General features: G+C 37.6%; 7 protein-coding genes and 1 non-coding gene across 19 annotated transcripts; 4 read left to right on the top strand and 4 right to left on the bottom strand.

The window, feature by feature from the left end:
• Positions 1-1,171: 1,171 nt before the first annotated feature.
• On the bottom strand, positions 1,172-35,367 carry LOC139151715 (TATA element modulatory factor-like). Of its 11 annotated transcripts, none has more exons than XM_070724676.1 (23): positions 35,126-35,367; positions 34,765-34,812; positions 28,682-28,741; positions 28,306-28,413; positions 27,134-27,187; positions 24,754-26,235; positions 24,014-24,093; positions 23,139-23,219; positions 15,961-16,064; positions 14,873-14,990; positions 14,517-14,572; positions 13,921-14,088; positions 12,772-12,857; positions 12,188-12,314; positions 11,603-11,759; positions 10,981-11,128; positions 10,028-10,322; positions 9,405-9,567; positions 8,378-8,515; positions 7,597-7,737; positions 6,563-6,704; positions 5,642-5,752; positions 1,172-5,229 (listed from the first exon to the last, which is right to left on the bottom strand). In XM_070724676.1, exons 1-22 carry the CDS (start codon positions 35,226-35,228, stop codon positions 5,745-5,747), a joined length of 3,867 nt encoding a protein of 1,288 aa, XP_070580777.1. In that variant the 5' UTR covers positions 35,229-35,367; the 3' UTR covers positions 1,172-5,229; positions 5,642-5,744. The 11 variants fall into 11 exon arrangements, with proteins under 11 accessions (XP_070580777.1, XP_070580778.1, XP_070580783.1 ...); XM_070724677.1 differs by having other exon boundaries at positions 27,134-27,184; XM_070724682.1 differs by lacking the exon at positions 23,139-23,219.
• A 420-nt stretch (positions 35,368-35,787) lies between these two features.
• Positions 35,788-35,900, top strand: Trnai-uau (transfer RNA isoleucine (anticodon UAU)). The gene is made up of 2 exons: positions 35,788-35,825; positions 35,865-35,900. It is a non-coding gene; the product is annotated as a tRNA-Ile (tRNA).
• Positions 35,901-38,924: 3,024 nt separating this feature from the next.
• LOC139151713 (DNA topoisomerase 3-alpha-like) lies at positions 38,925-61,424 on the bottom strand. 2 transcript variants are annotated; one of them, XR_011556476.1, is made up of 27 exons: positions 61,085-61,424; positions 60,461-60,594; positions 54,368-54,443; positions 53,732-53,840; positions 53,314-53,365; positions 52,934-53,025; positions 51,866-52,036; positions 51,067-51,167; positions 50,471-50,545; positions 50,050-50,132; positions 49,469-49,566; positions 48,771-48,937; positions 48,078-48,254; positions 47,187-47,265; positions 46,310-46,493; positions 45,079-45,166; positions 44,655-44,718; positions 44,158-44,345; positions 43,895-43,968; positions 43,635-43,720; positions 42,992-43,253; positions 42,445-42,539; positions 41,930-42,149; positions 41,173-41,300; positions 40,702-40,839; positions 39,439-40,137; positions 38,931-39,284 (listed from the first exon to the last, which is right to left on the bottom strand). XR_011556476.1 is itself a non-coding variant. In XM_070724674.1 (26 exons), exons 1-26 carry the CDS (start codon positions 61,256-61,258, stop codon positions 40,106-40,108), a joined length of 3,147 nt encoding a protein of 1,048 aa, XP_070580775.1. In that variant the 5' UTR covers positions 61,259-61,402; the 3' UTR covers positions 38,925-40,105. The 2 variants fall into 2 exon arrangements, 1 of the variants encoding a protein (XP_070580775.1); XM_070724674.1 differs by having other exon boundaries at positions 38,925-40,137; positions 61,085-61,402.
• Positions 61,425-61,574: 150 nt separating this feature from the next.
• Positions 61,575-63,647, top strand: LOC139151714 (ubiquinol-cytochrome c reductase complex assembly factor 4-like). The gene is made up of 2 exons (XM_070724675.1): positions 61,575-61,708; positions 62,453-63,647. Exons 1-2 carry the CDS (start codon positions 61,641-61,643, stop codon positions 62,808-62,810), a joined length of 426 nt encoding a protein of 141 aa, XP_070580776.1. The 5' UTR covers positions 61,575-61,640; the 3' UTR covers positions 62,811-63,647.
• Positions 63,648-66,350: 2,703 nt separating this feature from the next.
• LOC139151712 (histone H3.3A) lies at positions 66,351-68,425 on the bottom strand. The gene is made up of 3 exons (XM_070724673.1): positions 68,289-68,425; positions 67,107-67,409; positions 66,351-66,941 (listed from the first exon to the last, which is right to left on the bottom strand). Exons 2-3 carry the CDS (start codon positions 67,386-67,388, stop codon positions 66,813-66,815), a joined length of 411 nt encoding a protein of 136 aa, XP_070580774.1. The 5' UTR covers positions 67,389-67,409; positions 68,289-68,425; the 3' UTR covers positions 66,351-66,812.
• A 2,955-nt stretch (positions 68,426-71,380) lies between these two features.
• Positions 71,381-83,890, bottom strand: LOC139151711 (TNF receptor-associated factor 6-like). Its single transcript, XM_070724672.1, has 9 exons — positions 83,754-83,890; positions 82,289-82,498; positions 81,456-81,513; positions 80,848-80,952; positions 80,364-80,522; positions 79,233-79,310; positions 75,394-75,480; positions 73,772-73,944; positions 71,381-73,031 (listed from the first exon to the last, which is right to left on the bottom strand). The coding sequence occupies exons 2-9, from the start codon at positions 82,495-82,497 to the stop codon at positions 72,497-72,499; spliced, it is 1,404 nt and encodes a 467-aa protein (XP_070580773.1). The 5' UTR covers position 82,498; positions 83,754-83,890; the 3' UTR covers positions 71,381-72,496.
• Positions 83,891-87,294: 3,404 nt separating this feature from the next.
• Positions 87,295-109,959, top strand: LOC139151710 (RING finger protein unkempt-like). The gene is made up of 15 exons (XM_070724670.1): positions 87,295-87,448; positions 87,552-87,761; positions 97,867-98,171; positions 100,345-100,480; positions 101,422-101,624; positions 102,039-102,142; positions 102,566-102,745; positions 102,996-103,076; positions 103,327-103,474; positions 104,586-104,714; positions 105,277-105,467; positions 106,071-106,313; positions 107,148-107,216; positions 107,589-107,750; positions 108,342-109,959. Exons 1-15 carry the CDS (start codon positions 87,363-87,365, stop codon positions 108,516-108,518), a joined length of 2,424 nt encoding a protein of 807 aa, XP_070580771.1. The 5' UTR covers positions 87,295-87,362; the 3' UTR covers positions 108,519-109,959.
• Positions 109,960-114,241: 4,282 nt separating this feature from the next.
• LOC139151709 (cyclic AMP-dependent transcription factor ATF-5-like) lies at positions 114,242-116,384 on the top strand. The gene is made up of 3 exons (XM_070724669.1): positions 114,242-114,401; positions 115,109-115,345; positions 115,463-116,384. The coding sequence occupies exons 2-3, from the start codon at positions 115,192-115,194 to the stop codon at positions 116,281-116,283; spliced, it is 975 nt and encodes a 324-aa protein (XP_070580770.1). The 5' UTR covers positions 114,242-114,401; positions 115,109-115,191; the 3' UTR covers positions 116,284-116,384.
• Positions 116,385-117,506: the final 1,122 nt, after the last annotated feature.

Here is a 117,506-nt window from a genome sequence, read left to right as displayed (position 1 = left end):
TGTGTGAGAAGAGAGACCTGATGTATGCAGGGTAGAGGAGGTAGTGTATCATGCACAATCTATATGCAACATTGGTAATAATTTGTAATCATGGGATTGCATACTGCACGGAAATTCATTTATATATTTTGCAAATATGAATACCTTTACATAACATTTCTGCATTTATAGATGAACGTAGGGGTGTTCTTGTGCTTAGAATGACTAGATCATCTATAGAGTCCCTTTCCTCATCTCTCAAATTGCTGCCATCTGATGATGTATGAACCGTGGAAACAATTCATTAATGATAGGTTTATTGATGAATATTGTTTGCAGTTGCAAACCTTATGATAACAAATTGTCAGTGTTGCACACTGTATGGCACATACCTGGGATTGTTCACAATGTACTCGTCATACCCTTGGAATAATTATGGTTGCTCTGGGACTGTAAAGTACCGGTATGTTAGCTGGAAACTGTTCAAGAGGCTGAATGTGAAATCGAAACAGATAATCTCAATATCTCTGAAATTAACTGTGTGGGTTCATTCACTTTGCCTTCTGGATCCTCATGATATCATCTGCTACATCCCTTAAAAGGGAAATTTGTCTAAATTACAAAGTAACACACAGCAAGTCAATTGGTAAATGTTGACCAAAGTAGCAACTTTTTGTTTACATCCACCCCCAGGACCAGTGTTCCCACTAAGGCTTATTTGCGTGCTATTTGTGCAGTGTCTCCGACTGCGCTCACAGTGAAATTTTATGTTTTGTGCAACTTTAGTTTTGGTCATTTCGATTGGTATTAGTTTTGGTAACAATAAACATCAAAACTTGGGGCAAAAGGTGCAATTTCAGTGCTGATTTTACTACCATGTTTTAAGTTTTAGCGCTCATTGTCAGCGCAGTCGCTACCGACACTCTGCATGTATACGAGTTCAGGGTACGTTGTGACACGGTCCTAGGGACCATGGTTTGACTGCATGACCGGATTTACAAAACTGTAACTTAGCATTGTAGAGCAGACGCAACATGGCTGCCTCTGTGGCCACCGTGCCCTTCAGGCACCAAAGTCTAAGTTGCACACCCACTCACAATGTTGAAGGAAACATTGCCCAGGAAAGGTAATACAGAATCAGACTCCAGTTGTCAGATTGTAAAGGGTTTCAAAAAATATACACAGTCGACTATTTCTGAGTGCAACCAGCATTTTATTTCCCTTTGACAATATGTACATAGAATTCCCCCATATCTGTAACAAATTGAATTCTATCTCTCCCTGTAAAAATTTACACCTTAATAGGCCTGCAGCCAAATGTGTTGAAACTATTCATTCTGTATGCTACCGGTATATCATTACACACACATATACCACTGCATGTTCCATCTCTGAACCCAAAATATTTTCAAAATAAATTATATTTATCCATCTAAGTCAATGTCCAATCAGCAGAAAAACTAATTGCACAGATGGCTTTCGAGGAAATTTTAAATTAATGTGCATAAACACCAGACTCTGCCAATTCTTTGTAGCTTGTGTCGGGTAATTCCTCTTGAGGGAGTTACAAGTCTTTGGTGTAACCTGCTGGAGTACGCCCCCAGTGGCCAAAATGTGGAATTTCTTTCCTTGTTCCTAGATCCCATTTACATCTTTAAACAGATAGATTGGCATGCATTAAAGTTCCAGGCTATTCACCAAGGATGCTGCATTCACATTCACAAAAGAATATGGCTACATGAAAGAAATGTCACCCAACATATAACGTAAAATACCATAAACAAATTGCTATCTTTATGGTTGCAACATCATGTCTAACAGTGGGATTCAGGCAGTTTATGAGACTTTCACAAGGTTCAATGGCATACTATCATACATATAAAAGTATGTGGAACAGCTACCGCAAATTTCAGGTAGACTTTGAGTCACATACATGTATCTACAAACTCAAAATCAAGTACATTCAAGTCTGCCATGTCACTGAAAGATCATGATAACACACATCAAAAATGTGTCGCACTATACTTTTTAGAGATGCTAGCATCCTCTCTATAATTGCCACAAAAAGTTCAGAGACAACATATGGTAATTTTCACCACCAGTGCTACCTGTGACAGGTGTTCTTACACCGAACGAAAGTCCACAAAATCATCTTTCTTTTTAATTGACAAATATGAAAGATTTTTAGGTATGCATCTAATTTCAACTCAAGATGCCATGCATAAATCTTTCTAGGTAAAACAATTACTGAAAACATGCATACGGCCAAGGTCTGATGAAGATGCTCTAAGATTCCTTGACCCTTTTCACCAACCCAACCCACCCCATCCCCCCTTTCCCTGTAAATAGATTCAACCATGCCATTGAAGAATATGGGGGCTGAATCAGAAGCTTGCTGGTGAAAGGGGTGAAGATATTATCCCAATTAGCTACAAATGTTAAGTAGTTTGGTAAGCATTTGACTTCTGTAAATCCCAATTTGAAATTGAAATAGTGAGATCGGTTTAGTCAAATGTTCATTCTCTTTACAGAATAGAAAGATTTCAGCAACTATTTTGAAGGTAGACCCACCACTCTACATCATGAATCTTATACAAAAAAAAATTTTAAGTTGTGAGAAACGGTGACCTTTATGCAAACAAAAAACACCAGTAACTTAATACAATTTGAGAGCAACGGTAAGTTTTGCACCCTTGGCCAGAAAATGCAAGAATGTGCAAATTACCGTACATGAAACCCAGAAAAAATGCTGCATATTTTCTGTTTAAAGTCTTTCTATAAGATTCTACTACTAAACAAGATGGAAAGAGACTATTCTAATAGATACCCTGATCATTTCACACATCCAAGTTTGTCTGAATAAATAATTTTTCGAAAGCAGTTGCTCAGTTAGAGCCTTTACATAGCTTCAATGTTGCCAACAAGTACAGGGTTTAATAGCTAGTGGAATTTACTGCAAAATGTTTGAAGCAACAATAATACCATATAAAAGTAATACAGTCAAACCTGTGTATAATGGTCACACAATGGGCCGAGAAAAAGTGACCACTTTATGGTGGTGGCCTTTCTATAGAGGGTGGATGTGGCATTATTTTGGCGGCAGGTGGTGTGCTAAGTGACGAATTTACAAAAAGATATCAGCAATAATGATGTTTAATATCATAAATCAGAATTCATGATACATTCATTTAATTTCAGAAAGAATCGAGATGCAGGAATAAATCAGTCAAACTAGACTCATTTCTTACTTTCAGTCTGAGCAGTTTTTGATAGAGGCCATTCAGAGTAAAATAGGCTCACCATTATGCACAGGTTTTGTACTGTATTGGAGCAATTCCATGTGGCCACTGACTACATAAGAGAGGTGGCTGTTATGTAGAGGGCCTTTAGCATATAAAATGTTACAGAATGACCAGAGGTGACCACTCTGTCAGGGTGACCACTATGACAGGTTTGACTGTACTATGAATTTCAGCTGCACTGTAAAGTGGCAAGCCACTTGCAATCACATCCTAAACTCCTGTAAGACTGTGAAACTTGCGATCAATGAGTACATATAACACATTCAATCCATTTCTCTGTACATATGGATCCAGCTATGGAATACCAGTGGATTGTGCTACAATGCATTTCAAGTATAAGAGTTATGCTTGACTGCTTCTGGTACAGACGCGAGTCTGTCACTGCAACAAGGGAACTATCTTGAAAAGTTTCAGGACAAAGATGTTTTCTTTCTACACAATATCCTGGGACAGTTTCCCTGATGACAAGAAACTAGAGTTTGCGTTGAAGTACATCTCTGAATAATAGCAAAGCAATTGTTACACACTAGGATGCAAAAGTGGTGGCCAATTGGCCAAACCCGGAATTCGAATCGACCACGGTACAAACAAAGCCATGTGCGCAAACGCGCACAGACGTACGTGTATTTCCATACGCGCTTTGTACACATGTGGGTTTGTTTGTACCGGCATCACGTGGTTGTTTGGGCGTACTGAGTATGTAGAACGGCGTACGCATCGCGTCCTTTTTATTCCGGAGTAGAACCATTGTGGATAAATTGTTTTGTAAGAGTTGATGCATTACAAGCGATTGTCTGTTCAAATTTATGCTGTTACACATACTTGTATGTGAATCATGTACCGTTTCAACATCCACATAATGCCACAGAATTTGCTGCCCAGCACATGTACATGTAACTGTACTTTGATCAATCTGTACATACTACATATGTCATCAAGAAATTCAGAAAAATGTTCCCCTAGACCAACATGGTATCATGCACTTTGACCCCTTCAAAAAAAGGCCATTGCAGGCGGTGGGAACTTTCCATGCATTGTGTTCTTTCAAAGTGCATCACCAGATGTCTGCAGCAAAATCTACAGAACAATTGCCAAAGTCTCCTTGCATGGCCAATGACTGACAAATGAAGGTGATGCTTTGCTCCACCGCTGACAAAGCTCATTTCAACCGTGGTCCCTGAACCACTCTGAGAGTAAGGAATGCTAGAGTTGCTGAAGGAGGTGTGGAAATGGGAGTGTCATTTACTCAAATACACTGGCCCTGAATTGAGTTTTGATGAACACAAAAGCACTCCATGTAATATCTTACGATATTACAGAAAGTGATTTTTGCAAAGACTGAAAAGGAGCTAGATGGTACATGCAGAAATAGCTGACAGGAATACCATACCAACATGGTAACTCTGGACCTGACACCAGTGGACCCTGGTAATACTACATACACATCTCATACAATATCTTTCCAATACAGAATGTTTGTTCACAGTCCAAAAAGGCTGAAGTTCATTTTGATTATTGCACTTTGGTGGAAAAGTAGGGTGTCCGTCTTCCTTTGAAATTGCAGCTTTAACATTTTTTTGTTTGTTTTTTATCAGGATGCACACAAAGCTGGCTGATAAACCATTGCATAATTTATTTTCCCACAGAGAAGTGCCTGAAGTTTTCACACCTGAATTGGTCCACTACAGAAAATTCTTGTTTTCGACAGATGCTTTGCTAACTAGTTTTGCTCCCCATCTACTTGCAAGTAAACTGAAGATTGGCTTTCGAGCGTGACCGTGATTCCAGTTACTTCAAGCCCATCCCTTTCAGAAGCTGCTGACTCTCAAAAGCTGTGTTTCCATCTAACTTCCTGCATCAGTAGTTGCCCTGGAAACATCATGAAACAGTGAGAAAAAAAATATCTCCCATATTGTCAGTTTTACTGTGCTTTTAAGAGTTCTTCAATCTGTGGAGAAAGCACAAGTACAATATGTTAAATAAATATGTAGTTTGCATGAATTTGTGATACAGTAAGTTAGAAGACGATGTTTTGACTTCATAGAACAAGTATAAAGTGAACACAGCTACATCTTTGTTTTTCATTGACTTTGTCAGATCAGTGTCTCTATATCTATGTGTCTAACATGTAGGCAGTTTTAGTTCATGTTTCTTCCCAGTTGAAGTGCAACTTATTTCCTGACAGTCTGGGTACCAGGTAAGGTATTTGATGCAAGAGTTGTCAAAAACAGCATGATGAGTGGGCCAAGGGACACGAAAGAACATCTCTGTCTGGATGCCATTGTTGAAGAAATATCAAATGTCGATTTCACTTTTCCCCTCCATCAAGAGAATGTACATATTTATTTAAGACACATTACCTGTTGTCTATACATTGTTTTCACATCCTGTAAATCAAGTTTGAGTTCCTCAGCTTCTTCCGCTTTCTCTCCGTACATCTGTAGTACTGCATTGTACTTGTGTTCAATGGCCTGGTAGGAATGGTGAAAGAAAACTTACGCCATCAGCAGGGTGATCAACTCTGACAAACAAGTTTTTATGCATTCAAAGAGTAGCTTTTACTTCTAATTTGTGACATTTACTATCTATTGACTGTGTATCATTGCATTACAGAAATAAATGTATGCTCTTCAATACGTTGACACCGTTAAAGGTATGGATCTGGCGTCAGATTGTCTTGCCAGGAACAACAGGCTATGACACCTCCATAATCCTCTTACAGACTAGAACAAACTTGATCCTGGGATCGAGTCCCCTGCCTTTAATAACAGAACATCTACAACTTGATTTCCTGAATTAATACATTTATTAATGTATACAATATAAATGAGTGTTGTTTGAATATGCAAATCAAATGAGAACTCATTACAAAGCATGCATTTTTACTGACCTAAATCATGCACAATATGCTGAGAACTTTCTCTGGACTGAATCAAGATAGTTTCTCAGTGCTGTTATGTGTTAGATATTTCTCTTCACCAGAATATGAAATGTGTGTTGATTCTTGACCTTTCATTACCAGAATTTTTCTTGATTTCTTGATACTTGCCCAAACATGTTGGATACCATAGTTTGGTAAACCAAGCAGTTAACAAATATGGTGTATTTGAAATTTTGTGAGCAATAGGTGGAAGGAATGAGGTGACAGACCACATTGATAAAATGAAGGACATAAGAATATTCACCCCTTCGCCGCCAGCACAATTTGGTTGAAACCAGCCTTTCTAATTGGCACAGGTAGACCTTTGAACAGGAATGTGGGTGAGTGGTCAGTGACTTACCAATAGTTTTCGCTGCATTTCGTATTCGCTGCATTTCAGGTATTTCAGCTACTTTGGTTTCCAAGGACTCGTTGCTGTTGCTAAGATTGACCAGTTCCTCTGCCATAGATGCTCTAGTTCTCTCTAGCTGTGTGATAGTGGACTGCAAACACAGAGAGATTTTGTAAATTGCTACACAGTTACAATTACTAAGTCCTCATTAATGATAATAATAATTACAATTTGCCTCACAGACAGTCAGTAACATAGGGACAATTTTGCAATTTTTTTTTTAGTAAGCTAAAAGGTTTGCCAAAAATACTTCACTGTGGAATATCCTACCACAATTTGCATGTGACATTTCACATAGTACAACATGTAGGTCTTCAGGTGTACATGTGCTGTAGCTGAATACTAAGCAATGCCAGTGTATGGCATTTGGATACAGCCTGACTAAGCAGGTAGTGCAATAGTGACAACCTGTCAAGGTGTCAATATCACTGCGGTAGATAACATGGCCGTATTGCTCCATAAAGCAGACATAGTGAAGATTCATCTCCAAAAATATGATCAAGATGAAAGGTGTGTAAAATTTTGACATGCACAGTAACAAAATACAGTATTTGACTGGGTTTTTTTTTTTGTCATGTTGGTAAAATGACTGCTTGGAAACATTTCAACACGTGACAACCTCTGTGAGAGAAAAAAACATTTGCAACTGAGGATGAGATAGGTAACCTAATTGAATGTGCTATTACATGAGAACAATGTGTACTTTACAAGGCTACAATGACACTTAACCCTTCGAGTGCTGCAAATTTTGCCCAAAAATTTTAATGCAACATTTTACTAATTTTTATTAATTTTTCTGTAATTTGTTGATAATTTTGGACAAAATGGACATCACCTTTCATTGGCTACAGTTTTTTCATCAAATTTTTGGCAAAAATCTGATAAAAATTGACTGGAGTATATTTTATTTAGGTGAAAGACATTGATTTTAGAGCTCAAATGATTAGAAGCTGATTAACTGTACCAGAGGTATGAAGAATTACCTGGAGTTGTACAATTTCACCATCTCTCTGCTTGACTTGAGATTGTAGACTCTCAATGATGGCAGTGGCTGAGCCAGATATCATACTCTCATACATACTACCTGTCATAGTGGCTGACATGCTCTGTTCAAGTATTTCACCCTGTTGTCATGGGAACAGAATCAGAGGAAAGCACACGAAGCATTAGATGCAGTTTCGTTCAAACTTTGTGATGTTACTTTGGCATGGTGTTTCTCTGAGTTGCATTGTGTGTTGCATTTGAGTGATTGATACAGAGATAGAGAAGGCACTAGTTGATGGAACAAAGGCAGGGTGAATAATAGAAGACAATTATTCAGAAGAATCTATACAGACTGATACAGTGAGTGTCTGTGGCATGGTTGTGTGTGTGTATCCCATAGCTAGAGACTTGGAACAAAACATGTAAGACAATACAAGAGTTCCTATTAGATTGACAATGTAGTGAGAATTATCAGCAATTTCTACGCTGTCATTACTACAGTAAAATGTTGTTATTTTCTGTTAATCCTCTCAGACGACTTCACATGATCAGGATTATTACAACACAGATTATTACAGAACTGTGAGTATCAAAATCAAACCCACACCCGTTAATGATGGCTGACCAATCATGTTAACTTCTCATGTTTTGCACTTATTCACAATGCCTGGTATTGTGTGCTGTGAGTTCGACTGAGTGCAAGAACATTCGGTATGACACCAAAGAAAGGCAATCAGAACATTCTGGACAGCAGCACAAGGTTTCTTAGTAGATCCTTACCTGTGTCAGAGGCATAATGGGTAGCACTGGTGTTGAAGACAGGGTTTCACTGGTAAAACTATCAGATCTTGACATGACTGGAGTTTCTGGTCTGCTGTTCACTTTCACATGCAAGCTGAGTTCCTCAACTTTCTTCTCCTGTGAGAGAGATGCAACAATTCAAATTCAAATTGTGAATCCTGCTTATTAATCTCAGAAAACACACCGTTCACTTCAAAGGAAAGGGTAGATAGTTATATAACGATGAAAGAAATATTGCAAATTATATCATACCAGTATATTGATGGCACAATTACAGCAATCTGATTGGTGGAGACACGAAAAGAACCACGGTGTATATTTGCAATATACCATGGCAGGCACACACGCAAGCTCTCGGCAAGAGCAAAAATCCTTGTTTTGACCTTCCATGCCAGAATTTCAATATACTGTTATGATATAATAGCAATAAATCAAAACCAGCAACAGTATACCACTGGATTTTGACCAGTTCACGACATATATGCACTCGTTATCACTCGTGCATATATGTCGTGAACTGGTCAAAATCTCATGGTATACCGTTGCTGGGTGTGCTATATTGCTTAAGTATATTCAGCAGAAAAATTTGAAATTCCATCGGATTGATGTCCCTATTGAGGTAACCCATGCAGTAATTGATGATGTGTACAACATAGGATTAAGTAATAGAGTGTCAGTTTTCTATACCTCCATGTAAATGCCAGCTAGCAATTGATGACAAGCTAGGGTAAGAATGGAGGCCAAGGACTGAACTAAATCGTAACAGATACCATTTACATGAATATATTCAGTGGTTTTCACCCTGTAACCTTGCTTCCCTGTAAATTGGTCATTATCACCACAGAAAATAACAGAGTTTGGTGTCAAAGGGTTTGGGTCTACAGTAGCACCTTTATACATGAGAGTGGTAGCATATAGCAATTAGAGAAACAACTGGCAAAGAACATTTTTAAGAAATCAGAACTTTTACATTTGTACATTTTCGTGCAAACCACCTATAATTTACCTTGTCCTTCAATGCTTCCTGTGCAAGCATTAGTTTCTTCCTTTCCGTGTCTACCTTTAGTCTTTCCATCTCTACCTGTTTTTCCAGCAGTGCCTTGTCCCTCTCCAAGTCTTCAATGGCCTTGGAATAGGTGCTCCGTACAGTGTCCAGCTGTATGGCTTCCCTGCAGACAACAGAAACAGTGGCAGAATGATCAAAACAAGACACGATTTGAATGACCATGGCTGATTCTTATTCTTGACAACAGGGTAGAGTCACTGAAATTTTGTTGGTTCATGTGAACTGTTATGATGAGTTGCATTTAACTTTCCATTTTACCTCCACTTTACCCTTTCACCTCCAAATGTTGGTACAGGCCAATCATTTTCCATGGTAAAGTCGGACCTTCATACATGAAAACGGGGAATGAAAGGGGTGAATATCTTGGTGCACATTGGCATGCATGGTTGTAGTGCACACTAACAGTGACATGTGAACAAGCAAATTCATATAGACACATGCAACAGTGGATTTTATTGTTCTCTTCAATCTCACGTCCATAAAACTAAAAGAAGAGTGCAACAATAAATACATGAAATCATTTTGAAGTAAGACATGATAATTTCCAATCCAGAAAGCCTTACTTGTTTTTATAATCCTCCAAGGATTCAACCTTGGATTTCTCCACTTCAAGCTGAGCGGTGAGTTTCATCTTCTCCTGTCTGAGCATCATGACCTGTGACTCCAACGAGGCCAGCTTGGAGTTCATCTCCATGGTGTTCTCGTTCACCATGCGTTCTTTCTCCATAGCCCCAGCCAGCTGGGTCTGTGCCTCGTTGAGTCTCTCAGTCAGGCTTCTCTCTACTCTTTCCCATGATGAAGACTGCGTGGTGAAGGTGGACTGTAGGTTTTCTATCTGTCGTAGCAGTGGTCTGGTGGCTGTGTTCAACGACAAACAATGACAGCAAATGTACAACTTCTGCATAGTAATGACAGCATTGTTAACCCTTTGAGTAATTTTTCCCGCCAAAATTTTAGTGCAACATTTTTACCAATTTTTGTGAATTTTTCAGTAATTTTTCTGATAATTTTGAACCAAATGGACATCACATTTCATTGGTTACAGTTCATCAAAATTTTGGCAAAAATCTGAAAAAATTTGAATGGAGTAATTTGGCACTCAAATGGTTAACTAGGTGAAAAATCTTCAAGCCTAGTTATTACAATGCTCTGCAGCATCATGTGAAATCTTAGAGCATCCAAAGGCAAAGTTATGCAACAACCCTTTCACCACCATGGTTTGGTCCTTACCCATTGTTATCAAAGGTAAATGCAGACCAGCTTACAGGAAATTGGGGATGAACAGGTTAAAGTGGTGTTCAATCGATGAAATAGCAACAATACTTTGACTAACGATATTATGAACTTATGGTTGTCCCTACATATGCCGGAGCAAATCCAACAATCATGTAGCAGTGTCAAGGGTCAAGGTCAATCTTGCCTTTCTGTGATCAAGTCTAGTGGTCCTACATTCATCCTGTAACATTCTACTGCTTTCTACTCACAGAGGAAAAATTCTGAAGGTGGATTGTATTACCTGCAGTGACACTCTGACTGAGTTCTTGGTTTCTGTATTCGGCTTCTTGAAGTCTCTGCTGCAGATCTAGGATCTCTTGTCTCAAGTTGTCTTCTTTCCTGGCGTACTGCTGCTCAGCTCTGGTCAGACTCATCCTCAGGTCATTCACCTGATGAGCAGATATTTCATTCAAAGATGGTCAGTTATGTCATCATAGCATTTGTGTTATTCACGACATAGACTGCAAAGAGAATACCTTCAATTCTGGTCTGATGCAAGTGATGAAGAATCAATGTTTTGTACATACCCAGACACAAACAAAGCAAATCCTAACAAAAAGATGACTGAACAAAGACATGATATTATCATGTCTGCTGTTTTCATAAATGATTTATTGCTGCATGTTCAAACATTCAATGTTTTCAACACAGAGTGTTAAAGTTTTCTTATAAAAACATTATTCTTTCTGCGAATTTTGTTTTTCCATCCTCCCAATTCAAGACCAAGCTCTGAGCAAACACTTATGAAAATTGGCTCAGTGACTTTTGAAACAGTTCAAATTGGTCTGATATATGAGCAATGATGAGTTGGTGTCCACGCCCTGTTAACAAACAAACGACATTTGAGTTCAGTGAAAGCTTACCTGCATGGCTAGACCTTCCTGTTCATGTTTGGCTTCTTGCTGGGCTCTCTCCAGGGCAAACCTGGTTTCTTCCTTGGCACTCATCTCAGCACTCAGCTGGGCTTCCTGAATCTTACTGTCTTTGGAAGCAATGGTCCTGTGAAGCTCTGCAATCTCCCTGACGATAGAAGTGAGAAAGAAAAAAGAAAAATGTTTATGCGCAGTCAAGTAATTGAAGGAATTTTGGAGTGTTCAAGAATGCACTAGATTAAAATGATGTTCCCTACAATATCAATGGCTGACCAATCCTTCCACAAGCAACCATTAGCAGTAAATATTTTGCCTGGATAACTTCATTATCGTCAAAGATGCATACACAGGAAAAAACTGCCTAGTTCTTGCATTGCCATAATGAATATATTTACCAAATTTTACTACCATTCAATGAGGCATTCTTGAGGTATAATGCAAACTCGATGATAGACAGACAAGCACACACATAGGTCAGTAAAGGACATCTGCCCTGTACATGTATGGAAAGTAAAATTGAATTCCCAAAATCTGATGAGTAAAATTGAATTCCCAAAATCTGATGGTGTAGCTTACTTGTAAGATGCATCCAAAGCAGACTGAGTACTCCTGACCTTTTCTTTGGCGTCTTCAAGATCACTTGACAAGATAATGATCTGTTTCTCTTGTTTCTCAACAGCTGTGTTCAACTTGGAAATACCATCTGCAATGTAAGCAGTGATTTTTGTTAAAGTTACAATGTAGCATTTTTGTTTGTCTATTGACTCCCCGATACTGCTGCAGTGATCAGGTCAGAAGTTTTTCTTCTGCATTCCTTCAGCTGTTCACTCGTGAAATGTCTGTTAACTAATCCTTCATTCTTACATTTAATGTTATCAGCCACGTGTCCATGTTTCAATTTGCAATGCCACCATTTTCTATCAATTCAGTTCTCAAGGATCATCTATTATCAAACTGAAAATAGTTTGAGAAAGACAATTATCTCTGTACAAGTATAAGTTTAAGCAATAACAGCTTCTGTAACTCCCTCTACACGGCAAGTAAAAAGGGTGAGAAAAACTGACCAATATTCAGAATTAGTCGAGTGATTGCATGTCTCTATATTACTAACATCAAACATGAACATGAAGCCATAGAAACTGTTATCTGTCTCTCCATACCTTTTTGTTTCTTATCTATCTCTTCCTTGGCATCTAAGACCTCTCTAAGATGTGTTGCTTCCTTCTGAGAGTCTTCCAGTTGCTTTCTACAAGACAGACATTCCATAACAGATTATGACAATACTGTATGGTTTGTTTTAAAGCTGTGATAACAGTTATAGGTTTTATGGTGCAATTGGTGTATAATAGGGTTTGAGGCAAAAATGCCCTCAACTTGACAATGCTGAATTCTTTGGACCTAGACATTTTCTTACTAGGTAATACCTGTTGTTTCAAAAGAATTATTTGATTTGTATATAGGGAAGGAAATCTGGAGCACAGCTCAGAAATAAACAATGTTATCTTGTGACAACTTCTGCCATTTATTACCTCGGAGAATTCTTTTTTGTCTCCTGACAGTTACTTCCTACCTGCTGTGAGTAATTTGAACCCATCTCCCGCTATTGTAGTCTTTATTATATAGTTGTTAGGGATCCTTGTTGACATATTGTTTACTACTGTGATAAACACTGCCATAATTGTTGGACAATACTACAGCAACAATGGAACCAAGTGCCACTGTTGAAGTTTATGAGAAGACTTCCCTCTACTTTATGGGTGTATTTTCATTCATGCGATGAATGCCATAGCAGTAAGATTATGGTCTGCTATAGTATCGGTACATATGCAAGACCGAGAACAGCTTTGTAATGAGACAGCAGATTTTGAAAACTATAAAATTTTACAAGTAATCCAGGGTAGCAGAAACACTGTATTTGCAAGCATAATTGTTCCAAGCATAAAGAAAATAATGTAGCATAAAGACTTCCTGACATTCTATTTTGCATGAAAGACATACTGAATCCTGATACAAAAGTTAACCCTTTGAGTGCCAAAGTCAACTTTTGTTGCCTTTATAGAATATAACATAGCCAGCACCTTTTTTCAGATTTAGACAATTTTTTTCAGATTTTTCCAAAAATTTTGGTCAAAAATTTTAGTTATTGAAAGGTTGTGTCCAATTGGTCCAAAATTATGAAAAACTTACAGAAAAATTCATAACACTTAGTAAAATATTACACTGATATTTTAGTGGGAAAAATTACAGCTCTAAAAGGGTTAAAGGAAAAGAAGCTGCAAAACCAATCTGACAAGATGCAAGTCACTTACTTCAATGATTTGATCAGTGTTTCATTCTCTTTCTCTTTCACTCTGAGCTTCTTGATGATGTTGGAGTTCTGCAACTGTTGCTTTGATAGCTTCTCCCCTTCCTGCATCAGTCCCTCTATCTGTTCATCTTTCTCCTCCAGAATCCTGGCAAACTTCTCATCATTTGATCTGCAATTCATAGACAGAGCTTTCATTTACTCTTATAATGTGCACTACATTCACTTGCCTGTAGCTAACTATGATGCTATGATCAACATCGCGTATGTATCTTATATTATGAAAATGTAAATATAGATTTTCTTGTGCTAGACTAAATATTACACAATTATTACACAATAACAAACCTGCTTCTAATATAATATATAGAGAACGTAACCATAGACATGTATTGCTAAATATCATCAACACCTGTGAAAATTTTGATCGAAGAAAATTTCACTTTCTCAATGGTAATGTAACGTTTGTATGATGACTAGGTTTATTCAATCACACATACCGGTATGTAACACATTAAAATTAGTAGGATAACTGTATCATGACTCAAAAACAAATATTGTCTGAAGTGTCTGAACCAATATTGTCTGAATATTTCTTACTTGTCCTGTAACTGCTGGTATGTGAGGTGCACTTCTTTCTTCATCATGTCCCTTTCCTGATATGAGACGAAAGAAAAACAGACATAGAAATGACCTAAACTACCAGTACCATGCAATGAATGCAGATTGGATACAATGTTTCTGTCCTTGTTTCAGAATTCCCCATTAGGAACTGTGAAAACAGCTTTTCATAGGAAATGGGGTAGTTTACATAACTAATTGAGACCTCTACACACAGAGGACAAGCCCATTAAGACAGCTAGGCATTACAGGGCAGAATGCATACATATTATATTGTCAAAGAGCTGAAACAAAAATACTGCCCTGCGGGTTTGACAGGGTCAAGAGAGGGCTACCTTGGTTATGCTCTGAAGTTTTTTCTCCATCGTTGTCAATCTTTGTGTGAACTCTTCCGTCAACACATTGAGATCCTCCATTTCTGCCTCCCTGGCGTCTTCTGACTGTTTCAATTGACTGAAACATAAAAACAGCATATAGTCAATGATAATATTCAAGGCCTTGCCTTTTCTTGGAAAATTCTGGTATCCATTGAAGAACTACGTAACTCTAAATTCAGAAAGCTAAACCTGAAATCTGCTCAATGTTATATGGACAACCTAGTTTAAGAAAAGATGGAATTGGAATACCATCCATGGAATGATCATTTCTTCACCTGTTGACTAACAAATTATTTAATAGTCTAGGATTTCACCAGGGTTTTTGTATCCCAAAGCTACCAAAGTGCATGAGAGAGATCCCAGACAACAAACTACAAACTTTGGTCTGACCATTTGCGTTTTATGTGGTATCAGATGGCTTGCAAGGGAATGAGATGAGAAAATCAAATGCATTGAGCTTGCATAAACACAGTATTTTTGTTAAAGGAGAAGGCTTTTCTCAGCTTTATCTCTGAGCGAATTGACTATGGTAAATGTGCACAACTTTCAAAGGAGAACAAAGGACTTACATTGCATAAACAGTCAATGTCAACAGCCGCTAATGCAAGAGCTGGGGATTGAAGATTGCCCCTTTAAAGGCTAAAGATTTGATCCTCAGGATCAAGCTTGTTCTTGTCAGTAAGAGGATCATGGAGGTGTCACAGCCTTTTGTTTGCTATTGACATTGTAAATTTCCTGGCAAGACATTCTGACGCTGACGCCTGACACAGGCCTTTAAGGGTCGGCAACCAGGTAAATGTTATCAGAGTTCCCCAGTCATTTTACAGGGGCTCCTGTGGTACAGATTAGTGCAACAGTGGACAGACGAAATGTTATGGGGTCCTCAAATCATTTATCATTGTTCCCTAACGGTAGCAAAACCCTTTGTTCATACTCAATACACTCAAAAACAGAAAAAAAAAGAAACACCACACTAAAACTTGAAAATCGCATAGTTAGAAATTTTACGCAGGAAATACAGTGAAGAGGAAGTTCATATATCTCACCTTCGTAGAATGTTATTATCCTCAGATAAGTCCATGTTTTCTTTACTGAGGGTCAAAACCTTGTTTTCTCTGGCTTGCAACACCTCTGCCATTTCAGCAAGTTTCTGAGGATGAAAAAACAAAGTGCTTGACAATGAGGAATACTGTCATCAAATATTATCAAAATGAATCAAAACGAGTAACATAGGAAGCAATTATATAAAAACTTACAAAGTAATAAACGTTTGGAACAAAAAATGCGATAAGCAAATTAATCTTTATAGACATATTCATTTGGAAATTCCTATACTTGAAAAACATCACAAATTTTCTGAAAAATCAATGGTTTAACACCATCAATAAAGAAAATGCTAGTTTCCTCAATTTCTATCAAGCATACAGCAATATACAGCATGCCAGCTTTTTCCAGAATTCAATAGTGTTGGAACAAGTTAGATTTCCACCTTGCACAGTGACTTTTCCTCTGAATGAGATAATAAAACAGAGTTGCTGTACCACATGAAGTTTGAGATCTGGGGGCTTTTATCAATAGAATGTTCTGTGAGTGTTTGCAACTGATCAATACAAGTAATTACTTTTGTGGGAAGAGTACAATCTGCATCTCAACCACAGCAAAAATCTAGATCTAAATGATTAAAACCACAATAAAAAGATAGCTGCTTCCTCCTCTACACAATGAGCACATCTTTGCCAAAAGCACTGAAAAGAAATTGAAGATGCCATCAAGATAGAATAAAACTCATGCCTATTCTCCTAAATGGGTAAAATACTACTGGAAATACGATGATACATTTCAATATACAAAATCCTGCTTTGTTTTGACAAACAATACATAATACCTGGGATCACAGAATATAAGAACACCACCTTGTAGTTTGCTAACTCTTGTTGCGGCTTACATCTACTTGAACTTGAGACAAGAACTCCTGCACCCACACCGCCTCCTTCAAGGGCAAGTTGGGAACTGATCACCTGATCTGATTTTCAAACCTAGTCTTACATAACACGGCAATCACTCAGCCATGCTGGAGGCAAACTGATGCCTGAGTGTGTTAACGACCTTAATTACAATATTACAGCTTTCACAATGGGGTGTGAACGAGCAATAAAAAGATTTTTTTTTGGCCACTGACAATTACTTGGGGGAAACTACAATTACTGGCCCTGGTTTTGTTTTTCATACATGGGAATGTCAGACTCAATGCAACAGGTGGAGGATGGTCTGAGGTGTTGAAGTAGAAGACAATAACAGAAAGACTGGCAAGACAATAGAACTCATGCTGAACACAAGAAAAAGGACATTCTTAAAATGCAACATGTTGAATTGACTATGGGATGGGAAGTTTCGCATGAGTAGAAACAATGTATTCCATATGACCTCATTGAATGTTAACAGAATTTGTTCACAGCTGTGGAATATCTCCATCCTTTACACATCTTGTCTATGGCGCGTAATCAAGGCCAATATTCTAACTCCCCATTTTCAACTATACAAAGCGACATTCAACATTCAAACTCCCCATTTTCAACTATACAAAGCGACATTCAACATTCTAACTCCCCATTTTCAACTATACAAAGCGACATTCAACATTCAAACTCCCCATTTTCAACTATACAAAGCGACATTCAACATTCAAACTCCCCATTTTCAACTATACAACTCGACATTCAACATTCAAACTCCCCATTTTCAACTATAAGCTTACAACTCAACATTCAACTATCGAACTCAACATTTGGGATTGCTATTCCCCATTTTCAACTTTCGAACTCCACATTTTCAACTCTCGAACTCAACATTTAGGATTCGCATTCTCCCTAGGCATCCCTAACTTGCTTCATTGTAGTTACCCACGTTTTTCCTTCTGGGCTATACTACGTCAGAACGCGTCATAGATACGTCACATGACGTTTCGGAGTTTTAGAGTTATTCCTATGTGATGTTCTAGAGGGTCCAAAAATATGGACTGGAACACTTGTGATGCTATCAAGATTTACCGCCGACCTCCGCCATCACGTAGGCCTAATTCGGTCGCTATCATGTCGTCTAATCAAGAGCATGCATGCGTGGCTCGCCATGGCTTATTTTAAAATTAACAACTCGCTTATTAATTTCCACACTATTACAGCCAAAACACAACTCAAACACTAAACTAGCCCTGCATGGCAGGGCTTAGCCCTGCGTACGATGCTGTGTGTTCCGCTACAGCTAATCGCCTGGTGAGCGTGGCGATTAGCTGTAGCGGAACACACAGCATCGTACGCAGGGCTAGGCAGGGCTGTGTGTTACCGGCGTTATACGGCCTCCAACCACATGTAGTGGGAGGCCGTATAACGCCGGTAACACACAGCCCAGTGCAATGCAGAGCTAACACTAAACACACCAAACCACATACAAGACGAGATGGCTGATGAGTGAAGCCACTTTCTTTATTACACCGTGACCACTATGTTCACTGAACATCATGTATTTCACGTTGAGCGGCTTGCACCAGCTGGACAATACGCTCACTACACATTCAAATGCCACTTAGGCCTAACTGTGACAAAAGTCTAACAAGACTCTCACACCTACGTGACACATCTCCCCGTCTGTCGGGCTGGTCAAGGTCAAGTAGCAGCCTAGACAAACTACCACTGACGTGGTCACGAACAAACTCGGTGTCGTCCATGTTCAAAAGTAACTGCGAGGTCACCGTGTGTTTGGGACTCCCTAACAAAGTGATAAGTAGTTTCATGTAAAATGACACCGACGATTTTTTGAAGACGTATTTGACTATATGTATGCTAATTTTGGCTTGTGTTCGCTGGCTTGTGGTCTAGGGGGACCTATGGCTTCGATAGTTGAAAATGCGGCATTGTATAGTTGAAAATGGGGAGTTCGAAAGTTGAAAATGCGGCATTGTATAGTTGAAAATGTGGAGTTCGAAAGTTGAAAATGCGGCATTGTATAGTTGAAAATGGGGAGTTTGAATGTTGAATGTCGCTTTGTATAGTTGAAAATGGGGAGTTTGAATGTTGAATGTCGCTTTGTATAGTTGAAAATGGGGAGTTTGAATGTTGAATGTCGCTTTGTATAGTTGAAAATGGGGAGTTTGAATGTTGAATGTCGAGTTGTATAGTTGAAAATGGGGAGTTTGAATGTTGAATGTCGCTTTGTATAGTTGAAAATGGGGAGTTTGAATGTTGAATGTCGCTTTGTATAGTTGAAAATGGGGAGTTTGAATGTTGAATGTCGCTTTGTATAGTTGAAAATGGGGAGTTTGAATGTTGAATGTCGCTTTGTATAGTTGAAAATGGGGAGTTTGAATGTTGAATGTCGAGTTGTATAGTTGAAAATGTCGCTTTGTATAGTTGAAAATGGGGAGTTTGAATGTTGAATGTCGAGTTGTATAGTTGAAAATGGGGAGTTTGAATGTTGAATGTCGCTTTGTATAGTTAAAATGGGGAGTTAGAATATTGGCCTTGATTACGCGCCATATCTTGTCACTTTAACCACACCTCACATTTATGGTGTGGCAAAACGTAGAGCCTGCAGTGACCTTTCCCTGACTGTCATTACCATGTTCATTTACACAAACATTTGAACTGAAAGAGGATGCAAAACACTGTCAGGTAAGTAAACATAATTTCAAAAGTGTTCTAACATTAACAATCGACAATCTTATGCATGCATTCAGTAGAGATGTTTCAAATTTAGAAAGACAGGAGTTGTAAGTGTTTGGACGACAATGTGTCTTTTTAGATGATGTACAGGAAGCTCCCTATTAACATTTTGTGTTCTTCTGCCTTGGCAGGATCAAGTGATTAATTGATTACTCTATTGTGGCATTTTGATTAAACTTTGTAACCATACATTAGCCTTGTTTAGATTGACCACTTTGCGTCGGTGTAGCACCGGTGCTGGGCCCGGGCCAACGTAAAAAACCAATGTGGACACGCTGCGTCGGCCTAGGGCCGTCGCAGTTTGGTCCCGGCTAGAAGGGGGTTCAGGGCCGATGCAAATTCATGTGTGTGGTACAGTGTGGACACGTTGCAGTCAGCCCTGGTCCCAATTGACAAGGCCTCCGCCATGGATCAAAGTTGAACTAGTCACCCTATTCGCACAAAACAAACGACGTCTGAAACTAAAGTTTACACTTATCAAAAGTTTTCAATCCAGTCTTTACTGTATCATCCCATGTACGCAAAACTATGTCTTCCCACCAACTTTTGTTCTGCAAGTGAGACCATGTCACTCAATTCCACAGTGCACGTAATTAGAGACGCATGTCAAAAATGCCGCGCACTGGTTATTTCTCCACCGCCGTCTTATATATACCATATGCTCATCCAATAAATAGCAAAGATCTCTCCAATGATTAAAAGGGCGAGTGGTGGTCATATTTGCCCTTCTTGTGCGTAAAACGCAGGAAAATCATGAACAGTAGAAACAGCGTGCCATTATTCAAATGCGCCATTTTGAACTTTGACAGGTCAGAGGTCACAAAGGAAGGTAAATTTACGTCGGCCCTAATTCTGGTACCGGTAAGTGGGGATAAGTGCGGACGCGGACCAAATCTATTCCCAAAAGGACAATTATTTTGCGTCGGCCCAAAATTTCAGTTGGTTTGCAAATGTGAACTAAGTAATTATACTTAACACCGATTATTTGCAAACTTGATAGATACTGGACACTATCCTCATTTCACCTTTATCCTGCCAAGTTCATAGGTCATCATCAGGTCAAATTGATTAAAACATGTTCAACATGTTGCATTTTAACAAAGACTCAAACATTTGAAGACCCCTGAAAACAGAGATACTACACAAATGATTGTTACTGACTAAACCTGCCATAACACAAATGCCAAGTTAATGAAAATATGTATACTGTAGTTTTGGCTAAATTACTGACTTGGCAGATGGGGAAGTGACGCCCCTGGCTAGATAAGCATTAACATTAATAAAGTAAAGGTCACAGAGGCACAGAAATCAGGTATTTGAAACCAGCCTGCTGTTTAGAGATGGCCACAGAAAATAAAAATATTCATCAATTGAAAAGTTGTTGACAGGTATTTGAGTTTAGCCAGTTGTACAGAGCTGGTCATTGAAAGTAAAAATATTCACCAAATTGGAAAAGTTGTTGACAGGAATGTGAAAGATTCAATAAAGAGTGATACGTAGAGTAATTGTAGCACATCTATAGGACTAGTATGTCTATGGAGCTAAATATTTCACCTGGAAATGTTCTAGAATAATAATAAAGAACTAAAAACCTCACTCCACAAGATTGATTTTCAGCAGTTAAAACATTTCTCATATCAGCAGTAGATGAACATCTATTATACTGGAATAATGGACGATTTCAACGTCACAAACTGCAGTCAATGATTTGTACGATTTCGGCAGTACAGTATATAGGTCACCAGATTATACAGAGAACTGTTTAGCATAGCTAACTCTATGTATCGATGCGATTTATTCTTTTTATTCAAATGTGACTTGCTCTTAAAGCTGTAGCAGCTGTCACACAGGTTACTCAATGCATATGTGTGTGTACGTCCAGTGTGCAAGCCTGGAATGACATCATAATTGTCTGTGACGACTCAGAAATTTTCTCATTTCTAGAATGTCATTAATAAACATTTTTCTTTAATTTTGCTTCTTGACAGAGATGACCAAAAACTACATTTGTAACGGACATGTGCCTTAAGTGTAATATTTTAAAATATATTTTATAGTACATTTATGTAAAATTGACTAGCCTTAGTAATCCAGCTTTGTTTCTGGTAGTTTGTGGTATTAAAAGGACATAATCCAATCCACCATATTATATTCCGCGATTCTGTTTGCTCAAAACACAAACAAAATGCTGTGCTACCATACTTGCTGTTTAAAATATTATCTCCCTTAAACTACCATGTCACTAATATCTTGCAATTCACATTTGTACGCTAATAAAAATTATGTGGATGCACAATTTAACATGTAATCTGCTAATTTGAAGGATTTCATATAAAAATTAAACAGGAACTTCCAGGACCATGGGCGCACGTATATATATAGGGGGATTACTGATGACACAGCCATTTACATACACTGGGCGGGCGTTTTTGAATTCTCATAGCATCGCTTTGACCGTGTAATAAATTTGAATAATCATGATGGGCACTTACGTGACATATGCAAAGAGGGGTTAAATGGTCCTACAGGGAACACATTTTGAAACATATGCGTTCTCCGACAAGAGACGGAACATTTTTTCAGTTTATTTTCGACTCAAGTTCAGTCGCTATATATTCAAAGACATCATATGCAAGATTCAATGACAATGAACGCCTGAAACATGACAAAATCATGGGATTCTGGGACCAAACACGGCACATCTGATCAGTAGCGTGGCTTTTTCACATTTGCATGGATTTACGATAAGCCCGCTTTTTTAACCCTTTCACCCCCAGTTCCCTGTATACAGGTCCAACTTTACCATAGAAAACAATGGATTTGGGACAAACCATGGTGGTGAAAGGGTTAAGGGAAGTTCCTGTTAAAGCTTGAATTATGAATCCTATATAATCTATGGAAATTTATAATGTCTAGAAAGCTGCATTTACTGACTCTATTGGTAGGAGGATAGAATAATATTTGCTTTTGGAAGATATATGACTCACGATAAATGGTTGAGATACAGAAGTCTTACATGTACGTCCTATGAACAGTGTACAGTTAATGTTCTCTACAAACACTGGAGACACCTGTTACAAGGCTGAATCAACAGAGTCTGATATCTGGGCATGTGAAACCAAAAATTCTGGAGCGAAAATCAAATTACTAGTAACCTTGACCCTGGAAATGTATTTGATGGAAACACCGCTAATCAAGAATAACTGAATGAAAACATATTTTTCTCCCGTCTTACATTAACCATTCAAAAAACTTACCCATAGTGAACTTTTTACAGTTTGTGAAAATACTCTTAGCATGAGCATGCCACAAATCAGTACAGATACGGAATTTTTCCCATTCAAAAGCAAGATGGCCTATTTCTGCAACTTACGAGCCATATTGATGTTGATGATTTTAATTCAGATCTATGTTCTGAACAAGGACATAAAACACTGAATATTGGGAAGTGGTGGCTACAGCCAAGGGTAGTCCAAGTTTGTCTCATTTTGACAGTTGTTGCAACATACCTCGAGAAGATTTTCACTTTGTTCTTTCTCACCAGAGTCAGAGCGGTCAGATTTGACACTGACAGTCTCACCATCAGAATCCTTACAGAAAGCAGTCATTCAGAGAGACACAAGAATAAAGTAAGTGAAGAAATAAAACCTGCAAATGAACGCCAAGTTCACAGCAAACACCAGCCCAAAGGTTTTGAATTGAACGCATATTAAAACGACAGACATATATGTAAATCAAGCATTAGTCACAGCAAGCAATACTGCAAACCAAGAACCAAGAAATTAAACTCCCACTATAATACGTGTACATGTTAGATGACTACCTTTTCTCGGCCTTTTTTGAATACTTTCATTTTTTAAAAGCAAAAGCTACAGAATTTACACTTTGAAAATTTTCCACAAGTCCGTGAGTTGCAACAATGCTAATCGTACAAAACATACAAATGACTGTAATATTGAAAGTATTGGCTTTGAAAAGGTCAATGCAGGTCAACCTTGCACACCAAATGAGTTAATGGATAAACTCATTTTAATTAGCCATTAACCATGAACACCACCAAAAACCTCAAGATTATGAGCTTTGTAAATCCTGAATGCAAGTCTTCCTACCCTGTACCAAACACCACACTCTCTCATACACTGATTGCACATAAATCTAGCCCATATTTTCTATGAAATCTTTACCAAGCTGGAGCATACCCCTTACCCCACAATTCTACATAATAATTTTTTGTATGAGACAACATTCTGTTGTTCTCTATTGTTCCCAACCTGACTGACAAGTAAAATATAAACTTGCCATGTTTCAAAAAACCCTACAAAATAGGGCGATGTTTGTGATTTTGGACACATCTTCCACAAACTGTTGAATGGATGTTGATTACCTTAAGTAGTTTTTCTGATTTCAGTGCTTCCTCTGGGTCAAATTTCTTTCCCTCCGTGGAGTGTTCCACTTCTGCTGTGTCTGTTGGAGGGTGACAGCGTTAGATGGCAATGGTGGCTGGGAAAACTTGAAATCTCAAATGTGGAAATTCTATTCAAGGAAATGCTATTGTTATGATGTGCTCATGCCGACACTATCTATTTATTTTGTTTGTATGCATCAACATGACAATACTATTTATTATTGTTTCGGATCCGACCATGGGTAAATGGACACACAAGTTTGCGCATCATCGTAATTTTTTATGGATGCTGGTATGTTTATGAAACACTCTTGCTCCTCTATACTATTCTATGACATATTTGTTGAACTTTGGGTTACTCAGAAATCATCAAGGCAACATTTTCACTCAAAAAATCATTGTTCATCATTTCTAAATTTTCTGAATTAATTAATGCAAATAGACACATTAATGCCTGGTGTATGAATGTTTCAATTATGAGCATATTCATTCCGCAGCAAAGGTATACTACCAAGAGTGTGGCTTTCAAATACGTTTAAATGCATTCAATCCCTCTAAGGCAATAATCCCCACCACCTGTTATTATCTAAATAAACATTCTGTGTACCTTTACATAACTGTAATAAAAAAAATATTACAAATGTGTCCAGACTTGAAGTCTGTTGAATTTTCTTGTATTCCTGTCATTTGTATTCAAATGAATGTTTTCTCTATCCTACCTTGTTGCTGATCAGCTGGAAGACTGTCTTTTTCCTGAGATTCCATAGAATCCGTTGAGGTACCAATTTGCACTTCTTTCACCGAATCCACACTGGCAGAACTGTCCTCCTGCGATCTATTCATTACGTCGTCCTTTTCAGCGCTGGCTTCGGGCAAGCTTGGACCAGCACTGGTCTTCATAGCAGACTGGGTGAGAGTTTTATTCATGTAGTCTCCGTCTTCTTCTTCGTCGTCAGCCGACTCCTTCAGACTCCCCTCCTCCCCGCTGCTGTACTTGGGAATGTCACTGCTGCTAGTGTCTGTAGGGGAAGTCCGCTGAGAGATGTTGATGGACGCGTCTGCCAGCATGGCCGGAATGTCCGTGTCACTGCTGGCGTCAAAGTGAACGCTCTCCTGGACCTTCTCTTCTGATATTACGCTGAACTCACTGTCCGACGGGCTGCGCTTCCCGTTTCCAGGGCAGATAGGGTAATGTCTCGGGGAGGCACTTTCCGGAGAGCTGCCGCTGATATTTGTTGAGGGTGCACTGCCGTTGACGTCGCTAATGACAACGAAATCACTGTCGCTCTTTGAGGAGCCTTGATCGTCGGTGGTATGTCCCTCTGAGGAATGGTCTGATTTCGTATCACCATCATGCCCCCTTTCTTTGTCATGCTCTTTCTTTTCAATGTGTTCCTCTGTTGTGATTTTCTGGTCTTTTTTCTCAGAACTCTCCTCATCTGTGGCAGTAGATTTCACCTCATCAGTTCCTCTAGATGTTGGCACAGTATTGTCAGCCTGACTTTGTGTCTTCTCATCTTGCTTGGGAATTTCCTCAAGCTGTCCCTCGTCCTTAGCAACACTGTGTCCTTCGTCCCTACCGTCATCTGAAGGCCTCTTTGCATCTTGTCTCTCCTCACTTTCAACGTCTTTCTCACAAACTGCAATGTCTTCGCTACCTTCATAAACCTTTAGCTCAACCTCTCTTACACTGTCATCCTTGAGTTCCTTTTCACGACCACTATCAACTTCATCTTTGGCCTCAACAGGTTTTTCCTTTTCCTTAGTTGCATCACCTTGTGTATGTTCACCTGACGGTTTCTCCAGTTCAATTTTAGTACTTTTTTGAGAGCTGCTTTCCACATCACCTTGTTGCTTGGCAACATCTTCCGTTTGCTTAGTCCTCTCATCACTTTTTGTCTCTTTCTCGCTGTCTACCTGTGGAGCCTGTTTAGGGGAGGAGCCCCAGACTTTTCCGGCAAGTCCAAACCCGAATCCTTTCCTTGTAAAAGCTGACCCAGTAGTAGAATTGGTGCTTTTCTTTGGTGTGGAAAGTTCTTCCTCAGTCGATGTGTCTAAAAATGCACCCCAAAAACTTTCCCCGTCTGTGGAGGAATTTCTAGACTTTGGTGTGCTTTTCTTGCCACTTAACCTAGTTGACCTGTTTCTCGTTGTTTCTGATTTTTTCTCTAACTCTGCTTTGCCACTGGATGGACTGGGATCTGTAAATTAAAACAAATATTTTTTCACATTCAACGTCATATGAAATCAGCAATGAAAATCACCAAACTCCTCCTGCAGTAGCAAAATTACTTTCAAGTTTTGCTACATTAATGTACACCGCCTTAATATATACTTCCAGATGAGGAGCAAATCTTGTATCCTTCAGCCTATTTTCATGTCACCACAGCATGCACAGCTACACCTATCCCCGTCAATCCATCGGAAACGTGTAAAGTCCCAAACATGTGTATCACAATTTTGTGCTTTGCCAGTATCTGAGTGCAGTAGATTAGCCAAATGGCATAGGGTACTACCGTATAGCCACAGAGTGAAAATTTTCTTCAGCAACAACTGTTATGCTTGCAGCGCTGCACATATTAGTATGACTTGAAGTACATGTACGTATTTCGACGAAAATAAAATTTGTTTCCACATATTCTATGAAGTGTGAGAAACTCAATATTCAAATTATACTTAGCTTCAGAGAAAAAAATCATGAAAAAAACCAATGCATAACTGCATGATATGTAAAGCTATATCAGCTTTCTGCTAAACAGTTATGAGTATTTACAGGGGTGGAAATGCCAAGGCGTTTACCATGTGTTGCCCCATTTTATCTATTGCACTTTCTGGGCTTTGTGTACCACAATTCAGATGTTAGAACCCTTGAATGACATCTGTTGTGCTGAACATTTGTTATGATTTGAATGAAAGACCTGGTATTAATGTTCCTGCAAAACACCCATTGTAACATTTGGTAGTTATTATTAAATCCCAGTTCTGTTGTATGTTGCTAACAGCATGCTACCAAAAGCAACAGGGCCAGACCATTGAAGATAGGGAGGGGGTCATTAGGGGGTATTTCTACATCATCCACCACCACAGTTAACACTGTACCTTCTGTTTGCATTTGAAACCATTCAGCAATTCTCTTCACTACACCAAAATCTACTTAAAAGTTGAGAGAATGAATTCGTATGAATCAGCATGCCAAATTTTGTTTCCATGAACCATTTCCCAACCAATCAAGACACTCTCTCACACATACACCACAATAAGGCTCAATACCAATATTTGGATATGGGAGTTACCGGGAAAAGATTAGGTAGCTGACAGATCAAAGGGGAAAGGATAACAGACAGTGAACAGACTATGACCATGCTTTATATATCTTTATTTCAATAAAATGCAAATAAATAACATTCACATTCATTGTGTCTTTTGTTTTACTTAGTTGTTATGTTTGTCATCATACCCAATTCACCTTGTCACATTTATATTCATCCATTTTTTTTATTTTTTTTTAAATCAATTTATTAAGTATTATCGTATACAATAGATAGAAAAATATTCCAGTATACACTTTTGCTGTACAGCTTGTCAGAATCATCATCAAAAATTTCAAAGACAAATGTACACCATGAGGAGTTGTAAAGGACAGTATTTGAAATAAAATAATAGGATTAAAGTTAAGTATTGACACTGATTTGTTGGCTGGTTTATGGTTAAAAATAGATTTTAAAAAATGTGACAAGATGAAGCTTTCAGTTTAGGGGGTTGAGAAAATTAAACTGTCGGACATAGCTGTCGCCACATACTGTACTACTGATTAATGGAACATTAGTCAAAAACAACCAAGACAGGTATTCTTGAGAAACTCCATCCATGATAATATAAAAACTGGAATATTTCAAATATACCGGTATGACATTTCAGTTATCAGTTCCCCAAACATGATGTATTTGATTTTTTATCTTCTTTCATTTTTGATTCCAAATAAGACAAAAACTGACAAAAGCAGGCACATTCCTTTCAACTTCGAAATGCCAAACTTGAACTGCAGTATTTTCAAATAACTTTTTCTTCAAAAATCTGCATTGTGAACCATCAGTAAGTACAGTAATGATGACAAAACTGTGACATATGAATTTTGTTAGTGTCATGTGACGGTCACAATTATTCCCCCACCTACTGCCATGTTCACATAACTTAGCCCTCTCCTCACGATGCTTCCAGGTTAGATGTGGGCATTCTCTTCTTGACACCTCTAGGTCACTACAACAACCTACCTTCCTCCTCTTCCAAAAATGCATTGTCATCTGCATCGTCTGTATCACTTTTGTCATCAGCATCGTTGACATTGGAATATTCCGTATGGGCCTGAAAAGCTTCATGCTCTGTTTTTAAATTCATTGAAATCATACAATTACCAAAAAAAACCAAGGTTTACAAAGCTACGCCTAGCACCCTAGTGTAAAATACCAAAGACACCAAATGCTACAAATGCTACTATATTGTGTGTACATCAAAGAATATTTCTTCTTGAAGTGTGGAGTGTCATGGTACATTTCAAGTTCCAACAGATCAAAGGTGAATACATAAATAAAATGTAAATTCATGCCAAGGCATAAGATGCTGAATATTATTACAGATTGTGGTACAAACCTAAAATGACTTTGTCAGATGATTTGGTCTCAGAAGATGACTCCAAAGAAGATTGCTCATCTGACAGGGTGAAAAACAGAAGATTACATCTACGTGCACAGTGCACTGGTGACAGGCACAGGTATGTCATTCATGACATTAGCGTAAATTATTTTCATTGATCTACACCTACGTGTAAAAATGACTGGGCAATGGGTTGCTTGGATGCAGATATGAGAGACGTCCCATTCATACATGCATCTGTCATGAGCAAAATTTCAAAAGTAAAAGATCAAAATGGACAGGTGCTGTGGAAGCTAACATGCAAATTGATGCACTCCTAAGTGTCATGCATAATGATTACAAAAAAAGTCGTCATACAGAACAAGCTGTCATGTCAGTGCAAATTTTCAGCATGTGCAGCATGCTCGGAAGGTTATATCTGATTGGTTGATTGTCACTATTCACGGAAACTTAGGGAGTCTATTTGTTTTATTCAAGTATAATGGCAAGATTCAGCCATCCAATTGGATAACAGCTTCTGAGATGCTGCACATCAGCCCCAGATTTTTGGTGTCCCGTAGAAGACTATTTAGATTAAAGACAAATTTAAACAAGCACTTTGCATGCAACAGTTAGTAGAAAACAAACAAAACTTGCATTTGCCCTCCACCAATGCCAAGGAAGATACTGACAAAACATGTATACTACAACAGCAGATTAAGAAAAGTTACTTTTTATTTCAAAACCCATGTATTAATTTAAATTTCATATTTTGGATCAAGGCACTAAGAGATCATGAAACCTTATATTATATGGTCACAAATGAACAGTACAGAACTTCGAATTTTCTGTATTTAATAGCATTAATGTTGATTTGATACTGGTACATTCAAATACACCACACATGCACTAAACGTTTTACAACTGGGAACGAGGATGTCTGATAATAGTGAAGAGTTCACCCTGTTTTTAAAATCATGGGTAATGATACAGTTCTCATCAAGAAGTAATTCCACATCCATACGGCCTAAAACTCACATCTAAGACTAGAGTTCTAGACATGATGTTTGATTATGCACATGACAACAAATTCAGAGAAACAAGAGATTGGCACAGTGACAAATATCCATCAAGGCAGCACCTGTAGCATACTACTTTACTGAGGGTTCAGGCTGTACGGCTAACAGTGTGAGCTAATCGTCCATCAACTGCTAGTTGTTTCACCATGAATGGTGATATATTATACACACTTGTACACAAATATAATCCTTGCCCGGCCACAGCTGCAGCTAGCTTCAGACATTTACAGCATTACCAGGATTATCCATAGATTGTGAGCATTTTGTACAGTGTCAACTGAAATTTGGACCAAAGCTGGTATGAATGTGTAATTACCAACAACTTTCTTCTTATTCATATTGTTGTTTCAATATCAAACTTCTTTAGATAGTTGATACTGACTATAACATTAACACAGTAATTTATTGACCACTGATCATGTATTGATTTAAAAAGAGTAAAAATAAAATGAAATGATACACTATCTATATCTATTGTTCCAAATGACAGATGGTAATAAGGCCGTGTAAATTCCCTGCTATGCGCTTATAATGCTCTCACTTAACCTTTTGAGCGCCAAAGTCTATTTTCGTCCCCTTTATAAAATAAATCCCCGTCAATTTTTCTCAAATTTTACCAAAATTTTGAGAAAAAAATGTAGCAAATGAAACGTCAATTTGGTCAAAAATTATCAAAAAATTACAGAAAAATTCATAAATGTTGGTAAAATTTTGGTGGCAGAAATTACATTGCTGAAATGGTCAAACAACAACCAAAATTGTTCCGTACACTGTACTGTTTCCTTCTGCTTTGTGTCCCATTTCTGATTACTTCAGAAAAGAAGTTGTGGGTAATATTCTACAAGGCAAAGGGACTAAACACCTAGTACTAGGTACATCAGCATGAACCAGCTGTGAAACACACAGTAGTGTCTGGGGAAATACCATTTCATTTAAAATCAAACCTGCTGTAAAGTTACTAGCGATAAAATTTAATGCAACAGTGATTTGCAAAAGCTTATCAAATAAGTGTTGAATGTTTCAATAACTTGTAAAGGTTCGGGTTTCGGCCAAGCAGGTTTGACTGTGATGTTTTTGCTGGGTGACTTGGTGCTGTACATTGTCAGTTTGAATCTGATCGAACACCTGCTGAATTGTATATACACAAGATACAATTTAGAAAAAGTGAGCAGTATTTGTATGTAGTGACATCGAGAAAGCAGTTATTTTTTGAAAAGATAATTTGCAAGATTTTCATGAAAGTCTGACAATATACATGCACCTTGTTCAGGCATAGGATCAGGCATGCTCCCTCAAGGACCGTGGATCAGCTTTAGATTTTGCCAAATGTTATTGAGAACAAATAATGTACATTATACATTCTACTGTTTTCATCTGAAGTTAAAAAAAATAATTCAAGGGATAGTTGCCATCCTCTTTATCTTGAGTATTATCTTTCTAGTAAATATGAATACACATGGATGTTGAATTATGCTTCATGTCACTGTTACAATGCACACAATATTAGCAAATAGCCATCAATACATCCTCCACACAACCTGCGACATGGAATATTTGTGATCTACATGGTAACGTTCCCTCACTCCAGCAAACACCTATGATTTGCAATTAATGACGGAACCATAGATCATGTATTGTTTGCTGTAAAATATCTATCGGATTCTATGACACAAATATTGCTTAATTTTTTCATCTGTGAAAATTTTTTGACATAAATGACAGCATGTGTCATGTTTGGACAATTCACATCTTTTCAATCCTACTGTACAGTAGATAAATTGTTGCAGTGATAGTTTGAAACTGGTTTATTCTCAACTCTCAAATGATGTTTGCCAAAGAAATCTAGCAACAGGTACATGATTTCCGTTTATACAAGTCCTTGAAAGTTGTTTGTGGGCAGTAAACTGTTGACATCGTTGTGGTGCACTGGTTGTCATAACATGAAATAACATAATATGTGCATGAGGAAAATGCAGATCATAATATTTGTAGGAGTAAAAAGGTCATAACTTTGAAAATTTTCTGGAAATGAAATTCACTTAATTATATGCACATTGCATAATATATGTGTCCTAATCATGGATGTACAAAAATTTATTTTTGTACACCATGTCCTAACGAACACCCTCTTTTGGGGATTTATTATTGTGAAAGACACTGGAGTATTTCCGATCTCACCATGTATTTTTAGTTCAAATTTTCCCTCACTGACAAAAATATTTCTTAAGTAAGGATGTTATCTTGAAAGCAAACTTATGGTCAACTTATTGCAATCTTTATTTAGATATCTATGTGATTACAAATAACTTGCTGGTTAGGTTAAAAAGTAAGGAAATGCATTACTTTGTTGAGCTTTCAGTAGTTACACTGGAAATGTTATTTCCTTGCTAAATATATCCACTGCATGTTAAATATTGCAAAGCCTACACAGCTGTGACATTGTTCATGACAAATGCTGATTTGAGATATATGTGTATCTGTAGTGTATTGGAACACAGAAAGGGGATTTGCATTATTACCATATCATTTGAGCCCTAAACATAGCCAATGTTTACAGAATGGTGACGGGCAGAGCATTTCACGGAACAGGTCTTCGAGCTAAAAAATTTGTCTTGCAAATATTCAGCATCACCACCACCAATCAATATGACAAATTTCCCATTTACCTACAATTGTTGTTGATTCTGTACAACTGCGCTTGCTTTCTCACGAAATCTTTCATCACAATTTGAGGTAGGTTGCCCTAATATCAAATGTACTGGTGGAAAACAAGATTAATCACTGGATGATATTTATCTAAAAGGTTGCAGACAATGTCTATTTGCTGGCAAAAAGATGCATTAGATTATTTGGAGGGTCTATGCTTCGATTGAGTGAATGTAGATGTTACTAGCACTTAAATAATACTACCAGTGAGAACAAAAACGTAAACTTTCACAGTGTCTGAAATAAAAGAACCGCATACTGACACTGAGAGTGGTGTCATTACAGCAGTGTTTTGTACCTGTATTGTCAAGTGCTTTATGATGTAGTTAAATTTATAATAAAACTTGAAAGCAAAATATACCACAGGACCAAGCTAATCAGTGTTTTACCTTCAGTCAATCACTGAATAGTTGTTTCCTGAGATGTCATGGTGGTCATAACATCTAGATAACAGTTAGAGTACAAATGTCAGACAAATTGACAAAAGTGTTGAGTACGGCTTGGCTTGCACTTTACTCTTCGAAGTGCTATTACCTGTCACTGAAATGATTGTGTACGATTATTTATTCAGAGAAAAAATCTAAAACATACATCATTTGTTAATATTTCACCATTTTATTCTGGTTTGCCAAGTATAGATCTAACCAAATGCTACAACAGTAAGGGATTAAACAGCAATGAAAGACGTTTTTGATAATTAATTTTTGACATTTTGCATTCCATATGTAATTTCCTAAGCCACACTACTGTTAATCATAGCCACTGGGAATTTTCTGCACCACTCTGATTTCCCAAATATAGCACAGGTCAAGTCAGACCTTTTTCAGCGGTCCTTGAACTTACAATTACTTGTGAGTTCTTACTTCTCTGAGTTCTTAAAATTAATATTTCTGAAATCTCGCAAATAGGAAGATAATTGCACTTTTATTTTAGTGCTCAGCCACAACCATAAAATTGAAACTCTGATATATATGAACCGGCATGTTTCATGGTTTTTCTGTATATTGAAATATAACACCCACTCTTATACTAACTGCAAACAGCCCTCTGAGGTTGCCTTCTCAAAAAGATAATTACCGTATAATAAAATCTTCTGTATTCAATTATAAAAGTTATAACAAAGCAACATTGAGACATTTGTGCGATAAAGGGGGATAGCAGCACAGGCACTTCGAAAAATCCTCTTGCATTAAAAGTAACAGGACTGCACTTGTTGCGTCTCAATGCTACATATGGCAGTGTAACCTTTGGACATAAGTCTGGTGGTTTACTATCACACAGGAGATAAAAATACAAACAGAATTACACCGGTTCCTTGTGCAAAAACTACAAATGCACACATTTGTCTCAATATCATCAATCATTGCAGATATCTGATATCATGGTAATACACTGGTGCACAGTGATGTGTTAACACTTCCCTTTTTAAAGTGCACTATTAAATATGTAATTAACTTTAAGACTGGAAGAAGACCTTTACTGTCTCAACTTAAATGGAAAATGAAAAGTTATACAACTTCTCCAAAGGAATGTTGCAACCATAATAAACAACTGAACCACTAAAACTTTATGAGTATTTTTCTTTTATATGTAAATTAAAGGTATTTCTGATAATAATACTATTTACAGAAATATTTGTACATGTATGCTCATTAAATAGCTCGTGCATTTGAACAGACAATGAACAATGCTAGACAAAGTGTAGTCTGTACTGTTTACCAAACTGTGCACAATTAATCATAAACGTGACACTGCAGATGAGATGATTTGAATTTCAAAAATGACATAAAATATGGACAAAGAAATAAATAACACATCATTTATTAATCACAGCCCCTCCTTCACGCATGATTAAATGTTCATTTACAAAATGTCTGGGATCCTTTGCAAATTGTCAATATTGCATGTTTGTAAAATGCTGACAATGTTTTCGGTGTTAGAGGACATGCTTTTAAATAAATTACTACCGGCAAGACAAATCAACATAAACTTTAAGTTGTGATGAACCTATAGATGTTTCTCTTGTTTGAAGATGCACAACTGACCGATTTCAGCTATTCAGCAAACGTGTTATAGTTGTCGGACGGTTTAAGTCCCCTCTCTTTGAACTTTGAATAGCCTTTTATGGCGTGCCTATCACATAACTAGCACAGTCTACGACAATATCCCTTTCACAGACACCTGGGACATGTTCCAAAACATGAAAGACGCCATAAACAAGCAGCATGCATAAACTGAAGAATAGTTAATTAAATGCCTCTACACCTCTAGGTGCTTGGTCCACCAAACACATCCCCGATGAAGTGGTTTACCCACCTGTTGTACGTTTTGCTTCTAGCGATGTAATGAGCATCTTTTTGCGGGCTAAATGAAAACCGTAGATTTACAAAGTAACACAATTTTAAATAAATATTGATTTTATTTCTTCAGATGTTTTCACTGTCACATTCTATCAAACTCAAAGCAGGTCTCTGCATTGTCACTATAAAAATTTACACCATCTATAGCAAACAGTGACTGAAGTTACATAGTAGGTAGCATTTCCAGACTACATCTATAGAGTGGATATAGTAGTGTTTTGGAAGCCATGTTAGGTCAGAATAGGGCTTCTCTACACGTTTAACGTCGCTCGTTTACATTCAGAAGTGTATATGGTAAACAAGAAATTTGTCTTTACCTTCGTCTTCTTGAATGTCAAGAACTTTATCGATGGACTTTTGGGCGTTGGTCAACGCCGATTTGGCGAAATTTGTGAGGCCGGCGCTGTCAAACCAGCTCATTTTGTCTTCACGCCTATTTCTCTATCGGTGACACGTACTCGGTTTTGTGAAATCATACGCAAATGGCAAATCTGGTGTTATTTCACTCCAGCTGATGCTGACTTCGTGTGCACGTCAGCCATTTTGAATACTAATAAGCAATATTGGCTCGTACATCAAAAATAAAATACTTACATCTGAAAGTTCGCTTTGAATAATCTTTTGTAAACATTGGGGGGATGCTGACAAACAATGCCGAAATTATCGTTTCCGATCTAAAGACTTTGGTAAAGCTACCAAGTTAGAATTAATACAGAGACCCTTGCATTTGATGCCTTGAATGAGGTAACGGATGATGACGTCAACATGCAATGAATGGACAAGGCCTTACCATAGTGAATGCCCCTGTACCAACGCAACTTGGTTCGCGCGAAACCAAAGGGAATTTAGGTAGCCTTGTTACACATCAACCTTTTGATTCAACTATGGAACCAGTGTTGCCTTTCTTGAAATATTTGTTTCATGTTTTGCTAAGGGTGTTCATGGTTCCTATTGAATAGTTTGTCTTTCGTGTATGTGCTCCCCAGTGGCACAATCGGTTAGCGCGCCGTACTTATATGACAGTATCAGGTCGTGTATCCGCTCTGTTATTGAGTAATGCGGAGGTTGTGAGTTCGAGCCTCACCTGGGGAACCACTTTTTTTTACATCCTTCATTGGAGATTATATCACGAATAAGCAACACCTTTTCGGATTGTCAACCACATATTTTCGAGTACTGTACATAATTTTTATGCCTTCGGAGGTGTGTTGAACAAAATATCCACCACAGCATTCGCGTTCAGAGTGTGTGAAATAAATCCTTGTTTGATTGGCTTGGCAAGTTGTTCCAGACTCTGAAGTTGCTGCTCTAGTTTGTCCAGCTTGATGGAGTTGCAGACACAACAAACATAGAAAATGTTTATCTTTCCCCATCTTTCCCCATCGCCGTTCGTATATCAAAAATTAACCATTTATCTGGTTTGCGGCTACTACTTTGTCATTTGTTTTAGTGCTGTATGTATTTCAGTCACTGATTGTTCATGAAAAATTATGTAAAAGTTCATATCTATGTGAATGACAAAATGACATTTTTAGCAAATACTGGCCCTAGTGAGGCAGGATGACCATTTCAATATTTGCACATAGAATACTTGGAACTTTTATCAAATTGATGTAACACAATCATCCTGAGTACATGTATACTTGAAAATTTTAGTATCTCTCCCTGCTGTTTATTATCAGTTCTAATATTATCTCTTTGACTTTTAATGCTCATTTTGCAACATGTGCAACTAGTGCAGTAACTTTTGGAACGACTTGCTGAAACAAATTACACAAGTAAATGTGTTACAGTGAAAGCCAACTGAGAGTGAATGTTAAAATTCATATAAATGTTATCACACTTGTGTAGTTGATTTGAGAACTTGTTCCAGCATTTGCAATGGTAGTGGCACTGGTCATAGGACTTTATTGACCTATAATAAAACACTCATTGGGAGTTCTACCGTCCAGTACACTTTAGATACAGGCAACTGTATAACACTGCTATACTGTCCCATAGCAGCCAAGTCAGAGTCAAGCAGTACTCTTGTCTTTGCCTTGGGATTTTCTTGAAGTTGCCAAAAAAGGTAAAACGTTGAAAAGAAACGTGATTATTTACCAAAGGTCGCATATTTTCAACCATACTTTTTTTTTCTCTAGACAAACCACACAGACACAGGCAATCAGTTCCTAACTGATGACTAGCTAATTGCTGTATCTAAACAATCACACCTGAAGCCTACAGCGGAACATCAGTATCATCTGTTGGTTGTGTGCTGCAACTTAATTGACCTGCAATGGTCCTGCAGTAAACTTTGAAACCACTTTACAAACCAATTACAGAAGGAAGATAAAATTTACATAAATTTCGTCATTCATTTTCAATTTGCTTTCACTGTAACACTGGATCACTTTCGCATTCTTACTCTGGTAATGCACAAATGAGTGTAACAGACTCCACGTGTTGAGCTGCTTAAAGCTCCATAAACTGTATCTTTTGGCTATTTTTTCTGAACTTTTGTGTTGTGGTTTCCTTACGCTGTCTGCATTGAATCCCTAAACTGTAATTTAATGCAAAGTATTTAGCATATCAACACAACCTATATGAGTATAATCTCCGTTGTTATTGTTGAAAATTGTATTCAAGTCAAGACTAGAATTCATTTGTAAACAATAAACAATGATCACTACACACATACAAGCTGTGTTGACAAAAAGAATACTTGAAATTTCAGCATGACAAACGGATTAAGGTCAGACATGGCAGTTGATATACAGAAGCAGAATACTAAAAAAACTTCCCACAAGTTACAGCTTATGTCCCTTTAAATCCCTTGATACTTCTTAAAGGGGAAGTTCACAAAGACTGATTTTTACATATGTGCTAGCTTTTGGGTCACTTATTCAGGAAAAGCCATTTTTGCCATTTGTAACTCATGTGATTTTTTACCAAAACAGATAAAAAAAGTGGCAGAATGTGCAGTTTTGGGCTTCATCAATTTGAATCATGAGAAAAAGCGCCAAGCGTGGCGCTTGCGTCACGTGATAAGGCAGGGACCATCTTCTGATGGGTTGTCCGCTCACTCTCGTTCACACATGTTCATGCGGGCAGTGTGTATTTGCATAACATAAACGAAGGTTCTTCAATATGGTCATTAATGGTCATCATTGGGGAAGGGGGTTGCAATCAACTTTATAAACTACTTTCTTCATGGAGAGAAAACACTGGTAAAATAGCAGAGGCATTTTATTTTGTGATCACTAGCGAAAACCATCAGAAGACTCATGTTGGACAAAAAACTGCAATAGACTTTCAGAAAAAAAAAGTTAGTCACTCAAGAGTAATTATGGCATGGTCTGGCACCTCTCCATATGTCTGTGTACAGCAGCCAAACACTTATTATAAATTTGTGGGTATATAAAACACAAAAACTACAATGAAGTCCTAAACAAGTTTACACAACACTTGGAGAATCTTTTATGTGTGTCAATGTCTTACATAGAACTTTTCTGCTTTTCCAATGTGCCCGATATTTCTGTGAGATTTTCAAACTAAGAAGTTCAATTTTGCAATTTCTGGAAATCTCTTAGCATCAGCCCTTGACCGGCTCATGTCATATGTAAAATTTACTTGTGTGAAAGTTAACTTTCTTAAGGCAGTACAAACGTCAAAGGTGAAAGACTTTAACTCTTGTTCTAACTTCCCTCAGTGAAGCTTTCTACCATTTTCTTATCAAATCAAGCATAAATGTCAGGGTTCACCGTGAAAGGTTTAGTAGTAGTACAGAAACAATCACTGAACCTTAACCATTATTTGAAATTCAAAATGGCCGCCATCCCTGTGTTAACTCGATAGGGAAAAATGAAATGTTCAATTTTTGAAAAACTTACACTGAAAATTTTTCTTACCCCAAAAGCTTTAAATCTGCCTCTACAAGTGGTAGATCAGAAGAGAATTGTAACAATTTAAGAGTCTGAACATCTGTCCCCGAAGCGCATTCTACTTTAAGTCTGTGGTGTGTTATATACCTTGAAGGGCACAATTCTGTTTTCTCTGATTCTAGCAAGCTATGCAAAATGTGATGTAGTAGGAGGTTTATAATTCATAAAGATTGAGCAAATATTGACTATTTCCCATTGTCCACTATTGATGTTATTAAACTTTATTTCTTATACATTTACATAAAGTTCAAACACTTTTTCAACAGTAAATATTGGTTTACAAATATTGTATCCTTTGTATATCAATCGTGATATGAAGTGTTACAGTGAACACGACTATGATGGCAGTGCTAATAAAATCATCATTTCCACAGTTATCAATTAAATATTACAAAGTTATCTATTTACATACGTATAGCACCATTTACCTCTCCAATGCTTTGGTATTTTCATAATTGTATGCTTGAGTAATTTCAAGCCAAAAATCGATGATTTTCATTTCACTTGAAGGGTATGACAGTATTCTTCAACTTTTACAGTCTTATGTTGATGTCTACAGTTGCTGAGTGTATTGTGGTATGAACATAATGTCCTTTACAGTAAATTCCACTGTGGGGATGGTTTCTTTCCATTCTTTCTCTAATAGTCTATATTGTCTGTCATTTGTATATCCGCTTGTCCAATCAAATTTATCGAAACTTGTTTACAAATGCTGATGCTGCACTTTTTCCATAACCTATTTTCTAACAATAATTTTCCCAGCTTTGGGAGGAGACAAATGTGACACTGTGCCCCTACTATTTTAAGTAAATCATGAAAATTCTATCACAGCTTTGTCAATACCAGTGAATTTTGTGATGGCATAACCCCAGATTATTACTGATGATGTATCTGATTATCCAGCATTGTGGCCCCAGATGTTTTCTACATCTACAAATTCACTGTTACATGTATTGGCAAAACTACAAATAGCAATTATGTACCACCTCCTCCCACATAATGGATGAAAACTAACTTTACACTCCATAATGTACTTGGCTTCACCTTGTACATTATGTTGTCCAAAGTTTGCTTTCATCCATTATGGGATAGGAGGGGATACATCATTGCTTAAATACGTTCACGTGTCAAACTTTTCACTTACGGTATCCTTCATCTCAATTTCAAATTTAGATCTCACACATGAAATTCAACAAACCCTGCTTTACAATTGGAAATAATGAGAAACTTGGCATGCTATAGTTTCTGGGATGTAAAATTTACAACAATATTGTCAACTGTCTGAGAAAAAGGGGCACATACATTATGTGTTATATGTATACAGAAGGGGATATCTGGTATTGCTGGCTTGGGCTTGGGTTCTACTCACTGCTGTCACCTCTGAGGGCATGTTCTTCTTGTGTGACCTGTGAATGATAGACAAGAATCATAAAATCAGTCAACAAGTCCTTCATGTTTTCTGTAGGAGTTTACCATATATTCTACAGATAGATAAAGATGACTGCTGATATTTTCAAATACCTATAAAAGTATATATTTTCGGAAAGAAACTACATATGTATTAAGTCACATATTTGAACTTGACCATCATACAAAATTCAAAAAAAACACATGGCCTGCCTTCAAAATACGTAATCTCTAACATATGGTTAATTTTGTCTGCAAATTCGCCTAAAGTCTGAATACAATTTCAAGGTGTCATATGTCAGAATAATTGGATGATATCTGTGTGCATTATATCAACATTTCACCCCTTGCTGTATATCTGTTACTGCATTTCAGCAATCAATATCGGTCTAACCACGCCTTCTTCCTTGGCGTACTCTGATTCTGAATCTCATGACAGAGTTGTTTCGAGGTGCCTCCTTAAGAATACTCGATGTATGTTTACATGTGCATACGCCAGCTTTCCAAAGAGCCTTAAAGCATCACAGCAAAAATGATGGACACAGTGATACGTTTCATCTTACCTTCTTGGCCGCAGATTCCACAGGTGACTGTTTTCCTCTTCTTTGGATTTCCACCACCGTCGTTCTCATTCCTTGAATTCCAGTTACTGCGTTGTCCTCCCCTACCTCTACCGGAATTGCCAAACCCTCTGGAATTGCCTACACAACCAAGAGGAGAAATTTCAACTCAGGAAATGGAGACATTTCATTCCATTTCATGATCGTATCATGGAAAATTCTCTTAAATAGTACACAAAAATATGTTTTTAGCCGGAAAACTACCAACACATTCCCTGTTTTTTAGGATACAGTTCACGATGGACCAGTTACAGCTTTAGGTATGAGTTAGATGTAGTAACAAGCATGCAGACTTCTGATTGGCCAGAAGTTGCCATTTGCATATGCATATTTTCATAAATTATCAACATTGCATGGGTATTTGAAGTTCAGACTATATTGATGTCACCATACATTGTCCATACAATACTTTACCTCCAAAGCCTGCATTTGTGTTTCCAACACCATCTGTCCACTCAAAGAAGCCACACTGATTGTCACGAGGCTTGGGACAAGTCCAGAACTCGCGACCTTTGTTTGGACCTTCTTTCTGCACAGTTCGCCTGTTTGACAATAGGATCATATCAAGTCAGTTGTTTGTACCTATGCAGGTCAGAGCTAACAAGTAGGTTGTATCAAAGAATGGTAACTGTAGAATTTACTCATTTAAAATCAAATTAAAGGAATAACATAGGTGAGGATGTGTATCTTTTGAACAAACTTTCACAGAAGTCTTCAGTTGTCACTCTGAAGGATAAAATGAAGTATACAGCAGCAATCCTTTATATATGAAGTATATAAATGTAAACACTACACATTCCTTGGATAATGGAATACAATAGTAAAATAACCTTACTAATAAAGGAAGTGTGAAAAAATATATCTTTGAAATTCAGTTCTTTATTCAAATATATTTTTGACATTGTACACATCTGCAGTTTCAGAAGAATTGTAAATGTCGTGACAGAATTTGATGAAAATAATTTATTGAAATTATTTATACAACATCAACAATACTTTGATAACACCAGAAAACAAGTCTAGCTTCATGTAACTGCATGAACAGAAGTCAGCAGGATGATATCAAGATTCATTGAGGTTCTAAATTATTATTCTTGATATTATTTCAGAAACCTTGGACAGTTGTATTCAACGCACAGGACTGAACCAGACTACCGGCCACACCACTTACTTGACAGCTGGTTGGTTACACCGACAAACCACTTCACCCCACGCATTGGCACTACTACCCCTCTGCGTATCACTGTTGCCTCCTCTCTCATTGCTGCTGTTCCCAAAGCCACTGCCACCCCAACTGGGGAGGGAATTACTGGTGTTTGTAGCCGTGGTGTCTGATTCCGCCCACAGAAAGAAATCACAGGCTCCATTGGCACACTTGTAAAACTGTCGTCCTGTGGAAAAAGAGGAAAAATACAAAGGCTGTCTCTAAATGCGGGTTTGGGAGAGAACAGGTATTCGAAGATGACAGTTTCACTCATATCTGTACTCAGAGTGGTTTACAACAAAAGTTTTACAAAAATAATTTTTTATCAACACTCCTATATCTACCAGTAGCAGCTAGTCATATCAGAGACCACTGTGTTGCAGCAGTCCAGACTGATGACAGCACAAGGCCTTCACATATACATGATTACACACACAATAGTATCAGGAGATTCACAGAATACTGGTGGTATTGTCACTTACCACAGTTTGGTCCTTCTTTACGCACTGTCAGTATCCTGGCATCCTCATTGCAGTTACAAACTATGGCACTATCACTGGAATTATTTGTGTTGAATCTGGAAAAGGGAATGAAGCTACTGATTTCAAAACCTAATCTGCTCTCTTCCAGCTGAGTGAATGAGAAGAGTTGTATATGAGCATTCCTCTTCCCTTTCTGGTTGAACAGCATAAGATGAAAATGCATGGGAATAAATTTAAGATTGGGAGGTATCATACAGTGTATCATTCTTGCTAATTACACAGTGTTAGAAAAGTGAAATGGGTATGGTTAGATTTTGTTTCGGGTACCTCCCTGAACTCATCATTTTCAGTAAAATCGAAAGGTACAGTATCCATGACTTAATCAGAACAACAATATTGTGCTGACTTGTAAAAATACCATAGTACAAAGAACATCATTGAGGCAGTGAAGATTCTTTTACAGAAATACATGTGGTTACTTCAATAAATATGATGCTTTGAAAATCACAGGTTGATTGTCAAATTCTTTAAATACATACAACATTACCTGGATGCAATAGATCCAAGAGGCTGTCTGTCCATTCCTTGGCTGGGCCCTCCTCTTCCAGCTCCTCCTCCTCTTCCTCTGCCCCTCTGGCTGCTACCGCCCCCACGTTGTCCTGTGGACAAGAAGCCTGGTGTCCTGGTGCTGTTGCCAGAGCTTGTGAAGCTGCTGTTGTAGCCAGAATCTTGAGAGCCAAAGCTGGATCTTCCAGATGGTATCCTTGAACGGCCGCCCCTCTGGGACGAGTTCTGCCTTGACGTAGACCCTAAAAACAGCCATTGAATGTGATATTAAATTTGAACTTGTTTTTTGATCATGAGATAAGTTGTAAGGTAGAAATACTCTTCCATAGTTTTCTTCCATTTATATTACAGGGAAATACCTCTTAAAATTATGTCAATACTCTCATTTTCACTATCATATACACAGATTTGAAAACTTAATTTGTCAGGGATTAAAAAACTCAAAAATTACATATAATTCGAATTTGTGTAGGTTAACAGCTTCTTTCATTTGATGAAGCACTTTATTTCTATACAGACTGTCACATGACCACATTATTGTTACAGAAATATAAAGCAAAATTGGCAGCATGAAAAAATCCATCAAAGAATAAAATAATTGAATAAACTAAATGGCAATTCACCTGAAGAAGTGTTTGTTCTAAGATAGGACAAATTAAATCCTAACTCAGTAAGTGCAGTGTCACATCCACCGATGCAGCAAATATACCTGTAACGGATAACATACATCCATCAGTAATTTGTCACCTGTGTGACTAAATATTTTTGACGGCTAAGAAATCAAAACTCCACAAAGGAGGAAATTATAAAGATCAAGATAGCAAATGAGGTACATCTAGTTTTTGGTGAGGTGGAAAGTTGATGAGTTTAATTATATGCTTACTCTGCTGGATAGCCTGGTGGTACACTTCCACGCCTGAACTTGAACTTGATTTTGTGAACCGGTCCCGGCTGACACTGTCAAAATACAAGTAAATATTACATTGTGTTTGAAAAAAAAATTCACCTGAGTTGGTAATCTTCTTGATATTTCGTGAAGGCTGTTGGTATTGTCATGTCAGACATACGCTGTCCCTGCTTTCTTACCTAAGATTTGTGAATGGGAGAAAGATTCATTGCCCAGTATCCTAAGTACGTTGGACCTACCTGACTACAAATGGAATCTTCCAAGCTGGCTTTTTCAACAGATGCTGGGAACCACACGGCTGTCTTGCAATCAGGGAAGCCTGTACAACTTAGCATCTGACCGCCATCTTTCTTCGACTTGATGACCATGGCTTTGTTACAGTGCGGGCAGGGTCTCACTGGCATGGATATATCACTGTGTTGTATTTCTAAAACAGAAACAGAAGCAAAGAATTGAAACATGAGACTTGTTACTCAACAGAAAAATACCTCATTATAAAGACATGCTTATGAGAAGCACCAGAAAATTTTGAAATAATATCCTGTATGGCATAGAAAAGGTCTTTCAGAGCATAGGTTGAAATTAAATTACTAGTATACAACATTGGTCATAATGATTTCTTCAGTGCCCTGAAAAAAATATTAGACCATTTCATCAAACCTATCACACTACTGTCATTCAATGATGTGATGTACCAGTAACATATACTTGTACTGAGTAACCAGGGTATACCTACCATCTGCTGTGTATTGATGTGCCTCACCAAAATACTCAGACAGTGCTTCATCCAATCTGTTTGCCTAAAAGACAAGGAAAAATATCAGGAACATTTCTTCAAATTTATCACAAATATTTATGACATCATGAAATCATAAAGTCTGACAACAACAAAGAAAATAGTAAGGCCTGACTCATCACACTGGAAAATAGTGACTGTATACTTGCATGACAGAAATCAAAGAGAGGTTGACTTACTCATGCCTTAGAACCATTAATAATATCACAAAGTATTTTATTGGTTGCTGGCTGCAACACTTCTTAACATTACGGAAAACAGCCTAAATTGACCAAGCTTTGAGTGTACACATAAAAAAATTGAAATCATTTCTTTATGCCATTCAAAACACTATCAGGAAAATAAACGTTGTCTCAATCATTACCTTTTCAACAGCTTCTACAAAAACGCTTTTGTATTTTGCAATCTGTTCTCTGAGTACGTTGTCTCTGTCTTTTCTTCCTTCACAGATCCTGCAGAAAACAAGTCAAACTTTTACTGTTGTCATTGACGTTTGTTATGGACCATTAAAACACAACAATAACAAATGAAACTTGTTGCATTTGACCTAAAAAGACTTGCTCTAAATGAAGTTTTCAAATGCAAAAATTTGATGATGACATCATACTTTGAACTTCCCCTAAATGCGACAAATGGCTGATATAGGTTGTTGAGACTGAATGGATAGGTCTTGCCATATTTTGAGGCATATTTGCTCACCTAGCATGGGTAGTCTATAGTTGTGGCTGGTATGAAAGTTGAAACCAAGAAAAAAAAATATTTCCGCACAATGTAACTTGTACTTGAAATGTTACATGCTTATGGTATTGTGTTATTTTTGAAGAAAACGTGAAACAGTGACCCCACTTTCTGTTAAATCATCCTGCAGTATGGTAATACTGATAACATATCTGGATTTAACCCCCCCCCCCCCCACCCAACTATGTAGGTGTTCAGGCAAGCAAGGGTTAAAATGCTGACAGGTTTTTGAAGAAAACATATTTGAAATCAAAATATGAAGTGATTGAAGTGTATTAATCAGTTTCCATGGAGTAAAAGTGGTGTATAGTTCATGTAGATGGCACAAATTTCTTCATAATAATCAAAATTCAATGAAATCCCCATCTCCACTAGATGCAGTCAATGTCACTCGTCATGTGTGTGTTTTCATGACCCACAGCCTCTTCTAGTGAAAGAATGTGGAAGTGATCTCATCTCGCACTGTGAATTCATGTCCAGGATGATTGCCTGATAATCAGGAAAGACAAGTTTTCGATTTCTTTCCATGGACTTAATTTTGCACAATCTCACTGCCTGTGGTTTGTACTTCTCACTTTTTAATGTTAAATCTTTTGAATAAAAACGACAAAGTTCAGATTTTGTGCATATGTGTTCTTCCATAAAGAGAAAATTATTTAAGATTGCAAATCTTTTATGTTGACTTAACTAGATTCTCTTCAGAAAAGCACAAATTCAGCAGAAAAAATAACAATACAAATACTGGTTTATCACACATGTATACATCAACAGAACTGCAGTGTGATCATTGAAACCTACATGTCCTTAAAAAAAACATTGATTGGAAAATAGCTGAATTCTTTCACAGTAAAACTCACTCAACCAGTTCAGCTTCAAAAGCAGCTCTGAGGTCTGGCTTGGCTAACTCATAGCCCATATTGTTATAACCATCCACCAGTCCAATGCCCAGCTCGCCTGGTACAAATCTACTGTCGTTGGTCAAACCAACATAATTGCGACTCTTAATGGTATCAATGTGATCTGCATGGGTGGCATCAGTACCTGTGGAAACAAACAATAATCTGAAGAAATAACTGCAGAAGTGTGGACACAGCAGGGTGCCGGTATGCCTGATTTTTCTGACAAACTCAACTGTGTAACAAGCATATTTCCAGCTTGCAGTCTGTTGAACACCAAAATGTACAACAAATCTTTTGCTGCCACTGCACTGATGATGGTTGAGACCTAACATTGATAGAAATAGTTAATTTTCAGCTGCACTATCGCCAGGTAGCCTGGCATATACACCAAAGAATAGAAAGTAAAATGCACATTCCATTTAACCTGCTCACCCTAATTCCCTGTAATCAGGTCTACACACAATTGAAAACAATGGGCTTGGGTGAAACCATGGTGGTGAAAGGGTTAAATATCTGTGTTCTCCCAAAAGCAATTAAAGCATAGTGGCCACTACTCTTTAATTTTGGTATAAAGGCATTAGATTTTCAATATAAACATGTTAATTAATTATATCATCATGCTAATTAGCTGCTATGCTATTAGAATTTCCCGGGGAGAACACTGAATATCAGCCACTAATGATGTGGAGCCATCCATGTCTCAGTATTTAAGGTATAAGCTTTTCCTTACTTTCCCCTAGCTGGGACTAATCTGAGTCATCTAATTTCTTTGTTCACAAAAAACAAGATGACTAAAGATGACAACCTGTGTAGTATTTGGACTGCGCAAACTCACCTATGCCATGCTTCTCCATCAATGAAATCAAATCAGCTTCCGTCAGTAGTGGAGGTGGGGATGTCTCTCCATCCACCATCTGGGCAAAAATGAAAACAATCAAAACATGTTTCATATTTCATCAGTATTTCACTTCCCTTGATTGTGATAGACAAGAATACATGTGAGACACGATGCTGTAGATGATTTTTCAAAGATCTCGCAAGGCTAAGGTGTTTAACAGGATCTCAGGCTCTTGAGATATGTTCACATGATAAACCTCATACTGTGTAGATGGCTAAGGGATGTGCAACAATATTTGCTTTTAGTCATTGCAACAGAAATATCTGTTACTTAAGTTTCATGCATCCTGCAATCTTCAGACAGAAGTGAAAGGGTTGTTAGATCTACACTCTAATTTATGCGGTTGGATGTACCATTCTGTTTCTACGTGATTGCAGGATGCATGAAACTTCAGTAACAGATATTATTACTTTGTACTTGAAGTAATTTGTGTTATTATATATAGATATTTGCTGTCAGGATTGTAGTTTATGTGGCTGCCAGTCTCTGCCTAGCTTCAAGCCAGTGATGATTGTTGCAAATTCACGTAAACTTCAAAACATTCACTTCATCTGAGCAGCAATTTGCAGTGATTTTTTGTGGTAAGATATGCAGCTATGCAACTATGCGATACAAAACCCAGTTTGTTTCATATAGTTGGCATAAAGTTGTTATCTTGAGCATCACAGATTCTACGATGATCAGAAAACAGTCTTGTGCAACAACTACCAGCCCAAAGTTTACCTGCTACAGGTATTTACAAGATAATCATCAAAGTGATATAAGAGTCATATTGTTTGCAATATCTAGTTGAGGAAAATCCTCTGTATACACTCTTGATCAACTGACCTCTATTGCAGTGGGCTGGAATTCCTCTCCTTGTTGGAAGACAGGGATAACTTTGGCATTCCATTTGTCGTAGGGATAGACATCTAAGTAATTCCTTGCAATGATCATAATGCCCTGAACAGTGAACCTTTCCTCTGCTATGTCTATTTCCACCGTAGTCTCTCTACCTTGAGCATCCTAGTAATGAATGTAGGTTGGCATGAAAATAAAAACAAAATATACAATAGATATCGTGCCGTCATGCTCAATTGAAAAGTCAGTATTCCAATTTCAAAGCTCACTGTGTCATGGGCATCATGATTAATACTGCAACATGACTTATAAGGTGACGACTTACTTTTTCCAATAGCTTCAAATTACATGTTAACCAATAAAGGTTTCAAATACAGAAAAACACAGTCATAGCGTACGATTGTCACTGGAAAGCAGTGTAGTAAGTAATACACACATATACATATAGTAATACAACAATTGATGATATTATTTTTCACCGACATTCAAAAAGTCTTGTAAATTTGAAAGCTTGGCAAACTGCTCTCATTTTTTTCCCCCGACTCACTTGTTCCTAAATTGACTGAAAAATGGTTTACATGTTATATTCCATGGCTTTGCATGTTCCATTGCATTATTTTATAGTAAGGAGTTGAAAAGCACATAACAAGAAATACTTGAACAAAGACAATGTGCACATACCTGTGAGCAACACGCTAGGAAATGCCTTACAACCAATTCATAGACACGGCTCTCGTTTCCTGACAAGGTGTTTGTGTACTTGATGGGATGGATTGGAGGATGGGCATTATCAGTTTTCTTTCCTTGCCTGGGATTCGGTCCATGTTGCAGAATTCCATTGGCAAATGCTGGCAAAGATGATGACAATATTAAAGTGAATAATTAGAAGCTTATTTAGTGATCTTTGCAATGATTTGTTGTGAGGGAGAAGTGTAGTGGGTTAAAATGTCATGGTGAAATTTGTTCAAAAATACAATTGCATTACAGGCCATAACACTTTCTTCATCTCGAAAACCCTCAATCTAAGCAAGAAAGCGGGCAACAACTTCCAGAAGTATAAGAAAAACTTCATGTTCATATTCATGGTTTAAACTCATTCAGGGATGCTAACAAAACAGTAAGTGTACACTGAGAATGCAGAAGAATAACTTGCTACTTGTTTGAGAAAGGCAAAAACCACTAAAGACCTAAACAACAAATCAAAATTTAGTGATATATTAGTCTGTAAGATTCAAAATTAAACATCTTCAGCTCTTTGCACTTCCTCCTTTACAAACTGCTGACCATGTTACCGGTAGATATACTTGGTACATTTCAGGCTAAATTAGCTCTTCCAAATTTATTTTTACACCAATTTACACAGTGGAATATCCGCCTACCTCCCCAGTTGGGATCCACTGTCTGTTGTTGTATCAAAGGCCTTAGATCAAGTTCCTTTGGGAAAATGTTGGTTTCAGTACGTGGGTAACTGATGAACCTGTACGATGGAAAACAAAAAAATAAAGCGGTGCTAAGTTCTGTGGGTAGGAAATTAATTGCGAATGACACATCAGAAAAATTTCACATGCCATTGATAAAAGTGATGAACTGGATTTCATAATAATCATTGGCCGTTATAATCAACAGTAACTTTATTAAATCATGATACTTGTGAAACTTGAGAGGAACTCATTGAAAAACAGCTGGTTTGACATATTTTCTTCCTACTCTATGTAATCCCTTAGACTCTCTGTGTCTAAAGTGTTAATGATGACATTGCAATCTTCTACTTTTGAAAACTCTATTTTGGGTCAACAACTATATTATTTTGTCAACAAAGTTAACATATTGTAAATTTTGAAAACACTGTGGGTGACTGGACCATTTCCACCTGATATTCCAGTGTATTGTCATCACTATGATAGAGGTACCGTTAAACAATGTAACAACTCTTTGAATAAATCGACACTTTGATATTTACCCCTGTGTGTAAAGTTTTTCCGCAATTTTCATGGTTTCCTTGGCTGTAATTCTAAGTTTTCTAGACGCAAGTTTTTCAAGTTCCTGAAAGGCAAATAAAGGGTAAACAAATTTGACAATTCAAAAAAATATTTTGGACAATTACAAAGGAAAAAAAGAGGAAATATGCTGATAAAATGAGAGCAGACCTTTGGAAAACATGATAGTCTCTTAAGTGATAAACCTTTATGTCTGATTTAGCTACACAGTATCTGCCATGGGTCTGCACAAACAAATTCTTCTTACGGAGGAAAGTTCATAACATGATTGCTTTTTATCTGACTCATGAATCTTTGTGTCAATATTCCAGAAATGATAGTATTGAGAGCTGCTGTTAAATCTGCAGTTTCAGTGACTAAGGGCTGAACAACACTGATACTCACCACTGTGTCCATGGGTGTCGGTCTCCATCTGCTCTTAGGTTTGGTTTTCACTTCAATGACTCTAGCTGTTGGGTTCTGTAGGATTGAAACAGATGAAGACAACTGAGGTCACGACCTCTCAAAGTCTATGTTTGAAAACATGGTACTACCACTTTCTAAGGTTTCTGAGCAAACCAAGCACTCCCAATACAGTAATAAGCTTGTTCCCAATTGTCTGACACAATCAAGATAATTTCATGTAAACTACCTGTGTTTTCATTTGTGAAGAGGAATATTGATTCAATGTGATTTACCGTAACTATTAAAAAGGTCATCACGGGCCTGGATTTTTACCATAAAGCACTATCATTTTCACATAGACAACTTTGTAATTTTCAAGCTTTCCCCACAACATTTTGAAATGTACTATGCATTATAACTCCAGAACATTGAAGTTTCATGAAAGTTTCATAAATGAAATTGCTTCTTTGAATTTTACTCGCTACATGTCGGCACCATTAGCTTCCCTTAATTAAACATGTACGGTTCCTTTCAGCAAATATTTCTTGTTAGAAAACGCTATAGAAGGCCTGGTGAGAAATTACAGACATCCTTACCTCCATGCATATTTGATAGAACACCAAGCATGCTGTGTGGTCAAACAGCCTGTGCCGTTTCCAATTGAAATCAACACTGCCCTCATCAGTTGTATGAGTCACTGAAACGCAGTACATCAAATATAATCAGGGTCATCACAGAATTAACTGGTTATTATTTTTACAAAGTCAATAAATTCAGGTCTAGCTGAAAATGTACAGAAGCTGAGAATGAAGTTTTTAATTTTGATAACAATAAACATGACTTATTAAAGTTTTTCATTTGAAACCTGTGACAACATTATAAGGAAGCAATGATACATATTCAATCAACCAGTCTTCACGGTGGTACCAGTATGCACTGGAAGTATGAATCCTTTTCTGCAATTTTGATTTGTAAATAACGCTTGTATATGAAACAGGGTCCATACACTCAACATACCCTAATATTTAAGCACCTGTGAAGGACTTTATTCAGCAATTTTTAAGGAATTTTTGAAGTCCAAAATAAGGTTTTTCAGGTATTATTTTCACAATATATCATTTTCATGTATCATTTGACATATCATTCATAGGTTACCATGATCAATCATTTTGTGATATTTCAAAAGTATGAGTGGCTCATCAATTTTCCAGGACTTTCCAAGATTCAATTTCGTTTTCAAGTATCATTCAAGGAGGCTTTCAAATTCAAGGATTTTCCAAGAGTTTATGGATCCTGCTGAAAACATCATAGACTGGCAAATATAAGGAACAACTTCTTAGAGTTGGAGAAAACTACCACTCTGCATAAGCAAAGACACATAAACACATGTCAAACCTTTTATTTTATAGAATGTTTCCGGTATGAAGTTTTTCACTTGTTTGTAGCGTTCCACAACAAATCCCAGTGTCGGAAACTGACATGACCCAAAGCTTATTAAACTGTCGGCTAAGACTTCGGGAAAGACTTTCTTCAGTCTGAGAGTTTGAAATCTTGTGAAGGCAGCACCTGAAGCATAAAACAAAACAAAGTTACGAGTTAGCATTTCATTAAGCTGGTAATAAATGCTGATAAATGAATTTGTTCATTTTCGTAAAAATCCAACATGCATGAAACTCAGTCAAAATAAACAATTAAAGTTCACATGTCACCTCACTGGTTGGAATTTGTAGGAAAATGAAAAGCAAAGCAGATTATTCAAACACCTCACTGGTTGGAATTTGTTGGAAATGAAAAGCAAAGCAGATTACTGAAACACCTCACTGGTTGGAATTTGTTGGAAATGAAAAGCAAAGCAGATTACTCAATAACTTTCAGTTCAATCTTTTCCAAAAATATGTCATCAATCTTCAAGTGGAGTAATATATCAGAGTTCATTTTTTTTTAATTATCCAAATTACAAAATATATGCATTTGGTTTGAACTCAGAGACTTTGTAACATTTTGACAGCAGTTCTAATCACAGACAGATGTTCAATCTTGTCAGAACAGAAGTAGTATAATCACTGAGCCAGGGCACAGTTTTACATGCAAAAAAGAATGAGATGTAAATACAAAGCATGGACTGAAAGACTTGGAATAGCCTGGTTACAGACATTCTTTCTCTGAATGGATAACATAACGGAATAAATTTAGTAAAGGACAAAACACTGCTACAATTTCTAAAAATATTGTACATTTTATATGTTCGAGAGGGCAACTGGCTATGAAAGTTAGCAGTACTTCATGAAACATGTATATGTTGAGAATGTAAACAATATCCATCAAAAAATTATAGCACTAGAATTATTGAGTTTCCTAATATTTTGTGTGTTCAGCCTGTACCACAATTTGGCAATGAGAATGGTGAACAAGACCTGTGACTTGAAGAGACTGCAAAACCTCAACAAAAGCAAATTTACACACCGGTTCTGAGATCCAGTTCTTGTCTGACATCCACTGCATCTGATACCCTTCTATCAGGTGGACCAAGATCTCTGCATGCATTACTGATGGACCTGTACGAGAAAACACATGCATGAACATTGCATCATTAAAATACCTAGTTTTCTGAATTTTCAGCATTATCACTTATCTCAAAGCATTCTTTCTTGGAAAAGAATCGCGAATGAGCATTTTATAGAAACTAAATGGAACTGAGGGGCAAAGAAAACTTTAGAACTCAGAACACAAGAAGGAATAATGATGAATAATTTGAATACCAGTCCTATAAAATTCACAAACTGTACATAACAGTTTTCAAACTGATAAAGAAAACTGAGTTAATCACTTATCTATCTTCTTACCTTGGAGTAATTTCTGAGAATCTTGCTCTGTAAACTTTTAATCTTGCATTAACTGAAAAAATATCAAAAATATTTCTATTGATGAGTCTCTATAAATTAGATTTCAAAAGAATCGTGTTGTCAAAAACACAATAGCTGACGGCATTTGCTGTTTAAATTCTGAACACAGCAACAAAAGCCTCATAGACTGCTGCTAAAAGTAATGCGGACACATTATTTTCTTTGTACACCTGCCTTTATTACTGCAGCTTGTGGTTTGATTCTTTGCCACTGTGAGTTTTACAGTTCAAAATAAGAGCACTGGCGTTATGCCTTTCCCACTTTCTGTAAGGAAAAGTCTTGTTTACGTTTTAGTGATTGAGCTGTGACATCATTGAGGGTACACCCTATTCAGTCATAGGATTGACAAGCTTCTTACCATTCAGACAGGTATCAATGATTTCATATCCTATGTTTTCTCCCTCTCGGTCGCCATCTGTCCATATTACCAGTATCTGACACTGCCTGGCTTCTCGTTCCAAAGTCCTCTGAAATAGTGATCCAAGTTCATATGAATATGCCAACACTGAACAAGTTTGCACCATAATCCTAGGGTTAAGTTGTTTCATGAAGCTGGGGAGATCCCAGAGAAATTGCAAAAAAGTAAGCGATGTCCTCTGCCGTCGGTCAGAAACAAACAAACATACATACATACACATATAACATACACAGACGGCCATTTTTCCACCTTACAACAATACCTCCCATTGGCATATATACATGAGAGCTAAAAATGAGGTGATTCCCATTCAAAATGTCGATATCGATCGTGTATTGTCTTAAATTTGTGAACAAGCAATTCTTAGTTCATTTTACTGATCATCAAGATCAAAAAAGTGTTTAGGGAGGCTGGGTGTTTACTGGATTTATCTGAAATCCAACTTCCTGACAGTAACTTGATAAAACTTTCACAGAAAGAGACAAAGACCTTCCACTGTGTACAGTGTCAATGTCAACAAGAACTGTTCACTGGGGAATTAGACCTGCAGGTTTTAAGCTTGTGTCACACTCTCACCTTAATATTCTGAAAATCTTGAGAGCAGTATTTTTCAATTGGTGCATCAAATAGCATTACAGGGTTGCAGCCATGCCTGTCAGATTGAAAAAGTACATGTTGCTTCTTAATCCTACCATGGCTCCTACTACCTCCATGATCCTACCCAACAATAATCGTGCTGGTACATATATATATATATATATATATATATATATATATATATATATATATATATATATATATATATATATATATATATATATATATATATATATATATATATATATATATATATATATATATATATATATATATATATATATATATATATATATATATATATATATATACATTTTAATTCTGATCAACACAGTATCAGTGATGTTTCAATAATTGGCATCATCCAAGTCAATAAACAGGATGACAAACTACGCAAACATTTAGAATCACAATGGATCAAAAAACTTGACACACTGTCTCCAGCTGGCCTAAACATTCGCCCAAAATTTACATAGCATTTGACAGCGCCCCCACATACGAGCTTTGGAGTATTTAAAGTACCCCCCCCCCCCCCTGGACTTCAGCGCGCCAATTTCCAGCTCTCGGCGTAGGTCCAGACAGTTTTGACCGTACTCACAACCTCGAGGTTAGTCTCTCTCCTTTCATTTATGTACATTTACAGATTTCAGATACCTGTAACTCCACATTGCTCGTTTTTCTATACAATTCAACCATTGTAATTTTTTAGTCTCTCCTGTCATTCATGTACATTCCAGATTTTCACAGACTTATAACTCTACATTGCTCGTTTTCCTACACAATTCAACCATTGTAATTTTCATGTTCGTACTTTTTATTGTAGAAAACACCTGAAGAAGCTCTAAATTTAGAGCGAAACGTTGTGTTTGAGGTATAATAAATACGTTTGGAACCTAACAACCAGGTGTGGTAGTGTGTTTCAACCCAAGTTTCTTCTATCTTCACCCCATTCCACGCTCCACTGGGGATCACCTGAATTCCTACAGTTTCTTATATATATATATATATATATATATATATATATATATATATATATATATATATATATATATATATATATATATATATATATATATATATATATATATAATATATATATATATATATATATATATATATATATATATATCATATATACATATATACATATATACATATATATACACACACATATATATTATATATATATATATATATATATATATATATATATATATATATATATATATATATATATATCTTGCCCTAATTGATATATACAACCCGTATATTTTGCAGACAAATATCCACATTGCTTCACTTTATCATTATCTACCATGTAACAAAAAATATTCTCCTTAGCTAAAAAAATTAATAATACTATCAACTGAGTACTTCTATGTATGTTTGATAATTATTCAATGTACAAACTCTTAAAAATCAAGTGAGAACATTTCTCTTAGATGGAAATCACTGTCATGGAGTAACAGTTATCAGTATGTTTTCAGTGTTTTAAGCAGATTAGCAAAAAAGGTTTGTTTGTTGTGGCATTACAATTTTCCTAAGATGGATGTCTAATCGTATATGCCGTTCATACACAGGCCATTGAAACGTCTCTGAAACGGTTCTGGACCAATACTGACACAGAAAGTTATGTGTGGACACTCCAAAGTGGTTCTGAAGCGTTTCAGATTTGAGACGGTTTAGTCGGCCCGACCAGAGCCGTTGTAGGGATTAACTCTATCCGCAAATCGCTGTGTGGACAGACTGAGCCGCTTCAGAAGCGTTTCAAACGCCCTCACGCGACAGGTATTTGTAACATAAAACAAACAACAACCAATATACAATATTCACTTTCGCCATGGCTGCCGAACACAGTACTACATCTCGCGGTATACTGGTCCGACGAAGAGATAAGCTTGCTACCAAAACCCTATCAATTCGACCAGAAAAAATTCATTACGATTTGAAAAACGTCGAATTAATAGAAATTAAAACTGCCGAAATAATTTAGTGGTCAAATTTAATTTGGAACGACGATGATGAAATTTAAGCGAGACATGTTTGCCATGTTGAGACTGCTTCAAAGCATGGACTGTGAAATTTGTGAGGTCGACAAATTCGTAACAAAAAAACCTCAAACGCACGTTGGTGTCACATCAAAATCAAAGTGGCCGCGATTACAGACGGAACAATCTGTGACACTGGCCACCCGCCCGCTCGACGGACGACACGTAAGTTGCCATCGTGTGCCAGCCCTTGGAAATATATTGTAACTCCTTGACAGGCAGATGAGATATTCTCATAGCGTTTGATGCATTGAAAGTTTGTAAAAATAATAAAAAATGACATCACCGATCATAAGAAACGTGGTGTTGAAGATAATAGTTTTTAAAAGAAGACTATGACGACCATATTTCTGTAAGTATTATCTAACTTTAGAAAACCAACATCTGAAGATTTACTTCAACCAACACTTTTGGATTTGTTCCACTCTTTATTATAAGATTAGTCGAATTTCTGGAAAGTAGGTGTACATTTTCGATGTCTGTGTATCGTCTACAACGAAGTCATATCCGAAAGAGTATAATCAGTTCGCGACAGCGTAAACCTCTCTCTCCCCCTCTCTCTCTCCGGCATTTCAATGTTTTATATTGTCGACATTTATATATCAGTCTGAAGTTTCAGGTCACTGCTCATTGCAAGTAGTTGATGTCAATTTTTCCGTATCGGGCATGGTCTCTATCGTCACTCTAATCGTTAGTGTTTTCCTGTTATATTCCATATCAAACTCAAAACACAACGTGAACAACGCTGATAATATATTGCATCTTTCGTATCGAAAACCGAATGCATATTTCGTATCGAAAACCGGTAAAGTTCGTAACTGGTGACATGTCACGGCCTGGAGAAAGTTCATCACCATCGATCGAATGTCCGTGGCGCTTTTGCTTCCAAATAGACATATTGAAATGCACAGGGAACTTCGCGGTATGGCAATTATATGAATTTTACCGTGAAGAAAGTCTGTGACTTTAAACTGGCCGTACAACCAACAATAAACATGGCGGAGCAATGATACCGATTTCAGAGACTTCGATTTTTTTTTCATTGCGACCTCGACCGCTGGTGAGAGCGAGTCGTCTATTTTTTTCCCACTGGCTATTTGGCTTTGAATTTTCAATTGCCATCATGTGCTAAGTTAAAGCTAAAAACAAGACGGGCGTTCTCTGTAAATCAATAAGCCTTTTGAATATGAAAAAATCGGACATCTGAACCTCACAACACGAAAGTTGTTCTCCGAATCAGGACAGGGACATCGGCCCGGGACATCGGTGAGGCCGGATTTCACGTAGTAGCTATGGAAACCGACGGCTCGTTCGTTGTAAGAAACCATGCGATGTACGCTCCCTTGGGCCGTGGAATTTCGCCGTATCGCCTCTACAGACTACACCGACTATTACCTAACCATGTTATTAAACAATCACACCATAGTTCAGTAACATATATCTTCATTAATCTACCGATCATCGACCGTCGAACACTTCGAAAACAATGGTCGGGGTCACGGATTCAAGGACGTTCACAAGAAGAAATTATCAATAAGTGGCGCGCAGAATTATTTTTACTGGTTTTGAGAACTTCTAAAATAACTTGTAATCTGTATATCTTCACACATCGAACCGATATTGTATACCTATCACCGTCGAAGTTTATGTCTTTCACTGTAGAGTTCTTTTTATCCAAAACACATATTCAGAAGAGTCCCACAGAGCAGTCAAATGAAAGGATAATTGCTTCAAGCGAATGAAATTGCACGAAAGAATGAAAATCAACAGCACACCATGGACGTGATTTAAAACAATAGCGCTTGTGAATAGGACTATTCTATTTGAGTAAAAAGTGCCGTTTTTCTCGCAATTTTAGCAACTGTAACGACCCTTTATTCTTTAATACCTTTCCATAATTGAATTAAACTAGGTTTAGGGCTTATACACACAGTGTACACTGATGTACAGAACTTTAAAAAGTATTCTGCTGGTAACGAACAGGGGTTTACACTCTAATGGGCGCAGTAAAACGATGGTCACGTCCATAGGTTCAAGGACGTTCACGGGGAGTCACGATGGCAAATAGTGCAGTGTCGTAAAATTGCTTAGACTAGTTTTAAGAACGGTACAATATCTGGTCATCGGTGTACCGCTACCTGTGAATCGAAACGACAAGTGTAGACCTATAGCTTCGAAATTTTATGGAAGAGACACCACGACTGAGACCGACAGTAGCATAACAAACTATTCCCAATTGTGCGTCCGTGTTTAATACAGACATCTCTGTAGGTGATTCTGGTTTCTCTTGAATCAAAAGTCCGACATTGACAAAATTGACATAAAATAAGTCCGAAAAGTTATGTTTTATTCAACTAACTGATTCATCTCCTTTGATATCCCCTATTAGCTACATGTAAACAGTCCGGAAAGACTGACATCGATGTCTCCCGGCCCCCATTTCTTCACCGTTTTGCAAAACATCTCATCAGCCGGACGCATGGGCAATGTCTTTGTACGTTGGTCAAAACTAATGACAGTATAGGTCAGGATGTAACATCGGTCAAAGTAATATTGAATATGGAAGACAAAATGCTTTCATTGATTGACAAAATGAGAGGGAACGAGTCAGTAAATATCGAACCATAAAGGGGAGATCGAGACTGCCATCCCCCATGATTAATCAACTGGGAACAAAATATATATTTCGATCAACAGACTTACACAACCAGAGACAGCATTTTATTCAGCTTTAAAATAAGTCACCGCCTTTCCTATAATAATACCCCGTTTGCGTTTCGATCTACTCTGCTCTGTCCCCAATCGGTAAGGCCGTCCGGGTTTCGCCTGCCGTACTGACTGATACATGGTTATTTCTTCACATATTTTTTCATCGTTTTGGCATAAAATACAGCATCTCTTAGGTGCACAAGGCAAATCAACGTTTAGAAGGAAAGTCACAGGAGGTTAGGATATTATATACCGTAGGTGAAATTAGAATGGAATGTTGAAGATGAAAAGACTTATCAGTCGACAAAAATTGCCATAAACCGAGCATTGAGATTGTCTATGATTTATTAATTGGGAACAAAAATATTCGATTGAGTCATTAAGTTTGTGTTTGATTCGTTTCAAAAATGTGTTCCTACATTCTTATCCGATTGTTTGTGTTAATAAAAATGTTTGTTTCGCCTCGGATATTTGTAGGGAAGTTTGGATTAGTGTGGACGGTAATGTTTTGTTTGTGTGAGGAAAGCTTATGGCGAGGCGAAACAAACATTTTTATTAACACAAACAATCGGATAAGAATGTAGGAACACATTTTAGAAACGAATAAAACACAAACTCGACACAAAAACATTTTGGATAGTTAGGTGGGGAGCCTCTTTCACATTCTTTACAGCCAGTACGACGTCGTCCATTTCAGCCATCTTGTTACAAACAATGCTTGGCCATACACACCTTTTGAACTCGAGAGGGCGCATTAAGACGTCTTAAACATCAAAACAATGGCTTAATTTTGTGTATGTGGACGCAAGCGGACTCAATCTATTAATCCCCTGTGTTTACAAATCACAAATAGTGTTGCAGAAGCGTTTCAATTTTTCCCTGTCTGAACATAGTAATAGACTCTCTCACAGCCCCTTCGTTCGCTACGTAGTTATGCGACCTCAATGGTCTTTCTAACAAGCGACGCTCACTGAGCAAGCCGTGCTATCGGCTTCGCCGGCCCGCTGAGCTGAGCTTTGCTCAGCTCAACTGCTGAGGGCGGTATTATGGTCTGACGTGAAGCCAGTGAGGGGTTGTGAGAGAGTCTAGTCTAATCACTGCTCATCAAATTTAACAACATACAGTTATTAAGTTTAATTTTGTTAATTTTAAGTTGACAGATAAAAAATTTTGTCACATGATACATATACATGTACGTCCTGTATTCAGTCATAGACAGTAGAACAGCACATTCCACTGTCTATGGTCTAGTGAAGGTGTTTCAACAAATTTTAAGGGGAGCACAGATAGCTACAAGGCTCATAGGCTCACTCACCACTTTTGATAGGTTCCAACAAACTCATAGTTCATGAGATGCCCAGACACAGATGTCATTGTCATTCTACAGTTTTGATTTAAAAGATTAAAATCCCATTCATAGATTTTGTTGAACTTGGAAAACCCTTCCCTCTGAAAAATAAAGCAGAAAAATCTCAGCATGAGCTACAGAAGTAATTCAAAACATTGGTTGTGCTCGTAAATATAGAAGACGACAATGTTGACAATATTGTTTTTGATGATGATGATGATGATGATGATGATGATGAAGATGATGATGAAGATGATGATGATGATGATGATGATGATGATGATGATGATGAAACAGTTGTAACCATAGAGTATCTTTGGTCAAGAGAATATCGAATATTTTGTAGGACTATCACACTCCAGGTACAGCACGGTAAACGAGACTATCGATCCTCTTAGTTCTTTCCAACAGTTTGTCTGTAGTTAATTGTATCATTGAACATTGCAAATTACAATCTTAGCGAAAATCATACAATTCTAATTGCTATGGAAGGCGTGACAGAACCAAATCATACAATACTATGGAAGGCGTAACAGAACCGATCGCCCCGCCACCAAAAGCGCTATCAACACTAAGATATAAAATTATTACCCTGCTATAGCTGCCTCTTGACATGACATCTGCAAGCGACTTCGCCGCATCGTTTTTCTCCGCTACGTTCAGCACCCGTGTAATTCTGCCAGACATTGTCAAGTGCAATTTATGAATCACAGGACCATGGCAAATGAATTTCGAGACACTTGTTTTCGTGAAGAGAAAAATCATCGAAGTTATTTCTCCCCTGTGGTGAATAGTCCCTCTATTGTTCAGTTAACGCAAACGTTCCCTTGGCCTTGTAATTCGCATCGTTAAGTTTGCTTGAATATCTGAAGAGATCGAATGTAACTTTTCAAGATCGGCGCCATTATTCGTGTCATTCATCTCCCATCGTGCATTTCAATGCCGTAAAACAGTATGTTTAATTACGAAATGATAACAATGAAAAAACGACATGATTGGTCCCGATGACTGTTTCGTTCATTAATATCAAAATTAAACATTAGCAATCTGGGGCAGTGGTCCTCAGATATATCAAATTAATGCCGTTTTACGATGTTAATCGACAGTGCATGTTTTGCGACAACATAAACTTGCATAAAACGAAAACATGGCGTCTTCTATCGTCAGGACCCGGCGTTTGATGTGCTGTCATTTATGGTCTTCGCGTCTTTACAGGTATGCTAAATCATCTCTTTTGTGAGATGGATCTGTGATGATTCGGTTAGATATTTAGAGAATTCGAGGACAATACGTTTTTGTCGTTTAATCAAGATCATTTTTGAATGACACTAGTACCGTGGAAACCGTACCGTGACTTGAGCTACACTGAAGTCTGAAGTCAGTTGTGTAAATTCTTTGGAGGAGCCGGAGCGCGGGCTCTATTGATATCCAACATGGTCCCATTTATCAGACTGTGTAAAAAAATTTGGCTTACAAGTTAGGTTCATTTTTCGGTGATATATTGTATATGGCTTTTTCTTTCAACTTCGGTGACTGGGTGCAGTGAAAAATACCAAGCTTACATGTATTTGCTGACGCCCTCTACGGAGACTTGCGTAAACTTACCTGTTTTTGTCGTAAACTGGCAGTGCAGGTATATGAATATGGTCGGACGAGTAATTGGGTATGGTACCTCCACAGTGAAAAATTGCAGTGAAAATTAAGCCAGCACGTTTAGGACTTGAAATATTAGTAATCTCTCCGACATTGGCATTAAAAGGATAAATTTATCTCATACTACAGCTGTTTTCACCATGTCAAACAATTGACCAGAATCACATAAATGTTCGATTTTTGAATCATCAGAGTGAAAGGTAGTGATAAGAATAGCCTCTCTTTAAACTACACACATTTTATCCTTGAAGTCATAGTTAGATCTATGAGCAGATTGAGATTTCCTGTAAACATTGCACTTTGCAGACAAACGATCTACCCCAAACTTAGTCCAATGTTACCAGGCTCTTCAACCCGACTGAAGTCTGGAAGCAGCAGCGTACAGGAAGAGGATGAAGATAAGCCACTCCAGTACACACACAGTGCAGCATCAAGATGGAAAGTTGATGAAAGTCTAGGCCGACAGAAAAAGCAGCCATTGTGGAAAGTGATGGCAGTTAGCGGAATATTTAGTGTGCTTCTGCTATGGGCGGCCTTCAGGGAAGAGACTGAAATTGACAAGCAGCTGGAGAAATCATTAGAACAGCAATTTGGTGAAATTGACGCCACAAAAAGACAAGAAGTGTCTACATCAGAGGAGGAGTCTGTAGAAGTTGCTGTTTGACCTCACGTGACCCTTAACAAAAGAACAAATCGGGGATTTCAGGCTGGCAAAGGGGAGAACCAGCCACAGTTTTGGAAATCTAGTCAGGGAACAATGATTTTGCCTTCAGCAGTTGATCCTTTAGTCTCAATCTTACATGAAACTAGCTATTGACTCTGAAATAAGCCAAACAAGTTTTGTGTGGAATGCCAGAAGTATTTTGAAGCATTATTTATTATTTGATTCACTGTTTAATGGAGTACAATTGTCTCTCGATACTTGGACATGCCAGAATAAGCAATTACTAATCAGTGCAGAGTAGTATGGTTGCATTAGATTCATGACATTCAGTAGCTATTGCTGCTCAAATTCTTGTGCTTTTGCCACATTACGCGAATATAACTCGTTCAAATCACAGCTATAAAAGGCCAATGAAATGGTCTTTCAACTTTATATAGGCGGTGAAATTACTTTTATGGGAGATTTTCACAATGATTTTCGGCCAAAATTAATGCAGTCGACATTTATGTCATTCACACGTCGCACATTCAGATACATTCAAGATTGTGATCATGTTTGAATACAAGTTGAACGTACAGTTACAGGAAGTAACTTTCAGTGTGACAGTAAAATTGTCAAAATAAAATAAAAAAGACTCGTGGGCCTGGACATTTTTTTTCACCTGTGGCCTTGACAGCAATACTTTAATACCATTACTGGAACTGTAGTAGGGCACTTTGGTACATCTTGAAGTATGTCTTCAGGTGATCAATAAAAATTTCCCTTCCTCCAGCCTTGTATTTGGTCTTATACTCTGCCTAATGATTCTTTCAAATAAATCAGTCAGTATCACAGAAATCAACCAAAGCATCGTAAGTTTCAGTGTTGAACAAGACCATATGCAGCTTGGCATGTAAATATGTGTGCAACTCAAAGTCTGATCAGGAGAGGCAAGCAGAATGAAAGCAAGAATCAGGACAGAAGGAAGACTACTAACTTAGATGCCACACAAAATACCATGAAAGAGGGATCCAGCTTTGAAGAGGGGTGGTTGGAAACAATACGGCCTGCCCAATGTGAAATTGTGACATACTGGTAATATCAGTCCCCTGAACGCCAATGCCTTCAACGCTGCCTGTACGCGGTACAGCAGAGATGAAATTGGTTACATTACTCTAAAAGGGAGCCAACAAAAATCCTCTCAAACCGTACATTTCATAATTATTACAATTGTCCATAAAAATTTCAATATATGATGTTCAATGTTGTTGCCTACTTGACAATTAATTTCAATATGACAAAAACACCAGGCAGGCTAGGACCCGAGCTACAAATGTGGCGCGCTTATCTGGTTACCAAAGATGTAGTCTTGCGTCACTGATGGAAATAGTCAACCAAAGGCAATTTCAAAGTATGTCTTCTGATATTATTGCATGTCTATGGTTGACATGTGGCAATGTCCCACCGATGCAAAGATAACCCATGTTTGTGCCCATTTTACTTACCTTGCAGAGAGGGAGATTGTACACAAATTTGTGTCAGAATTCAGTAGTGATCAGACTTTATTGTAGACATGATTGGATTGATTTTTACAGCTTCAGATATTTGGAACTCTACATGCGTCTGTCAATAGTCCAAACCCGGAATTCGAATCGACCGCGGTACAAACAAAGCCATGTGCGCAAACGCGCATACATGTACTTGTATTTCCATACGCATGTATGCATGTACACATGTTGGTTTGTTTGTACCGGCATCACGTGATTATTTGGGCGTACTGAGTCTGTAGAACGCATCGCGTCCTTTTTATACCGGAGTAGAACCATTGATTTCCGTGCACTATTGATCTAATGATATTCAGAACTATTATCATAGGGGTCAATGTCAGATACTGATAGGCATTTTGAAAGAACATGCTTGTTAGAATGAGTTTGAAATAGAAAGGGATTGCAGTGCATGTTTTCATATTATGGTGGGGTACAGAATTAATTGGCTTAAAATACATCAAAACTATTTTACTAGAGATAAAAGTCCGGTTCAACTGCTTGCTACACCCGAAATTTTAGCAATCATGCAACAGATAGTGTATTGTCTTGAAAACCCTTTTAAAATTGGCAAATTTGACCAATACCGCCACCCCTGGCTTATGGCAGTTGAACGAGACAATTGACGGTCTGTGGAGCTGACCCTGTAACTATAGATGGCAATCCGAGACTAATCTAGGCTATTTTTATTTGACAAAAGGAGTAGTTAAGGGATGATTTAAAGTGATTGTGCCTATTAAAATCTACAATTTTATCTTGGTGACTTCTAACATACTCCTGAGGGTTTAGACCAAACTTTATTATACAAATTAAAAGTCACTGAAGTGTTAACAAGTTGAAAGTCCTTTATAACTAACTCTTCAACAGGTCTTTTAAAATAGAAGTAACAGATGACGCACTGACCATTAACGTTTATTTATGGGCAAGGGCAGAGGAAAGCCAAAAATTAATGGGCAAGGCTTCCTGGGCCCAAGCCCATAAATAAACGGTAATGGTCAACGCAAAGTCTGTTATTTCAATTATATTATCAACAAACCAAAAAAAAACATCAAAATTTACGAAAATTTCATGGCTAACGACAACGTGACCCCAGAACCTGTCAGAGAGTAGTGCGCGCTGCAAAACTTTTGCAAATCCGGAGATTTTTCTGAAAAAAGCGTCTAAACTTGGCCCACAAATGCTCCATTTTATGGTTGATAATGATCTTTGTACAAAATCACAAATTTTCATTTTAGCTGTACAGGTACTGTGTTTACGATATTATTCACATTCACGGGCATGAAAACAAACCATTACTGTGTATTTGTGGGTAGTCATGTGGTTCAGCTCGACCAATTAGAACGCAATGGACAGGGCGTGGTAATATATACTGGATAATGCTGCAGTGGAACCAGAAATGTTTTGTGGTGGACTCACCTGCTTTGATCAATTAGATTAAATCCAATGTAGAGACAGGGTGACACTAAACACTATCAAGCCATAGACCCTCAGTTTTTGGAAGATCTAAGATCAAATGGTCTACATTTTTCTGCAAGTCCTCACTTAATTTATGCCAAAGTAAGTCTTTTTCAGAGTACTCAACCAATCAGAGCAGCTTCCTCATTGCCACCATAGATAGTGTCTATGTTGCAACAGGCTGCACATTGTCAGTTCTGTTGTTTGCGTTACTTGGTTACCTTTCCCATCTTCCCCCTCCACTGTCAATGCCTTTCCTGGTGTTTTCTGTAGTGTGCCTTCGGATTTTGAGAAAGCACCGCACAAAATTCCCCGTGGCTCAGATGAAGTGGAGGGAGGACCACAGAAATATGAAAACCCACGGATCTCCACACTGGATTTTGATATGATTGCCAAATTGATATGCAGAGCAAATCAGTTTTGAATTTGTCAAGCTCATTGCATGCACAACAATAGATTGGGACATTGTCACTGTGCTACTTTGTGTTGTACTGACCTGGTCATTTTTAGTTAAGCATTCACATTCACCATCCATTCATTTAAATACCACACTGCATTTACATATTCTAAAATGGGACTGTTTATTGAAAAGTAGTGAAGATACAATGTCTGGATAGATTGCCTGGTTAAAACAGTCTGGACACTAAAATAAGTGTACTCTGCAATATCTGTATGTTACAAGCTGATGTATACAATAAAAGCACATAAAACATTGGAAATAGACACATGAAGAGAGACAGGACTCAAGAAGAGTCAGAAACAACAGAAAACATGTATAAGTTAAACATACAAATTCTCCTTTTAATATAAAATCGGCCGTTTCACTATGAACTACCTAATGGATGATACGTCCACACACAATATAAAATTTTCTCATCCGGTACCTGTGAGTGAACTTGTTTGTCAATATGATCTGATAAGAAAAGTACAATCTCTGATCTAAATCTATTTTTACCATGATACATATGTGATTCAAAAGTTAATTTATCATAAAAGGGGTTGGGGACAGAAAGGGGTATTTCACTTAAGCACGCTCGCCACGAATACGTCTAGCCAGCTGAATGTCCTTGGGCATAATGGTTACACGTTTAGCATGGATAGCACACAAGTTGGTGTCTTCAAAAAGTCCGACCAAGTATGCTTCACTAGCCTCCTGTAAAGACAAAATAATAAAAAAAATTTCAGTATTATTTCTCAACACTTAAGTGGCATATTTATATTTTAGATAGAAGCCTGTGCCTTTCACCATTTCAGCAGTTCATTCGACATGACAAATACTGATTAAGAGATACTAAACTTGCCCCTAAAGAAAACCAACCTGAAGAGCTCCAATAGCTGCACTCTGGAAACGGAGATCTGTTTTAAAATCCTGGGCAATCTCACGAACCAACCGCTGGAATGGCAGTTTCCTGATTAACAGTTCTGTACTTTTCTGGTAACGACGGATTTCTCTCAGAGCAACTGTACCCGGCCTGTAACGATGGGGCTTCTTCACTCCTCCAGTTGACGGAGCACTCTTTCGTGCAGCTTTTGTGGCAAGTTGCTTACGTGGTGCCTTTCCACCAGTTGATTTACGTGCAGTTTGCTTTGTACGAGCCATAGTTCTCTAAAAAATAAACACCTGAAAAGAAACGTGGAAAAGTCATGAAACACCAACAGCATGACAGTGAGAAGCCTCACACAAGGAGAATTTATGAACACAATTATGTTTGACATACAAGTAATGCCGCGTCTCACATCGCCATGACAACAGGCGGAGAGCAGCTAGAAGTAATAATGTAAGACATGCCCAGACCTTGAAAAATTTAAATACGAAAACCAGATTGGACCGTCGTAAAGTAATAGTGCTAACGTTTAAAAATAGTCCTTTGTTTACAACACGCTACCCGTTGACGCTGAACCCTGACCCGTGGTATTCCACTATGGTTTTCCCGGCATTTTACAAACGCAAGCACATTCGCGGCAGAGTATAACCGACAGTTGCTAACAGTGCCATTGACGAGCAAAGACAGCCGAAGTCGACTGATATGACCCTACGAGGATTGGAGATTCACAACAAAGGATTACTGAGAATATTAAATGAAGATGAACCCACACACAGTATCGTAACCGTTACTCTGCTATATATTCACAAATGGCAACGCGAGAATTATGAATGGGCGCTTTAACGTACGATACCTTTAGCGGTATGTGGATTCACTGAAACACTGCCACAAACACAGGTTACAGATTAAATATTTACCGCACTTGAAGGAATCAATAAGGTTGTTCTTGACTGGCATTTACGCGCGAAAATACGTTCGGCGGTACACACTCGTTATTCGACCTTGGAATAAAGGACGCGTTCTGATACGAACTACCATGGCACTGATATTTCACATATCTTGGTAAGTATCCTATGTACAAGTCCCGTTCTTGCTTAGAAGTCATGATACCTATGTACATGAACACTATCAATGACAACGGTGCATGTTCCATTTGTTATTATGCCAAAACTTACCGTTTTCGGAGGTAGAAGAAACACACGCGAGAAAACAACGGTTCTAAAAATGTCGGCTCCGACCTACAATTTCCTGGTGTATATATAGCTTTGCTGACGTCACAGATTTTTTCTTGCCAATACGCCACTCTCCATTGGTTTAAAATGAACTATGCGAGAGACAAATACGTTCATTGGTCATTATTATTCATTCTGTGATTGGTCGATTTCCTTGAATTATCTAGATCTTGATTGGTCCAAAATGACATTATATGATTGGCTGCAGTACATGATGCTTGAATCCCGATTTTGCACCAAGCTCGTCGCATTTTTGCCAATGGGAAAACCCGTGCAAAACGGCACACAGTTCGTGTCCACTGTCTGCAGCATAAGCCCACGGAATATACCGAGTGATTGTACCGTCGTGTGGACATCGTGAGCGTGGACATTCTTTAAGGACATTAAATGCTCTACTAGACTACCCCAAGCATTTAGGATTCGTAACGGATAGGTTCCACGGTAGACCTAAAATCGGTAAATGCTTGGAAAGGATCACACAGATCAGTGATCATGATGTCTGGACAGGACTCTGTAGCCGGCCGGCCGGCCGTATCTCATCATCTCACCGGCCGAGACTCTCTCAGCATGCAGACTCGAAGCGTTGACCAACAGACACTCGAAAAGGCACGTGTCGCACAGCTGATTACCGTTGTTGCTACGGTGTATACATAGGTTGTCTCAGGTCGGGTACCTCCTACTTGTACTACAGCTGCAATAATTGTAGCCCGGCTGCCATCTTTTTCGTGTTTGCTGTTGATGCTGCGGCTGGGTTGATGCATGGTGTTAGCTAGCTCCATGGTTGATGTTTCGGCCCCAGGCAAAGCATCACGAGAGAAAGGATGGAACACACACCCACTACACCCCTGGCACATATACAAATATTGCAGCTATGGTGTGAGGTACATTATAAAATTCCTCAGGAATAATCATGTACGACGTAATCTTATAGAATACATGCCTGTTCAATGTTGATGGAAAACTAGCTTTTTCCTTCAGTACATGTAAAATTTTAAAAAGCTTTTCGTTTCGTTTCGTCCAGCGTCCTGTGCATGTGTCTACAACCAACAGTCCACCTTGGCCTTTGTTTAGCAGTCAACTTTAGGATAGCAGTGGGTCCATAAGTGGTGTTTTCAGACGGGATTTCTGACTTTTATGGGTTAATTTTGACTTACAAGACTTTCGCGTCACCACCATACAGAGGGGTAAAAGTCGCAAAATACCAGATTACCACAGCTGTGGATCCGCAGGTATCTTTATGAAAGATTTACATGTAATATTCAACACTTTCGTGACTTGTCCACTTTTTAAAACTTTGCTTTCGACTTTGAACTAAAGCAACATTACAAGAAAAAATCACAAGGTACAAATAATCCATTAAATGTAAAATACAGTGGTCATATTACGTCATCATGCCTGGTGAATGAAAAGTCTCATTTGGTGGAGCTATGCTAGTCGCAGTGTGTATGCAAGATAATGCAAAAATGTTTTTGATAAGGAAGTGAAACTTTCCCTTGCATTCATTTCAGTTTACACAAAACTAATTTAGCCACATGACATCAGAAGTTTGGAGCAAGGACTAAGAATTGCAATATATGAGTCAAATCTGTTAAGGAAAGATTGAAGTGGACAATATTCAGATATTGTTGAAATTGCAAATTCACAAAAAGTGGAAAAGCGATTTTGATCGATCAGTGTAAGTGAATTAAAAATTATCAACTACTTATTTAAATCAAACTGAAACATTAAACTGGGGGTGTAAATCACAACATTTAGATATATTAATTTAAAATCAACATAAACAAGAGACTTAATGGCCGAGAGCTCTGCTGTTTTGTGAGGTGTTGATGAAGGTAGAAATCTTTGATAGCTCATTTCAGGATGGCCTGACCACAAATGCCAAAAATAGCTACACATTAAAATAATCTCTAAGAATCTGCATACCAAGTATCAAAGCTATCAGACAAGTACTTTTTGAGAAACAATTATTTGACCGAAAATGGCCAAAATTGCCCCCAAAATGCAAAGCTGCTGATTTCATAATAATTTCAATATATTACATTTAATTGATCTGTAGACCAGAACACCAAATATTAAAGCTATCAGACACATAGTTTTTGAGAAACAAATTTTTACCATTGTAGATTTCATCATAATTTGAATGCATGTATATATTTTGATCATCCATATGAACCTGTATACTAAATATCAAAGCCACCTGACAAGCGGTTTTGGTTACAAAAAAATTTAACCAAAACTTACAAAATTGTCGTTCTTTAGCTTTAAAACGAGTAATCATGATATGGACAGTGCTGGGTACTTTCATATGATGGACACCATTAGTGAATTGCATTGATTGTAATGATTGTATTAGTCAGTTTATAATAGTCATTCTCAAAACAACATAACAAGACCAGGCTCTGATGACAAGGCAGGATTTTTTTCACAATTTAACCTCTTAACCACCACGACACAGTATAATTGCTGAACCAGACATACCTTGAACACATTTTGGAATCTCAGCAGTTGGTATCCCTGAACATTGGTCAACCTTACCAGGAGTGACAGAAATTTTGTTTTACGTTAAGTTTTTCAACCAAACATTGGTGACGTTAATCAGACCTCATACATTTGTTATGCCAGTAAATTTTTACTTTACAAAATGTAGCTTTGACTTGCAAAGTAGTAAACAATATGGTATTTAAAGGGGGGGAGTGGTTCAGCTGGTTTTGAATTCAATAGAAAACATGTACGAACTATGTATGATTCCGTGTATATCAGAGAGGAGTGTCAAATACAGAGCCTGCACACCCATGCAATCTTTTGGCATATGACAATTTGATCTCAATGTATGTATGTGTGTTGTGTTAGTGTGGCAAATGGGAAGACGAAATAGAAAAGAAGATTCAAGTTAATTTCACAAAAAATTCTAGTGAGGAAATGAAGCCCAAAATACATAAAACAATTCTGTTTCTTCAAAATATGGATATTTCAAATATTTTTGTTTTGATCAACAGATCGCACGTAGCATTGTTGACAAATAATCACCACATGACATTTTTTTCAAATACCATGTTTTATTTAAAAGTTAAAACCATTAAAATACATTAAGTTACACAAATAAGTTTTTATAATTTAAAGACATGAAATGTTTGTTATAAAAAAAATTAGTTAATTGAAGTAGTTTTTATTAGATTTCCACGCCTTTAAATAAGTACATTAAAAGCATTTTCCATGATAAAAACTTTTGCAGCATATTCTTAAGACAGTACAAAAGGTAAGCAACTACACCAGACAACATGACAATATACGTACGACTGCCTTTTATGACAGAAAGCAATTAAGTCTGCGTGGAGTCCCCTCCTGGAAGAAAGAACTGCAAATGAAAGTGACAATGAAACATTTCCTTACTGCCTATGGTGATATACAAAGCTGGGCTACATATATAAGTGAGAAAATTCAACATGAGAAAGCATGTGAAAATGTGATAAAACAATAGACAGAGCTTGAAATCAATTTTTGACTGACAAGCAAATTTTATTCTAATTGGAGCCGATATTACTAATGAAACCAGAAAGGTAACTCACTAAATTTGAGTATTTCATTCCTGCTATACTTCTTTTTTATTTGATCCAGTAAATTTGTAATATCACATACTTCTCAGTGTTAGGTTCTGGCTCATTATTCAGCTTTTATGAGAGTAATGGTTCTCAGTCAAATTGCCCGTGATGTTACGGACAGAAATACAGTGGCACAGATGTGACGGCCGATTTGCTGCAATGTGCCGATCCCCTTTACATGCATGAATTCAAATTTATTACCACGAGGAACGCCGTATGCATTCACTCACTCACCAGCTATGCACAAATTGTCACAGTGACCTACTCTGCCAATATTGAAAGGTAGCCATGGGAAGGGACAAAGCAGTTTGGTTTGTGCTACAGCGTTGTTCTGATTGACAAGACCTGTAAAGCCTGATCAGCCTGTCGGAATGACCTTGACCTTTCAGAAACGTGACCTTTTTCCCAATGATGCAATTCAAGCTGAATCACTGAGTGTTTGAATATTTTATATGACTTCCTGAGCTTGTGCAAGAAAGAAGGACCAATGGGTATCAACATTTTCTGAAAGAGTAGCTGCAACAACCAAAACATTTGTCCTACAATGGATGCTCAGTTAACATTGATAACATTAGCTGGTAGGGTATGGCTGACATCAATTTGCATGTAAATGCTGCCATCACCTGCATACTGTTCGCCAATCAGCTTCTCCGTCATCATGAACTTCAGTCTTCCCCTCTTCTGATTTTCATTGCAGCCTGTGCTAGGTGGCCTGGGGACTTCACTGCAAACAATACTGGTCGTGAAATCTTTCCTGTGCATGGCCCGGTTGCCCTGCTCATACACTGTCACTTTACATACAGCATTGAACGGAAATTTCAACTTGTCATCATAAACACCTTTCTTCAGTATCACAAACAAGGATGTGTACGTTTCGTCCCTTCCGTTATATGCATTGAATTCAGCCTGTACGCAAAGTCTGTAACCTGGGCAACCAGTATAGAAGGTAGGGCTGGTCAGACGACAGAACTGATCTTTTTCCGCCAGATTCATTTTCCAGAGTAGCTTGCCATTGAAACTGGTGTTCTCAAGCACACTAATTTTTTCAGCTTGACAGCTTACGAGCAAATCTCTTTCTTTCAGTTTTCTACAATAAAAGAGGAGAAACAAGCACTGAAATGACATAAATACGCATTCAAAGAAGACTAGGTGTATATATTGTTTAAGTTCAGGGGGGGTGTTGTTGGAACTGCATGTGTGCGACTTTCCTGTTTACAAACAATGGGTTTTATGCATGATATCTAGATACATGATGTCGACATAGCTGCAACATTTAAATTTTACCATATTCATTGTTCACAAACAAATTTTAACTTTCATCAATTGCAACGTACTAAATATAGCTACAGTATTTACATCAGTCGTAGGGGTTCCCTTGCAACCTTTGAGCAGAGTTCCAACGACACCCTCACTTTAAGAGTAAATGAAAGCAATGCATGCAGAAGGTATCTGCAGATATTTTTACTGTTCTTTCAATAATCCCTCTGTGGGTATCTTCTAAAGTATGACATGTACAGTGATTTGTAGTTTTGCGATTCAGTACTACCACCAATATTATGGGTCATTACTATATATTGCATATGTAACATTGCTGACAAAATGTTGGACGGATGTTGACAGTCTGGTAATAATTACTGCAGCCTGTGCATGTGGGTCAAAGCCCTTGACATGCTCTTTATACTGTCTGCATTGGTGGTAATACAGATATGAGTATGATTTTCGTCATTATTGTCATCGTAATTTGTTAAATTTTTGTGAAAAAAAAAATATTATTGCATATCAATGACAGCTTTTTATTTAGAATCAGCCCGTTTTAGCAGTACTCACTGTTTTAATATTTTGAGTTCAGTAGATAGTGTCTGATATTTCTCTCTATAGTCCAGGACTTCTGATTGTGTTGTTTCTATCTGCATTTGCTGTTTGATCACTATAGATGACAGCAGTGAAATGTGATGACTGGCAGCATCCTGACAATGAACGCTCAGCTCACATCGTTTGATCTGGTCAGAGCAAAAGCATGATATAATCAGTGGTATTGACTGAACATATTGTATTTTACAATCTACAAGGCATCTGTATAAGTGTAGCTGCTGAGACTGCCCATAACTATTTAGCAGAATTTAAGGTGCCCCGGAAACATCAACTAAGCTATGGAAGCTAAAGCATGAAAACAAAAATAATTGACATATAACGCCCAAAAATTAAAATTCCTATCTCAGTCAGGGAACTAACCCTTTCATCACTGTAGTTTTGTCCAAACCTATTGTTATCAATGGTGATTGTTGACCAGTGTTTTCAAAGAATCAGGGTTGAAAAGGTCAAAGTTCATCTGCCTTCTTGAAACATTTTACTTGTTTAGACTAGAATTGCAGCATCAGTATATATGAAATCTCTTCAAATGGTCTTCTACACTAGTATTGCAGATACCTTTTCACATATGAATTTCCCAAGTGATAATTGAAGCCTAGGACCAACACACTGTTTATATAAGGGCCAAAATGGCACTGTGAGTGTACCATCTGACAGTCTGTGACTTCTTCAGAATAAAATAGAAAAAAATAATTTCACCCTTCTGCTTCAGTGGGAATATTCCATTGTGCAAATAACTGTATTAAAAAGACAGTTGAACTGTGAAATTACATTGTTTATCTTGTTATATTCCCTCTTCTTTTTGATAGTTTTTTGAAACCTATAAACTTACATGTGTTAAATCTACTCTCTAAATTTCTTGACAAAGAAATGCGTTAAGGTGGTGCACTATGTTAAAGTATAATCTTGTTCTTAATAATTCAAAATTATTGAAAGTAGAAGTGAATGAACAAACGAGTGGAAAAAATGGTGTTCTTGACCTAGTTTTTAAGATATATTACATGGAAATAATATTGCCCTTGAGTGTGCACCTTTTCCAATCACAAATATCCCAGCCGTAAAAAAATTGGGAAACAGACTGAGATTGAAATATTGTAATTTCCTTTCAAGACAGATCAATGTAGGACTTTTGAATATTGAAGACGCGAATTGACTACTGGCCAAATAATGGAGCATGTCTTTGCCAAACGAGCTTTGTCACTGAGCTTTCCAAAGATTCTCTACAATGCTTGAAAACAGGCATGGTAACATGGTAACAGATATTTCAATATGGTGTTTTCTCATCTCACAAAGTCTTTTAGTGAAAGAACAAAAAAAGGGCACAAACTATCATATCCTGACAGCACTTCTTGCGTTTCTATTAGCAATCGAAATGACATTGCACCTGCACCCATGGGAAGTCCCTTCATCTGATTTCAAATGTTGTCAGTGTGAAGGAGCAGCTGAGAAGTGGCACACTGCCAGTACCTTGCAACACTGGGTGGCAAATTACTCATTACACCTTACAGAAAGATCCTTTTGTTGCACACCAAAGTAAGACACCAATTTACAGTTTCCAGATCGAAACATGGCTAACAAACCTGCATCTGACATCCAATGTGTTGAAATGTGCATGGTACCATGGTATGGGGGCAGTCTCCGTCGATTACGTCAACATGTCTTGGTATCTGTAAAATTTATAAGAACAAAGGAATATCATTGAAAGTGATAGTTTGATATGTTTCAAACAAGATGATGTGAAAACAGAGATAATGTAGCATGATTTTTTACAGACTACTGCCAGCTGCTTTCACAGACCAAGCTATTGAAGTGGGTGAAAATATGCCTTTTTGGCTCAATACCACTTTACACTGACTTAGCAGATGGGGAAGTGATGCTGTCCTGCTGGAAAAGTGTTAATCACGTTGAAATGCCTTGTCTTAAACTTGTTACGACAATCTTAACAATTTTATGTTCACTGTTAGTGTTGTAGCATGTACAGACTAAAATTCACTAGTCAACAATAGCATTGTACATGTAGTACACAACACAATGAATTTGCAAGAGCTGCAAGATGTACATACTTTTGGGAGAATCAGATGAAAATATTCTCCTGAAACAAAAATAATGTAAACACTATCAAAAAGTTATGACTATTGTCCCCCTTCAGTTTTCAAAAGAGCCTTTGTAACCTTTGCAGGGTTGAATATTAACTATATGTCAGGAAAAGAGATCAGTTAATGTAATCAGTGTACAGGTACAAAGTGCAGGCTAGATTTTATATCCCCCTCATAGGTCCAGACATCCTTGGAATTCATGACAAGGTCATACTGTCCCACTCATTGTAGCACAAAGAATGAAACAGTGCTGTTTAAATAAAAAAAGAACTTCAATTACTCTTCTTCCAGACATGCTCTCCCTATCTGATCTGATGATCACCTGGTCAGTGAGTTTACAGTGTGAAACAAAATGGTCAAAAAATGTTCAGACTGTGACCTTGAGAGTATGACTCTGTTTTGTTTATTTAACTTCTACTAAGTCCACATATGTTATCAAAGAAAATGCTCACTAGTACAGGAAATACTTAGGTGAAATCATAGACAGTGAGAAATCTCTTCTGTCTATGGTAAAATCAACAGCTTATTTTTTTTTTCTTTCATAGAGTAAAATGCTCGCGATACAAAGTTGAAGTATTAGTTTTATTATCCTTGTACATATACCAGACTATGGCTGCTGATGAACAATTTTGAGATTTAGAAGCATTAAGGTAACACATGCTTGGACACAGATAGTTATGAAATTTTGTTCAAACACCCACCCCCACCCTGAAACTATTATTTATTCTCTGTAATAATCAAGAATATGGATCAGAGGTCACCATTCAGGCTTTGGGATTTAAATTAAAGACGGAAATTAACTGAAATTTACTGATTCTGAATATTAATAGGCCTCTTTATCCTTTGTGGTCAAAACCAAATTTTTGTTCTCGCAAAAACAAAACGGTAACTTTCCAGGGTTCAAAAAACAAGACAATCAAAATAGGCACATTCTACGTGAATACAGACTGCAATGTGTAACAGTAAATCACTATGAAAATTGTTCAGTTTATTCAAAATAATAATTTATGACATGGCTGAGTTTTACTTTTATTAGGCCTGTAATATCTTGATAACGCATGTCTTTGTTTTTTTCAGTTTCCAAGGCAGGAAAATGGTGCCACGTGAAACAAGATGTTTATAAATTATGAGAATGAAATGAGAGTCAGATAAATACAGCCATGGATGGCGGACAAGTATTATATCAAACTAATCAAATAAATTGCTATGAATAGAGAAAACTCTTGGCCAAACCATATAATGTATGTAAGTGATTAGGAATTCATGGATGCTCTGGAGATTTTTGACCACATTGTTTGAATTTTACCCCAATGGGTCAATTTTTTCCTATGTAGTTGAAGCCCAACTTTAAAACTTTTCAATGTGACCGGAGTGGAGGATCCCTCAATGATTTCTTAATAGCAATAGCAGTAATCTGCCCAAACATTCCTCACGTGCAGAATTGTTAATTTTGTAATAATTTGATAAACAAGTCATCGTTGATGACACAGTCCCCACTTGTTAATGGGTGCTTTGATTACAGGTCCTCAGAGAGGATAGAGTCCTCTTCATTAGGTCTGTGATAAAAATACTTTTGAATAAATTCGCTTGATACATGTCTGAGTTGTAGTTCAGGACATGAAAAAATCGTAATAAAATGGCCACATGGTGGCCATAATGGATCGAATCACAAAACAAATCAATGTGCATATGTATGACATACGGGAGGTCAATGTCCTTGTACCAACTTTGATTAAATTTGGTTGGAATATGCCTGAGTTATGGCTTTGTACATGAAAAAATCATAACAAAATGGCCGCACAGCAGCCATATTGGATCGTATCACAAAACAAATTTACATGCATATGTATGATATTGGTCAATCTCCTTGTACCAACTTTGAATAAATTTGCTTGATACATGTCTGAGTTATGGTTCTGGACATGAAAAACGTAATAAAATGGCCACACGGCGGCCATATTGGATCGTATCACAAAAACAAGTCAATGTGCATGTGTATGAAATAGGTTGATGTCCTTGTACCAACTTTGAATAAAATTGGTTGAGATATGCCTGAGTTATGGCTCTGTACATGAAAAAATCGTAACAAAATGGCCGCACGGCGGCCATATTGGATCGTATCACAAAAAAAATTGATGTGCATAGCTATGACATTGGTCAATGTCCTTGTACCAACTTTGAATAAAATCTGTAGAAACATGCCTGAGTTATGGCTCTGTACATGAAAAAATCGTAATAAAATGGCCGCCTGGCGGCCATATTGGATCGTATCACAAAACAAATTTACATGCATATGTATGATATCGGTCAATGTCCTTGTACCAAGTTTGAATATAATCGGTTGAGATATGCCTGAGTTATGGCTCTGTACATGAAAAAATCGTAACAAAATGGCCGCACGGCGGCCATATTGGATCGTATCACAAAAAGAATTGACGTGCATATCTGTGACATTGGTCAATGTCCTTGTACCAACTTTGAATAAAATCAGTTGAAACATGCCTGAATTATGGCTCTGTACATGAAAAAATCGTAATAAAATGGCCGCCTGGCAGCCATATTGGATCGTATCACAAAACAAATCGACGTGCATCTGTATGACATATGAAGTAATCCTTGTACCAAGTTTGAATGAAATCGCTTAGGGCATCTCTGAGATATCTGCGTGAACGGACGGACGGACGCACGGACGCACGCACGCACGCACGCACGGACACGACCAAACCTATAAGTCCCCCCGGACGGTGTCCGTGGGGACTAATTTGAACAAATATGAATAGGGTCATCCATAGGCACAAAGACACCAAGTTAAACTTTCCCCCAAAGTGATCAGATAAGAATTGAATGAGGAAAATCCTCGAACCTCATCAAAACTATCCATGTATACCTGATAAAATTGTTAATTTTGTCATTGCTTGAACAATTTCAAATTTGTCCTTTTACCAAAATACAAGACCATATCATCAGGTATCCTAACAATGACTCGGTCCATATGGATATGAATTTTGTACATCCATATTTATCACATTGAAATGCTCAATTTCTAACTTTGGAACATCTCTTGCACATGCAAATTAGGCAGTCTTATAGTTGACAAGTAAATTGAATCCTAATCTCCTCTCATTTGAACTAAATAAAGGGTTCTTTGCTATATTACAATGCACTCCAACAGTATTAGTATAAACACATAGAGATTCAACAAGTTTCAACATGCTCCAACAATGTTATGTTATTACATATGCTATGTCAATATCAAAATGTCCATCTCTTTAAATATAGCTTTCACTGCATTCAATGATAGTTACGGCATGTATCGTACTTACATTTTCTCTGAGCACACCATGCTGTCCACATTGTGCACAACTTACTGGGAACTTTGGACACAGCAGAAGTTCATGTCTCTGAAGACAAATCAGAAAGTAATATGATAATGCAATCGCTGATACTGGTAGCCATACAGCTCAAATTCACCAGGTAGAAATTAACAGAAGAACAGTGAGCTTAAGGTAGAACGTGCCTCCGGGATAGATATTCAGGCTTTCAAATTCTATTAATTTTATTCTGATCTACCACTTGTGGGGGCTCATCTTAAAGCTCTTGGTGTAGAAATGTTTTCACCATCTTAGTTTTTAGAAAATTGAAAATTTTATCTTTTGTCATAGAGTTAACACAGGGATGGCAGCCATTTTGAATTTCAAATATCAGGAAATCTTTGGTACTTTGTCTCTCTAGTACAAAATTTTTCACGGTGACCCCTGATTTTTATTCTTGATTTAATAAGAGAATGGTCGAAAGTTTCATTGAGAAAAGGTTGAGCAAAAGTTTAAGCCTTTCACTTTTGAGTGGCATACTACCTTAACAGTGTAACAATTAGTTCCATGACTGATTAACAGTTTAATGAGGCATGAAATTTTTAATGTAATGTTCAACTGGTTGAGTAATCTTCCCTAAAATTGTAAAATTTTTATCCTATATCAGTCACTTTGCTGTAAGTGAAATATTTACTATTTGACACACAGAGTGAGCAATGGTTGAAAAAAGGGCAAAACTATTATATTGAAATGTGATGTTGGATAAAGCAACTCTGACCAATGGTACCACACTGACAGCAGATTCATTAATCACGTAACCTGGTCAAGCTGACCTGTTCTGGTCATTCACCTGAATTCCTGTAAGCCACTGTCCAATAATTTGATTCATTGAAGTACAGATCCTGGCAGACATACCTGTATCTTATCTAGGACTGAATACCAGTATCAGATATACCTCAAAGTTGGACGGTGAGATTGACAAATAACTGATACCGATAGTTTTGGACCAATAAGATTGCTTACCATGATAAACCAGCTGGGATTACCGTCCATGAACTTCTATACTAATTCAAAGTACATAAAATCATCCAAATTTTCACTCATGCACAGTGAAGGACAATGATTCAGAATGCATATACTCACTGTTAGATCACTACATATCAGATTTTCAGAACAATATTTGCAATTCACAAGACGCCTTGGGCATTCACTGAGATGTTCTTCCCTCTCTTTTCTCAGAAACGTCTCCCCACAGATGTTCGGACAGCTTAGTGTCTCGTACGGACACACAGGAACATGTTCCTTTATAATAAATGAATACAAAAAATAAATAAATATATTGCAAGTTTGGAAAATAAAATTTGGCAGTAGGAGAAAAGTTATCAAATTTATGGAACATAAAGTTGTCACAAATCATCCCGAAAGCTGCTCATTTACTTGCAGCAGGTTTTCAAAGAAAAATAGTCAAGAATTGAGCAATGACGACAACTTCAAATTTTTACAAATCAACAATATCATGGAAAACATTATCTAATTTACAAATACATATGCTTCACTAGAGACAATTAACTACATGATTTATGCCAATATATGTTAATATTTAACACTGTGTCTGTTTCATACGCACTTGAAGTTCTCGGAGTTCTCCTTTCCAGCTGCATCCATCAGAATGGTAATGGCAGAGCACTGACAGAGAGAGTACTTCCCTCATCATGGCGATGTCATCAAACACCTGCAATGAAATAAATCACACATGCATCTCTTTCAAAGAAATATACGCGGGAGAGGAAGATATGGCGTAGAGTTGTAAAAGCCAATAAACAACAAAATTCTATATTGCGTGTACTACTTTTAACCGAGGACGTACTGGAATTGTCAATGTACAGGTTTGTGTTTTCAACAAATACCATGAAGTTAAAAACAGTAAAAATTTTTTTTCTCATATTATATAAGTATCAGATTAAACACAGGTATCATCCAGGTGAAGACATATGATGAAAATCCTACAGCTTATGCTGCAGGGATACGGAAACCATACCTATCAATAATAGTGTAGTTTTCTTTATGAGTAAAATCTTGATTTATGTAGACTCTACACTGTTCAGTTTTCAATTTGTCACAATGAGCTATTCAGATACATTGGGGTTGAAATCTAGCTTAGGCACAGCACAAAATCACTATTGCATCCCAAGACACTGATTCAGAAACACTGATTTTGTGTAAAAGCATACCTACATCAAGATTACAGTCAAACCATGTGTTGTCAACTGGGCATCTGACATATCTTTTGGTGCTGTAGAAGGTGAAAACAGATCAAATGTAAACATGCAAGTTGTAAACCCGATCAAAGGTAGAAGATTGACTGTGAGGGCGCACTTCAGGAAACAGAGCCTCTTCAGTTGTAAAGGCCTTGATATGAAGTTCACAATCATCCAATCAAGCATACATTTTCCAACTAAGTTTGTGATCTTCCATTATTTTTATGGCATGATTATGCAAACTTAGCCCAGATTTCGGATGATAAAAGATTAAAGGATTTCTCGTAAAGAAGTAAAGTTCAAGTTTGTCTATGATTTCTTCTGACAAACCACCCTCAAACACTTGACTCAACACTTCATGAACTGACAGTCTGTTTCTAATTGATTAATTACTGCAAATACTCAAGTTTATCAGAGATGCACATTATGTTAATGCTGACAAGGGTTGAATACGTTCAAAATGAAATGCTATGGTTACTGTAATTATTAGGGGTTGGCATTTAGATATTGAGGGGGCTGCATAAAATGAAAAAAAAAGTCTGCTGAGCAAGTGAAGCGTGTGAGGAAATTTTTAATCTTTTCTGCTTTTACGAAAAAAGATACTCCAGCCATTGGAAACTGAAAAGTGTGTGGAATTCTGGTTACAGAAGGTGCAAACAAAGAATTATGTGCAGAAAATGTTATAGTTGTACAGTAAAAATGAGTGTCATCTTTCTGTGCCGCCCCTTCCACAGATCTGATGATCTATCAAAACCTGTTCATTAACTTCACAGCTAGCAAAGTGGACTTTTACACTTTTCCAACACTCACCCGCATACTCGGCTGAGACAGGTTTTACAGAAACGGTGTCCACATTTAGTTTGTACAGGATCTCGCAATGCCACTAAACAAACTGGGCAGCTGTACTTCTTGTCAATGTCCGGAACAAAAGTTACATCGTAACCTTGGAAATGCTCTTCTCCTTCCCGTTGCTGTCCTCCTTGGCTGTTTCGATCTCGACCTTGTGTTTCAGACGCCATGCTGTAATGGATGTGGTGACACTTAAAATTCCTAGTTACAATATCTCAAAACCTACTAGCTGGTTGGCTACTTCTGTAAACTTTGTTTGGGTGGGTGGGTGGACTTCAAAACTTTGATTATGTCTTACATGTGAAACTGAAGTGTATGACTGATGGACTTTCAAAAAACAATATACAGCAGGTCCCATTATAATGGAAACTTTTTCACTTTACGGTGACACAGATTTAAGTATGGCAAGTCACAGTTGCTCTATCGTAGCAGAACTGTGGACAAACTTACTTAAATCTGCAAGACTCGCTCCCTCCCCCTCCTCCAACCCTAAATCAGATGTATTAAATTGGTGGATGTTACCTTACCGGAGTGCAACCTTGAACAGTCAAAGGGATTTAAAGTTGGGGCTCATTTCAGGGTTATCTTTGACAAAATACATATTATATCCAACCTTAAAGGGCCAGTAATGCTAACTTTTGATAACTTTTTCACCATTTTTGTTTTGAATGTGAGCCAAGCCTCCTTGTTTTACTTCCTAAAGCATGTTGATATACACAGTCTTCAGCTTGTCAACTCAGCCCATACGCGTGTAAACTGCATTGTTATTGTTGAAAAGTGACTTCTGGTCCGGACTAGAATTCAAATGTAAACAATAACAATGCATTTTACACATATAAACACTATGTTGACAAGCTAAATAGTGGGTGTTTCAACATTCTTTTGGAAGTACAATAACAAGTTGCAATTGACATCCAAAATAAAAATAACGAAAAAAAAATCATCAAAAGTTAGCATAATGGCCCTTTACATGTAAAAGTGGAAACAGGAGACAATAAAAGTCTGGAAGTTGCCCAAATTAAAAATAGTGTGAATACCATGTGACGAAATGACTATTGCTATCTACTGCCTAAATTTTGAAAAACTTACAGCAGAAGACATTACGAGTTATAAGGATAGCAGTTTGTTGCGACTTTTGTCTTTCTACATACTGGTAAACATAGTACACAGAGACGTGTATCAATGCATCACCACTAACTTAGTGACAGTGACGGCCATCAGGAGATGCTTGACAGATTTTAACTTGGCAGAAAAGCGCCACCAATGCACCATTGCGTAGATGAGGAACATGTTACTGCAGTAAAAAATCGTAACAAAAATCCTGGTTAAAGTTGACCCCTATTTCCCCTTTGCGACAAAGTAAATACTGTTAGAGGAAGGTTAACATTTCAGTGAGCGATGGCGGTGGTTTAAGTCTTGGACTCACCTGCTATTGCGGTGTTTTTTTGATCCCAAGTGGAGTTGGCCACCTTGCTCGGCTGTCTTTGGAAGGAAGATGAGGACTTCTCCAACGCATGTGCATGCCTAAGCATGATGGGTACAAAATACGATAGCAAAATCAGAGACGGTCGGATGTAAAATTCTCATTCAACTCATGGCGAAAATTCAAACTATCGAATATTTGGATTTTAAATCACGCTTTGCTGCGGGCATCTTGTTTATTAGTATTTTACTTACAGCTTGCACAAGTCTGCCACGTGACTTTCGAGGGATCCCGTATAGGCTAAAAATAAACCAACCCCACAGGGAATATTACACAGGTAGATCTATGTTCACTATTCGCCGCAGACCTCGACAATTTGAATGCAGAAAATCGGTATGAAACATTTAAAAACTTCAAAGCTCGAAAATTATACTAAATATTTGCGCCGTTGTGTGTTTAACACTTTCTGTTGAATATACTGGCTTTTTCAAAGCATGGTTGAGGTTTACGTTTTCTCCATCACTTGTGTTGAAACCTGCCTCACTCTGGTATCTCGACTAAACGAAAAAATAGGGATCGAGAATATATATCATACTAGGGATCGAGGAATACCCTACCCTTAAAACCATCACTTGTGATTACATGTTAAAATCGTGACATTTTCATCACATATCACAACAGAATGAGTCTCCCTCCATCCCAGGCCCCGTGTGCATTCGATTCGACGTCACATGTGTTTCCTGCAACCTGTAACGCTAACAGCTGCAATATTTAAGTTTGGCATGTGGCTTTCCCCGATCGACGAATTTGGGGTTGGGGTGGCATTTCCCCGGCCTCCACACAAACACACTGATTGTGGGAAAAGCCTCGGGCTACCCACTGCATATATAGTCTTGTAGACCTATTCATGAAACCTGCTCTGTGTGGATATTTTCACATTATCTCCAAAGTAATTCTTGCAACAGAAATTTATCAGCAAATGTCATCTATTGATTTAATTTTCTTTTCTTTTGAATTGTTTTTAACTTTGGTGAATGACAAGTTCTATGACAGTGTAACCTGAAATATTAGATGGGGGCGTGTCCTTGATCAAATGTTTTCGATAAGCTTGGAAAGTTAGTCATGCACCCACTCACTTTAATTTTAGCACGATTGGAACTAATTTGGGATAATTGGATTTTCGTATTTTTCAAATTTCTCAAGAATTCTAGGTCACCTATGGATGAATGTTGCAATATTACAAATTACTCATAAAAACAAGCGCATAACGTAAAAGGAAAAGCAGATGAGCTTACATTTGCAGATTAAACAGACATTACTTCGTCATCCAGATATCCCAAACTAGTTCAAATCGTGTTTTTTTCCATCCTCATCAAAAATAGTGTGTTCGTCAAGGAAAGACAGTCAGCCTGGGTACCACAAGCTGTAACTTTGACGTATTTTCCATTCCTTTTTTGGTGTGTCTGAAAGAGACTACTAGTATCAGTGTTTTCTCTGCATGTTCACTGAAGGGGCAATTTCTGCCCCATTCATCAAAATTTGGGGGCAGACTTGACATTTTAGGGGCAGAACAACAGCAAATTCACACGTCATTACACTATATATGCGCTTGGGTCAGCATCACATAGGCATATTTGCTTGCTGTGTTTTGTGTTTTGTGCTGTATTTTTTTCGCGCTGTCAGTAAAGGACAGAAAATGACTCGAGATGCGCAATTTGCGCAATTGTGCAGTCGAGAGAAAACCCTGCAGTATTACTTGTTCCACCCCCAAATAATGTCGTAACACAGCCAAACGCTTAACATGATATTCAGTGTGCCAAGACAGCCTGTATGTGTGTTTGTCCAATTTCATTGTTGACAACGAAACTTTAGTCCAGGACTACAATTCACATGACTTGCTTGTCATCATAGCATTGCCTATCACAATTTATGGTGTCAGTGGCGCTAGTATTCTGTATTTGTATAATCTATACGAAATATTCCTGCTTTACAGAACAAAAATACCTGCAGTATCATCAAAAGTTAGTTGCTTTACAGAACGAAAATAACTGGAAGTATCATCAAAAGTTACAGCTGTTGTCCCTTCAGGCCTTACTTTGATTATCTATGCGCAGTAAAACGTATGCAGTTTATATGCATTTTTACTGAGCAAGCGGCGCAACACAGAGTCTGCATTGGTGCGTGGCTGACGTGAACGCAGTATTAAAGCTCGCTTTATCCGGTGTATGTATTATTAGTATTAAAGTCTAATCGTGGACTTTTAAATAATTAAACATAAACATGCGAGGTTTCACAAATTTGACTGCTTTTATTAAAAAAACTTCACTTGAGTCGAGTCTAAAGCTATTTCCAGAGGTGTACAAAAAGTTGCAAAAAGTAGATTGTTTTTTTTATGATTGTATTCGTAACATGTTATTGCAGCTGTACGCTGATGTTGAATTTGTAAAATACACTGGTTGTTGTTGAAGATATATAGAGGTACGTATCGGTAAAATCGGTCACTAAGCCATAATAATCGCTACATCATAAAGATAGCCGCATTCCGACCAGTGTCGACCAAATATGGTGATACTGTATGATTTCTGTTTGTTTTATATGTTCTTGAAATGTTTGTTTTTCATATTCACTTCAATGCATTTTGAGTAGGCTATATACTATTATTTCTTCCCGATATAAACGCCCATGACAACATCTTCTGCTATGATCACTTTAACCTGTTCCGAGATTGATTGTTTTTCACGCTTTTGTTTCTACTACGTTCAAATCTTGTGTGGTGTTTCAGACTCAGTGATGACGAAGGGTTGTACCAAAAACGGTCATGCTTTTATCATTCTGTTCATAACGAGTGTTTTTAAATATCTCCCACCAGTCGGTTCGTAATTTTATCAAAAGTTTTATATGGTTCTCATTTTATTATTTTGCTTATCTTTGATTTTCCTCGGAGACTGTCATTTTGTTCGGAATTCCAGTATCGGCTCAGTGTGCACGACAAGCTCGATTGCATCTCACTTCGATTAAAACTCACGCGATAACGGTAGGGTTTTTTTTTAAATTGATATAAGCTTACATTATTCAGGTAAGCTTTAGTATAATGCTATCAGGCGATTAAGTGCAAAAGTATAATCACACCTTTGTATATACAAATCTTCAACTTCATAAGAAAACTGAAAGAGCTTGTTTTCTGCTGTTTCGCCCACCTTTCTTCTTTCACTTCCTTGATTTCACCATGATTTCACGATAAACCCTACAACTATGTCAATATTTATATTTGCAACGCCACCGGCGCGTCCGGTAGAACTAGTGAATGAATGCTGCTGTCCTACAATATACGGGATCGGAGAGTCTTTGGTAGTGTAGAAGCGCGGGCGTCGTTTACTCTGAATAATCACACATTTGCTCCTTTATAACGGTTCCTGCTAATCTAATTATGTCACAAACTCTCAAAACGCTGGACAGTTATAGGAAAGTGAGTCATTAAACACGGCGCAACACAACAGGGCTTTGTTTTCAATGGCAGTGGATTGAGGGAATCCCTGGTACACGTGACCTCAACATGTTGTGACGTCACAGGGTCCCGTCATTCACTGCGATTTTAATGGGCGTGCGCGCGCTATGTTGTCTGTGAAAATGCCGTCGGAGCAGGCGAGAAACAACGCTTCGGTGTTGCCTACACCGACAGAAAAGCCATTTCATTACACGTAAGTATTCCTTGAATGTCAACGCATGTAAGTGGTGTGCGTGATTGCCCCAAATCTTCGATTTTTTGGCGTTTCCATCATCCAATGTTTTGTATATTTGCAGGTATTTGAAAGAGTTCCGCACACAACAGTGCCCGGATTTCCTACAACACAAATGTCAAAATCACCGACCATTCACATGCTTTCACTGGCATTTTATGAATCAACGTCGTCGGAGACCAATCAGGAAAAGGGATGGCACCTTCAACTACAACCCCGACATATACTGTTCCAGATATGACGAGACTACTGGCATCTGCCCAGATGGGGACGAGTAAGTCGGATGTTTTTACTACTGAAATCGGTTGTTTACATGATCGGTTGACACCATGAATGACATTGCTGGGGGCTGTTATCTAGAAAATCAAAGGGAATCCCAGTTTTGTTGCGCCATCTATTCAGGAAAGTTCAAGGCAAACATTACGTTTCGGGGGAATAGTAACAATCCTTTTAAAACCAAACCATTTCTGTCAGAATAATACTGCTGTTTTTCCATGATTTGCTGCCTGATTGATATAGCACAGATAGCCTGCTTGAATTCCAGATTCCGTAGGGCTCACTTCAACAACAACAAAGTATATCGCTCTAAATCGTTGTATATTCTATTCCCGCGTGCAGACGCAGGAATCGTTCAATGCTAACGATACTCTGGATCCTGGAAAACTTGATAATTGTAGTTCTACTACGCTGCAACCTTTGTTGGTTGTTTTGTCGGTTTGGTCAGCTCGGTTAGGTAGCAGATGTGTACTTGTGTGAGACAGAGACGTGATCGAAGATAGTACAAGCATGGACTCGAAAGATAACGCTTGAGAAAGAGACAAAATTATTAAAGCCTGTCGAAGGCTATAATTTGTGTACTGTTGTATGTATGTGGCTATTTTTTTCTGCAAAACGTTAGCAAACGCGAAAGATGGTGAAATCGCACCAGTGACTGTGTTCGGGAAACCCCCTCTGCACATACATTGGAACGTATTAGAGACGCGTGATCTATCGGTTAGCGATTCGTTTTCGCACTTGCTTGATCTTGGATCGTGTCAGTATACCGTCAAATGTATATGTGTGTATTCATGGTAACATTAGACTATCACGAGGAATCGAAAACCTTTACATCGTACAGCATGTACAGTGTAAACTCCAGGACTTGATCCCGCGCACTGTTTGTACTGTCCGCTAATTATTCAAGATGGCCGACTGTATTCAAATAAAATTGTTGATCTAACAAAAGGAATGTCGCAATTTCTTCTCAGTTTCGTGCTAAAGAACGTTTCCGACTTTGCGATGGTGATTTACGCAATAAAAGTTTGTCTTTTGTTGACGATAGCGTTACCAAGTGAACACAAAGTTCACGAAATTTCGAGACTTGGGTCAATTTTCTGACTTCTACACTGTTTATTGTGTGACCGTTCCTTCTGATCGTAACATTTGTTTCGAAAAAAGGCTCAAAGCATATGACCGCCTGTCATCGAGTTTAAAATGATACTTTCGCGATTTTCGATTGTCACTAATTACTCATTACCTGCAGGGAGTCATATATGATAAGTTTATTTAATCATCGGAGTTCGAGATTTGCTATCCTTTCAGTGTTTGTATATTGTCAGTGGTGTTTCAATATGGCGCCCACACACAGTCCGACGCAGCAGCCATAATAAAGCGTAATGTTATTGTGGTCACGAGACCAGACTTCGTACACGTACAGCTAGCAGACCGTTTTCCTGGTGAACTTGACGCGTGCACTCTGATATAGCCAGCTGTTTTAGGCAAATTGGTAGATTGACCACGTTGTAAAAATGTTCCACACTGTTCTTACAATGTATGAATCTATATAAACGATAAAATAGAAATTGTAACATTACTGCAAAGATCTGTGATTCAACATTTTTCTTCAAGCTGGTAATAGTCTTTCACAAAAGAACAATCCTTAAGTATCGAATAGGTTAAGACGTCTACCAAGAAAGATGCTTCTGGTATTTCTTCAAAGCTAGGTAAATGCAAACAAACTCTTTGAAGTTACCTTTCAAATCACTATCATGGTACTGCAAACTAGACAACTTAGACATAACTCAAGATGTAAATTATCCAAGGAATAAGCTGTACAGATTTTGACACATGGAATATCCCAATCTTTATTTTCTAATATCACTGTTTGATAAAGTTGTTAGCAAGTTTACATTGTTTTGCCCATAGTTTTCAGGTAATGTGTCATTTAGAGGTAACTTCTGTGCTGTACTGATAATAACAGCAGGGTCAAAGCATGGTGGCAAGATTGGGAAAAAGGGATAAATATACTATATCAATATATATAGCAATCTCATGCTTAGAATGACAATATTCACTTTTTTGTCATCTTCCTCTTTTGTGAGATAAGCAAACTTCATTCGTCTACAGCCTACACTTCTAAGATTCAGAAACTTATGAAACCTATTTTGATTTGTTGAGGTTATTTTTTAATTGTTCAAAAAGATGAGAATTTCCTTGAGCATATGAGGCATTGGTGGTAACAGTAAAAAGCTGCAACGATAAACAGGTGAAATTATAGTATCTTGTAAATATTGATACAGTATTTGTCTCTATCAATTATAAGAAGGGCCAGTGGCTCACTTAACCATTATAAAGACCGACAAAACAGGAACCCTTGGTTGAGTACACCTCAAGAATAGTGGATGAAAGTTTCCATATTGGAGTAGCCTTCTTGTCCTGGGGTGTCTTTCTCATTAAGTATATAGAAATACACCCCCTAGCATGATGTTGAATTGTACTACGTAAACATGGTGTTGTACAGTCTGAACATGATTGAGTGATCCCAGTTGTGGTGAAGCATCAATTTTTTGCTGTCAAAAAATGGTCTCAGTATTATAGTCAAATAAATTTTATGTGAAGAATAAGATTAAAATGTCATATGTGATTGCCCCGGTCAAGTCATTTCAGAACAATAACTTTGCTCAGTCTCTCTCTGGAATAACTTATGTTTGTTTTGTAGTATAAGATTTCCACATCAACATTCCTCACATGAATCATGGGTAATTGATGAAAAAATAGAAATGTGAAAATATGCACCTGTTTCTATTAATCAGGTCAAGGGGGATTTCCCTGTCTGGCTGTGTTAACTATTGTACTGTCACAAATAGGGTTACAACAGTAGAAAACACTGACATGTATACATGTATTTGAAAATACAGTAGAGGAACAGACTGTTTTGAAATCAAGAAATTTTTCAATTGTTTTATTTGGCCCACATTATAACAGTTGTATAACCAGTAATCAATTACAAAACAAATTTTAGAAATATTTCAGGTTTAAAACTTGTTGAAAGTTCACTGACAGCAGGGTAGGCATCTGTTCGGTGCCTCCTGTCCCCCCTCCCCCCCCTAATCGTGACAGCAATTTTCTTGAAGCCATGTCTTTTGACCTTGGATGATGAGATGATCAGATGGCATCTTTTTTTAAAAAAACATGCGCTATTGTCAAGTCACTATTGCAATCTTTACTGCGTGTAATGTCGTTTGATGTTTATAAGAGGTACAGACAGCATGTTTGTAGATTTCTGAAAGTGATGGAAGTAGGCATTTACTAATAATTTCAATGAAATGTCTCCAATAGCACTGTCAATAACACATGGTCACATACATATCAGATAAAAACTGTCAGAGCAACAGGACTAATACTTAATGATTGTGATGCTCCCTTACCAATGTCTGTTTACCTACCATGAGGTGACAGCAATTAGCACTATCCAGTACCTTGTTCCAGTTGAATTATTTGAAAATTAAATGATTCTTAACAATGTCCTTTGTTTGGCCATCAAGTGATCTTTGTCCATCTATTTGTTGACTGTATTTATTCACACAATGTCTGCTGTTCAGTCTGTCATTTCAAGCCTTCAAACAAAATGTCTTTATAATATATATATATATATATATATATATATATATATATATATATATATATATATATATATATATATATATATATATATATATATATATATACTCCAGTCTAGTCTCCTGATGAGTGAGTCTCGTGACTCACGAAACAACGTAGAGATGAAATTGTAAAATCAATTCTCCAGCAACCCTTATATATCTCGCTCTACTTCTGTATTGAGCACTTTGTATCGGACAAGTCGAACCGCATACTTTGTATATATATATATATATATATATATATATATATTTGACCTTAAAAAGCATTATCCAGTATTTTGTTCTAATTGAATTATATCAAAATTAAATGATTCTTAACAGAACAATGTCCTTTGTCTGGCAATTAATTGATCTTTTTCCACCACAGGTTTATCATTAAAGTAGTTTGACTGAACTTTGGGCTGGCAGACTTGTGAATTTTAGCGCCCCGTTTTCATAAATATGATCAGTATTAGTGATAGTGCTGACAAAGGAAATTTTCAGTGTTTTTATGATGGTATTTAACCCTTTGAGTGCTGTAATATTTGCCACCAAAATTTTAGTGCAGCATTTTATAGATTTTTATGAATTTTTCTGTAATTTTTTGATAATTTTGGACCAAACATACAAAACATTTCATTTGCTTCAGTTTTGTATCAAACTTATGTCAAACTTCTGAAAAAAAATTTCACTGGGATATATTTTACAAAAGCAACCGAAATTGACTTTAGTACCCAAGTCAAAGGGTTAATTTTTGCCTTTTCTGCCAGTTGGTAGGAAGGATTGCACTGAACTAGAAGTGATGGCTGAGTCCTGCCACACTTATAATTTTGAAACACCCAGACAGATGCAACAACTACAAAACCATGGCTTCGGAAGTAATCAATCTATAATTGCCTTTTACAAACATGTTCATTCAGTGGAGTTACTCTATATCTGTGCCATTAAACTTTGACACTTTCAGTATGATGGAAAAAAGACACATGCAACCGAGTGGCCATGAGAAGTAAACACACACATTCATGGGAACCTGCACACCAGGGAACATAACTATGATTTTAGATCTGTGATAATAAAAATTTTACTGCCAGCATTGCACTATTATGAGTCTGTCATTACACGTAAAACCTGTTATGTGTCCAATGATCAGCAAGAGTGATATTCTGCCCTGATGAACCTGATCTGCCGGTCAGTGAATTCTCAGCGATGGAGTCATTATTTGATCATGCAGCTCATGTCAAACATGATACCAGTGTTTGACCTGAAGCAGATGTACACATCCTCATAAATTTCATTTTCTCAACTTTGAAAAAATTTCTACAGTTTTTAGATTCCCTCATCTCTGAATTCCCTCAACAAATGATTGTACAATTGTAATGCCAAGCAAAACAGTCAAAAAAGTTTTGTGCAGTTTTGTCCCTCAAACAGACATGTTTCTTGTGTCATGGACATGTCATACTGACAGTGTTATTTCTCATGGCTGCCAGCACTTCCGGCACATCAATATCGACCAAATGGTTAACTCTGTTGACTAGCCTGTATAATATGCTGGATTGAATTACCCATTAGGACGTGTCGCAGAAAAATCTAGCCCAGTGAGGAGTGAACACTCCTCAGCGGGGAGGGACATTCACACTTCATTTGGCAAAGGGACTTGTACATGTTTTCAGCCAAGTATTACCCAAATGCACTAACCTACTGACTTACAATATCATGGTGTTTCTGTCTACTTAAATGGTAAAGTGCCTGACAACCTACTACTGACAAAATAATATTTAAATACTAACAGCCATACACATCTCATAGCAATGCCACAATAGCATAAAGATAAAATGTTTTCTTATGGAAGCCAGTGAATGTATGGTATCCCTTGTCATTGCAAGTTCTGCTTTGGTATACATGTACCCTGGTACTCATACTGAAAAACAGCAGAAATACCCCCATATTTCTAACCTACTTAAATGATAATCATGTTTCCCAACATAGGTTACAAAATGAGGATGGTATAACATTAAAATGTTTGGTTGTCATAGTTACATACTATTATTAAAAGTGTCCCAGGATACATGATACTCTTGGGTCACTGAATCGTATATCATTTCCCTCACTGATGCGGGCCCTCTTAATGATGACCTTGTACATATGTTGCAGTATAGACAGTCTTAAGTAGTATTCACCAAAAGCAAGTGTTTAGCTGATTGGAAGCCATTTGATGAGACCCTTTTATTCATATTAACTCCACTATTGTAACCCAGGTCTAATAAAAACAATAGAAGAATAGAAAACCAGCAAGCACTATATAAAATGAATTAACAAACTGTTGACATTTTGCTTGGAGGCTCATCATACCTTATAAGGAAAGATACATTATGCGTCTGATTCAGTACAGTATCACTGATGTTATCAAACGATATCATCCGTGTCAATAGCTTTATCAGATGTTTTAGGGACCATCTCAAAGTTCTGAAGCTGACATTTTGTCAGTGTAGTCCGGCATGTAATCAAAATATTTTTTAACCAAATAAACGCTTCAAGAAGTTTCCTTTGAACCCATGACATCTCAAAAAAACCCATCAATCAATATGTAGACTGTTGATCAGCACTGAACAGATGGCAATATTGAATCAGTTGGAACTTATACATGATCATTTGATTTGCAAGCTCGTCAAAAATTGAGCACACCCTCATCTTAATTCAGTCTGATAATTGTACACTGTAACTTCTGATTCTCAGAGATGAGGAATTAATAATGGAAGATCAGGCAAACATAGTAATGGCAGTAGCATTCAATGATTCAGTTTTTCATACTGTTTGTTTTTAAATATCACTTGCCTTAAATTAGAAAGAGGAGGAAAAATAGAGCACCAAAAGACAGAAAAATGTATGACAATTGTCTGACACCCCCTCCCTACATATGGTGAAGAACAATTATCAACCTTGACTTAGATAAGTACCTGCTGTGCAGATGGATTGTTTCGTGTTTTTATCAATTGACTTTTCTAAATTTTATCTCTTTTACAAAATATTTTACTTTTCAAAGCTATTTTTATTATACATTTTAATCTCCTTTTTCATTTGTATGCACAAACTCCCATTTCTCTTTTGTTGACATTATTTATATAGATGATTTACACCTGTTCAGTCACTTATTTCTCTCTTGACATGTCCTCTGTACATTTTGGAAGAATCGTACTAGTGACATATAAACTGTATTTTATGCAGTAAGGAATAATTCTATGCTGCGTGGGCATCTGTCAGGAATGACGCTTCTGAGATGATCCCTTACACTCAGCGTGTTTACTGCTCAGATGTAGGTCACCTAGATATACATGTATATATAGCAAGCATTACTTGCAGCTTCAGCAAATGTGTCACAAGAAACACAGATATTAATTAGGGTGAAGTGTCAACATGTATTAATATCCTACATAGTTTGGTATGTGTTTGGATATATAGAATGACTTCCACAAGATGCAGTGAAATATTTCATGCAAATGATCTGGTTATATCGTAGCTTCTCACAAACTGCAGCTTGGAGTGTCCCTGTTCCTTTTCTCACATCAAAATAGAGGAAATTGCAGTTGAAAAATAAAATTTATCATGCTGTTCCTCAAACTAAAGAAATTGCTGTTGAAAATAAAATTTTTACATTCTGTTCCCTTCCTTTTATTCTTGTACCTATGATCTGTGAAACAGGAATTTTGCAATCTCTCTTTACCCCAACCATTGTAAATTCAGATACAGTGAAATGAGTGTGCCATCAAGGATATTTGTGTTTGTAAACAGTGCTGTCAGTCAAAGACTCCAAAAATCAAGGAAGATTGATGGTTCTAGCTGTAAATCTTTGTGTAGGGGTCAAGTGATTGTGTCATAGCAGAATGTGAAACACTTTTATCTGCAACTAAAATTTGCAAGTGTTTGTACTGTTAATATTTATTGAAGCCGAGCATTTTAAAAAACCATTGTGTTGTAGTTAAAGTCATGATTATTATCATTTCATCAGGGCGATTTAACTGTTTAATGCCAGTTCTTATCGATAGATCTATTAAAGTTTATGAGAGAGTGATGGCAGGTAGGGCTTTGGTTGTGTCTATAGTTACCGGTAATTGGTATATCACTATGGCATATTTGCTCACAAATATCACCCTGCTGTTGAGCTACCGTAATCATAACTCTAAAGTGTGAATTATTCCAAGAACTGCACAAATAGATAATACATGTGTTCTGTTATTTGTGTCCATAAGTGTGTTTATTGAAGAGTTTCCTTTTTCAGTGTATTTATAAACAAACATTCGTTATCAGTTCCTTCTTATTGACTGAACTATGACCTTGTATATTAGTACAATCTCCATGTTGTATTTGCATGGCAGTCTGTCTCTTGTCTAAAGATAATATTCGCAAAACCATAAGTTCATAAAACTTATTTCTTTGACTTCAGGAAGTAGGGTAAATCTGTTTGGGATACCTTATTTTTGCAGCTGAGCTGTGACAGATTTTGAGTGGAAATACATGAGTTCAGGAAGTATTATAAATTTGTTGTGATACGTTTATTTTTGCAGCCAATCAGTTTAGATTATGAATGAGAACACATGACTTCAGGGTGTTTGGTAAATCTGTCATGATTCGTTTATTTTTGCACTCAGCAGCCAAAGCATTATAGATTTTGAGTGGAAACATTCAAAAAGCGTGACGTTCATAAATTTGGTTTTGATGTGTGCCACCGGAAACAGAATTCATACTCCTTGGTTGTTGCATGAGTATTTTATTTCTTGTATGTCATTTAGCATGTACTGAGAGATGCTACCAAAAGAGGTAGTTTAACCAGAATATGTATGGTCAAGTTGTCTATTAACATTGAAATTTACACTTTTGTACATGTTCAGAAAATTTCACAGTTTTGCTTGAATTCAAGGTGAATATTAGTAATTCACTAAATATCAGTTTGCATGCCTAAAATGCATCTCACTTCAAATTTAATTATCACAGTCAAACTTCCATTTATCCCCAGAGGTAATTTGCCAATATTGATAGAAATTAATTTAATGGCGATCTGTGACACACTTTCATCATCCTGCAATAATTATCATTTCTCCCACTGTTTTCAATAATTACAAAGTGATTTGAGCGTCATCCAGAGCTTCTCTCATAACATTTTGGCCAACAGTCATTTCAAAGAAAGAATACGTAAAAAACAAACCTGACTTTAACAACCCAATACAATGCAGTTAAAGGCAATAAAAGCACAAGTGGAGAGTTATAGTATTGTTGCTTGCCAATTATAGGACAGAGATAAACGACACACAAGCACAGCTAGTTTGTTAGCGCCAAAGCTGTGACAGCTGGTTTCTTAGCCATGGGAAATAAACTCTTCACTATAATTGAACACTTAAATTGTATACTGAAATTCAAGACACGTAGAGTGTGGCTACTCCGGTATCATCCTTTCCCTTCGAATTGATGGAGGATGATGAAGGGGGATGGGGAGTAGCTGTCTGCCATTATCACCTTTTTCAACATGAATAATGCTCCCTCAATAGTACATGTACGTCTGTGAATGCGCTCTACTGACATATAAAAGGTGATGATACATACCCCTCTAAAATCAACCATACCATTTTAATGCTTTCTCAAGGACTTGTACTAATTGTCAATGTTGATATAGGAAGGTGTTAAAAAATTTTTGATTTTCAATGCTTTTAAGTGTGCAAGCATAGAAACCAATGCGATAGTACACATGATAGCCTTTACTCATCTTTACTTTAATATTTTACTGACCATGAAAGTACAATGGAGTTATTTTGTTTATAAAAGTGTATGAAAGAACCATGCTTCACAATGAGGTCAAATACACTGTCTTCTTTTGTTTGCATCATTGCCCAATCAATTTCAGCCAAATAAAAAATTACATCATGACCTTTATTTTCAAATGTATCAAATATGCAGCGGATTAATTTATCTTATTTTTGCCTTGTTGAGTCTTCTGGATTCTAAATTATACCCAAGTCAAAGCATCCCCTAAAATTGTACGTGCTCAAGTTCAAAACAATTACGGTAAATCGAATGTCAGCATTTTCAAAATATACTCAGTTTGGCATTTAAGGAAAATTGGTTGGATGAAATACAGCTGAATCAAATTAATTATGTTTTGGTGGTTCTTTGAATCACAAGATCATGGAGTGTTAGGATTCCTTTCAACTGAATTCATCATGAAGGTTTGGGACTACAACCCGTGGGAGAGAGAGGATTAAGAAGTTAGCCCTTTCACTACCATGGTTTGGCCCAAGTCTACTGTTATCAATAGTGATTGTGGACCTGTTTACGAGGAATTGGGGTAAACAGGTCAAAACAGATAAAATTGATAGTCAAAAAGAGGTCAACGTGTCCCCAAACTCCGCTCTTCAAATACTTTGAACAAGTTTTATCTAGCTTTACAAAATATGTGAATGCTGACATCTAATGTTCACAAACATTTTATTTCAGCTGTTTGTACTTACATCGCCCCGCCGGGGATGTTGAAAGACGGTATCATCTGCGATACTACAAGACTGGAATATGCGTTCATGAAACGGACTCTAGGGGGCACTGTGTCAAAAACGGTCCTCACTGTGCATTTGCCCATGGACCCCATGACCTTAGACCACCCGTGTATGATATAAGGGAATTGTTGGCAATACAAGAGGGAGGGTCTCAGCCTGCAACAGACAATAATAATGTGAATGTCCCTGTAACAACTGTGGTAGAGAAAGAAAAAAATGCTGTCAATGACGTTGATCCGAAATGGCAAGGTAAGATGTAGTGAATGTTATACTTGCAGTTACCTCTGTAATCCAGACACCTCTCTATTACAGACATTTTTTGAAACCAAAAGCAGTTTACTCAGGGCTTGACAATTTTTTTTCAAGTTCACTTGTCCGTCGGACAAGTGGATTTTCAATTTCACTTGTCCTCTCAAAAATTTTACTTGTCCTCCATATGTAATAATCAAGACCAAAATACTTGCGACGAATTCCCGTAGCGGCTTTCAGGGCTTTCTTATCTTGGTAATTTTCGCCGATGTTGACGCCGATTTTTTTCAAAAGTTTACATTGAAGTAGGCCTGCGTACGGTCTGTGTGTTCTTGGCGTTATACGGCCTCCACTACAAGAGGCCGTATAACGCTGGGAACACACAGACCTGTACGCAGGGTTAACATTGGATTTGAAGGTACATATCATACATCGGCTTCCCGTGTTTGGCAAGCATAAATGCCGTCGTAAAAAGATTGGTCAGTTTCTGTCGCTGGTCGTCGTCATTCGGTTCACGCATTGCGAGTGCACGCGATCGGATTGTTGGCAAGTGAAACTGTACTATCGGGCTCAGCGGGACCCACAAAATTTCCACAATCATTGTCCCCGTCACGATCTCATCTGCGATGTGCCAAACAGTCCAAATGCGGTTGACTAAACTCGTGAGACCTTATCGATTCAACGCGAAACATGTCGTATCTGTCAAGAAAAGCCTTTCGCTTGGTTTGGCCATGGAGGTAGTCTCTTCCTACCTCCATGCTTTGGCAATGGTGGGGTATTTGAGACACGACGTACTGAACATTTTGGAACCGTCATTTCAACCAAGGCCACTGTGCTTTCCAAATTGCTACGGCGTTTTTCCTCATCATAACGCTTATGTTTAGATCTTTTGTCAGAAACATCGTTCTAATCATCACATCGAGTCGTCGATTCTCAGACGATCCCACTCACGCTGGCCCTCGTGGCGCCGTCGTAAATAATCACAATGTCGTTTCTCAGAGTTACACAATGCCCATCGTCGTAAACTACGTGCCTCTTTACGGCAACAACTTTGCTTGATTTTTGCGTAGGTCTGCGGAGCAGAAATACGTTCTGGCTCGCGAAAATGCACAATGCCTGTTTGCATTAGTGGAGATATTACCGTAAAATACTCATATTTACAGCGATCACTCCACAACTATCTGCCAACAATGTTCGTCTACCTCGCGAGGCCGCATAAATGATTTTTAAGTACTGCACGGTCGATTGCCAATAAGCACTATGGCATTGGGTTTTGCAATTTTTTACCTAATTTGTTGGGGCGGAGCAGTCAGCATACAACAAAGAAATGCTGTTTACGCCAAATTTTAAGCGACTTTTTAATTGGACGATGACACAATTTCATGTCGATCATCGAAAAATTGCAACATTGTGTGAGTCGGCAAGTGAATCGCAGAAGAACGTCACAATTGTATCTAAAAAAGTCAGTGATTGACATTTATTTTGTGTGAACGACAACGCAAATCGGGCGACACGTGCACAAACCGCAACTTAGGTTCGCGTTGATTGCGCCAGAAGTTGTATAAACAACTTGTCCGGCGGGCGACCAGATTTTATTTTTGACTTGCCCGAACGTAATTTCACTTGTCCCGGGCGTCGGGCGATAGGAATTGTCAAGCCCTGCCAAAAGTTACAAATTTAATAGAATTTGGCCTGACTTTTCAGGACACCTTGTTAAATAAGGACAATCTTGGCATTGCCAAGGGTGTTGTAAATGGACATATTTCTATTACACTGTACATGAGAAACCAACATTCGTATGTTTGATTACATTTGCAATCAACATACTGTATATATATATATATATATGTTAATTGCAAATGTAATCAAACACTCAAATGTGAAAAAACTGACCTTTTCACCACCATAGTTGAATTTCTTTGCTTTCATTCATAAACTGGTGCCCAGATAGTAAACTAGGTGTGGAGAGACAACGCATGGGGCATATATAATCCAACATCGAATACCCATTTTGGAATTTGTTCTCTGTTGAATTTACAATGAGAATGTGAATCTACAGCCCACCACTTCTTGATCTCCCTTGTCTTGTACATCCAGTAGTCTCAAGCTGAGCACAACTCAGTACTTCATGACATTCACTGATTTTTTTATCCATCTTTATATCTCACAACAGATACTAATTACGTGTTGGCAAATTATAAAACTGAGCCGTGTAAAAGGCCACCTAGGTTGTGCAGACAAGGTTATGCATGTCCGCAATATCACAACACCAGAGACAGACGGCGAAGTCCTAGGAAATCTAAATACAGGTGAGACCTGATAAGCTGTGAATCAATGGTACACAACAAACAATTGAGTTCACTGGTTATATCTGTAATTCAGTGGGGTGTTTTACGATAAGGCCATTTAAAGAAAATTCTTTGTTTGCCATCCTTGGAATTTTGAAAAACCTACCAGCCAGCCAGGGGGAAAAACAAACACAGACCAAAAACACAAGTGTACATGTAATAACATAAGCTCAGTTTAGTTTGGTTTCTTTCGGAAAAATAATATTTTATTTGTAATAGTGTTAATATTGTGTTTGTTTTCTTTATTTTCTCTGAAAACCTACCAGCATATGGCCGGCAAACAAAGAATGTCATTTAAAACGCCTAAAGAAAATTAGTCATGACGTGCACTGCAAGTCTGGTATTGTGTTTTTACTAATATAAAAATAAAATGGTTGTGTTGGAACAAGTATCAATGTTTACCCCCATGAGCTATATTCACAAGAGAACAAAAAACTGTGGAAAGTACAAAAGTGTAATATACATTAGAGAAATATTGACTCTGTTGGTAAATAGATGAATTATTTTTGTATGCCAGCAACTGTATCGAGATGTACTTCCTTGCACTGCATAGGCCAATTGGCTTCCAAGGAAAATTTACCCCATGAAAAAGATAAGCAATGAAATCTGTGTGTCTCTTGTTGACCTTTGTTTTCTTCACACTATGCTAAACAGAAGTGACAGGGTTTCCAGGTTTCGTAAGAAATTTTGAAATATGATCGGTGAGAAGTCATGTTGTGATTATTTACATAGGCCAGTTGGACTGCTGCAGTGGCCATTGCCTATATTGAAATGTATCTGAACATTCCTGTGGTTGTTCAGTGGTTCTGTTCACATCCAATGGCAATGTGAATGCAGTATGTATATGTACAATCAGTGAGGTGTCTCCAGTATCACCACATTAGGCTCTGCTCTGTTGCCAGGTCTACACCATGCCCCAATGTGAAACACAGCGATGAATGGGGAGAGACCACCAACTGTGAACAGGGTGACGCGTGTCTGTACTGTCACACCAGAACTGAACAGCAATTTCATCCCGAGATTTATAAGTCAACAAAATGTAACGACATGCAGCAGACTGGATACTGCCCTCGCGGGCCGTTTTGTGCTTTTGCTCATGTAGAACGTAAGTACTGGGAAGGAAAGCTGTACACATTCTATGATATCTCAGTCTACAATGACAATGGTGGTAGGAAACCAGGGGTGTGTTTTGATGTCAACAAGCTCAGAAAACCATGTAAACAAACAGACTTATATTTTGACATTTTATAAAGAGAACTTTGTAGTCTTTTTACTTCATATGCATGGTCTAAGAGAAATTCTTCGACATCATTGCAACCAAGTTGTTTTCTGTATCATTATGTAGAATGTTTTCGGGTTCATATAAAAAATGGAGTAAATAAATCTTCTGAGTTCTTCAGTTCTTCATACTGGAAATTGGTACATGTAGGGTGATTCATCTACTGCAGATCACTTGAAAATTTCAAGTCTGATTTTCAAGACTCTTTTAGTCTCATGAGAAACTAATTCTTTCTTGCAGAGGAAATGATGACAATAAAGGAATATTCTGAGGAAGGTTCAATACCAGGTGTTGTGTCTCCAACCACAACAGTTATTCCATTCACAATGCCCATAGGACAACAGGTAATTACATTTATACACTATAATTATAAGTAATTACAATCATTACAGTAAAACGGGCTAGTTGCATCTTTCTCTAGGTGCATTTTACGTTACGCTTTTCGAAAATGGAAGACCATTTGGTATTTTGATAAACATGAATGGAATGCTCCAAAACAGGGGGTAGCCCACCCCTCAAAATCCCCTGTGGAGAACTCTGGATCATGATCAACTGATTATAATTAAACAGTAATATGTGTTTCAAAGCTCCAAAACACAGACCTTTTTCAGATCATTATTTTGAGGTACACAGTATCTACACACAGTTTCAATACTATAGTAGACAGATACTAGGCACCTGCTTACAGAGAGAGAGAGAGTAAAGTCGCCAGTTAGCGCCTGTCACATTAACTGTGTCGCATTAACACTGTCTCTTTCTCTCCTCAGATGACTTCAGCCACTCTAGCCACTATAGCGAGTACATCAAGCGAAAATCCTGCCATGGTGACCTACAGCCCAGTGCCCGGGCCCATAGCCAAACCACGTTCTAATAGTACTTCTAGTAACTTCTCTTCAGAGAGTGCTTCGTACATGAAGGCACCAGGGTCGGAAAGAGAAGATACACATGTGAGTACAAAGGCCTCATCATCTTCTGTGGTGCACCCAGTACTGTATATGGGGGACCAAGGGTAAAAGTGTTAAAGAATTTGATGCAATCAGAAACTTACTGAGCTGTGTGTATCTCAGTGTAAAATGCAAGCATTGAGGATTGCAAGCATTGTATGTAATTCATGCCATTTAAGATAAATCCGGTTGTGAAGCCAAGTGTATCCTTGTACTGGCTGATCAGTTTTGTTTCTCTCTTCTGTGTTTTCAGCAAGCAAATCTCCGAAGACATTTATTATTGATTGAAAATGATCCTGGTATAGATGAACAAGAGAAAGCTAGACGAAAACAGGTGAGATAAGTAAAATGTAGAGGTGCACTGACAGTGAAGCAAACAGTAGATACGCCCACACATTGACATGCAACACGTACAATATGTAGCACAACCTGTACAACACGTCCCAGACATGAAAAAAGGCACATAGCACGCCCTGTACAATTTTTCTAGGTCAATTCCAGTATATCTGTGAACAATTTGACAAACGTGGAAATCAAGAGTTTAATCACATAATTATGTCTGCTTTGCTATACTTGTATTTCAGAATCTTTTAATGGCTCATTCTATGAGCGGTGGAAGTCCATTGACATCAAGTATAGCCTCCACGCCACCTACCCCATCATCTTTATCTCAAGTTTCACCAATGGCGCCCCCTTTCTACCCTGCAAGTGACACTGTGGAGTCTGTAGTTGGTGAGTAAACCTCAAATTTCCATACTGGCAGTAAATCTCCATTGCCAGTTGTGACCTGCCAGAGTAAACCTTATATTACTTTTCATTGGCAGCAAGTTTGCAGTGGTTAGGTGCCATACACTGCTCCAAGTTACCTTGTTACAGGTCACGAAATGCCTTGACAGAGAACCATTGCTGAGAAAAGGGAGAGTGTAACACCAGTGCATCGTGATTACGCACTTTGTTTCACTACTGTAACAGTGTTTTTGCTAAGGTGGGGGAATATTGGTAAATGATTTGGGAACCCAGGTAACATTTCTGCTATCCCCTAATCTGATTGCATTGATATACCAAGGGGGAACCCCAGTAAAGTGACTGGGGAACCCTGGTAACATTTACCTGCTTACCGCCCTTAGCAAAAACACTGTAGATGAGTCAGTGGTTAAAGAGTGCTTCAAACCTCATCACTTACATGTAATCACATTTGGGACAACCAAAAGTTTTACTTCAGTTCTTTTGGATGGAAACAAGTTTTCTTGTATCTTGGCAGATTTTCACCAAAAATTTTTGATAGTATGTGCCTCGAGAGTGAGATAAACTTTTGGTCATACTTTTGTCAAGGAAACTTTCAGTAATTCTCTTTCAAAATCAGGAATAAAAATTAGGGTCTCCTTGTAAATTTTGGTACCGAGGAAACAATTTGCTTTAAATTTACTGATATTTGATATCCTTAATGGCCACAATCCATGTGTCGGAAAAAATTAAATTTTCTGTTTTCACCAAAGATTTATTAACGCCAAGAGCTTTGAAATGAGCTCACACAAGCTGTAGATCAGAGAAGTATCGTAAAAATTTAGAGTCCAAATATCTATACCCGAGGCGCATTCTGCCTTAATTCATGTAGTCTGCTCCTTTGCTCTATAGTATTTATGCTCATGTGCACTAAAATAACAGATGTAATCATTACAGGTCAATTCTATACAAACCTTGTTCAGTTCATCATGACCACTGAATGATACAACAGAAATTGCCACATTTTGAGTTGTTTAAAATTTGCCAAGTTAGCAACACACCAGCAGTTCCATCTATGATAAGTACACCCACAACATCTTTTGATTTTTTGTCTACACAGGAAATGCATTAGAGGATTTGAATTTAGATGATTTTGATGTCCATCACGTCCTAGATAAAGAACTAGATAATGATACGGCATCAATAGGAAGTTCTGGAGCCGGAATGAGTGGTTCTAGCACAGGTATAGGTAGGTGCAATCTAAACGCCATGTACTTGTTCTATCTTTCAGCTGCTATGTACCACTTTCAGCAGGGTTGTGAAGAAATAAAGGATCTAGCAGGCACTGTGGACATGAGATAATAGTAAATTTTGATCAAGTTTACTTTTCTGGTGTATTTCTTTTACCTAAATTGCCAGTGTGAAGGTGCATGTAAAACATCAAAATCAACAGGGTTAGGCTAAATCATGGTGATCAAAACTCAAGTAAAGATTCTGTTCATCAGTGTGGGTAAAGCATCAGTTAAATAACTTAGGCGTATAGCCTTGGACAAAATAGATTAGTGACGGCAACTAACCATTGAAGTCTCATACTTAGGCTAGTAGATATTCTTCATCTCAACATCTCTTTTGTCAAAATACTGTGGTAAAACTGAAGTGTGCCTCTTAAAGAATTTTCAAAATCTGTACGTAACTTGTAACATATTTATTGTCTTGAAGAATTTGTCAAAATCTGTGGATGACTCATGAAAGATTTTTTGTCTTCCAAGGAGTAACACTATTATAAAGTTGGTTCGCTTCTGTCACTACAGGTATTCTTGGTTCATCTGCACCAGTCAATATACCGGGAACAACCAATAGCAGTAGTACTAATAGCAACATCAATAATCAACAAGTGTCACATTCTGGTAGCACGGGGTCCTCACCCCTATCCCAGCTTCCACCACCATTTGTACCACAGCATCTACAGAAACAGCAACAGCAACAACAGCAATTAGAACAGGTCAGTGTTTCAGTGTTTCATCCCCCTGGCTTTGAACTACATGCTAATAATGATGATGATGATAATGATGATGATCATGATGATGATGATAACAGTGATGATGGTGATGAAGCTTTATAATCTGTCAATGGAAAATTGTCTTTTGGCTGAAATGTTGGCTAGTGACTGAAATGCGGCCCATTTCTTTGACCAGTAATGCGGGATATGAGTAAAGTTGCTCACTTTACTATAGGGCTTATCAATCCGTTAAGTTCTCTAAATGCAGTATTGAAAGAATGCCAATATAGGAGTTTAATCTACTTCAGTATCTGATGTCCGTCTGTCTGCATATAGGTCTGTAGACATGTATATGTGTATGCATTGATGTAAAATACGGTTTGTCCATGTGATTGGTCTGTGCAATTCAAGATCTATCCTGTTAATGATCTTGCTGCTATGATAAAGCTGATACTGCAAAACGCTTGGCTCACCTTTCAAACATGGAATAATTATACCTACTTAAATATTACAATGAGGCTAGCCTTCTAATTTGCCAAACTCATATTTCGTTATTTCATCAATCAATTAACATGTTCTCAAACGGCCCTTCTGATAATCTTACAGGCTCAAGCAGCATTTATGAGCCAACCCAACCCTGCACCGACAGCTATGAATCAATTAGGTTTTGGCAGTATACTGGACCCACTAGGAAATCCTGCATCTCCCAATACTCGCCATAGTATACCACAGTCGCCCGGTACGATACCCAATCAAGAGGCACAAAGGCTGCCTGAGGAGAGCATTCTCAAAGGAAAGGTCCACGGATGGGAAGAGTCATGGAATCAAGGGAAACCTGGTAGTATAGAGGTAGGTGTTTTATATGGTAATCATTTCAACTACTGTTAATGGCTGTTGGGAAAAAATAAAGAAGTTACACCAACATTGCATTCTGATCTTGGACACTGAGCAAGTTGAGATGGGGATTGAAATTTGAAACAAAACAACAGCATGAGTTACTGAGAGTGCACCTCTTATGAAAGCAAGGAAAAAGACAGGCTGGTCATACTGGAAATCAAGTAGGCTGCCTGCTTGAGAATTGTAAATGTAGATTTTTTGGAGGGGTAAGCACCATTTTGCAAAGTCACCACCTCCATATGGTCTTGACACCATTGCATGGTTAGTCCAGGAGAAGTATCGAAATGACCATCACTTGCATTCAAGAGAATCAAACACCAAAGGAACATCAGTAGACATGTACATGTTGTGCAACACTGAATGTAGCAGGATGTTTTCTTTTACAAGTGATGTTGTTGATTTGAACAAATTTTAGGGTTTCAGTCATTGTCATGAAAGGGATATCTGGTGAGATTCTCGTCATGTTGAGTCTCTCCAGAGTTTCATTCATCACAGCTGACATGGTCGTGGCAAGAAGTGACGACTAAATGTCTATTTTCCGCACCATGGTTTCCAAGCCAAAGGAATGTAGTCAAACAAACAGAAGGAATATTACATTACATATATATTGTGAGATACTCATCATACTTTATGACTCGATGTGTCACAAGAGACATGGTGAACAATGACCACAAATTAGATATCAACCACTTTTGACCCTACAATAGCATCTGTGTTAATTAAGGAAACAGCAGTTGACAGATTACCTTGAAAATGACCTGAATTTATTTGGAATTGATTTCTCAGGGAAGTGACTACTGGAAGAGAGAAATATCAGAACAACCAAGTGATATAGAGAAACATGACAAAGATGAGGTATGGATGTGTTCGTCTTTACAATCTTAAAGTCTGTCAGCATGACAGAGCGCCGTTGGTACAAAAGTAATGAAGATATTGACTGTGAGAAACTTGATGTCCTGCCAGTTTAAATGCAAATAGTGTTTTGGACTGGTTATGATAATGAATTCAAAGCTGTTTTGCAGTCCGTATTATTGTGAATATCCACTCACAAGCTTTCCTCTGGAGGACCTTCAAAGTTAAATAGCATATTAATACATTGTACTTGGCTGCTTCTGTTGTCAGAATTACAAAAACTTTTGTCACAAGCCATCTTCTTCAGTTCAACATTGCAGACCATACAAGAACTGGCCTTAATTTCATTTTCTTTATTCATATTCTCACCCACAGGCTGTTAGTCAAGCAATACCATTGAGACAGGAATCACAGAGCGTTAGCCATGCTTCTCATTTACATGTACTACAAACGGTGGCAGAGCTGCATAATTTACCACTCTCACAACTGAAACAGTTGCAAGCTCGACTTAGGAATGACTTAGCCAGAGTAGATAGGGTAAGTACGGTAGGCTTGCTTTCCATGAATCCATCGTATGTGGAGAAGTGGCATCTGTAGTGGAATAATGGATTCTGTATTGCAGTTTTAACCTGTTCAACCCCGATTTCCTGTAAACTGTTCCACGTTCACCACTGATAACAATGAATTTGGGCTAAACCATGATGATGAGCTTATATTCATCAATGCAAGTAATGTAATTTAGACCGACAAACTCATGTAAGAAACACTATTACATGCTGTGACGGGCATGTGCCTGTCTAGATAATTTCAACTAGGGTTATGTTGAGGGCATGATGCTGTAGTTAGTACAGTATCAAACCTAGAATCATGATTAGTGCTATCAAAGATAATGCGAAATATCTTTGGATCTCACAACTGATATTTTATCACTTGGATGCTGTTGTCTATTGGTTTAGGAAGACATATTGAATATGAGGGGGAAAAATTATTTTTTTAAATCCTATAAGGATGTATATATATTGAAGGGACAAATAAGGTAAACAAACTGTGTCAAGCCCTTTTCAAATATATTTACGATTGTAAAGAGTTTCCCTTTCTCATTCTCTGTCTCGCTTTTTTTTTTCACAGGTTGTATACATGCAAGAGACTTTTAGATGTTTAGTATGTACTGAGAGATATCGCAGTATATCAGTATTACCATGTCAGCACTTCGTCTTGTGTGATCAGTGTGCCGTCAATAGAAGAGTATGTCCCTACTGTGAAACTCAGATAACTCAACAAACCACAGTACTTTTACCACTTTGATCGCTGGCTCTAGCTTTTCAGAGTTCCATAAGAAATAATGTACCCTTAATATCTCTGGCAATGAGTGCAGGCTGCAGCAGCGGTTTTTCAAACATAAAAATATAAGTAAATATAGGTATCTTCTATTGCCTGTGAAACGAAGTTGAGAAGGAACAAAAACACACTTTATGTATGGTATAAAGGGATTTAAAGTTAGTAAACACTTTCCAACCAGTGTCTTAGAGAATAGAATTTTCCCATTTATTTGAAGGCTTTGTTAGCAAGTGCTTTTTTGCTGAACATTTTCACCAAGGTCATATAAAGTGAACCCCAAACCAGACACATATATTGCATCTCTCATTTTAGAAGACATGGCATTATTATTAATCTCATGTGGTAGTTGTGTTTCACAGTCGGTCATAATGACCGCGGAGATGTAGTGAGGCTGGTAGGAATTCGTGAGGACCCTTCCTAGGTTACCATGTTTTATTTAAAAAAAATTCATCATACACTTTACTTGGAGCAATGAGAGCCCTTTGCCAGCTGTGCAGCTTTTATTGTTTCCAATGAACTGACGAGAATTAAACTATTATAAAATATTATACAATTCAATAACTCTCACAGAAAAGTTGCTGTCGCACACTTCATTGTGATTGTGAAGCACGGTAACTTTTCACTGCTATTTATTTTTCCATGAAGAAATCTTCTTCCAATATTGTGTGAATTCATGAGTCCTCTTTTTTTCTCTGATCGGTGACTTTTTATCATAGGTTAATAAAAGAATAAAAATTTTCTCTGCTTTCAATGAATTAGTAAGACATTATCAGTATTCAACAGGCTAAGCTGTCTTACAGCTGCAAGTAAGTTCCATTCAAGTACATATTCCACAGTAAAATGGTTAATGCTGAAACAGTTATTTTGTTTCAAAAAATTTGAATTTTTATTTTATTTTATTTTTCCAGAGCTTTGACATTTCCAGCATAACTAACCAGTGTATTTCAAAAAAACTCTGCTGCTGCAGTCTGCCAAACTTTTGTTCCCAGTTAGGGGGTCTGTCATTGCATTTGTGGGCGTGGAACACCATTTTGAGACACTCTATTCAGGAGCATGTCTAGACACGGATTACCAATTGACTTGCTGTATCATTGCCAAGCATGTCCCTGGGAATGGACCATCTCTTTTCTACAACACCAAGCTGTGGTGCAACCCTTTCATTTTCAATGGAGGGATTGGATCCATGGGGTGGAGTGCTGAAATTATTGACAGGGGATGGAAAATATGAGACCAGCAAGTTATCAAGAGCTGAAAAATCTGTATTCCGTTGCTCTGACATGCTCATGGTTCCACACCAAAGCAGTATTGCAGACTTATGAACAAATAAATTGAAAATACAAAAAAGATGACAGACAAAAGAAAAGTTCTATCTTTTAATAAAGGCTTCTGTAGATTTTATACAAGACAATGAGTACTGTGTTTTGTCTCTTCCCTGTCCACGATCTTCAACTGTTGACAATATTCTGCACCACGTGAACTGATGTTGTTTGTTCAGGTGAAGTGGCTTGTATTGAACCATTGGCAATGCTGGAACTATACATACTGTCTAAATTGAGGTATTGCCAACACTGTTAGGGGTAATTATCGTCTAGGCGGTGATATCAATCAATAGCAAAGAAATAAACTCTATGAAAGCTGAAACTTTGTCTGGAATGAGGTGACACACATTCACAACACCACCACCACTTATACTGCTAACTGCCATCATTTGCAAAAGTTTGTGCAGATCTGTTTGTGTTGATTTGGCTATGCCTGACCTTCCAGACAATATTTCAACTTTCACAGAGTTGATTTCTCTGTGATCGACATATTACCACTAGATGATAGTTAAACCTCACAGTATTGGCAACTCCACAATTTAGACAGTATATCTACTTCCCCTATTGCCAACGGGTCAATGCAAACCACTGTAAGTAACGCTGAAGTAATTAAATTCTTTGTTTTGCATTCCAGCGCTCATAGGTTTTGAGAGATTTTCAGGGGGAGGGATGTATTTGAATAAGACTTTACGACATAGCTTTTCTGCCAACAAATCTTGGTTTATAAATTTTGCAAAATGTACTCTGAATATTTCATTGTTGTGCGAATTTGAAGATGAAAGAAGTTTCTGCTTTGATTCAGGAATGGGCACTCATATTGCGTGGAAACAATCAACTAAATGGAACACTTTAATATATAAAATTTTCTGTGTGTATTTTTAAACCACTTTCAAAGCTTTGAGTTGACAAAACAAAATTTAATTACTCGGCCATGTTGTGTTGGGCTTTAAACAAGGAGGTGGCAGTCAGTATTTTTAACCTATTCACCCCCAATTTCCTGTAAACAGGTCCACACCTACCATTGATAACAATGGGTTTGGGCCAGACCATGGTGGTGACAGGGTTAAAGCAGTGACAATGAGATCCAGCTACTGTGGTGTAAATGTATGAAATGTTGAATTGAACATGTAAAAAAATTTTGCATATTTAAAATCATAAAAATTACATAGGACAGAAAGAAGAACTCCAAAAGTTTTTCAGTGTCACTTCAGAAATAAATTGACCACCGTTGACTTGCAATGCGTCACAAATTCTGACAGAAATACCATATTTGCCATGACATTTGTCATACTAACAAATTAATACAATGGAATTCAGAAAAATGATACTTTATCATATCCAAATACTAACATGATTCTGGCAAATGTGTATTACCTACAGGTAAGTTGTTTCTATAACTTGCATGTTAAAACTGGTCTGCAGTGGCAAGGAAAAACACAGTAGCACAGGTATTTGTTTGTTACAAATCACAAAGTTTAGACACGGGGCAAGGTCTCAACCTTGATAAGTTTGTTCAAATATTTATTACATTCCCCCCTTTGTTCCATGCTAAGGTGCCTGTTATGTTGTAACCCTAACTATCTTTACAGGAATTTGGTAATTTGCATATAACAACCAGGTTCAGGGAAACTCAGTTTTGTGCCAAGAAGGACAGGTGTTTGTTTGGTACATGTACTTTAAATACTTGTTTATTTGAAAACTTGCCAAGAAATATCTTGCTATTTGCAAAACAACTCTACAAGTCCCTGGACAGGTTGTGGGTGTACCAGTGGGTACCAACCTGGGGATTTTTCAATTATTTTAAAGAGATATTAATTTCAAAATGGTGACATTATACTATTTAAAGCATGTTTCCTCCACAGTACAAGTCATCAGGTCTATGGAAGCATGGTACAAGATAATTTTAAAATAATTCACTCATGTAAAAAATACACATAAGATAATATGAGATATGTAGGTGCCCATATCACAGAATCATAGTTCTGAAGATTGCAGGAGCATATAGGTTTTGTGACCAAAGTTTTGTGGAGAAAGAAATGACATTATATTTCAGTTTCATGAGGTTTTGCAACTGCAGATAAAGTACAAGTTTTAGCTGTCTTAATAATGACTACAGTTTGTTAGAGGTTGATGTTCTAATGATTGGGAGGGAAAAATGACAGGTGCAGAGAAAATTTGACATAGTACATCAGAAACACTGAAAATGTATGCAGGACAAGCACCATATAAAAATTATGTCATCCATGTTCCTGCTTAGATTTGGGAACAGGTGTGAGTAAATCATCATTAGATATGCCACCTTGGATATATATATAACCATGAGAAGATCTGCTGCTGGGTTTAAATAATGACTGAATGAAGTTGCACATGATACCAGAAGTGCATTTATCAGCAGTCTAGCAGGCATGTAAAAACTTCACTGACCTGTGTTTTGATAATAATCTATACTTCCTTCTCTGGTATATTCATCACCACAGTAAATTTGCTGTAAACCCAAAACAATTTACCCTACCATCTTACTAAAAATTAAGTTTTTAGAGCTGCCTCCCTTAGCATAGAAAAAAATGCGACAGAGAAACAGGAAGTACTTTATATTAAAAAACCAAATGGGAAGTAAGTCTTTCTGTGGCCAGAAAAAAGGTTTAAAACGCAGAGCAAATCTATCAAACACAAGATCACACACACTACTGCATCCCTTTTATAGCCCAAATGTTGAGAACCATAAATCTATTTTTTGAGCCCAATCAATTTTTGTGAAGAGTTCGGTGTTCTTGGTGCCCAATAGAAGTCTCATGGTTTAATACCTGGTATACAATACCAAAAATATATTTTCCAATTTCACTGGACAGAGTGTATACTAGCACTGAGCATCTTAGCATGGAAGTAGGAGAGAGCTAGATCAGTGTGTGTGGTAAGACATGATATAATTCACCAGTCCATAACTGAGACCACTATATAATTCCTGCAAGCATTTAAGGGATGTGAAAAAATTCTTATGATGATTATCAAGAATATTTAAAATGTGAAATTAAGATCCCAGGTACTTGCCACCCGCAAAATGTGAAACACTATAGTTTTTGATCTTTTCAAAGGCCATACTACCAGGCACACACGTTTTTTTCGTGTGTGTGTCATTGTCATGGTACAATTCTAGGAGGGCACAGGGCATATAGCAAGGTGATTGCTACACATACTGGAGGAATGTTTTTTTTTTTTTTTTTATATATAACCTGTTAATTCACCCCCCTAAAAACAAAAAACAAAAATAAAACAAAAACAAAAAGATAAACATGTTAAACAGTGAAATAGATAAGACTATATTGAACTGTTCTTCTACTGCACAAGGTTTTACTTCTATCTCATCAGCCATATGTTCTATGGTACCATATGTTTCAATGTTTTTAGCTTTTCACGAGATCTTACGTCTATGAATATCAAGTTCAACATTGCCACTTTAGACTAATCCATTTAGTCCTGAGGTAGAAAATATACATTTTCATCTCCAGGTGAGCATCAATGCAGTCAATTCTTTTAGTCTAACCATGATTCAGCAATTTCTTATTTCTTGAAATTTGAATTTTTCAACCAATTTAATGAAGCAAATGATTGAATTTTTAAAAAGTACAAAAGTCTGAAACTGGTCACACAAGCTTGGATTCCCTGTGCTCACAATAATAATAAAAATATTTTTTTATTGTTTGCTTGTAAATATAGGATTTACATCACATTTGTGGCAATAAAAGTGTGAAGACTCAATTGAAGACTCAAAAGTTTCAAGATTTATATAACATGGACAATGGCCTGAAATTCATCTGTTTTCGCCAGCTATCTTGTCGTTCGGATACAATGCTGTTTTGTAGTAATATTGGGAAATCACCTATACACTCACAAACTCATGATAATATATGTGGACAGTGCTTGCGCACGCGTGGAATACACTGTTGAAGCGGTGACGTTTGTTCTATATTTGGAACAGTCAGTCGCATACCATGATGAAAATGATGTCATATCAGAGACATGGCCAATCACACTCCGACTGTCACATGTTCCCTTTAGACTGGACCAATAAGTTTCATTTGCTTTCAAGATACGCGCAGTTGCGCAGTTTGCTGTAGCAATTTTTCTGATGCAATACCTTGAACCGAAATACTCCTTTTTTGGAAAATAATTTTGCAGCGTATAAAAAAGTTCCATCATACCATGGAAAAAAAATATTGTAAAATTTGACTTTTTACGTAGACAAAATCGTCTTGTAGCCATGCTAATACAAAAGGATGTGATTTGATGCTTTCAATGTACTACTTATCCGCAAAAGTGTTAGTTTTGTGGAAGGGGCGGACTGATCTCCTCTGAAAGTACGTGATACGGTCGCATAACATTGGAGCGCTGCCTCTTGCGTACATTCCTTCCAGAGATTGCCAACAACACGCAAAGAAACACATTTTGTCCGTCAAAATGGCTCTTTAGTGAAAACCCGGGCCCCACCAGAAATTGCAATCCGGCGATTGCAACCAGACAACGACAACATGGCGTAAGTACAATTTCAGTAATTATCTATGATATGCGTAATTCACCAAAATAATTATATTTGATTACACGGCCGGCCAAATACTTCCTCATATGGCATGGCCGAAAATGGCCGTAGATTTTCCGCAAAGGGAAGCCATACATTTTTAATCGTAGAAAAGTAAAAAAATCCATACCACAGCATTTTTTATGTTAAAATACCTTACGAGTGAATCGTTCGCGTCCCATACCTCAAGCAAACCAATGTAAATCCTGAAAATCTGTTATAATGACCTTGTAGCGTGGCTATTGTGCCGTCAACATGGGTGTACACGATACAGGGAAGAAACGCGGGAAAGTCTTCGAAACCCCTAGCAGAACCTCAGGAACTATGATCAGGGCGATGAAAACCTGTATGGCAAGCTTTAATGACTCTAAATCGACTAAGATCATTGGCAAGAGATCGTGGTTGGTTTGGTGTATACAATTAGGAGTGAGTTTATTTCTGGTGCGTATAGCGGGGAAGGAAGAAAAAATACCCCTGATCGTGTCGTCACGAACTTGCCAACGTGTCTATTTAAAATGTATGACGTGTGAATTGCCGTGGGCGTCCAGTGACGGCGTCCCTTTGCGATAGTTACTGGTAAAGCATATATCGTTAATAATAAAACAATAGATCAACATGCATTGAATTGTCTCTAACAATTTTTTTTTTGTCTACACTTTTTACAGACCCCAAACGACTCTCTCCCTCTCTATGAAACCATTCATTGGTTTTCTGAACACGGAATATATATCAGTGGAAAAAGGTGAAGATGGCGAGTCTATACGAGGATTCACTTTTCAGCTCCCTCTTGGGGGAGCTGGAGAAGGATAGTCTCTTCAGTGATATCGGAGTCAAGGGTACTCCTGATGACAAGTATGCGGTCGAGGCCGATAACTTGTTCCAAGGGCTGGATCCGCTCGAAGGTGAGCATACACTTCAAGCTACCTTTCAATACTAGATTATGCTTTATTTTGAATGAAAGTGTAGTAGATGTTCTTGGCCCACCAATGAATAACACTGGTAAATTCTCTTCCATTCAGATCCATTGGCTGACACAGATTGGATGACAGAGAAGATTGATTTTAATAGCTTCCTGGACCATCCACAAGAGTTTTTAAAACCAGAATCAACAATCAGTTCAGAACTTGAAGAGCTCTTGACAGTCAAAGAAGACGTGAACAGCTTTGAAGTTGATCCAGCTGACTTGGAATTGTTACAGAGCTTGGCTGTTGATCCAGAGATCCCCGTGTCACTGTCTCTTGGGGAGAATAATGCAGCAGATCTGATAGCACTTTCTCCGTCCTCATTGGGCAGTGAAACAGAACTGATGGCACTTTCTCCGTCATCAATGGGCAGTGAAACAGAGTCTAGATCGGCATCACCAAGCACTCTCTTGGACAATCTTGCTCAACCTGACTTGCAAGCAACTGCCCTGATGGCGCAGTTGATCCAACAGCAGAGCAAGGACACTGCAGACCAGCCATCTGTTCTTCTTCATCAACCTCTCACACCACCAAAAACACCAGACACTATAACTGTTGCTGTTCCAGAAAATTCACCTAAAGATGATAAAAAACGAGAGGCCCCTAAGAGAGCAAGGTCAAAAGTGAAAACTGCCTCTGGGTCTAAAATAATTGACAAAAAATCTAGAAAAAGGGACCAAAACAAACTGGCAGCAACGAGATATAGAGAGAAAAAACGAGCAGAGTTAATGTGCGTGCAGGAGGAAGAAGATGGTCTTGTCCAAAAGAATAAAGAATTAAATGAACAAGTAGACTCTCTTCAGAGGGAAATTAAATATATGAAAGAATTGATGCTTGACATATATAAAGCAAAGGGAATTCCTGTCGATAGTGTGTGAACTGTCATTTTCATATTTAGCCGTATATGCGTTTCTGTAAATAGACATTCTTACTGTGTATTCTACCAATAAATATAATGTGCACATTGTTGATGTTAAAATGGGGCCTGCGTGTGCTCATTTGACCTTCAGGCTTTGGAGTGTAGAGTGTGTGCCCCCCCCCCCCCCCCCCCCCTCAACTAGTATTGAGAAGAATCGTAATGTGAGCAAGACTAGATTTGCAAAACAATGAACCCTCATTCTTTTCATACCTTTCTCACAAGTTGACCGTGTACCATGCATGAGCAACCAGTGGAAGTCCCAAAGTCAAGAGATCAAACTATTGATGGATCAATTTACTTAAAAACCTCATGGCCGCACCAAATTAATAACTTGTGTAAATCTGTAACCTCACGTAAGGGACCGTCTCAGATTGTCGTAGAAGTTCAAGAAACGAAATTCCTTCGTTTAGATCAGAACCCCCTCCCCCTAAACGAAACTTCGATTCAAAAGTGCGAAATGTTCATGTCTGCCTGAGAGTACAATGTTGCATTTTGCTATAGCTACTGAAGACGTATTCCCCTTGCCACATTACAATTAAAGTAATCGATCAGATTTGAGTGCTAACAGGGCATTTCACCGCATAAATGTTTCATTTTATTTTACTTTCCCTTTTTGCATCTCTTGTGCTGTTCTTTGTCTTTGTGAACACGCAATCTGTACTTGGTAGGGGCGGTAAATAAGCGAGAAACTTTGACAAGGGGGCCCAGGCATGTTCAATCATATTAAAAAGACTATGACCAGGTGCATAACAAGTTACAATAAAGACATCTAGTGGTTAGAGTAGACGCTTATAAACAGCACATTTTAAAAAATGATACTTTTTGTCTTTGTATAATTTGATGAATGAAAGGTTTGGGATACAATGTTATCATCGGTAAATTGTGTTTGTGGCACAAGCGAGATGGAAACAGTTACAAATTTGTTGGCATGAGTGTGCAGTATTTCTTTAATTTAAAATAAACACACGAAAACTTGTGATCACAAAATAAAAGTGCGAAAGTGAAGTTCACTAATTGAATGGAGGTCATACCCCCTCCCCCCCTAAACGAATGAATTTCGCTTTTTGAACTTCTGCGACAATCTGAGACGGTCCCTAAGCGAAGCACAACCCAACATTTGGTGCACGATGATGAGGAAGGGCGCAGTTCCCCGGCCACCACTGCCGGCTAGAGTGACCGTTG

The sequence above is a fragment of the Ptychodera flava genome, chromosome 15, assembly GCF_041260155.1.
Source record: "Ptychodera flava strain L36383 chromosome 15, AS_Pfla_20210202, whole genome shotgun sequence".
Classification (NCBI taxonomy): domain Eukaryota; kingdom Metazoa; phylum Hemichordata; class Enteropneusta; family Ptychoderidae; genus Ptychodera; species Ptychodera flava.
This window is presented reverse-complemented; position numbering and strand designations above follow the sequence as displayed.

What these genes read in the sequence shown, in the direction of transcription:
- LOC139151711 (XM_070724672.1), bottom strand. Translation starts at nt 82,497, where the DNA reads ATGGCGTCTGAAACACAAGGTCGAGATCGAAACAGCCAAGGAGGACAG. An exon ending in GGTTTGACTGTAATCTTGAT is followed by an intron (nt 80,953 to 81,455) that starts GTAGGTATGCTT and finishes ATTTCATTGCAG; the next exon opens with GTGTTTGATGACATCGCCAT. An exon ending in TGATATGTAGTGATCTAACA is followed by an intron (nt 79,311 to 80,363) that starts GTGAGTATATGC and finishes ATTTGTCTTCAG; the next exon opens with AGACATGAACTTCTGCTGTG.
- LOC139151710 (XM_070724670.1), top strand. Translation starts at nt 87,363, where the DNA reads ATGTTGTCTGTGAAAATGCCGTCGGAGCAGGCGAGAAACAACGCTTCG. An exon ending in CACTGTGGAGTCTGTAGTTG is followed by an intron (nt 103,475 to 104,585) that starts GTGAGTAAACCT and finishes TTGTCTACACAG; the next exon opens with GAAATGCATTAGAGGATTTG. An exon ending in AGAAACATGACAAAGATGAG is followed by an intron (nt 107,217 to 107,588) that starts GTATGGATGTGT and finishes TCTCACCCACAG; the next exon opens with GCTGTTAGTCAAGCAATACC.
- LOC139151709 (XM_070724669.1), top strand. Translation starts at nt 115,192, where the DNA reads ATGGCGAGTCTATACGAGGATTCACTTTTCAGCTCCCTCTTGGGGGAG. An exon ending in AGGGCTGGATCCGCTCGAAG is followed by an intron (nt 115,346 to 115,462) that starts GTGAGCATACAC and finishes TCTTCCATTCAG; the next exon opens with ATCCATTGGCTGACACAGAT.
- LOC139151715 (XM_070724676.1), bottom strand. Translation starts at nt 35,228, where the DNA reads ATGAGCTGGTTTGACAGCGCCGGCCTCACAAATTTCGCCAAATCGGCG. An exon ending in ATCTGACAAAGTCATTTTAG is followed by an intron (nt 28,414 to 28,681) that starts GTTTGTACCACA and finishes ATTTAAAAACAG; the next exon opens with AGCATGAAGCTTTTCAGGCC. An exon ending in TCCAGCTGATCAGCAACAAG is followed by an intron (nt 24,094 to 24,753) that starts GTAGGATAGAGA and finishes ACCCTCCAACAG; the next exon opens with ACACAGCAGAAGTGGAACAC.
- LOC139151714 (XM_070724675.1), top strand. Translation starts at nt 61,641, where the DNA reads ATGGCGTCTTCTATCGTCAGGACCCGGCGTTTGATGTGCTGTCATTTA. An exon ending in TGGTCTTCGCGTCTTTACAG is followed by an intron (nt 61,709 to 62,452) that starts GTATGCTAAATC and finishes TGCACTTTGCAG; the next exon opens with ACAAACGATCTACCCCAAAC.
- LOC139151713 (XM_070724674.1), bottom strand. Translation starts at nt 61,258, where the DNA reads ATGATTTTTCTCTTCACGAAAACAAGTGTCTCGAAATTCATTTGCCAT. An exon ending in TTCTCAGAAATTACTCCAAG is followed by an intron (nt 53,026 to 53,313) that starts GTAAGAAGATAG and finishes TTTCTCGTACAG; the next exon opens with GTCCATCAGTAATGCATGCA. An exon ending in TTGTAGAAGCTGTTGAAAAG is followed by an intron (nt 44,719 to 45,078) that starts GTAATGATTGAG and finishes CTTGTCTTTTAG; the next exon opens with GCAAACAGATTGGATGAAGC.
- LOC139151712 (XM_070724673.1), bottom strand. Translation starts at nt 67,388, where the DNA reads ATGGCTCGTACAAAGCAAACTGCACGTAAATCAACTGGTGGAAAGGCA. An exon ending in CAGCTATTGGAGCTCTTCAG is followed by an intron (nt 66,942 to 67,106) that starts GTTGGTTTTCTT and finishes TTGTCTTTACAG; the next exon opens with GAGGCTAGTGAAGCATACTT.